Below are 114,229 nucleotides of genomic sequence, written 5' to 3' on the forward strand. Positions count from 1 at the left end.
AAGTAATATGGCTTCTTCTTATTCAACTGCACTGTAAAGACAATTTACAAGGAAGCAGCTTCTATTCTGTGGAGGAAGCCGCAACTGGAATTCACCAATGTAAATATGTATATATCTTCTATTTTCATCAACCATTTAACTCTGTTGCACCCGAATATATAGATAACAGCCTCCAAACTGTGTGGGAGGCTGCAACTGTTAAGTCTTCAATGTAAATAACTGTAATCTTCAATTATATTCCCTTTTCCTTGTATTTTTTTAGAAATAATAAATCCAATGTGCGGCGAAAACAAAAAATTATTTAAAATTGAAAAAACATTTTGTTGTATTGAAAGGCATAAAAACTTTAAAGCTAATATTTCTCTTCTGTTAAAAAAACTTAACATAAATAATAATTATAATTACATAAAATTTTCTTTAGTAAAATGTAGTCCATTTTCATTGTTTTGTTAGCCCCCCCCCCGTTCATTTCTTTACTTTCTTCCCTGCCATAAATAAATGGACTTTTTAGATAGATAGCTTTGAAAGACCTTTTATTTCATCTATTTCAAAATCATGTCTTCACTTGATGCAAAATAATCTCCATTGGAGATTATATGTTATATATATATCTTAAGAAGAATAAACATTCGTTTTATAATTTGTTTAATAATATGTAATATTTGTTATTTTGGAATTATGCAGGACACAAAATAGAAATTAATTTAATCTCACAATTTTCAGAGAATGATTCTGCTTAACATATTTTTAACAGTTGAATGTAAAGACCAAAATCATTAATTTCATTTGAACCAAAACATAATAAATACATGGGAATTTAACTGATAATAATGCAATTCCATGTTTTTTCCCCTCCCTTCTCTCCTTATAACAACTTTAGAATGAGGAGTTTGAAGAAAACTTTTTTTTCTTTTACTTTAAAAGGCCAGTGAGTTTACTTGTTCATCAATTTTTTTTAAGCTGCAGTTTTACAATAGATTGCAGTTGAGAGAGAAAAAAAAAGCATGCCTTTTTGCCATTTTTCACCCATATACTGATATACTTATTGGGTGTCTTCTGTGGCAGTATGTGCTTCTCAGTACATTCTAGCAACAGGAGCATTACTGCCTTATATATATAAGAGGCACACATACCACTGGAATAACTGTTTGGTTCATTCACAACTAACAATATTTAATTCACCATAAAGGGCCTACTTATTTGTAACTTTTAATTTACGCTTAAAACCTTACCAATCTAATTTTTAGATTTAGCTCTATATATAGTTCTTTTAATTCCCCTTCCCTCTACCTGCACCTTCTTGGGAACCAAAATTTCCATCCTCTCATTATAGCCTTGCTAATTTATCAGGGAAAATTACAATTACTTGATTTCTTCACAGAAAAAAAATGCATAGCAGTCTTTATTCTGAAATTATATTGTTCAATAGTTTTTCATTGTTACTGAAAAAAAAAAATTAATGTCTGCAGTATTCAAATTGATGTGTCCATACTCATTAGCCCTCTTGATTCTATAAAGATTAACATGCTGTATGTTAAAGATTGCATACTTCATGTTAAGCTTTGCCAGATGAGAGAAAGTTATAGCTGAAATAACAACCAACAAATTTTAAAGAAAGATCTATTTAAAAATTACACAATATAATTGCACATTCAATTATTTCGCTTCTTACCAAAAAAGTAAATTTTGATTATGTATCTAGTTGGAAACTTTCTTTGCAAGATTAAAAGCAGCTTTTTTTTTTTTGAGTTTTATTATAGTTTTAAAGCAACAATATGAAAAACAGTGCAAAATAAAATTCATCTTGCAATAAAAACAAAAGAAAATTTTATTTTCTAAAGGATACATTACAATTTATTGATGGTTTACACTGTAACTATGATCTCTCCCTACTACACTTAGCATACAGTATAATAGCTAAAGTTTCCATTAAAAATTTCAGAACTTGTGCTTTTGAACACTAAAATAAAAACAAAAATTTTAAATAAGAACAACACAATCGCAAAAGAAATATACAAAATTATTAATGTATTACTTTTCAGCAATGACTGAATATTATCTTTGACTAGAAAAAGAAATAAAACCCGTTTCAGCAAACTAGTAAACTATTAAAGAAGATATTGCAAATAATAAGTAGATTTTTATGTGTAAACCAAATGTTAAAAAACTCAGTTCAAATAATATATAAAAAAATATGGTTATATTAAATGAGTGTATGATTTTTCTATACATAAATAAGTAACAATCTTGCAAACCACAAAGACTTGGATACTTTCATAAATCTTAGCATACAAAATATTCAAAAGCAATCTCTTTCACAAATAGCAATTACCCTTTTTTGAATTATAAACTTAATGAAATATGACTAGATAAAATTGTATAAAAAATAACATAAATAAATAAAAATAAATTTTCTAAAACATTTTTTTCCCAATCTAGTATATAAAGAAATAAAAACAATAAAATTCATAAAAATCTCAACAACATTAAAAGTAATCTGAAACTCTTGAATAACATACATAGATAAACTGTAAAAGTGAACAAGAATAAATTATATTATTTGTACAATACATAGTAAAATTTCATTTTTTTATCATCTATAAAGTAATGTGTAGAACATATATATTTATTTAGATTATTATAAAGCACTTGCATGCAACTATATATAACTTTGTAGAATTATTTCTCTACTCCAAAAATTCAATATAAATGCTTTTGTTGTGAATTTCTATCACTTTTACACAATAGTTCATCATAATATATGAGGCATTTGCAGTATGAGATGAGATAATACAATAAATGTTTCAAGGCAATGCAACAAATGTGCCAAATTTTATAATTTAGGCAATTCTACACATTTAATACTAACATGTACTTCTTATAAATCTAGCAACATTCACAACAATTACATCAAATCTAAAATGGGAAAAGCTAATCCTCACTCCACTAGATTTGCCTAGAAAAATCCTAATTTCTCTCGTTCTCGATTGAAATGAATACCTCACACAGCAACTGAAAATAACCTAATCCAAAGTAACACAAAGAATTTTCAGCACCATTTTTATCTCAGCGCAACTAATAACTATATGGTAGTTTACTTCTCTCACAAGCCAAGAAAAAAAAAAACTATTATTCTTTCATTCACTTATCTATAACCAAAATTTTATAAAATATTTCAAAAATTATTTAAAATAAACTTTAAATTCATACAGACAGGAAAAAGAGAGAGAAAAAAATTGTCAATTTATAAAACTAAAAACCATAAATAATACAATTTGAAAGAATGTAGCATTACATTTCATTGGGATGAAATTTCTTTGAATTTTACAATTCGTTAACAAAATTTAAAATAAAAAGTTATTTTCTATTAAAATCCTATACTAATTGAAAATATCACTGCACCATAATAAAAATGTATTTTTCTAATTATTCTATTATGACAAATCTTTTCATAATTGAAAATTTTTAAGCACTTTGCAAGCAGTCTAAATATACATGATTTATTATTATTTTTTTATAAAAATTTGTTAAAAGAATTTTTACACAAAGCGGTTTAAAAATACACTGTGTATTGGAAAAACTATACACATTTCTAATTTAAATGCAATTAAAAAAATTAAGTTTGTCTATACATCATTTCTCAAGCCATCTCACCTTATTTCTGATAATACAAAAAAACAAGGGAACTTTATAACAGTATGATTATACTATAGAAATAATATAATCAGAATGCTGAATAATTTAATTATGAAAATATGAGGAAAATAAAGCTTTTTCCACATTAGATTTACTTCTCATTTAAATTCTAAATTTCACACACATATAGAGAAGTTTAATATATACATTTAATGACTGACACAGACACAATTTATAATACCTATTATTTTCATTCATCCATACAATTAGATGTTTAAATAAGTCACAATAACTAGTGATTTGATTGTTATTTACACAAAAGAGGCAAGTTTTTTTCAGACTAATGAAACAACTGCACTAATTCTTTAAACATAGTATGAAAATAAACAATCTAATTAAAAAAAGATATGTCCTTGACTGCAATTTAAATGCTTGCTTCAATTAAAAAAGCTAGTTCCTTGCATATTTCAGAGCTTCTCTTTGCTAATATAGATAACTTTATCAAGTAACATCATTGAGGATTACTTGCCTTATACTGTATATAACTGAGAGTATGCATTCTTTTTCCAGCAAAAAAAATAAATAAATACACAAATATGCAAACACATAAAAAAAGTTAAAAATAAAGAACAGTTAGTTCATAATAATACCAAGAAACAAGTATAATTTTTGTTCCATTACAAATATTCTGACATTTAACCATTCAAGCTCTTGGAATGTTTTATATCAATCATTTATTTAGAAAGTTAATATATCCTTCAGCATAATTTCACCTGGCAAGTAAGTTTATTTCATATTTGTAATTAGACTACAATAAAGATGCAATTAATTAGAGTGGCAGTACTTAGCATCTGCTTTAAAAGTAAGCAGAAAATATTAAGAATAAAAAGCTAGCAAATATCAATTAATATCGAGCATCTTCAATTCAAGTGCTATTAACATCATTATCCAGCTAGTAAAAAGTAATGGCATAAGGGGAAAAATTACAAAAATATGTCTGAGTAACTATTGTCATCATACACAAGGAAGGATTTAAACAATGATAATACACTTCCTACAAAATGATTATTTTATATTTTAGATCAAGATATAGGGTCTTTGAAGTCTTAATAGAATATTTATCAATCACCTGACACCAAGATGGGAGAAAAAAATTCAATTCAAGCTTCAATATAAGAGAATATAATCATTTTACTACATTTACCTAGAATAATAATCATAATTTAAGTATTTTGCCCATCTGAGAGGGTGAAAAAAATCCGACTTTCAACTACTTCTGTTACAAGTCATTCTAGCACATTTTGTTCAACGCCAAAATAAATATAAAATTTGCCAACAAAATCTCAATCAAAATAAAATAATCAAGGCTTGGTAGAGTTCCGATTCGTTACGACTTTCATATAGTTCATTTAGACCCAAGTAGTGAAAACAAAACCAGATCACAAAAATATATTTTGTTTTATAAGTAATGATTTAAAAATGACAAGAATTTCAATGCAAAATTAGCTCCTTTTAATCTGTTTTATTCCTTAAAAGCAAGTCCTTTTCACTTGAAAAAATTTGTAAAAAAAACCCCTTGCAATATTACTGCTAAGGTATCCTGTAATATACATAACACTTAAACATCTAAAAAATTTTGACAAAGACACTAATACATTGTAACATTCATACATGTGTTAATTTCCATGAATGCACTGAATATTTAATGTTAAATGAAATATATCTGCACCCTCTCATGCTAAATAACAACTTCTATTGTAATATATTTGAATAAAATACAGTGTGGAATGAAAAGCATGATTGATGAGAAAGAATGTTAAGTATTCTATATTCTACTACTAAGTCTGATTTCCCATAAGCAGTTACATTAGTAAAATACATTCATTTGAAGATCTGAACAAGCAATGTTCAGTCTCAAGGATTCAATTATATTTCTGCATAATTTTAATGTCATCTAATATATAGAAATAGATATTATTTTTATACTGTAAGATGAATTTTTCATAATACACAGAATATAACTGAAAATTATACCCCCTTTTTTATATATAAAAAAAGGTTTAACACACCTTATTTTTATCCATCTAAATCAGAAAAAAAAAAAAAAATGAATTCTGAATTCTCATGTATCTTCATGAATCGCACAGCCTCAAGATATTGAATCCTACCAAGCCTTTTTATCAAACATTTAAAAAAAGAAGAAGGAACACTGTATGGTAATGAGAAAATACATCTTGGGAATTGAAACTTTTAACACTGGCATCCAGCAGTTGGGGGAGCAGGGTTTTCTGTAAGCCGAGTGCCCTTGGAAGCATTAACGAGATTAGGATCAGAATCAAGACTTTCGGACATCTTATCACAGATGATATCCACAAGGCGCTCAAATACAGCTTTAACATTTACGTTTTCTTTTGCAGAAGTTTCAAAAAACACCAAACCCAACTGCTCTGCCAGCTGGCGCCCCCTTTCGGCTGAAACAACACGTTCATCTTCCATGTCACATTTGTTTCCCACAAGAACAACTTGAGCATTGTCCCAGGAATAAGTCTTGATTTGTGTAACCCTTTAACAAATAAAATTTAATAAAAAAGGTATATTATTTTAAATGAAAACCAATCTTAACAGACACTTAAATTCACATATACAAAGAAAAACAGTTTTGTCTAATTATATAATTTTTAAATTTATGAATTCATTCCAATACAATGTTTTAACCACTTGCTCCATAATATATTTGGGATATATATATATAATTAAATAATATTAAATGAGATTTTATAATAGATAATTCATTTTCAGTATAAAATTAGTGTGCAACATAGAACTGTGACTCAATAAAAGAAGCAATAATAATAATGCAAAATATAGCATAGTAAAAATACAGCCAGGTATAGTATAGTATAATAAAAGTATAGTATAGTATTTTTATAGTAAATATAAAAACAATAATAATAAGTAAAAGAGAATTAAAAGTTTAAACATCAATTTTAAATCGAAATAAAATAAATGAGTGATGAAATAATTATTTTCATCCAAAATCATTTCTAGGAGATATTAGATTTCCTTTCCGAGCACACTGATCATCTTTTATTCTAAATTTAACTCAGTTACATTTAAATAACAAAATTTATGTTCACTGCACAAGATATACAAAATCATACAGAAAATTATTCTATATGTAGTAATTATTACAAAACCTAATTTAAAATCCGAGCAGTTGTCTATTTTATACCTTGGCAAGTAACTCACATCCCTTTAGAAGATTAGTTGATCATTGCAAAACATTAAATTTTTCTGACAGTATTTAATCATATTTAAAGAACTCTATCAGGGTAGCTAGCATTTCTGCTGTTTGAATTTCCCTAACTTTTCCAGGTTTTTAAAGAAATCTTCTTAACATTTTCCAGATGCTTCTAATATCTCCAGAACTGTCACTTTATTTTATTCTCTTTAATTATTCCACAATATGCACTTAATTTTATTTGAAAAGTTGTTCTACTCTTTAAAGTAAAATCAATGTAAAATAAAATTTAATAAAAAAAAATTACATACTGAATTTTAGATAAGCTTCCACTGTGTGTGTGTGTGTGTTTTGAAAATATATTAACCAACACTAGAGGATAAAGCCATCTAGACAGATTTTTAGTTAACTAGTTATATATCAGAACTGTTTGTAAATTTACTCAACAAAAATATATGTACATTGGTGGAGTGCTTAAGAATCAAATGAATTGTTTCCTTCCAGTGGGGTCTCTTCAATCCATACTATTTACCAACATGGCAATCAGAATTGAACAATAATTTTTCTATCAGAAAAAAGTTTATTTATAAATACAAAATGAAATCTCTGCACCAAAAAAAAAAAAAAAATTCTTCAATGAAGACAAAGCTGCATTGATTTTTGACTCACAAATTGTAATTAAAAAAAAAAAATCGCTTGCATGCTGGCTCAATACTTAGTCCATAAAATAGAGAAAGAAGTGGAAATTTGATCCTTAAAATTCTCTTTCTTATTACATAAAAAGAAATATGTTTTAGAGGTATAAATTTCAAAAAGATAGTATGAATGAATTTTGTAAATTTTTATGGCAGATAATTAACAACAGTTAAAATACATCAAACTGTGTAAGAAAAATGCTGTCCTTCTCCTTCAAAAAATTTGTTTGAAAAAATTACAAGAGGTATTTGTTTCAATATAATGTATCAAACAAATTAATTCTTCGTGTTGAATGTTATTTTTAAATTATAGAGCATTTTTTGGAATGTATGGAAAATTTTAAATAAACACAAAATGAGGGGAAAATATGCTACAACAAAGTATTATTATGAATAACGTTCCATTTCAAGTCATCCATAGCACCCATTTATATGAAGAATTTAGTAATCCATGTTTATAATGTTTAAAAATAAACAAAAAAAAAAATGTTTTATGCAACTAATAACAATAACATCTGATACTTCATAATTCAACAAAAAAATCTCTGAGAAGAAGGAAAAAAATAATTATTGTAAATTATTTATTTAATTTAAAAAATTGTTTTGGAATTACAATAATGGTTCAATATTTTACAACCAGTTTTGAATATTAATACCTTAAATTCATACTTTCGCTCTCTTAATATAATCAATTTGACATTCGAAGGAAGAAAAGAGGGAGGGAGACTCTGTATATATCTTTTTAAATAAAATAGCATTACAGCTTAATAACATTACAGCTTAAAGTCATTACAGTAACTGGAAGTAGGCTGCCTTTTCCCATAGTACATAAAACCATTTTCACTAATTATGGTAGTTATCTTTCTCTTCCATAGTCGGTTTTATATCGCCAGCAAAAGTTCGATTTTCATTTATTGCTCACAATGCTTCCTTCTTAGGAAAAAATACCAGTGAATGGTCACTTCAATAAAAATTAATGATTTATATATAAAAAAAATTCTGATCAATTTTAGATCAATTGGTCTGACTTGTAGAGCCTCAATACACGTATTTATTTTCATTATTAGAGGAGATTTATAAAGTTTTGGAATGCTGAAAAATTATTAATTGATTTTCTGTAAGGAACATAGATCTAATAAAAGACAGAAGACAATTTTTTGACACTTCTGTTTTTCTTTATATAATCCACCCTCTTTATCAAGGAGAAAACCTTTGTTCGGTTATTCCATATAGTGTGTTTTAACATGGTTATGATACTGGGGGCTGTGTGTAATTCTAGAAAGAATGATGTTAAAATCTTTAAAAACTTTCTTCTGGGTTGATTGTTGGACTCAGATCCGCCAAGTTTTTACTACTACAAAGTAGCAGTTGTCAATTAGCAAGTAGTTATTTCTTGAGTAAAAGTTTCTTACGAAGAAAGAATTTTTCAAATTTTAATTTTAACCATCCACTATTTTTTGCAAACCAGCTGGTTCATTAAAATTAATCAGGATTGTCACTCAAATATGGAAAAAAATTCCTTTTGTTTTCTCTGTATGTAGATGTAATATAAGAGAAAATGTTCGAGTAGCACTCATGTGCTAGTTATAATGGAATAACAATTTTAATGAGTGAAAAAAGCAAGAAAAGATAGCAGCAATTTAATATTACTCTAAATAATAGTATATTAAAAGAAAGCTTATAATTTCATACAGGAAAAAAACAACAACAATTTATCTTTATTTATTGCCCAGAATTCAGCAAGACAGAATTTACATATTAAGGGAGGGGCATTCATCACCTCTCTTGTTCTTTAATTGTAGAGTCACCAAATTAAGGACTCGGGTGAAATAAAGCACAAAATAACATTTTTGCCATCATGATACAAATCATTTAATGATTACTTAACGATTTTTTTATTTTTACTTATTTTCATTTTTAATGCTGCTTTACATTTGTTGAACTCTTTTTCTTTTTCCTGCTTTTCTAAACTTCATAATACCTCAGAGTTGCTAATTCAGCATAATGAAACAAATCTTTTGAAATCAGAACATTTAAAACACCTTCATAAAAACTTAAAGACATCATACACAGACCAAGTAATAAATCTTCTTTTAGATTTTCAACCATCATATACTTTTTTTTCTTATCTAAATCTACTTATCTACTTTCCACAGCTGCATTGCTACATGACAACACAAGAATAATTTTTATAACTTCCCGAAAATCAAGGAATTCTTTTGATCTCAAAATATTAGAATAGAAATAATCTTAAATTTTTTTTTTTCACTGAATGAATCAAACTTTTTTTTGTATTCATTTTTTAGTTTTTTTCAGAAAATATTCAAATTAGATATTTGCACTTTCTGAGCATGCCAGAAAAACATGTTTGTGCTGTGGAATAAAAAAGTTGATGGATTCATTTTTCACATAGTAAGAAGGCATTGTTTTTCAATAAATGTGAATTCAAACAAGATGCAGTTTTTAAAATAGCAAAATTTTTGGGCATGCATACAATTTTTTTTAATAGCATTCTTCACAAATATAAAACATTCTGCTAAAAAGTCTTCTTTTTTCCCAGTTTCAGTAGCTCTATTAGTAATCAAGTAATTTGTAGTCTCTATTCCAATATTGGTATTTTTTTTACAGTCTCAGATTTTTAGTATCATCAAGTTCTATTAAAATAATTTGTCTAATGTTTTTACTTCAATTATGCTTCCTTGTATAACATTTTTCATTAATTGCTTAACAAGAATGAAAAGATTTTCATAAAAAAGCACCACTGATTGAAATGTCTGGAATTTTTAAAGAAATATTTGAAGAATATTAGTAATATAACAGAAGAAGCTAATTTCAACCATAATTTATTTTGACAAGCATTCATATTATCACTTCTGGCAGATCCAGTAAAAGTTCTTAACTGAAATTTATGTACTTCTTCATGTTGTCAAAAAATTTTAGAGCATATTTGTAAACACTGACATTTTCTACCCAGTAAATAGAACAATATTTCAATGAAAATTTTGAAGAACCAACAACTTTCAGGAAACTGGCATGTCTAGCTGGATTATCTTTAAATATTTTATGCACTGCTCTTAGAGTAACACCTACTTTCCATCCAGTAGATTTATGTCCACACTGAAACACTCCATGGATTACGAGCAATTCATAAATAACCAAATCTGAAATTTTACTGTCACTTTCACATGTTTTAACAATTGTAAATTTACATTTGGTCCATCCTTCCTAATTTGTAAAATTAGCTATATGTCCAAACTTGATATAACTTTTTAAAAATTCGTAAACAGTTCTTAAGCAATGGTTTGTTTTACGAATACTGAATTCCAATATCTTATGGTTGATTCACACAAATATCCTAGAAAAAAATTAATTTGGAATATTTGTAAAGTGCTGTGCATCAAAACATATTATAAACTTTTTACTGTTTAAGGATTTCTTTAAAGAATGGAGCTAATCCATAATTAATAATGCACCAGCATTTTTTACAATCCAAAGTATTTTTTTTTAAGCTATTTCATTATCGGTGAACATATACGAAAATATTCCATATATATCATACAGTACATTAAAGGCCAAATGAGACAAAACAAATTTTGATGTCCATAAAAGTTCAGAAGACCAAATCACATCTACTTGTAAACAAGTCATTATTGCCTGCATATAAAGTGCATACCACTTTTCTTGTCCCTTATGATTATTGATAATTTTTCATTTTTAGAGCTATAGCTACCATCTTTTTTTCTTGCAATGTTTGGAGATTGGCAGTTTTTTAGATAAAAAAGGGGAGGGGGCTAAGAAATTTAAAATTCCCTCCAATTCCCTGTTTTTATGGAAATTTTCAAATTTTCCATTTCCCCTGTTTTTAAGATGATTTTGAAATTTCCCGTATTTTCTCGATGCCATGGTAACATTGATTAATGCTTGTTAAAATTTTCAATTAAATATTTTATATAACTTGATCTCTTAATAGTTTCTTAGACAAATATTTTTAAACTTCAAATTTTGATATTACATAACTATTATAAAAGCTTTAAATTACTCTGTTCATTAGACTATGCATCTCTCCAATTCACTGATAGACTCCAAAAAGTTTTTAACATTAAGATGAAGCAGAAGTGATTAAACTTCAACTAATATAAAATCTTTTTTTGCTGAAACCAAACATTTTTTTTTAAATATAAAGGTGTAAAATAGAATCGTCCAGCACTGAAACCACATGCGTACTACACCATTTTTTTTTTAAGAAAGCAGTCTCCTATCTTCTTTGAGAGCTTCCGGAATAGTGGTTTGTTCTACCTGGTAGGTAAAAAAAGGATGTGGAGTTAGCCACATTCAGCCGATGATGGAATGTGTCTCCTATGGGAAGGGTTGTACTGTGGCTGATGATGACCCTTAGGATTCAGTTGTAGTTTCTGCTAATGCTGTCACAGTGGTCCATTCATTTAGATTTTTCCACCGTGCATTTAAGATGGCTGGCGGCAAATAAGCAAGGGAAATATATGTGTGCCTTACAAAGAGCACCAAGATGAATTTGATTGAAAGAATTAATGTTGTGGAAAGACGGATTTTTTTAAAGTATGGTGAAATTGGTCTTTATGAGAAAAGTCTACAAGAAAATGTAGCTAGCTAGAAGATAAAAAGTTGAATAGACAAGATTTTGCTGAAATATATTTGAGAAAAATAAAGAATGCATTTATAACCTGAATGTTTGTAGCTCAACAGCTATAAACTGGAATTTTACGTAGTAAAATATGTGTAGATATATATAAAGTTGAAACTTGTATGATTAGCAGCTTTGATGTAAACTGTTGAAATTGATAAGACTGAAGTGTGGTAATATATAAGATTTAATAAGTGGCCATTACCATTCCACTGTTATGACGAACGCACCTAGATTTCAATTTAGTTTTATTGTATTGTAATAGATAATACCATGGGTTCTACTAATCCAAAATGCTAAGATTCATGCCATAAGTTTGAGTACAAAGCGAGCTGCTGGTATTCGCTCAAAAAAAAGAGAAGAGGGCGGCAGTTAGTTTTGCTATGAGCAGACATCTTGTTAGGCAACGCCCTGTGGTGCTATCTAAGTATTTTTACTTCAAATTTTAATGTAATTAACCTTTCCTGTCTTAATTGTTAATGTTCTGTCAATTTTGTTTACTCTAAATAAATTATCTGTTTTTCTTTAAACGTGACTTCGTTTTTTAATCAGTACCCTAGACACTGATCCAAATGGAATTGAATGGGCATTTTATCCCACCCAGTTCTACAAACTTGGAGGAACAGGCCTGGGATTTTAAATTAAATTTTTTTTCCATGTTGAAATTTTAGATTTTCTCTATCTTAAAAGTAGCCTAAAAAATAAAAGTTAAGAATGTTCCTTCAGTAATTCATTTATAGATAACGTAAAACTCATCGGACGAACGACCCTGCTCTCGGGGGAAAGCAGAAGAAACCGAATCATGGAGACAACAACTGGATCATCGAAGAAAAACGCCCCGAAACAAGAAATTGCATCAGTAGATGAAACTCCGTCAATTGGAATCTTTGCTAAAGAAAACTCCGGCATCCAGTCTCCTCGACAAATGAGTATACAGCGTCAACGGAAGAGTTTCCACCTGTGCAACGAAGGAATGTGTGTTCTCGTATCTCGAAAGCATCATCAACGGAAAAATCATCGAACCATCGAAATTAAGTATGCACCGTCGAGTATAAAATATAAAACATTGTGCCGTCGCGTACAACTTCTGAGCAAAATTCGCGTAAGTACTTCTGAAATATTTTGGTTACGTTCCAGAATTGAATCGCCTGTCCTGAAAATAACCTATGGACGCTCTCCAGCTCTTTTTTTATTCAAACAATGTGACAGTCCATTGATCTATTTATTTAAATCCATTGATAATTGTTGTTTATAAAAATTTCAACTTCATGAATATGTATGTTTTATATATAGTGACAGCTTCCACTTTCGGTTTTGTTTTTGAAGTGTCTATTCTATAATAAAGGTAGGGAAATTAATTTTAAGTAAATTATTGAATAATTAAAAGTTATTATTTTTATTTTATTGAAAAAATAATATTTTTGTTTTGAGTTCTGAATTTAACTCGTTTCTTGAAATTTATATGCACTATTCCGTCTTTTTATTGTGTGATATTAAAAAGAAGAAAACATCGAGTCAACGACTAGACAATGACCTTGAGTGGCGCAAGGGAGGTTTGCTCAATTTTGAATTTTACTTATATTTTTGATTTAATTTTGAATTTTACTTACATTTTGATTTAATTTTGAATCTTACTTATATTTTGATGTAATTTTGGGCTTTCCTACATTACAATTGTTTTATTATCAGTAGTATCTTTTTGAAAGTTATTATCAGTGATATTTTTTTAATTTTTAATTTCAAAGTGGAACCGTGTTTAAAAATAATTTATGCATTTTAAGATCTAGTTTTAAGGAATTACTTTTAAATTATCCAAAGATTCATTTAAAATTTCAAGTTTAAAGCGAAACTAATCTAATATGGCTTTTAATTAAACACGCTAAAGCATAGAGAATTTTGGATAAATTTCAAAATTAATACAGATCTTTGATTTAGCATCAAGTCCCTTTTTCTCTCAAAATGACTTTCTTACTAAAAGATAAGAAAGAAGATTTAATTGCTCTCGCGAAACAATTCGGCGCAACCGTTGAAACCGATTTAACGAAACCCAAAATTAAAGATCTGATTTTAAAAAGCGGAAATTATGATGAGGAAGATGCCTAAATGATATTAGATAGTATCATTGCGGACAGACATCTAGCAGAAGTAGAAAAACAAAACGAAAGAGAAGAGCGATTGCGGAAGGAGGAACGTGAGCACGAACTTGAGAAGTTGAAAATCCAAGCTCAAAGAAATGTTGGTCATGAAAACTCGGCAGATATTTCAGTAACAAATAAGGCTTCGTAAGAGATGTTCCACCGATTCAATATGAAAGATGACATAAGTTTAAATTTAACGTTATTTGAGCACCATACCAGTTTAACGTTACTGCCAAAAGCGCAAAAGGTCCAGAAGTGACCTGTGCAGTTAATTAGAAACTCATATGTCGAAAAAAAATAAACCATTGAGACCTGTGAATTGTTGTTACTGCCAGACACTAGGACATTATGGCGTAGTTGTCCACGACGACCCAAAAATACGAAAAATAACAAACCTTTGGTGCCTGTTGTACAAGTTTGCTGGGAACTTTCACGAGAGAAAATGATAACAAGAAAAGTAGCTTTAAGAAGCAAAACTTTCAGTGCATTAATCGACACTGGTAGTTCAGTCACACTCCTCCGAGAAGATATTAGCAAACAAATCATTAAACCTTCAGAACTCTCAAGAAAAACGATTATATTATCTGGTTTAGGGAAGTCACAAGTCAAAACAAAAGAGTCATTTCGGCAAGATATCGAATTAGATGGATAAAAATATTCTCTGACATGGCATGTAGTGCCGGGGCCTCCGAGAACGAAGAAAGCAATAAAAGTTTAATGGGCCTGGAACAGTGACCGTTTCCACCATTACCGGTTTTAACTAAGCGATGAACTGCCTTCAGCTTTGGTCAGTTGAATGTCCATTGTCCCTAGCGTCCGTTCGTTTGTAATTGTAAAGATTTTTGAAGATTTTTTTTTTTTTTTTTTTTGCATTAAAATTCTATGATATCGCCTTTGGATTACTAAACCGAAGTACCGTATCACACTTGATTATCATGTGAGTAATTATCTATTTTTCTTTAATAGCTGTTTTTTTTTTGTTTTTTTTTTGAGATATAAGTTCTAATGTGAAGTACACATTAAGCCTAAAATTCCTTTCTTGTCTCTTAGTGTTAGACTATTTATTGCAGAGTGTAAACACGAGTGGATAAAAGATTCATACAATTCAATTTGTGTAATACTAATAACCGAATTTTGTTTGCTTATAAAATATTTTTTAGGGAAACAAACAGAAAACCAATTTTTTGCATTTAGTTTTTTTAAACTTTTTTCGCATGAAATATTTTACTTTTTAAAATAATTGTAAACCAGTCGATAGCTTCTAAAGTTCAGAAAAAATAACATTATTATTTGAGAAAAAAGAACTATCACTAAATATTAAAAAATTAGAGCATTATTTTATAAAAATATCACAACTATTTGGAACCTATCCATTTGGAAATGTGAACAATGTTTAAATTAACTTTAGATTATTTTTGCTCAATGGAATACATAATTTGATATTTTTTATTATTCTTTAAAAATAACAATGCCGCCAGTCTGCTGTATACCAAGTTGCAAATCGAATTATCCTCCTACTTTAGAAAATATAAGAGTATTTAAATTCCCCAATGATGCATATCTGAAGAAACAATGGCTCCGAAAAATACATAGAAAAGATTTTACGCCTACTTGAACAAATTTTACGAGCAGAAAAAAAAAAAAAAAAAAAAGAATTAATACCTTGTTAAAACTGCATTAAAAATATATGTCTCTTTTCATTTGAAAGAATTTTTTGTGATTTTTTCAGAGAAAGAAGCACCCTTCTAAATCGAAATAAAAGATGTAGATTTTTATAATTTTGCGGATGAAGAAGAGTAGTTCCTTTATATATTTATCTTTCTGGATATGTGGTTTACAAGCTAAAACCTTATTTGCATTGTAGCGACTGTATAAAATTATTATCAGTGGAAAAAGAATTGACTTTTGAAATGGCAAACTCTGTTGCTAAAGAATATTTGCTTGATATTGATAAAGGAGAGTTGACATATCTAGATGAAAGCACCGTTAAAATTTTTGTAGCAAGTTTCAAAATTTTTAAATTTATTTTAACAGACAATAAAAGTCTTCTCCACTCAGAAAATATACGATCAGCATTAAAAAAAAATATTATGTAAAATTCCAGATTTAAATATTGCAGGCATATGCTGTATAATGTCAACGAACAAAAGAAGAGCACAGTCAAAAATTTATATCTGTTTTTATTAATATATTTTAAAATAATTATTCCAAACTCAAAAATAGTAATGCAAAGTTAAGTAAAAGCAAAAAAAAAAAAAAAAAACTTTATATCACAGTGCATCTTAGTTGTATTCATGAAAACAAAGTATTAATATTAATAATAAAATTTAAATTGTTGATGGATTTTTTTTCTTCTTTTTTTTTTTTTTTTTTTTTTTTTTGTGAGGCAAAATCCAACCACACATCCTCGTGGCAAAACTCTTGGGGAACTCTGATTTTTAAAGAATCGGATGGCTGACGTGGCTGTGGCAATTTCACATTAAAGTTCAATGATTTTTATAAATTTTTTACTTTCAAATAGTGTTAAAAAATTACCCATTCAAATATTTGAAAGAAAGAAAAAATAAATACTCTCTTAAACAGTTTAATGATTATTCTCCGAAATTATTTTTTAAAATCAATGAATATATATTTTAAATATTTTATATGTTTATTCTGTTCATGTATAATTAACTTTAATAGCTCTATATAAAATTAACAACTAATGAAAGAGTAACGATGCTGTTAATTACTCTTAAATTTAAAGCTATTTTGCACAATTTATTTAAAGAAGAGTGGAAAAAAAAAAAAAAAACTGAACGAAAAAGGATGTAAGCAATACAATTAAGCGAAAAGCAACCATCGCTTAGTCGTTTCCTCTTTTCTCGGAGGCCCCGGTGGTGCCTACGTCATATTTAGATTTTCAGGCAATTATTGGGTCAGGCATTTTAGAACACGCCTCACTTGACTTCGCCAAAGAAGGTGTTAAATTTCGAAGAAGAGAACACGTGGAAGTATTTTTCATGCATGCGCAGCTACATGAGGCAAGACCACTAGATGAAATCGAAATAGAGCACATTTCTAATCCAGAAGTAAGAAAAGAATTATAGGAGATAATTTCCAGTTACAAGCCAAAATAAACTGAAACTACAGATGTATCCATGAGAATTATTTTAAAGGACGATATTCCAGTCTACCAACTTGCAAGAAGACTTTCATTTCTAGAGAATCAAACAGTGAATAAACAAATAGACGAATGGTTAGAAGAAGGGATAATCAGAACCAGCTCATCTGAGTATACGAGTCCAATCGTAATAGTAAAGAAGAAAGATAGTACTACTATAAACTCCAAAAAGCTAACGTATACACTACCCTTGATTTAAAAAACGGATTTTTTCATGTCAACGTAAACGAAAACTGTGAACTGTTCGCAACTTTTGTAGTTCCGACGGACAATTCGAATTCAACAAGGTACCTTTCGCTCTGAGTACCAGTCCTAGCGTGTTCCAGAGGTATGTATACAGTATTTTCAGAGAACTTATGCAACGAGGACTTAATAATTCCAGTTAAAGACGAAATTGAAAGTCTCGAAAAGTTAAAGAAAAGGTTTGAAGTAGCTTCTAAATACGGTTTAGAAAACAAAATTCCAAAATGTTAATGTCTGCAGAAGAGAATAGAGTTTTTAGGTCACATCGTCGAAAAAAAGTCAATTCGTCCGTCAACAGCAAAAACACTAGCAGTAAAAAAATTTCCAATACCGACAACGGTAAAACAAGTTCAAAGTTTCCTAGGCCTAACCGGCTATTTTCGCAAGTTCATTCCCCAGTATTCAAAGATAGTATAGATGAGTGACCTGACTAGAAAGGATACTCCATTTGTGTTTAACCAACCACAGTTTGAAGCATTCGGAAAGCTCAAGAAAATTTTAACAGAAGGTCCAGTGTTAAATATATTTCGACAAGGAAGAAAAACAGAATTACATACGGACGCAAGTCAACATGGATATGGAGCCATTTTACTGCAAGAAGGTGATGACAGAAAACTGCATCCTGCATCCATGTCTCAAAAAACTTCTCCAACGGAAGAAAATTATAGCAGCTACGAATTAGAAGTCCTCGCCATGGTTACAGCACTTAAGAAATTTCGCACCACCTTTTAAGTAATCACTTCAAGATTGTGACAGACTGTTCCGCTTTCCAAAAAACTATGGATAAAAAGGGCTTAGCAAGATGGGCACTTCTTTTAGAAGAATTTGACTACGAAATTATTCAACATCCAGGCAAAAGAATGCAACATGTAAATGCTCTAAGCTGGAATCCGGTGGCGGTAATATCAAACGAAACTATTACAGTGATTGAAAAAGACCCCAGAAAGAGGATGAAAATGTCCAAAATTTCAGATCGGCCATTAGCAGCAGTGTTAATCAAGAATTTTTCGAAAGAAACGATATCTTATATAAATATGAAAATGGTCGTGAATTAATAATTGTTCCAAGAGACATGCAAAACGAATTAATCAAGTTAGCTCATGAAAAAGGACACTTTTCAACAACTAAGAACGAAGAAATCATCAAGCAAGAATTCTTTATTCCAAATCTAACCAAACGAGTATAAAATGAACTGTGTATCATGTATATTAGCAAATAAGAAAAGTGAGAAGAAGAAGGATTTTTAAACCTTATTCCTAAAGAAAAATATACCACTAAATATCTATCATGTCGATTTTATAGGTTCTATGCCATCCACGAACAAGAAATATTAACATATGCTGGACAGTTGTTGATGCATTTACTAAATTTACTTGGCTATACCCAGTCAAATCTATTTCTATTGAGGACGCACTTGACAAATTAAGATTACAACAGAAAACGTTTGTCAATCCAAAGAGAATAACCACTGATAGAGGATCAGTATTTACCTCTAAAGCATTTGGTGATTATTGCATCGACGAGAATATCCAACATCGACAAATAGCAACCGGAGTACTTCGAGAAAATGGCCAAGTAGAAAGAATATATCGCACACTCATACCTGTCTTGACTAAATTGTCAATTGATGACCCTACAAAATGGTACAAGCATGTAGACAGACTACAGAGCATCCTTAACAGTACCTCAAACCGCAGTACCAAATGGACACCTTTTGAACTGTTAATTGGCACCACTATGAGGAATAAAGAAGACCTCCAAGTACGAGACTTCCAGTTGGAAGAATTAATAGAAGAATCACAAGAACAGAGAGATCTACTTCGGCAAGACGCAAAAGGAAACATTCAGAATATACAGGCCCAAAATAAGAAGAACTGTGATAGAAAGCGCAAGAAAGTTCTAGTATATCAGAAAGAGGATTTGGCAGATATTCAACGAACTCAATTCGGGTTTGGACTAAAGATACAACCAAGATTTTTGGGAGCATACAAAATTATAAAAGTAAAGCTGAGAGATAGATTTTGAGAAAATAGGCGACCATGAAGGTCCTAATTTGACCACGTCGTCTGCTGATTTGATGAAATTTTACTGACCAGGTTGAATAAAACGAAATTGAGGTGATTTTTAATAACTGCATTTTATACTGTAATATATTCCATTTTTATGTATACTTTTATATTTTTCTAACATAATTTAGCTTCAATAAATATACACATACGTTTTTTCTATGTTCCGTCCATTAATTTTCCTTTTGTAGTGAACTTCTGTCTGAGTTATCAACAATTATGTAAACTGTGTTTTTCTTTAGATTGTGCATTTCTATTTTAGACATTTTTTTCCAGTGATGTATTCAGCAAATTATTACTACTAGTGTAACGTACCACTCTATTAAGAACCAACGTATTTAAAGTATTTATTTTTTTTTACTTACGAATTTATTTTTTTATAACAATTTGGCCCAGTGGAATTTAATGTCAATCTTGAGTGCCAGTATGCAAACAACGATGAGGTCATCGTTCTATCGGGACTGGCAGAGTTGTAGAGATTTAATTAGTGGCCATTAACATTCCACTGTTATACCGAACGCACCCAGGTTCCAATTTAGTTTTATTGTATTGTAATAGATGGCACCATGGATTCTACTAATCCAAAATGCTAAGTCACATGACTATAAGTTTAGTAAAAAGCGAGCTGTTGGCATTCGCTCGAAAAAAGAGAAGAGGGTTCTTCATCTCCGGTAACGATGAGTGTTTAATAATCTTACTTTATGGCGGCAGTTAGTTTGCTATGAGCAGACATCTTGTTAGGTTTCCCCCTGTGGTGCCATCTAAGTATTATAATTTCTAACTTTAATGTAATTAACCTTTCCTGTCTTCATTGTTAATGTCCTGTTAGTTTTATTTACTCTAAATAAATGATCTGTTTTCCTTTAAATTATTTCTTTTCTTAATCAGTACCCTAGACACTGATTAAAATGGGATTGAATGGGTATTTTGTCCCACCCAGTCCTACATATATGCATACATATTTTAATAGATGCCTGTCTGAAAAGAAATAAAAACTTTTGATATTTTAGCTGCGATTTATTTTACCACAAGAGTCATAATTTATACAAGAGTGAAGCAATGATCAACATCATAATAAAGAGTAGAGAGGCAGAAAATTTTCCCTTAAGTGATTTCACTATAACATTCTGATAGGGATTTCTTTGCTACATGAAAACTGAGGCAAGGCATTCTTAGATATATTTGAAAAATCCATGTGAATGCAAGGGATTTTCATCCCTTTGTTGGTAGTTGGAAATTACAGAATCAATAGTTTTACTAACTCTTGTGTTAGAATTAAATAAAAAAGTGGGAATTGGATCAGGAAATAAGAAAACATTTTAGAATAAAGTTAAATGTGGAATAAATAAAAATAAAAATAAGGAAATTAAATAGGTTTTAATTTAGATTATTATATATATATATATATATATATATATATATATATATATATATATATAATGCTTGAGTATATGTTGTTCTTGCATATTATAGTAGGGGAGGACTTTTCAATGTTATCTATTCAGAAATTCCAAAAATTTAATAATAGCTATCCATACAAGCAACATTAAAGGAATTTTGAGTACCATCAAAAGGGATTTCAAGTAGCAGGACATAATATAAGATCAATTTGATGTATATTAAGCTAAATTTATATGGCAGAGTTTCTTGCAAATCTTTTTTTTTTTCTAGGCATATTTGAATTTATTATTTGCTATACATGGAGATTTATCAGAATAACATAAGGTCATCAAATAACTCATGTTATCACATAAAATTACTTATCTAAAGCAGCAATTTATTTACTAAAATTGTCCATACATTTCAATTTTCTTTATTTTGTTTTAAATTGGATTTTATCTCAGTTCTAAAAATATTATTACTCAATAAATTTGTATTTATGTTTTTTTCTATGATTTTATCAATTAATGCTTTTATTATTCATGATTTTGTTAAAAATCAAATAACTAAAAATGAAAATGTTAAAAGAAAAAGCACGAATGAAATTAGAAAATTTGCTGAATACAGTATTTTCAGAATTTATTTAAAAATAATTGTCATTATTCTTGATTTATTAAAGTTCTTTGTCAAATCAGTGAAGAAATAAAACTTTGAACTCATTGGGAAAATAATTAATAAAAAATCATCACAAAAAGTTTTCAAAATTGTTTTTGTTTTATTTTGCAAAGAAATGTTGAAATAATGAGCTCAAAAATTAAAAAGATAATGGAATCAGAATATCAGCTAGTAAAAACTTCAATTCTTGACATTTTTCAGGAAAGCAAATGTTTAAAAAGAGATCTCAAAATTCATTTAATTATATAAGAAATGCAAAAATAATTTCTTCAGAATGATCGTTTTTTGAATTAAGGATTGTTTCCTTCAGTAGTACAATGATCCCCCATGCCCCTGATTAGAAACCAATACTATGTGTAAATATGCATAAAAAATCATTAAGTAAAAATTTTTATACATTAAATTGCAAAATGAGGGCTTCAAATGCATTGATTCATTATTACATGCAAGTGCACACACACTTCCATTTATAACTATTTATTCCCACTTTTATGTTCACTAATAGTAATGACCAATGGTCTCTAATTTTACTTTTGGACAAATACTTTGATTGGACTATCATCATAATGGTTAGAGAAAAAGAAGAATTTAGCAATTTCATAATATCAAGCTGAGTCTAGCATAATAATATAAGAAGATGAACATATTTTTCATGAATATTAAATTTAAAAAATCCCTAATGTAGCTTACCAATCTTGAACACTATTAAACGATTCTTCATTTGTTACGTCATACATGAGAATAAATCCCATGGCACCACGGTAATAGGCAGTAGTAATTGTTCTATATCTTTCCTGACCAGCAGTGTCCTGCAAGAAATAAGAAGAAATTTTGTATTGAATGTACCAAAACAAAGATATTCAATATTTTATCTAATTTAGTCTCTAAATAGGTTCTTCAGAAAAAATATTTTTAAGCTTCAAATTTTAATAGTCATATAACTCATACTATTATAGAAACCTTAAGCCATTCTTTTCCTTTTATTATGTATTTCCCTAACTTTAGTGTAAAAACTCCTGTAAAATTTGATCTTTAAACTAAAGTGAAAGTGATTAAACTTCAATTAATACATTTTTTTTTCAGTAACTAAAGCATTTTTTTTATTTATTTATTTAATTTTACAAAAAACAGAATTGTTTGACATTAAAGTCTTATGTACACTATAAAAATAATTTCATAATTTATGCAATATCTCTAAGAATAGTTCAATAAAAAAATTTTTGATTCATCATAAAATTCAGTTTTTAGTCTTCTTTCAATAGGGTTTAAATGACAAATAATATTTCATTTCAATGAATAAACAGGGTTGACAGCATTTTTACTGTTTGAATTTCCCTGACTTTTCCAAATTTTTAAAGAAATTTCTCTGATTCTTTTCGGATGTTTCTAATATCTTCAGAACTATGTCATTTTATTTTATTCTCTTTAATTATTGCACAATATGTTCTTAACTGTTTTTTAAAAAATATTCTACTCTTTTAACTAAAAATGAATCTAAAATAAAATTTAATGCCCAGAAAAGAAAACATCGTTTTTACTTATTTACCCCCCCCCCTTTTTTTCAAATATATTAACCAACATTCGAAAATGCATGCCCATCCAGGCTGACTTTTAGCCAACCAGTCATATCTCAAAACTTTTTGTCAAATTTAATCACCAAAAATACAATACAAAAATATATGCACATTGATAGAATGCTTAAGAATGAAATGATTTGTTTCCTTCCAGCAGGGTCTCCCCAATCCATACTGTTTACGAACACACCAATTGGAACAGAAAAATAATATTATTAAAAGAAGAAAAATTCTTTTACAAATTCAAAATGAAATCTCTGAATCAAAATAAGAAATTCTTCAAAGCTATCAAAACTGCATAGACTTTTAACCCATCGAGTATAATAAAAAAATTGCCAGAATATTTAACTTATAAAATAGTGAAAAAAGGTTGAAAATTGGTCCTTATCTTTTTATTCATTGCATAAAAAGAAAAATGTTTTAGAGGTAAAAATGCCACCCTTCTTATTTTGAAATTTTTTTTAAAGAAAATTACAAGAGAAATGTGTACTTATAATGCATCAAAGAAATAAATTTTTCAAATGTATGGGGAATTTTAAACAAAATTAAAAAAAAAAAAATGTTTAAAGCAATAGCATCTATAGCATCAATTTATATGAAGTATTTAGTAATGCATTATCATAAAGTTAAAAAAAATGTTTTAAAGAAATATTACTAATAATATTTGATACTTCATAATTCATCAAAAAGATCTTCAAGATGAGGTAAAAAATAATTATTGTAAAATAATTATTTAAATAAAATAAATTGTATGGGAATTATAATAATGGATCAATATTTTACATCCAGTTTTGAAAATTAATACCCAAAATTCATACTTTCGCTCTCGTAACATGTGGTATGAGTGATGAAGGAGGGGGGGATAGCTCCATATATATATCTTTTAAAATATAAGAGACCCACTATAGCTTAAAATCATAAAAGTAACAGGAAATGGGCTTTAGTTAGGCTGCCTTTTCCCATAGTACACAAAACCCTTTTTGATAATTATGCTGTTAACTTGTCATTCTGAAGAAAAGTAAACTAAATTTTTTGGCAGAAATATTATATATTCATATATGTATCAATAAATTAAATATGTTAGTCAATCTTTCTTTTCCATACTTTGTTTTAGACTATCAGTAAAAGTTTGATTTTCATTAGTTACCAATGACGTTTCATTCTACTTTTGAAAAAATATCAGCAAATTATCATGTTTGATAAAATTAATGATTTATAAAAAAATTTCCAATTTTATATTGAATTTTCCTGAGCTCCCAAAATTTCCTGACAATTCCTAATTTTCCCGGTTGGCTATCTACCTTGATAAACATATGTCAAAAAAAATTATGAAGCCAAATTTTCATACATCCTTTTATTTTAAGGAATCATACCCTACAAAGTATATTTGTCGCTCCAATTTAAAATTGGACGAAAAATAAACTTTTCTGTTTTCTGCAATCAAATCAGATCAAATAATGAAGTTTTCAGTATTTCAATTTCAGAGCAATCAACATTTTCAACAACTTAATCAATCAGCCTCAGGGAAAGTAGATTTAATCTCATGCCCTTGATTTTGCAAAATTATCAGACATTAAAATTGCTTTATTTTAATTGTCTCTTATCTATGCTCTGTTTATTGTGTACATGAATCACTCTAATGTAGATCAGTCCCATGACATCATGGGATTATTAAAAGCATAAATACCTTGTTCCTTTAATTTATAAATATTGTGATATTGTAAATTCATAGATATTAAATAGTAATTCAGTTCTTTAGCTTTCAACAATAAAAAAACAAAATAGTTGATGAAACAATGAAAATGGTTTGAACTTCAAGGCAACAATGTAAGCTATGATTGGAAATCATTTTGGTAATTTTTTAGAAAAATATTTTATAAAAATTACCAAAATTGAGTTTTTAAATTTTGAAATGGCTTAAAAGTTACTTTTTTTCAATGTTATTTTAGAAATTTCCCCAGAGAAACGTCAAAATCCAGTTTAATTTTTAATTAAAATTTTTTTAAAAATAGCCACAAAGTACACATTTCTGATCTCCAAGATACACATGTACAAAATTTAATAGCTGAAGGTCACATGACCACACCTGTAGAGCATAACACACATACAATCTTTATTAAAAGGTATAGATAATTTTAAAAAAATATTTTACTAATAATAAATAAATAAAATTAACATTTTAGGTTACATATTTATATCCATTTACTTCAATGATGAATATACCATATAAAAGTTGATTTGTAATGTTATTTTATAAGATTTAAAAACTGGTGCAATCAATACAGTGATTGTAAGTATAGGAGTTTTTTTAAAAAATTATTTTACTGCATATTTTAAATTAGCTACCTTTGGTGGCCCAGTTGGTCGATCAAGATTAATGCTTACAAAAAAATTTCAATAAGAATGCTTCTTTCTTATATTTTTTAAGCATCATTAAAAAATATTTGGTAAAAGTGTAGTTTAGTGTGTCCCTTGCTGCGCCAAGAATGCCAAGTCGCTAATAAAGATGGCAGACAAAATAACCAAACACTTCTGCAAAACAGTTATGGTTACCACTTTCTGCATTAAAATTACTGATTAATATTGTTTTATCTGAGATTTTTTAAAAAACCTTTGGGATCACTATCGCTGCTTATCTTAACAACTTTGATATAAAGAAGTATTTCAAACCGGCGTCGTTGGTCTGATGTATAGAGAGTGAAATTTAGAGTATGTGATGCTTTCGGCATGTAAAGAAGGCACCGGGCAGAATTTTTTAACTTAAAAAAACATCCTACGGCTTTACTTGCAGCGGGGTCCTTGTAGCTTCGCTAGCTCATTGAACATAAAGACTGTGTGGATTACAGAAAAAATACATAATCAAAAGAAAAAAAGAAGCAATTAAACCATTCTCCATACAAAATTTCAAACAAGCATCCTTTTCCCAACTTCATGAATTCGTAAAATATATATCCACTCACTCTTTGTCTATTCTGCAAGTTCAAAATATTTCTTACCATGCCATTCACCACACATCCATTCTTGAATAATTAGCGACATAATGACTTATCAAGGAATCCATCAGAACAGATAAAGAAAAACGAAAAGTGCAAGGAAATCCATTGCATACAATTTTTTAAATTAATAATTCAGAAGATTTCTAAAACGTATATTGACAGTTAACTATTGCAAAAGAATATCTTATATTCATTTTCACATTAAAAATAACATTACAGTGTCTTATTAGTAATAAAAACTTTTAATTATAATACAAAATTAAAATCTTTAATTGATATTTTTTATTTAACATTTTTCATAAAATAGTTGTAGTTCATGTACAACTCAACCACAGTAAACAGTAGTCAACAAAACAGCATTAAGGTTGCTACAAGATCGTTTTGTTGGGTTACCATATTGGCCACAAACTCTGGGGCACACTAAACTACACTTCAACCAAATATTTAATTTTAAATTTTGGTAATAATCATATAATTTTAGAAGCCTTACACCATCTTGTTAACTTGCAATACACTTCCCAAATATTCTATCTATATTTATAGAAGAATATTGGGAAGGAAAATTTAGCTAGAAGTATCCAAATGGGCTGTTATCTTATTTCTACAACTGAAAAGGTGAATGTGTGTGTATGTGTTGGTACTCTACAGGTTCAACTCTCTCCGTTTGACCTATAGATTTTAAATTTGGTACATACATCTATACTTATAATAAAGCTCAATGTGTGTGTGTGTTGGCGCTCTACAGGCCAGACCGTTTGACCTACAGCTACCAAATTTGGTACATGTATACCTTGGAGGTTAGGAATGTGCACCTGGGGTTCTTTTTTCGAATTTTTAATTAGAATTTTAATTATTAATTAAAAACTAACTTTCCCGCCAAAAAAATCTTCCATTTTCCCTACCGCTAACTTTTCCGCCAAAAAAATCATCCATTTTCCCTACCGCTAACTTTTTCGCCAAAAAAATCTTCCGTTTTCCCCACCGCGAAATGAGTAAGGCTTCAGTTTTTTTTCTTCCAACAGTAATGAGGCTAGGGTTAATATTTTTCGGCGGATTATTTCAAATGATTCTATTTATTTTCTTAATATTTTATGCATTTAAAATTAAACATTGTTAAGTAATCGATCTTTCAGATTCATTCTAAAGTAGTTTTGAATTAAAATAAAACAGAATAAAGGAAATTAAAAATGTCTAATCCGCATAGCGTTACCCCAACTGGCGTAGAAAAAAATCACGTATTTGCGTTACGTAACTGGCGTTGAAAATTCACGCATGCGCATTGTGTTCTGAATTCCGCATTGTGTTGACAATTATTATCAACAGATGCGGACTGGATTTAAATTATTTTTAGGTTCGTTATATGCTTTTGTAATTAAAATGTATTTATGTTAGTTATATATTTTTTGTATATGCTTATAGTTTTAAGTACATCGTTTTTTAAGTAGTTTTTTTAAAACCTGTTTTCAACCGTTTATTTTAAACGATTCGTTTTATTTTCTTAATGTTTGATGCATTTAAAATTAAACATTTTTAATTAATCGATCTGTTCATGATGAATCTAAGAAAATTTTGTTGACAAATTCTTGAGATATTACATAAATTAAAAAAGATATTCTTTAGCGCCCATAAAGTTTAAACGCTGAGTGACTCTATTTTCAGTAATCAGATTATAAAAAAATGCTTTGTTTCAATAAAAAATATTATTATATTAATTGAAGATTAATTCTTTCCACTTTAATTTAAAGCATAAATTCTACGGGTGCTAACAGAAAATTAGAGAGATACATATTACGTTATGACTGAAGGCCTGTATAATATTATGAATGAATTATATGACAATCAAAATTTGAAGTTTTAAAATATTTTGATGAAGAAGCTATTAAAGTAGGAATTGCATAAAATATTTAATTATTAAAATTTTAACGAACATTAACATTGGCGAATCGGCTGGTCGCCAAATGCGGCTAGTAGTTTATAATTCTAAAATGTGCACTTTAGAGATATTTTAGAAAAGTTTAAATAAAATTTTTATTAAAAATTAAGCTGGATTTTGGCATTGTTTTGTAATAATTAAAAAATATTATTGCACAAAAATAAATTTTAGAATGTTTTAAAATTAAAATTAAAAAAAAAATTAACTATACGAATTTAATAATTCTTAAAAATTTTTGCAGAATTTAAACAATTTTTTTAAAATAATATATTTTTTCACTTATTTTCTAACAGTACAGATTACATTGTTACACTGAAATTCAAATGTTTTTCATTTTTTCATCAAATGTTTAATTGAATTATTTTCTTCCATTCTTGAAAGTTAAAAAGAAAAATTCTATTGAATATATGTGCAGCTTACAAGACAAATAATAATAATAAAAAAAGAAGTTACAATACCATGAGATTTAGACTATAGATGAGCCTGATATTTTTGTTTTTAATAGAATTTTAAGTCATAGAATTTCTTTATTAAAAAGATCATGTGCACAATAAACAGAACTTAAGACAAAATAACATAGCTTTATGTGAAATAATTTGGCAAAATCATGGACATGAAGTTATAGCTAAAAAGTTAATCTGAAATCTAATACAACCAATAATCTTAACAGACCAGCTGATTACCTGAAGCTACTGATTTACAATATCTCAGGCATGGTTGTCAATATACAAATATTAACTTTTGAAAACTGTAGTAGTCTCATGTACATTGATTGCATGCTTCAGAAATATATATAGTAACTTAAAAGTTAACATATGAAGTAACATGAAAGATAATTCTCATATAAGTTATGAGAAAATGTTTTTATATTTAAAAACAAAAACATTAAAATTTTTTTCACTATTGCTTAATTCTGAAATTAATTTTAAAAGTAAGTACAATAAATATTATGACGAGCATGCCTTATATTTAAAGCTACTTAAAAGGGAAGAATAAACTGGATCCTCATATCTTTATTATCCACAATGGAGAAAAATCAGATTTTAAATATGAAAAGCAATGATGAAAATGATAAAAGTTTCATTTCGAGGAGAATATATATATATATATATATATATATTGTAGTAAAATATGTAATAGGGGAAAAAATCAACTGTAGAACAAAATAATAATAATAATTTAAAGGATAATTCGTTTAATTCTAAGATAAAGCAAAAATAATTTTTTGTACTGTAATATTTTTGGAAGTCATCATGAAAAAAAAAATGTAAAAATTGTACATAATTTAAAAAAAAAATGTTAAGCAATCACCCCAGATATACATTCTCAAGTAAGAATAAGTCAGATCCTCATATTATATATATATACATACATGCATGCCAAATCTGATTCTGTAAACAAACCTCATACTTGGCATTTGTTATTTCCTCATACCTGGCACTTATTCATCTTTATTATTAGTAGGGAAGAATTATTAATTTCAGACTGAAAAAATTCACTTAAATTTGGCCAGAAAGAAAAAACAAATACATATATAAGAGGTGGTAATATTGTATGAGGATTATATTAAGAATGGAAAGGCGCAGTTGGCAGAATAAACATTTAATTAATATGCAAGGACGAGAACATTTCTTATGCCATATTAAATACAAGTAGCGAAACTAATAATAACAAACTGCTAACATTAAACATAAATGTGAACCTTACATTCAGCCCAGCCCAATGCAAAATTTAGGCAGGCAGTTATAAATTTTAAAACATTCAATTGTTTAATGAGTTATTGTCCAAGTAAAAACTATATTGGCATGATGAGAGTCAGTTCAATCAGGAGCATCCAGGAGGTCATCTACTGGATCTTGCATTTCTGCAGTGGATTAACTTTCTTCTTCCAAACGATCTTCTTCAACGATTGGTATATCTTATTGCAATAAGGGCAAAGATGCTGCACACGGACAACTTTCAAAACGCCGTTATCTGCTGACATAGACTTGATCTCGTAGCATACGGATCCCAATTAGGCGAACAATCACAAATGACTAATTGAAAATTGGAGAGTTTACGATCTCCTTGTTTTGGCCTGACGAGATCTCCTGACTTAAATGAATGGGGTCTGCGATGAACATTAAATCTGCATTTATTTGCTAAATGCACTTCATACACAGAATTTGTGGCTTCGGCTTGGCCAACATTAGGAGGTCAAGTTGATCCTCGCGGGGCATGTTTTTCAAGAAACTTCCAATATGAAGTTCACGAGGAAGATGTGGATCATATCCATGAAGCAAATAGAATGGGGATTTTCATGTGGAATTCTGTTTTGTGGTGTTAATTGCCAGTAAAGCATTAGGCAGTAATAAGTCCCATTTCTCTAGATTTTTGTCGATGACTTTTTCAAGGTAGACACAATTATTCCATTGGCATGTTCAACGATCCTATTAGCTTGTGGTGAATAGGGTGGTGTTATTGATTGTTTGATTCCATATTTTTGCAGAAACCACTAAGTGAGGCATGCAGTAAACGCAGTTCCTTTATCTGATATATACAAACCTGGCAACCCATATAATGCAATTATGTATAATGTTGTTATAGAGAGTATTGGTCACTGTATATGCAGCAAGAGATGTGGATGGTGTGGATCTGGATAAACATATTTCCAGCTTTGGTTTTTGGCAAGCATATGATGTGATCAGCAGACACAATTTCTCACAGTATAGTAGGAATCGGCAATTGTTGCAATGAGCCATAAGCATTTGCAGTACGGCAATTAACAATTTGACATTTGTGACAACTTCGAACATATGTTTTACAATCTTTTCTCATCTCTGGCCACCAATAGTGTTGCTGTAAATTGTGAAGTGTTTATTTGGCATCCAGATGTCTGATATCATCATGGCAAGTAAACAAAGTTTGTTTGCGCATTGCTTTTGGAATCACTACTACAGATTTCGATCCATTGTTCTGTAATCGTACCAGAGTATTGTTATTGATATTGCAATTATGTATGATTGACACTGAATTTTTATTAGGTTTTTCCTCTTTGAGCAAATGAAAAATATACTGGCAGAAGTCATCTCTCATTTGCTTTGTGCAAATTTCTGATTTATAGCTTGCAGTAACTGTTAAATAAACATGTGGAGTTGGAAAACGGGAAAGATGATCAGCGATAACATTTTGCTTTCTGGGTCGATGCATAGTTGTAACGTCAAATTGTGTCAAGTTTACAATATTCGGACAAACTTGCGATTGATTGCAGATTTCATTACAACATATGCAGTGGTATAGTTATCTGTGATAAGTTTGAACTTGTAACCAAGAAGATAAAGGCAAAACTTCTCAGTGAGTGCCCAGTGCACGGCAGTAAATTCCAGTTCATTGCTGTGATAGCGTGTTTCAGTATCCTTTATAGTTCATGATGCATATTCGATGACAAGACATTTTCCAAATCGTTTGTGGGCTCCTTCAGAACGGAAAAGAATGCCTCTAGCGAAACAATGCATGGTCAGAGCGGCCGCTATATTGCAGTCAATATATAAAATTTTAATTATTTAAAACATTAGGAAAAGGCAACCTAAAAAATTTTTCTTCTATCTCGGTTACTTAATAGTTCATTTTTCATAATGTACTTACTGATATGGATATCTCGGCACTCACTAAAAATAATTTTAGGCAAAAAGATTCTGAAAGACTATATTTAATTGGTGATTAAGATCAAGATGTTCTAGCTTCAAGTTCCCTGTTCTACTTCAAGTCTCTTCTATGAACTGGTTATTTCAAATGGTGTAAAAGAAAATGATCAATATCATCTTTTTTTTTATTTGTTTGTTTCAGGCAGGAAAATTATGATTGTCCTAAATATCAAATTTATTCAGTAGGATTGAAGTATTAACTAGCTGAGTAATTAAATGTCATTATATACATTTATTTTTTAGCCATGGTGTAAAGTATAAAAGGAAGAAAAATCCTTTACAGTTTTTTGATATTTTCTATTTTGATAAGTTAGGTACATAATAAGAATCAAGTTTTTTAGGCAATATATAATATCTTCAATGGTAATCCATTAAAAGTATGTTTCGACACCCTAACTGTTTTGTGAAGAATCTGCCTTTTTGTTCCAAGAAATATGGTCCAAAATAATGCTCAGAAGTCCAAACTAATATAATCTTTTGTTTTTTGTTTCAGTTTTGATCTATTCTTTTATTTTTTATTTTCTTGGGTATTTTTTTTATGAATAACTTCCAGTGATTTGAAAGACAAACTTTTTAAGGCTTCAAGAACAGAAAAATTGCCTGTCAGAAAATTATTATTATTATTATTCCTTTCTGGAACTGAGAGGCTATGAATAGTTGGACATATCACTAAAGCTTGGACCATATAAAGGGAATTAATGAAATGTATTCCATCATCAGATAATTATAATAATAAAGCATTTTAAAATGATACTAAAACATAATTCAATACAAAATTTAGAAAATCTGCAATTAAATAATTTTCACCAAGTAAGATAGCCAAACAGATAAACAGGATTGCCACTCAAATCTGGGAAAAAAATTCCCCGAATGTATATGCAGTATAAGAAAAAGCATGTGAACAGCACTGATGTATTATTTATAAAAGAATAATAATACCTCCTTGTTTTTATTAGAAGAAACAACAAAAGAACATGATAAGGGGGAAAAAAAGATACCGATTACTTACTTCATGCTCTTTAATTTAAAGTTATGCAAAATTTACAAACTCGGTTGAAATAAAACAAAAATAAAATTCTTGCTACCCTGATATAAGCCATTTAATGATTGCTTGATTAAAAAAAAATTACAAAACATATTTCCCCCAATTCATATATTTTAAGATCAATTTCTGTAGAGCTTTCAGCCATCAGTTTAATTTTTTTACAATTTCATTTGCAAAGCTGCTTTGCATTTGATGCAATCTATTTTTTTAACTGAATTTTTTCCCTTCCCTTCTTTTTTGAAGCTCCTTAATGAGTCACATGCAGTAATTTTTATGCTACGCATATCTCTTGAAATTGGAACCTTTTCAAACACTTCCAAAAAATCTTTGCGGCACCATACACAGTTCTTAGAATAATTTTCTTTCAGGTTTTCAACAAGCATTTGCTTTTTAATAGAAAATCCACTTTCCACATCCACATTACCATATAGCAATGCAAGATTTTTATAATTTCCTAAAAATTACAAAATGCTTTGGGGCACAAAATTAAAAATTAAACTCAACATACAATTTTCCAAAATTTATAAATGGATTGATTTTTTCTCTCTTTATAAGATCCCTTCTGAGTGGCTTATGCCATGTCAGTGTTTCTTGATTGAATTTAATATAAGTGCAAGTTACTCAGGTTTAATATGCCATTTAGATAATGCTGAAAATCTTCACAGTAATAGATTTTAAGTATGTATAAATGCATTATTTTATAGAATTTTTACATATAAAATATATTTAAGACGTGAAGAACAGAAGAAAATGCACATATTGATATACTATTTATAATACATTACTAATATACAAAAGAATTTAAATACATACCCAGATTTGCAGTTTAACTCGTTTTTCTTGTCGAAATACAGTTTTCACTTTGAAATCAATACCAACTGTGCTTACAAATGCTGATGTGAAAGAATCGTCAGCATATCGGAACAAAAAAGAAGTTTTGCCAACACTACTATTTCCAATAATTAAAATTTTGAACATATAATCAAAGTTCTGGTCAGGGGCATCTTTCTGTTGAGGTTGGCCAGCCATCTGAAAGAAACAAGAAAAATCTACCATATAATGAAAGCCAGAAGATAATTATATCTGAGTTATCAATCAATTCATTAATGTCCTGTAATGATAAGAGCAAACATTTTAAAAATATATTTTTATTAAGTCACACTCTTGCACTTTTAAATTAAAAAGCAAACAATAAATAAGTACTGTTATATATTTAAATGAGTTATGCTTAAAAAACTGTCTAAAACATGAAATACACAAATACTTATTTTAAAAATATTAAAGTACTATACAAAAATTGGTCTTTTATTAAAAAAAAATACATAAACCTTAATTCTTTTCACAAATCATAAGATTTGGCATCAAATTCCTTTTGAAAATGTCCAAATTCACAATATTTCAAGAGAAAAAATATATCAGTTATTTAATTCATAAATATCCAATGAAATCTGCTTTATTATAACAATAAAATAATGAGAAAAACATACTAAAAACTTTGGAAAATTTAAGTAGTAGTAGTAGTACAAGCACAAAGAAGTGCTATTTTAAAAAATTTTAATATCAGTGACTACTTTACATAATGTAATTTAAGCATCATTATAAATAAAATGAATTAAACTCATTAAAAATATATTACATTAAAAAAATATAATTGAAGATCAAATATTTCTTCTTTATACGAGGACATTCATTTTTATCTTTTAACCTGCTACATTAATTAAGAAATCAAAGTGGATTTTTTTAAAAAAATGATTTTATGAATAAATCGTTAGTTAAGTGCTCCATTAGTAAATCACGCAGATATTAGATAAAAAAATAATTAGAAAAGGCATAAAATATATCAAAACTCAAAAGATATGAATAATTTTTAATAATATAATCTTATATACACGAAAATTCTTCAGATATAATGGTGATGGGGAAAAAAATTATAAAACTCATGAAAGAAGCCGGGCAGATTAAAACCGGATTGGAGGTTATGATTTATACACACGAAAATTCAAAATTAAGTGTTTTACAACTGATTTAATCCTTATTTCTTTAACTGTGCATAAAAAATATGAAGAAAAATATGACTAACAAAAGAAAATCAAAGAAAACAGCAAATAATACACAAGATCATGGACATCGAAAGAATAATGCCAAAATGGCGGAAAATGAGTATTATGAAAGAATCTGCATAATTAAGTGATACATAAATAAATTTTTATAAGATATTTTGAAAAACTGATTGAATAAAAGATATAAACCTCAGATTTTTAACAAAACTCTGACCCCAAAAATGCGTCAAACGATAAAAATCGAAACTAGCTTTCCTTGTTGCCACGTCTTTACACTAAAGTCTAATGCTGAATTGACGTAATCAATAACATTTTTATTCTGAATGCTTTCATTATTATTTTTGCTAAAGCATACTAGCAATCACCTTTAAATTATATTTTAAAAATATCATTTATAATCTTCTGTGAATTATTTTAATTACTTTTAAAATAATTTATCAGTTAAAAATTTATTTTATTCTGCTAATTTAGTGTTACCAAGCCATGCCTACGAAGATCAAACTTGTATCAGAAATATGGCATCGTTTTGCTTATAAGCGGAAACGGAAAGTAAATATTTCTGTTTTGATGCAAAAGGAGGAGTTGCCATGTGTATACATTGATTAGTTTTTCTATGTGAAGCATGAAAAAAGAAATAACAGAGAAATTTTACTTCAAATTCTATTGATCGGTATATGTAAAATGTTTTCTGAAGTATTAAGTCATGGCATTCCTCCAAAGGATTGAAGATGACTGTCATGAGTTGGACACTTTACTGTCATATATTTTATGCGGCTTCTAACCAAACTATTCCTGATTGAAACTACTTTGCACAATGACTGTCAAAGCATTTGATTTAGTTCCTGCTATAGAACGAGTCTCATGGACTGATAAAGTGAAAACTGTGGTATTTAATTTTACTTGGTCAAAACATTTTGTCTAGAAGTTCATATAAGAATATGCCATTTTCTTTATAATTAAAAACATTCAATAATTTTTTCGATATTGTCGCTATCAGTAGAAATGAAATAATCAAGATTCCTTTTTTTTTTTTTTTTTACATTGATGTTACTATTCTAAAGTATTATGAAATAAATCATTACTATAGCTTTTGATTTTTCATATTAGTTATTTTATTAATTGAACAGAAAGTTTTTGTTTACTAATTAGTTAAAAATAATAATTATTAGCATGCACAATTGAATGATAGTTTTTTTAAAAAGCTTTTAAGAATTTTAAAATTTGAATGAATTTAATAAATATTGCTTTACAAACTAATTGGTTAATCATTCAGCACCTGAGATGCTTGATAAAATTTATAGATATTTATATATTAACTGCATGTCTTTAATAATAGAATTGGCTTAATTGCATGCCACTGGCAAACTTTAACCACATGTCATTGGTATACATAGGCTGCAGACTAGTATGATTTCCTTTAGGGTTTTTTTTTTTTTTTTGACGGTTTAGTTAATACATTGTTTAATTATCTGTTAGTGTATAAAATATACTAATATATGCTCTTAAAAAAAGAATTAAAATTATTGAATGTCTTCTGACTGTACTATTGTATCTTTTTAACTTTTGGGTTCTACATTAACTGATTTCATCATATGTTTCATCAGTTCTTTATTATATTTATCGATGCTCTGCTCTGGTTCTTAATGGTTTATCTTATTAATTTTTAAATGACCTTGAAAACCTCAATTTGAAAAATTATGTCTTAAATTTTATTTTAATACATAGGAAAAACTAAAAAAAATTACAATTTGCTCATTTATATGATTATATTGCATAAAGTATAGAAAAAAACTTTGAACTTAAATGTATTCTAAAATATAATAACACAATAATGGATTAAGCTTGATTTTTTTGTCATCATTTAATTTGATAGCATTTGAACTGTATGTCATGCATAGAAATTTTTATATTATGCAGATTTATAAAAAGAATATTCATTGATTGACCATATTATTAATTTCTATTTTTTCTTTTAATGAACAGTTTTTTACATTATGCTATTTAAAGTAGTATTCAAATCTTGAACATTGTCTGGTTAACAAATAATTGCACTTTTCTTTTCCTTAACTATAACTAAAATACTCACAAAATAAATTAAATATTACAAATGTATGCACCATACTTTTAATATCTTTTTAACTATAATATGCAAGGTTGCTGCTCTTGCATATATTTACTGATACTGATATGCTTCTTGACAAAATGATATTTCAAATTAATATTTATGATTTGCTACAGTTGTTGTGGAAAAGTTATATTAGACTTAAAAGCATGCTATTAAATTCACTAATTAATGTGACCTTTTAACTAAGGTAAATCTAATGTCAAATTTGATGTGCTATCACTTGGAAACATATACATTTAGTGGTTGGGTGTATTTGTTTTTAACCAAGATAACAAAATTTAAATCATTGAATTATTTATATTCTCACTTATGTGCATTTGTTTATGATCATTTTCAATTCTTTTCTAATGAGCTGGTTGGTAATAAAATGTTTGGGTTGTGCGAATTATATTTTAGTATCAAATTAATTCCATATTTTTAATTGCTTATTGTGTAATTTTAGGTGGAATGCTTAGAAAGTTGTGGCAAACATTTGTATATTGGGACTCGAGAATGGTTTGTATTGTTAAATTTTGCTTTTATTTGTAAAAGTTTGACTTCTTAAGTATTCAAAGTATTCTCAATTCTTCTTATGCAATGCAAACTTCCATCACATTTAATTATTACAAAAATATTTTATTCACTTTTCAGATAAGAAATATACTTCATACTATGTAACAAATTAAATTAAAAAAATTCAAAACTTCCATTCATTATGTAACTTATTTATTAGTTATAATAAGTAATAATTATGAAATTTATTAATTATAATAATATCTAAACAGTTTATATTTATTTGAAAATCACAGTTGGGTAATTTGACAATTCAGTAGAAGGTGTAAATTTGCCATCTCAGATTTCCAAAATTTTCATAGCTACATTATTGGTATAGACTTAGAAAAAATGTGAAATTTTATTGAGATATGTCTATTTTTTATGAATTATAAAGCTTTAAAATTCTCGTGAATGGAGCTAAAACAAGGAGCAGCATTTTTGTAAATAGGTATAAACATTTTTAATAACTGTCTATTAATTGGGTTAGAAGCTTGAGGTAGGTGCCATTTTACTGCATTTTGCAACACTATATCAGTTCAGATAAGAAAAATTTCTTAAAATTTAATTTAAAGTTTTAATTTGATATTTTTTAAAAAGATATATTTCAAAATTTTCAAATAATTCCATTGTTGTAAATCATATTGCAGAATATAAATTTGGAATGATGTATTCATTGTTAAAAAATAATTAAGACTTTTTTTCCCTATAATTTAAATTTTGTTTTCATTTTAATGCAGTAATGCTAATAATGAAATTTTTATGAAATTAACTTGATATTGACATAAAGATTCCACTAATATATCTAAAAGAAGGATGAAGAAAAATTACCATTACTTCATCAAATTCTTCATTTTTCTCTAAAATGTATCCGAATCACCAATTTCCTTTATTGTCAACAGTAATGTAGCCTGAAATGTCTGCTAATGCAAATTTTGACAAGAGATTTTGTTATATCCTTTTCAAAAGATTTTGAATCCAATCACTAATATTTTAAATGTGAATGAATGCATTGTACCACTGTGTTCTTTTAATCAGTAATGCTTGATTAAAGCGGTGTTTCGAGAAGCACTCTAATTCAACACAGTCTTCTTGATTTGAATATGAAAACTCTATATTGGTAATATTTGGAACTGCTATTTAAAAAAGTTGTTCTGGCATTTGGATTTGGTTTTTATTGGATCTTTTAAACTGGCATGAACTGTCAGTCTCTTTATAGAATCCCTTACTCCATCACAAGTTCTTTTGCAATGAGCTGTGGCCATAAAAGTGCCACTCTCCTTCCACTTTAAAATCTTCATGAGTTTTTTTATTGGGCAGCAGACCCATCTGAAAAGTAAAAAATCTTTTTTTTTTTTTTTTTTTTTTTTACTTTGGCTATCAAAAAAAAGATGTAAGTTTCTTTTGAAAAGTGTACACAGCAACTGTATTGAGCTCTAAGAAATCGGAAGTTATTACTTAATCAACATGTTGAATTTCAATTTCTCTTTGAAATATATAACTAAAAGGTGGATAGTAACCTGCTGGATTATCCACTAGTAGCTCTGTTCTTCATCTTGTAGGATTATACAAGATTCTTTCAGATATTCTTTTATGTAGTTAAGTAAGATCTCTACTGCTTGGCAATGAAATCATGCTGAACAAAGAGGGCAGCTTGCTGCAGAACAAATTGATAAATTCTTCTGAATCTTTTTCTAAAGTCTGTGAAATACAATGGTCAGCTGTAACCTGTAAGCAGAATTGCATTTTTCCAATTGAATTTTCAGTGAAGGACTTTTCCAGAATTTTGTGTGTCTCAGCTCACTCTGGAGAGTAAGTATATTTTCCCCCTGTTATAGTCCATAGATGATTAATTACAAGCATTTTTTCAAAGCACTGCTTGTAATTTTACATTTTACCATTTGTTACAGTGTTAAATTTAATATTTTCTATCCTTATGTATTAGTGAGTAGTGTGTGTCACTGTGACCAGCTAGCACACAATGTTTTGCAATGGGACACTCACCTAGCTGTTCAAGAGATATATTAAGTGACTGAACAACTGCTGATTTCCTTGTAAAGTCTATCATTGTCTAAATTTTTCTCTCAGTCAGATTGACCATTCATCATTTAAGAACTGTGCATTTTTAATACAGTAATTTCCTTCCTACATTTATCACAATTTTTTGAGCCATTAATTATTTGGGCATACTATGCTGGGCTATGCATTTTTTAGTTTTTTCATGTTTCTAACAAAATTATTTGTTTCCTTTAATGGATAACAACATTAAATTCCAATTATATTAGTTTCCATATTTAAGATAAACATACATAGTTAATGTTAAATTATCAATCACTTGTTAAAAAATTAGTCACTAACATTAAACATGAATTTAAAGAATATTTTTACATTCTTATAATCAGTTTTAAGTCACTTTAAAACTTCCAATAACATTTTCACTTACTGAAACACTAAAATAATAATAATAGGAATTTTAAATAATAAGTTATTTTTAAATACTAACTCACTAACTTATTGCACATGGCCAACTCAGATTATATGCATTCAGGAATTCATTGTATGATACTCTGTTACAAGAAACAGTGAAACTAGTAAGTTGACTACAGGTATAACAAGTTCAAACAATTTTGAACTTGTTACAGCCAGTTTAAACAGGCTGCAAATTGATATTAATTTATATTTATTTGTTTATTTATTATTATTATTATTATTTGCTTTTTAATATTTCTTTAAAATAATGTACTATAAGTTAGAATAATTATTGCAATTATTAAATGAATTTATTTAAATTTCATTAAATCATTATTTCATTAAAAGGAGATACAGTTTCCATTTTTTAAACAATATAGAAATTATCCCCAAATATATATTTTCTCTTGTGATGTATAATAATTCAAACTATTCTTGGAATTATTTTAAAAATATGTACTTTTTGAAAAAAAAAATCAAATTTAATTTTGAGAATTTTTTATCATTTTTTTCATTAATCTTTTTAATAGATTGGTTTACATTTATAATGAAATAGTGAATTTATAATAATTATGAAATATATTTAATTGCTAAAATTTAAAATTGACTCTAGCTCTGTCAAATTTTTATTTTTCAAAGTTTTGGTTATTTTTTTTTATTTCTGATTAAATATAGTATTTATCTGAATTTTAATTTTATGAATTATTTTTCTCCTTTAGCGTTGTTATTCATTATATGTTAGAAGAAAAGCAATACCTTGAGGGAACAACATTATTTGATTCTACAAAGCAGAATCAAAAATACCTGGATATTGTAAGCACATATATCATTAATATATATTAAAACTCATTTAAATTAATAAAGGTAATATTAATCATTTTACAGTGTGGTTTTGTTAATAAATATATTCTTTTATAATTAGTAAAACTAAAGAATATGGTAATAAAACTCGCTTTTGTATGGCTGCCAATGCATGCCATACAAGAAATTTGCCATGCTTCTGCCGTGTTGGATGGTTACAATTTGACAGATGACTGTTATTGAAAAAAATGGCAGGAAATGACTTATGCATACAAAAAATATCTACACAAAATGATGGAAAAGATACAAAGTAATATATATTAGATTTTAAGCTGGAATCTGTAAAAACTTGATAATTTAAGCAATTTTGAAAACAAAAGTTACAATAAATGTAATGAATTTTAAGATAGTAAAAATAAGTTATTTTGAGGTTGATTATAAATAAACAGCAATAAATAATTAACTTAAAAGTAAAATTCTTTGAATATTCTGAAATGAAAGATAATAGAAAGTTTCATTCTTCTTATTTTTTACCATTATGCATTTAATGCATTTCTATCATTATGCAGTTTTTTACTCCTTGTAAAAACGTAGTAAAAAGTGATTTATGTAAGCAATTCACAAATGTTCTCTTCAATATATATTTGGCCTGTATTAATCAGTGGTGTTCATGCCCTGGCTCCTTAATTGGCTTTTTATGGAAGTCCAGGTTCCTACAATCCCATTGGTATGGGCACCTGCAGTAGTATCTTTGAAGTTCTTCGAATGGTTGACACTGTAATGCACATAATCTTCCTCTGCCAATGACTAATGCAAACTCCACAATCTCAAAGCACAGCGCTCTCAGGCTCGCCATTATGCTTTGTTAATTCAATAAATATCTCTGCTATTTGATTCTCAATAACACAGAAAAAAACACCTTTCCGACATTCTTTCAATGCTTCCAAATACCTATTTTCCTTCAACATTTAAAAAAATCTCTGTTATACTTTCTTTTACCAAACTAGCTTTCATTCACAATCACACCCATATGTGAAATCTTACAGTTTTTGGTCTACCACAGCCAGTACAGATAGATCTTCAAATTTATCCCAAATCCAATCACTTCTAATCTTTTTCATCAACGAATACAACAGTTCAAAATTTCAGCATTCTAAGCTTGCTCTTGAAAGACCAATTTCCTTATATTACAGATCTTTTAACCTTATGGCCACTTTTTCTGCTAATCCAATTGAAACCAAAATTTATGTCATTCCTTCCACTAAAAATAATTTTCTCTCCACATTTTAGACACAGATGTGCATTGGCAATTAAGCTTCCCTTCATACAAAACTGAATTACATAAATTTTTGACCCACTTTACAATTAAAAAAAACTTTTGCAAATGATCATGCAAACCGGCACTGGTTTCGACTGTCCATCGAGAATCACTAAGAGTAGACATGTTTTAGGTTTCCAGATGATCTTGGCAGATAATGCAGAAAGCAAAAAATTAAAATTTGAGAGTGATGAGTTATCTCAGTAAAACAAAATTTTTCGAGTTACAACAACAACAAAAAAAAAAAGTTGTCAAATTTGATGATTTATCACCTACGAAAAATTCAACCTGGTGATTATGCCTTTTTTATTTTTCAAGTTTAGGCCATAATTATAATTAAATAAGCTCATAATTTTAAAAAAATCATCTCTAAGTGAATGAATTCCTGTATTGTATGTACAGATGTTGACTTGAAGTCAAATGAAAATAGTATTTTATAAATTTCACTTGCAGATTTGTTATTTGTTATACACTTTTTAAAGTTCTTTTATCTGAAATTTTCAATTCATGAACAATTAAAAGATTACTTAGGTATATTATGAATATTATATATTAAATTTGGAAGTTAATTTAATATTTAACCATGTGTAATTCTTTTAATGATACTAAAAGGATTTCATATTGTTCTTGCAATATGTTACTTTTATATATTAATATATGTGTTTCTTTTTGATGCACAGAAGAAACCAATTACTTTGCTGAAAGCTTTGTCAGCTTTGAATCGAATTCTTTTGCTTTCTGATGGAAATCTTATTGTGCTCAATATGTTTGATTTAGAGGTATAGTAAAAATCCTTTTCTTTAATTTGGAACTAAAAACCAGAAATCCATTGTACTCCCAATGTGCTAATGTCTAATGGGTATAAACTAATATTTGCTTTATTATTATATTTTGATAACTTGTGTTAGAACTACTGTTGTGTTGGAGTATATTTCACACAAAATATTTTTGAAACTGCTTATAAGAAATGATTGCAACACATTATTTTGTAGATGTTTCATGATTTTATTAGTGAGAGTATGATGTTATTACTCTGAAAAGGATTTTCTTTTATTTATATATTTTCCGTGAATTCTTTTTGTATTGTTCTGAGTGCCTATAGCGACCAATTTGCTCGCCAAGGTTATTGGGTTTTTAAGCTGTTAATTATTGATATGGGAAGCATTTACTTTAAAAATCATTTCAGATTCTAATTTGGAACAACCAAAACACATGAAATCAAATAAAATAATTTACTGCAAATTACAAAGTGTGTATATTGCAGAAGTGGAAATCCTACTATTGATTTCATGATTAGTAGAAGCTTATGTTTGAATGAATGTTTTGATAGAGAGTTTGAATTCCATCATAACATTTAAAACATTGATTCGGCTAGTGTATAAAATTGTATTAAAAATATTATTAAAATTAAATGAAGAATTGTACAGAAATGAAATTTATATAATTAAAAAGATATTTTTTTTAGTTTTTAGGATAATACAAAATGCATTTTTATAAATAATTGTTTTAAAAGATATGAATATAAATTTCTGTATGTAAGTCATAACATTTACAGCTAGACTTAAAGTTAATGTATGGGCATCAAAATTGACAATTTTTGGAGCGATTTCTTACCAAATATAATTGTGACAATTTTTTATTGCAACTTTAAAGGCTGTTTATGAGCATATCTGTTATATATCCAAATTTGCAGACATTTAGAGAGTTTTTGAGCACTTGGCACAATTTTGATGTTTCTTCTTTCCTCTGACTTTTTGGTGAAATGGTGAACACTCCAGAACACTTCTAATAATATTTAGCCGCTCCATTAATAAATGATGCATTTGATTCAGTACAACTGTAAAAATGTTCAGTGAATGAAGCAATCTGAAATTCATATGATATTTTGTTTATATTTGGTTGTTGCCATTCGACAAATAGAATAAGCTCAATTTCTGAGCCACGTACATCAGCATTTCATATATATATATGGATTGTTCAGTTCAATGTGATCCTGTACTATTTTTTCTTCTTTGTATTTATAATTTTGTATTGTAAATTACTAATTCAAGTAGAAAGGATCAAAATAAATTCCTTTGCAATATTTGCTTTTATTAAATTAATTTTCCAAGAAAGAAACCACACATATAATTCATTCATGACATTTGGAAAAAATAGCTAGAATTTCAGCTGAAAACTATTTTATCTGTATGAAAATGTAGCAGTATATTAATAATTAGTTCTTTTCATTGTGTTGTTTCCAACAGTATGTATGAAGTAAGTCATCTAAATTGTTCCTTTTAGGTGATAATAAAATTTCATTAAAAGAACAAATTTATGCAGGAACAGATCTTGGGTCAAAACAAGAGGGAAAAAATTCAGGCATTTGAGTAGCAAGTGATCTAACATATAAACTTAGAGGGTTCAATGGTTTATTTAATATCTTTCTATAAATTGGGCTATTTCTAAAATGAAATATTATTGTGCTTGTTACTAAGAGTAAAAATAAACTAGACCTTAAGTGAATGACAAAATAATTCAAACAAATAAGTACAGTAGACAAAAGTATCTCAACCTTTTACTTTACAGATGATACAACTGCTATGATTAAATTCTTAAAACTTAAGTCTTTCTTAAGACCAACACTATGTATAAAGATAAATCAATTAATGACAGACCATAAATTGTACCATAGAAATGGTATTCTGCGAACTCTTACTACCATGATAAATTTTTGAATATACATACACTTGTAAGAGAAAAAAATTCTTTAATTATTTTTATAATAATTTTTCCGGAAATACTATTTACAACAGTTATCAACTGGACGTCAGAAATACCAAATAGTTGAAAATCAAACTGACCAAAAGAAGGCTTTTTCTTATGAAAGTAGGTAAATCAATAATTGTTTTATATATTCAGGCAAAAAAACATCACTCCAGAAATAACAAGTAATGTAATATAGTTGAAAGATTACCAAACAAAAGACAAAATGATTTATCTACTGTTAATACTATTAATAATACTAACTTCTACTAGTAATTTATATTTGACTAATATGCATGTGCAATTCAGGTTGTGTGCGTCAAACAATGATAAGAAATTAAGTGTATTGAGCAAGAATCGTAAACATATCTGCCAGCTTCATGTAGCATATTTTTATCCAAATTGAAAATATAAATGAGAAAAAATTAAAAATATATAAAGTTTTAATTCATTTTTAAAAAATTTAAATACATAGTTCTATATTTAGATGTTTATTGGATATATAGATATTTAATATGTTAAAACAATTTTTATTCATCTCTAAACATTTTTCCAAAACCATCGCTCTCTGGAGTTAGTATTTAATGTTTGGGTCGCAATTGACTTGAATATTACATTCACAGCAAATGTAAACAGAACAGCAGGGTTTGAAAAAAAAGGGGGTGGGGTGGGAGGAGAAGCATTAAAGATATAATCTGATTTATAAAAATGCCTTAATTTAAGTATTAAACATCATTTTGTAAACAACAGTAATATTGGAACTCAAGCTACAAAAGAAGTTTTGAAAGGCTTTTATCTTGTATAATATGGTTTTATATATTTCAAGCTTGTAATTAGATTACATTTTATCAATAAATTATATATAATAAAATGGGCAGTTTGTCAAAACTTTGAAGCATGTGAAAAACATTAGCCTACCATTTCTGTATATTCATTCAGGTTGAATGAACAATTAATAGAGAGAGCAATTTTTACTACATTGAAAACTAAGATAATTCTTATTAAAATTGCAGATTCTTGTTTTGAAATTCTGTTTGTTTCATGTGCATTTTATACTTATACAGTTGAGTCGTATTTTAGTGCACTTTTAAAATAGTATAACATGCATAGGAAAAAAAGAGAGAGAGAAAAAAAAAAGATTTCTTTGAGTTATTTATAGAATAAGGCATAAGTATTGGTGATAATTTAAAAATTATAGAAACAGGATGCAATTTTGAAAAGTGCAGGTTATGATGAAATGTTTACAAGAAAATTGTATATGATTATAATTAACAGTAGAAAGAGAAGATAAAAAGAGAAAGATTTGATGCTGAGAAAGAAAGAATTGTAAAGGAAAGAAAAAAAGAGATTGTTTGAACTAGAAAATCTTAAATGATAATGGAAGAAAAGTGTTGAAAAAATTATGTTTGATTATCTTCCTCTTAAGTGATACAGCAGTTATTGCTTACTGTGATCACAGACATAATGATTGATCAATTGGGTTACCGATCAAAGTAGAGTGAAATGGACTTCTTGTATCTAATTACATACAAAATTCAACAGTTGTAATGGTCAGTAACTTGTAGTGATGAATTTCAATTACTATAAGTTATTGACCATCACATTACATTTAAATAAGAGAAATGACCATACATTACACTGACCACAAAAAATTACCATTACATTACTCTGACATTTAAATTTGAGACCAACAGTAAGGTTTAAAAATATGAGTTTTTTTTTAAATGATATTTTTTTGAAACAAATCTGTGTCTTTATTGTGTTCTATTTCCTACCACTTGGAGAGCTAATAGCTGTGACCAAAGAAAATTGTCAATTTCACTCCCACCCCCATGTTCGTGTGTTGAACATGGGGGTGGGAGTGGGGAGAAATGATCTGAAAGGGTTGATAAACTTCCCCAACAGTTTCTTATTTGATGAAATACATTAGTGATACTGAATCTATAATCTGGAAGAATGATTATTCGGCATATAAACAAAGCAAACAAAATGAATTTTTCATATAAACAAAATTTATATGAAAAGGATTGGGACATGGTATTCTTGTTGAAGAAATGATATGTCATCATCATTTTTCACTAAGCAAAATGATTTCTTTCCGTAGGAATCCATGAAAATAGTGCAATGCATCCCATTCTGAAAAATATACTCAAACAACTTTATAATAATGTATTTTATTATTTAAAATGCATTTTTTTTTTCAAGCAATTGTCTGAAAGTATTTGTTTTTGATTATGCTCCAAAATTTTTTGAAATTGTGAACATAGGTATTATTATTAAATAAAACTGTAACATACATAGTTACTGCCTGATTAGGATGATGCTTTTCCGCATACAAAGCAATAATTTTCCTTGTTTGAGCATTTCCCATATTTCATTCGAAGGTTGTTGTTCTGCTGCGACAATTATTTCCTCCTCTTCTGAACAGATGTCACCTGCAACTTTTTTTCTGTAGCATAGAAAGAAGTTTCATGAACTCTGTTAGTTTTGGCAATGCTTTTCCACCAGCTTTTTGATATCATTACTGTTTGCATATATCTCTAAACTCTTGACCAGAGACATAATATCAATGATTAAGTCTTCATAGGTATTTGCTGAAACTCTTTGGAGTTGTGTGTGACAGTGCTATCCAGCCAAAGATTCTTTCCACCCCAAAATAAGGATTCTCTTCAAACATTTACTCATCATCAACTGATTCCTGAGAACAAGGCCAGCACTGAATGTAATGTTGTAATGTCAACTCATCACTTTGCAAAACATCACCTGTTATGAAATTCTTTTTTATTATCATTATTATTACATTTCTTCATTATAAAATCACTCATTATGAGAGCTGCTCGCTAAGCAATGTAACTGTAATTTTTAGGCATTTCATTTATACTGATCATTTATATGTAATTATGACTGGCTTACAAGGGGAGGGCATGAGGTTGAAAATTGAGTTTGGGATAGGATTTAGTGTAATGGTAGTAAGCATTTAGAATGTTCATTCACAAAAATATTAAAGTGCAATAACCAGCCGATTTCGAGAAAATGGCCCTCAAACTTTCAGCATAACTTATATATTCATAAAATGTTGTCGTTGCCAGGACCTAAATAGTATAGTGGATAAAGCACTGGCATAACATTCAGGAGACCCAAGTTCAATTCTGGGCTAATATTTATTTTATCTTATTTATTTATTTATTATTATTATTTGCTTTTTTCTCATTTGTTTTCTTATAAAAGTACTTCAAAAATTTACAAAAAGCTTTAATTAATGTTGTTTTTTTTTTAATTTTTTAGCTAAAAAAATATTTATTCCCCCAATTCTTAGATTATAATTTTATTTTTAGAAGACTATAAATATGAATGTTTTTTTTTTAAATACTCAGAATTACTTAAATTAAATTTTAAATATATAGATGGTTTCAATTAATATATTTTTGTATAGAAAAATAAATGTATTTTCTCTTAATACATAAATTATAGCTTATTTTTTATTTGTTCATATGATTCTTAAATTATAATTATATTTTAAGTTTTACAAAAAGTAATTTAAATAACTATTTTTATCGTAAAATCATCATTAATAATGATAAATTATTTGTTTTAACTTAAGGAATGTTTTTATGTCCATAATTAAGGAGAGCAACTGAAATTAATAAAATTTTATCAGCAAGCATTCTCAATATTATTAATCAAAATGAAAAAGTAGAAAGCAGGTGTTAAATTATTGAATGCAAATTATTGGTTCAAAATTTTTAGATATATTATATGGTAAGCTTTGTATACTGCCTGATTTTCTGAAGAGAAGCAAATATTTTTTTAAAGTAAATGAAATTTGTTTTCTAGTCAATTCCTTTAAGGGTTCTCTTATGGATAATCATTTTTTATCAATTCTGCAAGATGTCAAAATATTTCTATCTTGTTTCAAATGTTTTTACGATGATTATAATTAAATGATTATATCTAAATCAGAAAAATAGATCTGATGTATCCTTACATGCACCCTAAATAATACATGCATATTTACTTTTGTCATTAGTAGAAATAATTGTAAACATTGAAATGAAAATGAATTTAAATTAGATTTGATAGTAATCCAATTTAATTTGCAAATGTTTCTAGCATTTCTGTCAAAAAATTTATAAACTATTATAAATCAAATTATATTGATATTTGCAATTTTTTGTAGTATTAATATCAATAGAGAAATATTAATTTTTAATAAGTGGCAGTTTATGAATGCATGTGTGGTATAATTTTATTCATTTATTTTTAGGTTATTCCGTCAATGACTAAACTAAAAGGAGTTTCATATTTTTGCCTTAATGAAAATCCTGAAACTAATAATCCCTTTAGTGTGGAGGTATAAATTTAATACATTTTTTCTTGCACTTTTTATATATGAAAAATTGGCATTTAGAGAATTGTATAAATAATTGCTAATTTTGTTGAATTCTGTTAATTGTACAGTTCAACAAAATAAGTGATTCTAATTATTTTTCTTTTGAAGAAAATTTTTTCATGGGGTAAAATTTGGAAATAAATAAATCTGAAAATAATTAATAAAGGAGAGAAAAAAATAAATGATAAATAAAAATAACTTAAAAAATTATTGATAATTCTGAATAAAACATTTTCTTATTCAAAATCATTTTTTCAAGATCAATTGCACATATAGAAATGTCTGAAAATGATATGCGTGTAAAACTTCTGCAGTTTCTATTATTTTATATGAGCCTTTTTAAAGGTTTAAAAAAAAAGTAATGTTCAATAAATGTGCTAAACTTCGAGGAACACTATACATTGGTTCTAGTGGTGCATATTGCATAATCCATTCAGAATACGATGTAAAAAGTTTCAATTAATATAACTTTTGAAAGAGCTAATTAAAAACACATTGCAAAATTCCTTATTATATATAGAGATAAATATGTTTCTATATATTTTTGTATTATATAAATAAGTATAATTCTAAAAGTGATATTTTTCTAATTTTTTTAATTCAAAATATATAAAAAGAGTGTATTGAAAATACATTTAACCTCAAAATTTTGAGGCATTTCTATGCTTTGGAGGTTTTGAGGTCTCTTATTCCCTCTCACACAAGTTAATGTATTTTGCATTTTTTTGGTTCTCTTCAATTCGAATGACAAATATCAAAACCAGAAGTGTCTGTATTAATAGAAGTATTATTTATATCATTGCTTTTTGCATTTGTATGTATATATATTATTTTCAAATTTTGAAAACATTTTTTATAATTTTTTATTACTTAATGAAGCTTATTAATGTTTCATATTATTATAAATGATATAAAATTAATGTTTGTTATGGTAAAAATAATGATTTTCCTGAATAGAAAACCATCCACAAATAAATAATAAATCTGCATAAGAATGCTAAATATTAAGAAAAATCTTTAGGTTGAATATTGAAAGCATGAAGAAAAATCATTGCAATTGCAGCAATATATTAATTGAGCTGGTTACACTTTGTTTAAATAAATTATTTTGTTTACTTTATGATGACTTTATTCTTTTAATTCATAATTTAGTTATTAAGGAAGTTAGAATTTAAAGCTTTTAAATGAATGACTGGAGACATTTTGCATCATAGCATTTGATAATTTTTCACTTATTAGTTTATATTAAATTTAGGTATGCATCGCAAAGCGAAGGCAGTTACTCATCTGTCATGTAACCGATGATAAAATTATTCAACTGAGAGATGTAAGTGTGCCTGAAACACCAGCTGCTATGGTAAATGCCATTTTTCTTCTATTATATATTGACATATATTCTTTGGCAGAAATAAGTAATTTTTAATAGCAATAGGGCTGTTTATGATTGTTTTAAATGCATTTTATTATTTTAGGCTATGGATGGGGAATTTGCATGCATTGCTTTGTCATCAAAATATGTAGTTGTGAATACTGAAAGTGGATATGCTCAAGACCTCTTTCCTTATGACAGCAGTACTACTACTCCTCTAGTCAAAAGAATTACCAAAGTAACTTTTATCATATTATTGCATTTAGATTTTAACACTCTGCTGACTACAAAAGGAAAATGTTACTTTGATTATGGTGAGCAAATTGTCTCATATATTTCTGCATAAAGATAGGTTGCTGAGCCTAATTACAGAGCAATAAGTTTGAGGCTGATTCTAAACTGCAATTTTACATGTAAATCTATCTGGAGATAAACACCATTTTGTTGTATGGTATGGAAATTTGCAGAAAGATTACTAATTCTAATATTATATCTTCTTGCTCTGAACAAATCAAAATTTTGGGATCTATTTCATTCTTAAATAATCATTATGCAAGTTCAGAACAGGATACTATTCTAGCTAAATTAAACTATAATTCACTTCATGAGTAATCTATGCTTTTCTTATTTTAATTCTAAATTCATTATTTATAAAAAAATACACTTAATTTAATCTTATATCTATGTATTGATATTTTCAGGAAGAATTCCTCCTTGGAGGTCCCAGTGCCTTAGGTATGTTTGTCACTACAGCTGGCATATCAGAAAGGCCTCCTCTGCAGTGGGGGGAGAATGTAATATCAGTTGCATATTCTCATCCATACATTATTGTTCTTAGCTCAGATTATTTAACAGTTTATAGGTTAGTGTACTGTTCTCTTGAATATGATTTGTTTTCAACATTGTGAACATTTTAAGTTTTGTATTTAAGTAGTTGGTACTGAAAATAACTGCCTTTGTGTATATCATTTTTTTTTAAACTGTGGAAAAAATTTTATTATTAAATAAATTTTATGATGATGCTTTGATGGTTGATGAGGGTTTTTAGCCTATTCTTCTTTTTTGTGTGTGAAGATATTTAAATTATGAATTGAAATAATTGTATTTTTAAAGAAAAGAATATGATAATATTGGCAATACTTAAATCTAAATAGCTTTTTATATTTTTACAATCAGTATTTTGGATCAACAACTGAAACAACGTCTCACTTTTCATGGAGGAAGTTGTTTAGATAATTTTGATGGTAAAATGTATGTTGCTTCATCTGACATTATTTGTGCTCTTCTTCCTGTGCCTTGGGAAAAGCAGGCAAGTTTTTCTTGAACTATTGAATTTTTTGGATTATTGAATTTTTCTTGGATTATTGAATTTTTTGGTTTGCATTTTCCTTTTGCAAAATAAAATATTGATTTATGTATTTTTATAATGTTGTATAACATCCTGAAACAATTTTTTAAACCTTTAGGTCCAAGCTCTTTTAAATGATAAAAAGGTGACAGAAGCACTGGAACTTGCAAAATATTCAAATAGAGCTGGCTTATCAAAAGAACAGTTTAGAAATGTAAGATTATTATTGTTTGGAATAAGATTATCTGTTTCTAATGAAAGTATTTTTTTATCTTAAAATTGTTTTATATTTGATTAAACTGTATGAACCATGAATTTTGCATATTCATTTATTCAATCCCATCCCAATTTTTTCTTTCTTCCTTACATAATTTCTATTAATATAGAATTTGTATTTGTGTGTCTTAACATTCTACACTGTTTGACCTAGAATTACCAAATTTGGTATAGCTATATTTAGATGTGGGTAAGAACATGCTCCTTGAAGAAATTTTAAAAAAATGTAATTAAAAATTAGCCAAAATTTTTACATCTTCCGATAAAAGGTCCCAAAAATACAAATTATTGTACAAAGTTGATTTTCACTCTATTTTAAAATTGTCATTTTAATAGTATTCCTTAAGTTCTCATGCAACTTTTTGAAAAAGCTTTTAGTATGATTTTTAACAGTAGTTTTCATTGCTTTCTACATTAAATTTCAGACTGCTTTCCATGCTTCATCAAATACTTATTTTCTTCCATTATTGAATGCAAAGAATCATTTTAGAAATAAATAAATGAAGTTATGTTACCTCAAAAGTTAGATGTTAACATGAACCAAACAATCATATCATTAATAGCACTCTAATACTATGGAGCTTGACTTCTATGATGGTACATATGCACAGTTAACATAATTGACGTGAGAGCGTTTAAATAACACAGTTTTAATGCCTGTCGCAATCTGATTTTTAAAAATATTTTATTGAGGGAATCATAAACATCAAGTTAGCATAAGATATTTAATTGAAAGTAAGCATAATAAATATTCCTAACAAACTAATCTTGTTATCAAAAGTGCTAGTGAAGTATAAAATCATTTACATTTATTTTAAATGTATATTGCTTTTAAAAATCACGGTTCCTTAATAGAAAAGAATGAGAATGATGGGTGAGTTAGTAATATTTAATATATATTCAATTTTTTTTCTTGATAGTTTTGTTTTTCTGGGCTTTTATGGTTAGAAAAGTTATTCATAAAAGTATTTTGTATTATTTCAGGTATACCGACGCATTCAACAGCAAGCAGGTTTTATTGAGTTTTCTTTATTGCATTTTGATGAGGCTAGAGAATTATTTCATGAGGGGCAGCTAGATGTCCGAGAGGTAAATATAATAGTTTTGTAATATTTTGATTCATTTTATGCTTAATATGCAACTAGTTTTCTTCCTAAAATTTTAAATGTAGATTAAAATTTTTAGCTGCAGTTAAGTACAAAAATTCATAAAACTTTCTGCTTAACTTGCAGAAGAAATAATTTTTGTAGAATATTCATTAAAAAATTGCTTTTTAAGAAAAGAGATTCAGAAAAACTAGAAAAGATCTTAGTGAAATGTCAATTTCAAGTACTTTAAATTTTAATTACTTTGTTATTATGCTCTACACAGAAACAATTAAGATGAAATAAGTTCATATTTTCTGAGAACTGCTAATCTTGAAACATTATGTAAATTATAATTTCTTGCAACATTATTTAAACAACGTTCTTGTAACCTTGTTTCTTTAATTTTTTTTTCTCCTTGTAACCTTTCATAAATTTGTATCATAATTTTCTATTTGGAACATTTTTAATTTTCCTTGTAAATATTTTTTAAAAATATATTAGTAAGAGAAATTCAAATGCAAATTGAATGTTTTGGTTGAATGTTTTAGTTTAGTTTTAGTTGATTAACATGCCATTCCCAAATCATTTTAACTGATTGTTTTTGCAGCTGATAAGTTTATATCCTGACTTGCTTCCTGCTAGTTCTTCTTTTGTAAGAATGAATCCTCCACTGCACGATATTGGAAATGTGAGTGAAATGTGCTCTTTTGAATCTGATGCAATTTTATCCTGTCGAAAATTTCTTCTTCATTATTTAGAATCAATTAGAAATTCGATGGATGCAGCTGGTGCTAAGATAGTAAGTTTTATTTTATTATTTAAATTTTTTTTCTTTTAATTTTGGTAATTTTAATAATTAGGAAAGAGATGCGAGCTTAATATTTATTCTTGTCATTCCAAATTAGTCATATTTTTTATTTGAAAGACTATTAATATCTTTGTTGCTAGTTTCTGAATGATTTCTTTTGTGAAATTAAAATTTATAAAATATCAAAAACCAACATTCTTATTATTTACTGCTTGATAAGCTTTGTATTTTATTCACAGTTTTCTGAGCTATTAATAAATATATATGGCAAGTTTGTTTGTTGTATATTGAACTTCATTCAACATTTCTGTGGTTTGTTCTTTTGTTGCAACCCACAGAAATTTCCGCAGTAAGAAATGGTTACATAAATATTCAACTTATGTAAATTACTACCTTTTTTGTTTTGTTTTTGATTTATTTGTAGTTTTTAATGAGTTTTAAACTTTTGATCTTTAGATTGCCTAAATATAAATAAGTATGTTTTTAAAAAATGAATAATACTTGTAATATACTGATGAATTTTAGTATAATATGTTCATTTCTTGATGTATTTTTGGGATTTTTAAATGTATTTTTTTCTTTTTAAGTGAATTTACATATTAGGAATTGTCTGTAGCAGATTCCTTTTTCTTTTCTATATAAGGCTATTTTAATAATTTCCTTTTAAAATCAAAAACAGTTTTGCATGATTAACATGCCATTTTACTACTAATTTTTTTTTTACATCAAGCAATATTGATTATTTAATAGTGGACACACTGCTTGCTGTTATTTTATGCTGGCACATATATTGTATAAACTATACCTATTACAAATTTTAATATAATTCTTAAATAGTGTCACGTAGGACTATAGTATAGAATTCAATGGCACACACAAAAGCTAGAGCTAAACCAATTTATTAACTGAACTCTGAACTCAGAACACAATAACTAACAAATCTGCTTTTATACTAGCAGAGAAAGTTCCAGAATACTCTTCTGGAGACAGTAAGAAAAGTCCAGAACACTTGTCTGGTAAACTAAAGAAATGTCCAGTATCTTCTGGAACATGAAATAAAGGAAAACATAAAATCAATCAATTAAGTATTTACATATACTATTAATCGCATTGTCTCTAGCGGGATTCGAACCCAGGTCTCTTGATCATGAGACCAGTGCCATGACCATTCGGCCATGGAGATTCGACTGTCTCTCTTCAATGCGGCAATAGGAATAATACTGCTCACTTTCTGAATTAAATGTTATTTTTAAATTTATGTTCTATTTAAATGCAATTTTATGATATTTTTGTCTTTCTTCATTAAAAAAAGTCAAAATGATAACACACACAAAAAAACTATTATTCTTATTAAATATTCAAATGAACTCATGCATTGTGATGCCTTTTAAATATTTTATTTGAATTTTATTTATTAAACGAGCTAGCTTGCCCATTCCTATCTTTTCTCACTTTGTCAATTGTTACATTAATTTATTCCATCTATCTCAATAGAGCTGTAAAAAGTAATGGACAAGTAAATAAATTTTAAGATATGCATAATACTGTGATTGCTTAATATTTTAATATATTAATAAATCTGTTTATGATAACAGAACTCTCATTCACTTTCCTTTTTCTCCTTATATAGCCTAATTTTTTTTTTTTTTTTTCATATCTACTTTTCTTTGATTAGTTCTTTTCTAAATGTTGACAAATGTATGCATATTAGTGATGCTATAACTATGCTGTTTTGTGAATGTTTTTAATCTGTGTGTATTTGAACAGTTGCAGTTTATTTCATTACTTAGCAACAGGTTTCTTAAGAACAAAAGATAAATATTAAATTTATCTCAGTCAATAATTATGATTTCCATATGATATGTTGAAAAGTATCTGGGCAAATTCAAAGCAGTGAATTTTTTTTCAATATCTTTTATCTGCTATTCTTACTGTGCAGTACTTATAGCAAACAGTAAAGAGTGGAAGGTGTATTGAATATAAATTCTAATTATGCGTATCTTTTTTTTTGTTTAGTGATACACATATAAAAATTAAAAATACCATTGAAAATTTTTTTTATAATGAAAAGATTTATTGAAATTTCATTGTTATGTTAGGTATAAATTTCTTATGAGGTTTGATATTCACCAGTATACTTTATTTTCAGAAATACAGATTTATTGTACTGCCCAATCTGTATAATGAGAAAACTTAGCATACCTAAATTTTATTTTAGGAAATTGATACTGCACTGCTGAAACTTTATACTGAAATGGACTACTCGGCTCTGTTATCATTCCTAAATACCACTGATATTGGATGTCAGCCAAAAGAAGGTGTTGAGGTGTTGCATCGATTTCAAAGATATCATGCTTTAGCTTTGTTCCATTTGAAATTAGGAGAAAATGATTTGGCTCTCAGTATTTGGTCAAAGTTAGTAAAAATATTATTATTTGACAATCTGCTGAAAGTTGCAATTTCAATACTATATTATTATTTATTATCATGTAAAATCGATAAATTATAATAATTAAAAACTTTACATGTAGTAAAGCTAGTGAAAGCTCAGTGTATTAAAAATGTTTCTGATTACTAATGAAAGTTCAAATTAAGTATTACTGCAGTAATATTCTATTTTTAATCAATGCAGTATTATTTTTAAGATAAGTAAGACATTTTTAAACCTACTTGTAATTAAAATGAAATAAGTTATGTGCTACTATTTACAAACCATGCTATATTATTTCACTTATTACATTTTTTTAAAAGTGTTGTAGTTAATGTTAATATTATTATCTAATAACTGCTTTCTTGAACTTCAATTTGCACATATTTTTAATCTGAAGAATAAGTTTTTAGTATTTTGTGCAGTTAATATTTATAAATTAATTTTAACATATCTGTATTATCAAAAAATCTTTATTTATAATAAAGATAAATGTAAGCACTTTACAGCCCAGAACGTTTGTCTTAAAGCTTCCAAACTTGACACATATATAATTTGAAAGATTAGAATGTGCACCTCTTATCTTTGAAATTTTAATTAGAAATTAAGCAAAATTTTGGCATTTTTCTATGATAACTTCCAAAAATATTACAGTACACAAATAATTTTTATATCATTTTAAAATAAAAAAAATTTGGGATATCACTGTTTTTGATGCATAAATATTTATTTTATATTTAATCGATTTTTAAAGCATACTGAAGCATATTTTCCATTAAGAAGTGTAGGATTTGGAATCAGACATTAAATGTATTAATCAATTATACAGAGATATTTAAGAAAATTAAGAATTCTGGAAGAAGAAATCATTGGTAAAAGTCTCTATTAATGTTTCGGATATATTTTTATGCTTTTAATAATCTGAATTACTATTCTGTTTTCTTAACATAAATCATTATTAGTGGAACAGATTTAAGGAAAGCAACTTGTACATTTACTTAAATTTAGGAAGAATTTGTAAAAGATATAAATCGATTTAAAATATTATAAATATATCTGATAAAAAAAATAAGGAAAATGCATCAAAAAAGAAACTTACCTATTTTATATATAAACATTCATTCATCTATATATAAAAAAAATGAATATATGTTTGTGCATGTATGTGCATTGGTGTTCTACAATTTCACTTGGAGCTATCAAATTTGATTCATATATACTTTGGAGGATGAAAGTGCACACTTTGGAATGATTTAAAAAAAATTTAATTAGAATTTCAGTTAATTGAAAACTAAGCAAATTTCTTAAAATATCGAAATACAAATAATGATTTTTATATAAGTTATATATTCAATAGTACCAATATTTTTATTAAATTTCATAAAAAATAAAATCTAACTTGCATGAGAATATTATGTTTGCATAAAAACAAATAAGCTTTTATCAATGTGCTGCCATCATCCTGGGAAATGCTTTAATTTAAAGATTAAATTTATTTTCACTACCAAGTAAACACAGAGAAATTTAATTTTAATATTTTCTGTATGAAATAAAATATGAAACATGATATTTTCTAGAAAAATAAATATAACAGATTTCTCTGACTCCTAAAATAGCTCTTTTTTTTAAAATTCCCTAATTCTGTGTTATTTCAGGAAAATAAGGTTTAATATACACAGTATATCCACAATAATTGGGGCTCAATAACTAATTTCTGGACAGAGAGTAGTAGATATATAGATCTAATAAGAAAAATGGTTTAAATGAAATAAATAATTATGCTTTATGTTGTTTTAAGTCAATAAATTTTCTGAAGAATAATAAATTTTTTTTACAGAACTTCAGTCCATAGAGTCAAATTTAGTGAAATGTTCATGACACACTAATATTTTAAACAAAAAGAAAGTCCCTCTCTATGTCAACTTAAACTCTGTGAGTCATGAAAATTTGAATCTTACTATATTATAAAAATACATGATTTTCAGATTACTCCATTGATTGTTTTCACATTATGTATGCCAATCATCACCCGAAGTCCCCCAAGGGTGATTGACCTAAAATTATGAAATTATTGATTGTCCTAAAATAATTTTATTCAGAACTTTTTAACTTGTTTAGATTTGGTCACAGTAGATATAAACACTTTTTTTTTTTTAAATTTCAAAGTTGGAGCATGAAGAATATTTCACATAATATAATTCTTTGTGAACCTAAGGACTGTAAAAAATTTAGATTTCATCAATTTTTTCAGAAATACATTTATTTACTGAAAAAAAAAATTATTTACTTCATTTAAATCTTCTTGAAAATAAAACTAAAAACTGCATTTTATGACGAATAATTCTTTGAAATACTGCATAAATTATGAGAATTATTCTGTAGTGCACATAAGACTTCAATGTCGAATAATTTTGTTTTCTATATTCATATTTAAAAAAAAAAAAAACATGCTTGGTTTTATCAAAAAATGCTTTTGTATACTTTAATTTAAAGGTCATATTTTTTAGGAGCTGACTGAAAATTAGAGAGATTCATAGCATAATGAGCAGTATGCTTTAAAGCTACTGTAATAGTGCGAGTTATATGATTATCAAAATTGAAAGCGTAAAAATATTTTGTTGAAGAAGGTATTTAGAGACCAAGTTAAATAATATAGTGAATAGAAAATTTTAGAGAATAATAATCCTGGCGAACCAACTGGTCGTCAAAGGCAATTAGTTATAAAATCATTTTGCATCTTGGTTATAGTTTTAAAGAATGCATAACTTTTATGCTCTGTATGTTTTTATCATTTATTAGATTTATATAAATCATTATTCATTATAGTGAATTCTAGAAAAAGATGTTTGCTTTAATTTTTTTTTTTTTTTTTTTTGCATATATTTGCAGAATAATAAGTGGAGAATATTCTGATCCTTTTTATCCTGGATTGGGGCATTTTGTTGAATTTTTAAGCAAGTGAGTAAGAATGTCTGTCCATAAATGTGCAAATGAAGCATTTCACCTTCTAAATTGTAGTAACATTTATTGAAAAGAACTTTTAAAAACAATTAATTTTATTAATTCTGCTATTATAATATGCTGTTTTCTTTTTAATTTTAATAAACAAATATGCTTTAAAACTTATCTGAAGGTTAAATATGTGTATTATGTATTGGAAGAAAATAAGTTCACCAAAAATACTTTACATGACCTTGCACATTAAACTTTTATTTCTATTTATGTCTTAGTTTGAACCATGCTTTATAATTGTTATTATTGTTTATTATGAATTGAATTTTAAGATGAAATAATTTCATCCACTGTATTTTCATTCAGTAAGACAAATGAAAAATACTGGAATTTAAAGGATTAAGAAATTTGAAACAAATGATTTTTGGAAAATTTTCAATAAAAAAAAGTTATTCTTTTAAATTTTAGATGCTTGCACTTTAGAAATACATAGTAAATTAACATCTATATCCTTGCACCTGTTTTTTTTTTTTTCATTTTTAAATAATTTTTTAAGTTAAATATTTTTAAATAAATTTTTAAAGTTAGTTGATAACATAAATTTTTTTTAAATCTTTAATAGATGAGTTTTTTCTGTAACTCTTAATTTAACTACGTTTTCAAACAAAATTATTTCAGACTTAGTGATCATTTACTGTTATGGAAATATGTGGATTTTGTTCTGGAGAGAGATCAAAAATTAGGAGTCAGAGTAAGTTGGTGCAGATTTTTTTTAATATACTTTAGATAGATATACATTTTTGCTTATGAATTTGGAACATAATATTTGTTATTTAGAGTTATGCAAGTACTTTTTTTAATCTATATATATATATATATATATATATATATATATAAAACAAAGTCGTAAATCGTGTTAGTTACACCATTCATAACTCAAGAATGGCTGTACCGATTTTAATGATTTTTTTTTTTTTTTTTTTTTTTTGGATTCGTCGCAGTCTCGAATAGCATAATAACCATTAAAATATCGTAAACGTTCACGAGAAAAAAAAATTAATCTTGGACTGCCACGGTATGGCGACATGGCGGTTTTTGGCATCCAAACCACCGATATCAACGATGAAATTACCAGCTATCAAGTTGGTCGATATGTGAACTGCAATGAGACGATTTGGCGTATATTCTTACTCCCTATTCACGAACGTCATCCCACTGTTGTACATTGGACGGTGCATCTGGAGAATGGGCAACGAGTTGAAGTACCTCCAGCGACAACATTGACGAGTTTCTTTGCGACTTGCCAAAGCGATCCGTTTGCCCAAACGTTGCTTTACTCAAAGATGCCACGTTATTACACTTGGAACACTTCATCGAAGAAATTTCAACGTCGGAAGCAAGGCGACGCGGTTCCTGGTCATCCGGATGTGCGTTCTACTAGAGATGGTTGGGTTGACGGGGTGCCTAGCCCCGGCAGGGGCTTATCCCCAGTAAGGAGAGACTTCACAGAGCTTGAGGGTCAATACTTTGCCGTGGCCGTCTTCGGCGAGATTTGGAGATGGCGAGTGATTGTCTGATAGGAGAACTTATTGTGATTGTCTGATAAGAGGGTACGCTGCCGTTGGACTTAGTGAGTTTTTTATTGCTTGTGAGCTAGAATTGACTATTGAGATTCAGTTTAATTTCAGTTTGAAATAATAGAAAGAAAAAATTTGAGGGATGAGATATATTAAAGTAGTATATTATGGGGTCTTCTAGAGTTTGAAGTTGGTTTATATTTAGGGATTTTAGCTATTGCTTCATTTTCATTCTTATCCATGTTTTTAAAGAAGTTAGTGGCAGTTTTTAAATGAATTTTTTTAAGAGGGGGATAGTCTAGGCATAAGTACATATTTGTATTGGGCATGTAGTATTTCATATTGCAGAAATTTCTAATTAAATTATTTTGCTGGCGTTCAATAATTCTTAGATTAGTCTTGGCAGCATATCCCGACACAGGGCAGGCGTAAGTTAATCCTGGACGCGAGTAGGCAGTGTAAATAAGCATTTTATTATGTCTACTCATTTTGGAGTTTCGAGGAATTAAGGGATAAAATTTACGAGTTAGGTCTCGAAACTTTTTAGCTATGTAAATAAAGTGGGGTTTTCGAGTTAATTGTCTATCTAGAGTATCGCCTAAATATTTGCATTCCTTAGACCATGAGACAATTTGATTTTTAATTTTTAACGGGGGTGGGGATTTTTTTTACAGTTATTTTTATTAAAAACTATAGTTTCAGTTTTTTAGCATTTATTTCAATTTTCTATTCAACGAAGCAGTCCTCAAAAGATTTAAGATGTCTGTTTAAAGCTATGGTGATGAAATTTGGATTTTTGTTTCTAGCTAGTATTGCAGTGTCATCAGCATACATACACAACATAGTGTTAAATTGCTTGGGGATATCATTAATAAACAAGGAAAATAAAATTGGTCCTAGTTTAGATCCTTGAGGTACACCTGCAAGAATAAGTTTTACTTCAGAAATTCATTGTTTATTTTGATTTTGAAGGATCTGTAACTAAGGTAAGAAATTATAATTTTGATTAGGCGTGGGGGTATGTTGTAATTAATTAGCTTGTAAATAAGGCCATCTTGCCAAACTCTGTCAAAAGCTTTCTGAATGTCAAGGAAAACCGCTACAGTTTTTTGTTTATTTTCAAAACCTTCCTCAATGAATTCTACTGCTCTAATTAATAGGTGGGTAATAGATAGGTTACGGCGAAATCCAAATTCTTCTGGTGTTAGTATATTATGGTAATTGTTTAATCTATTGATAATTATCTGTTCAGCAATTTTGCTGACAGAAGTCTATAACTGCAGGGATCAGTTGGGTTTTTTCCTGGTTTCAATATGGGGATAACTGCAGCTGTTTTTCCATAGCATGGGAAAATGTCCTAATTTGAGAATGCTATGAATTATATTAATTAAAAATTTTAAGTAATTTTCCGGAAGTGTTTTTAACATTTTGTTGTTAATACTGTCAGGTCCAGGGGCTTTTTTGATATTAAGTTTTTTAATTCATCAATTGAGGGGAGGGGATATCAATAAATTTTTGTGGCAGTTAGTCAAGAAAGCTTTTCACTTTATTATTTACATTATGTTCTGTGATGTAATCGCTCTATTCATTAAGTTGAAATTGTTTCTCAAGGTTAGCCGCCAGGCAGTTTGCTTTTTCTTTATTAGTTATTTCAATACTAGCAGGGCCTTTAAGGGCTGGAATTTTTTGTTTTTTTACTTTTAAAAGTTTTGATAAGTTCCGAGATTGATCCATCTTCTGTGTTTTCATTAATTAATTTGTTTATAAATTCATTGTTTTGAATTTTATTGTTAAGTTTTTCAATTTCCTTATTAAGTTGATTCATTAGTCTCTTGAAGACTGGGTCTCTGGTTTATTGAAAGTATTTCCAGGCAAAGTTCTTGCCCCTAATTAGGTCTCTAATTTTGGGGTCAATAAAATTTTGACTATTTATAATGGGGGTGGAGGCTAGATTTTTTGCGTTAATAATTTTCGATTCGAATACGTTAACAAAATGATCAAGTTTATCTGGGTTTGTAAATTCAGCAATATTTGGGGTTTCTGATTGACAGGGTTAATTTAAAATTATTCTAGTTTGTTTTACATTTATTGAGATTATTGGGCAGGGAGTATTTAAAGAAAAAATTTAGTAAGATGGGATTATGGTCAGAGCTAACTTCAGGTAAGGAGTGAATTTCATATGGGTACAGGAAGTCTTTAATTAGGGTGAGGTGTATTGTATTGGCTGACTGGGGTCCAAATCTAGTGGGAGTGGTGGGTGCTATAATGTCTAATCCGGCCTGAAGGGCGAATGATTTTAGGGAATTACCTTTTGGGCAGTTATACTTACACTCTCAACTAACGTGGTGTATGTTAAAGTCACCGCAAATTATTTGATTAGACCCTGTTTGCATTAGGTCTTCAATGTCGAAAATAAAATTGGAATTATCAGCACTAGGGAGGATATAAATAATTAGGGTTATTGGATCTTGATTTTAAAAATTTTATTTTACCATGCTAGCTTCTACATGTTATAGTAAGGGTTGGAGGACCTCACTTTGAAGTAAACCGTTTTTAATTAAAATTGCAGTACCGCCGCCAGTCTGATTTGCTCTGTACCTGTAATATGAGAAGTAGTTTGCTAGGAAAATTTATCTTTGTGGTCTAAGGTGGGTTTCTTGCAGTAGGATTTCATAGGGGTTATACTTATTTAAAAAATTACGAAGGTCAATTATTTTATTGTTAATGCCATTTGCGTTCCAGTAGACTATGCGAAGGCTATTGCAGGAGAAAACTAGTTAATGACAGGTTGACTTGGGTTATCGAATGCCTTCATGAGTATATCCAATTTTTCCATAACAGTGTTTGCAATTTTTAGTTTTTTAAGCTGTGAGAAGAGTAACGGATACTCGGTTGTTAGTTTTTTAAGTTCTTTCATTGTTTCTACAATATCAGCAAAATCATTGCCTTCTAAAGCAGTGTTGTTGGTTTGTGGGTGTGGGCTTGTGGCGTGAGGGTGTACTTGTGGCGCCATTACTTGATGGCTTTTGTTTTTAAAAAGCCCAGCAAAACTTGCATTTGGCATGAATATAGATTGGTTTTTGTTAAAATGGTTGTCCCTATTTTTTCTCGTAGATTGAATTTTTGGGAGGCCTCGCAGTCACGGTAAGAAACTATGTGCCCTTGTTTGCCGTAATTAATACATGTTGGCGATTCTATTTTTTCCTTAATCGCGCAAGCATTAGTTTCGTGGCTTTCGCCACACTTTAGACATCTGAGTTTTATGTTGCAGTTATTTGCTGTGTGGTGAAAAAAGTTGCAACGATAACATTGCGGTACTAGGTTGCGACCTCTATAGGGCTCTACTGTGATACTAAAGTAATCCAGATGTTCGAGTTTAAAAATTTTGAGGTTTCTTTTTGTTCTTAGCTGAGTAAGTTGGACTATCCTTGTCACTGGAAAACCACTATCAACTAGATTTTGTGCAATAATTTTAGTGTCGTATTCATGGGGGAGTTCTTTGATGACCGCTTTTAATGGTCTTTTGTTTTTGGGCGTTGTGATATAATAGTCATAACCCTGCTGCCTGCAGAAATTTTGAATGGCTTTGTGTTGATCAGCCGATTCTCTGAATATTTTTATGAAGCCTTTATTCAGCTTGTTGACAGTTTTGCCGCAGGTTTTGGGAATTTGGGATAAGATTTCATTAAAGTTATCTGCGTATTTCAACATTATTGGTGGTATTTTATTTTCTGCAGTGTTGGAAGTTTCATTTTCAATTGGGATATTATTGAGGACTTGAAATTTGTTGCTTATGATAATTACATTTTTAGAGGGTTCCGGTTTATTTCTGGTAAGTTTTCTTTTAGTTGGAGAGACGAAATTATCTTACCCAAGAGGGCCTCCATCTCCTGAATCGTCTAAATTCCATGATTTCGTCTAAATTCCATGGCTGCAAGATGGGGATGAGTGTAGTCAACCTGCACCCTCTTGGCATGCCTTGTGGCTTGGTTGATTCCCTCAACTTCTAGTCTTAGAACTATTACCGCATCACGGACCATAAATCTTTCCTTGCATTGGATGCAAATGTATTTCTCATTTGTTTGAGGTAGATCACTATGATCGCCATCAATGATTATTTCTTCTTTCGTCTCCGCGCATCTGCACTTACCACCTTCCTCGCAAACGCTACCGTTCATGACGGAAGCTCGCACGAGAATCGGATGTGCGTTCTACTGATGCTCTTGGTCGCATTTATACAGCTCATCCGAAGAATGATTAATGCTTCTATTTGCGGTTGTTACTGGTGAATGTTCGAGGGCCAACACCATTGGAATCACTACAAACTATTAATGGTATAGTGTGCCTCACATTTCGTGCTGCATGTCAAGAGCTCAATTTGCTTGAAAACGATAATCATCGGGATACAACAATGGCTGAAGCAACTATTTCTGCATCTCCAAATCAAGTACACACATTATTTGCTATCATCCTTTCGACATGCTTCCCATCCAATCCACGTGACCTGTGGAACAAATACAAGGATAACATGTCAAAAGACATTTTACATCGAATTCATGTAGCTTCAAGAAATCTTGATATTGAGATAAATGAGAAGATGCATAACCAAGCTTTGCTGTTGATTGAAGACATATGTTACCTCATGTGCGATAGTTTATTTGTGAAATTAGGAATGCCAGCGCCAGATCGTGGAATGAATGACTCGTTTAATCAAGAACTGGAACATGAATATGATCGACATGAATTAGACCAATCAGTTCAAACGAATGTACCCCTGCTGAACACCCAACAGAAGGAAGTGTATGATACATTAATGAAGGCAATTGATGATGGAAATGGGGGCTTATTTTTCCTGGATGTCCCTGGTGAAACTGGCAAGACATTCCTCATATCATTGCTTTTGACCACTGTGCGTGCGAGGTCGGACATTGCGGTAGCAGTTGCTTCTTCTAGCATAACGGCCACATTGTTGGAAGGATGCCGTACGGCTCATTCAGCGTTAAAGTTGCCGTTAAACCTACAAAATTCTGAACAAGTGACATGTAACATTTCGAAATAGTCTGCAATGGCCAAAATTTTAGTAGCATCGAAAATCATAATATGGGACGATTGGAAGCACTTGACCGGACATTGAAAGATCTGCGCAATGATTTTACTGGCTCTCGATTTCCGCCAAACATTGCCAATCATTCCAAGATCGGCTGCTGCCGATGAAATAAACGCTTGCTTCAAATCATCAAATCTGTGGCGCTATGTGAAGAAACTTCAACTGACAACAAACATGAGAGGTGCATTGCTGAGCAATCCAACTGCTGCTGATTTCTCCAAGCAATTGTTGACTATTGGTAATGACCGTGTTCCTGTCGACGAATTGAGAGGAATGATTTCATTTCCTCGGATTTTTTGCAATTTCGTTTCATCGAAAGATGAGCTCATCAACAAAGTGTTCCCGAATATCATTGATAACCACAAAAATCATAAATGGTTGAGTGAGCGAGCAATTTTGGCTGCTAAGAACAAAGATGTGGATGACTTTATAATTCAGAATCTAATCGTTCGTACTCTGCATCCATTCAAATCTATTGACTGCGTAAAAACGAAGTCACCAACTATCCATCCGAATTTTTAAACTTCTTGGGTCTGCTTAGCTTACCACCACACAATTTACAGCAGAAATTGGCTCGGTGGTCGTGATGCTTCGAGACCTAAACCAACCAAAACTATGTAATGGAACGCGTTTGGTGATAAAAAAAATGATGATCAATGTGATTCACCCGACTATACTCAAAGGAAAATTCAAAGATGAGGAATTTCTCATTCCGAGGATTCCCATGATCTCACGCGATATGCCCTTTCAGTTTAAACGAATTCAATTTCCAATTCGTGTTGCATTCGCGATGACAAATCACAAGGCCAATCGTGGAATGTTTGTAGTCTGAATCTAGAAAATCCATGTTTTTCTCATGGTCAATTATATGTGGCATGTTCACGTGTTGGTAAACCATCCGCTTTATTTGTTCTTGCACCTGATAACAAAACAAAAAATGTTGTTTATCAGAAGATGCTCGACTCAAGAGAATAAACCCGAATGTATATATATATCTATACTTATATAAAGCTCAATGTGTGTGTGTGTGTGTGTGTGTTGGCGCTCTACAGGCCAGATTGTTCGACCTACAGCTACCAAATTTGGCACATGCATACCTTGGAGGTCGGGAATGTGAACTTGGGGTCCCTTTTTTTGAATTTTTAATTATAATTTTAATGAGTTAGGCTTCAGTTTTTTTCCCCACGCTAACGAGGATAGGCTTATCATATTTTCGACCGATTATTTCAAACGACTCTGTTTATTTTTGTAGTGTTTGATTCATTCAAAATTAAATGTTGTTAATTAATCGGTCTTTCAGATTCATTCTGAAGTACTTTTGAATTAAAATAAAACAGAATAAAGGAAAATAAAAAATTTTAATCTGTGTAGCGTTACCTCCAACTGGCGTAGAAAATTCACGCATGCGCATTGTGTTCTGATCGTTGACAACTCTATTTTCAACGGATATGGATTTGGTTTTGAAGGCTTAACATGTTTTCGACCGATTATTTCAAACGATTCTGTTTATTTTCTTAGAGTTTCATACATTTAAAATTGATGGTTCTGTTCATGATAAATCTGAGAAAATTTTGTGGAATACTTCTTGAGATATTACATAAATTAAGAAAGATATTCTGTAGTGCCCATAAGGTTTAAATACTCAGCGACTCTGTTTTCAATACTCATATTACAAAAAATTCTTCGTTTCAGTAAAAAATGTTCTTATATTAATTGAATTTAACCATTTTCCCACTTTAATTTAAAGCATAAATTCTACCGAAGCTAACAGAAAATTAGAGAGATACATATTACGTTATGGCTGAAGGCCTTTATAATATGAATGAATTATATGATTATCAAAATTTGAAGCTTTAAAATATTTTGATGAAGAAGCTATTAAAATAGGAGTTATATAAAATATTTAATTATTAAAATTTTAACGAGCATTGAGATTGGCGGACCGGCTGGTCGCCAAAGGCAGCTAGTATTGAATAAAGAAAATATCTTTCTGAGAAGCTGTTGTAATACTTATTTTTGTAGTTTTATTGATTTTTTTTTCCTTATGTTATTATAACAAGTCAAATATTATTAAAAGCGGAACAGCCGTTCTTGAGTTATAAATGGTGTAACTAAACCATTCATTGGTTGTTAGGCGTTACGAAGTTCGCCGGGTCAGCTAGTTTTGTATATTTAAAATTATTATTTTTTCTAAATAACTATTTTCGTGATTCTATTTCTTGTCTAAACTGTGATTTTTATAGCCCTTTTGATATTGAACATGCCTTATTATAATGCATTGTAATAATGTCACAGTTCAGACTTTTATTATAGTAACACATAGTATTAGCAGTTGTCTTGAAGATGCCTATTATGGTATTCACTATTCTATTCTTTGAATTCTAAGATTATGTAATAATGATCCTTTATTTATGATATAGAAATTTGCTTGAGTCGATTAAAATAAATGAAATTAAAATTCATAGTTTTCTTAGATTTTGGGTGTTATTGGAAATTATAAATGCTTTGTTGATTGTATTTGCTAGTTATTTTTAAACTGAATATGTATGTTATAATAATGAATTTTAAATGCATTAAAATATAAATGCAATTTCTTAAATAAGATAATGTTGTTTAAAAAAATTTCTAAGATTTAAAATAACTATTCTTGTTGTTGATTAAAATAATATTTATTTTGCTGTAATTTTTAGATTTTCATTGAGCGCCCACCATCTGAAATTTCATCTGAGAGATTAAGACCAGATTTTATTGTGGAATATCTACACAGGTTTCCAATAGCCTTAATAAAATATTTGGAGTACTTAGTTTTTGATAAGAAATTAGAGGTTAGCTATAAATTAGGTATTTCTTTTATTAATTATATGTACTTCTCCAGTATTACAAATATCTATATGTAGTGAAACTGACAAACTGTTCTTAACTTTTTTATATGATCATCGTTAGTAGATATTTTTTAATATCCTTATCTAAAAATATGCTAATTAAATATTATTTCTTTTTTAGAAATTAAAATTAATTAAGCTTTACTTTCTTTTTATTAACCTTATTTCAAGTTTAATTCTTTTACATAATTTTTTTCACCTGTTATGTTCTATATATTCATTTTATTGAGTTTTTATGTAATGACTTTAAATAATTTTGAGAGAGTGAAAAATTTAACATTTTTCACCTCAAAATCTGGTTATTGGTGGTATAACCATATTAGCCAGATTCTAATTTTTTTCCCTCTTCAATTCTATTTACGAAGTCATCCAAGCAAGTTGAAATTGTCTTTATTTTTTTAATTAAAAAAAATTAAAGGTTTTTAATGTATCTCTTTAACACATTGCTGCAAATGATGTTTATAGCCATTTAATTTTTGGCAATTTGAGAAGAGGAAAAAAAAAATGTTGTAATGAGTTATTGATAGTTATATTCGCCAAGTGTTTTCATAGAAAAACTGCAACAAAATGTGATAATTTTCACTTCCAAACATATGATTGACGTTCAGCTTCATATGGTAGTCATAAACAAATTAGGAGAGAAAAAAAATGTCAACTAAAAGTGTACAGTTATGTATTAAAAATTTTTAGATGAGTTTTTTAAATATGAAAAAGTGATTATTTAATAATTTAATTTTATTTTACAGTTATCCTGATATTCATTTTACATTCGTTATCATAAATCCACAAATTTTAAAGAAGTTTTGGCTTTGAATTAAGTTGGGCTTTAAGGGGTAAATTAAGTCCTTGCATCTTCATTAAAATCTTTCTGTTCCTAATATTTTGATTTAAAATAAACTTTTTTCTTTCTTAAAGAAGAGCACTCCCCCTCCCCCTCTCTTCTACGGAGTAGAATTTTTAAAAATATTAGTGTAAAACGTTTTTGGTACTGTATTGATTCTTTAATTTAAATTTATTAAATTGAAATGCATGAAGTTATTAGAAACATTTAAATACCGATGTTGTGCTGAAAGTTTTGTGGAAATTGAGTGGGAAAATTAGTGAATAGATTCTTTGAACTCCAATAACTTGCATACTTTATTCCATAATGGAAATGCTGGAAGTTTTAACTTATACTTTCAATAATTAAATTACATTTTGATATGATACTTTTGCTCAGTTTTTATATTTAATTTCAAAATTAATTAAATTTTTAAATGCAAAATTATTGACTAATTGAAATGCATTACCCACCCTTGAAAGTTTACAAACACTTTTTTGGATCTTTTCATGATGATTACATGCATATTGTATGCAAATATTTTATAATTGTTTTATTTTCAAAAATTTTAATTTTTTTTTTCATAATTATTTTGTAGAAAGAAAAATTTCATACTCATTTAGCTGTGATGTATATGGATAATGTTCTCCAAATACTGAAATTACCTGAACCAGAGCAAACATATTTGAATGATGCCAGGTAATGCTTATCATTAGCAGCTTTATTTGAATATTTGTATTTCTTATCTGTTTATTTATTTCTGATGATTTTTTTTTGAATAAAAATTTTTTGTATATCCTGTAGAATAAAAGAAGTGAAAACCCTTTTTCGTTAAATAAAAAGTTTTGAAATTCAAAAGTTCACTATTTTTATTTTTTTCTTTTTTTTCTGAAGAAATATGAAAGCATTTATTTGACCTGATATTTTTGGTAAAATTTGAGAACAACTGAATATTGAACACAACTGAACATTAAGATAATATTACATTATGATAATAATTAGGTAATAACAAACTCAAATATGAGAACATTAAGATGATAACAAACATAATTGAAGATTAAGATATTGTAAATAATTGTGTTGCTTTTGCTCTGATAGTTTTAAATTTAAAGGATTAGTAATGAGTCAGTTTGAGTTGGAAAAAATGTCAAAAAGAGATATGGCCAATTTTCAACTGGAAACAATTACAAAATTCATTAAAACTAATGTGCCATTGTGGTATATAGTAAATTATGAATGAATATAGAAACAATCTCCAGTTTTGAAGAAGTTTAATATTAAAAGTATACAATTCCCTTTAAAAGTTTAGTATTTTTTAAGTTAATGTAAAAAATATTTAATGATTTTGATAAAATATTTAGTGTTGACTGCCATTACGGTTTTTATTCATTCCATATTATATATATATCCTTGAAATAAAATCAAGATAACCAGAGTTTTCATTCATGGTATTTGAAGAATTGCAGGGGTGTTTGTGCTCCTGGGAAACCCCTGAATTCCGGGGATTTTGAACTTCGATACCCGGAAATTCCGGGGATCGTCGTTCAAAAGGAAGTAGGAATAATAATGAATTATTTATTTTGATCTGGGTAATTTTGTTTGCTTTGAAGGCAGAAAACGCAAGGTCAGTGTGTGTGGTGAAAACTTTTCCTTTCTTTCTCCAAAGGCAGTGATAATGCGTGAAAAGGGGGAAAAAACTTCTTTTTTGTTTTTTCCTTATTGCGAGTTATGACTCATTCCTCCGGTTCTCGGACATTCTCTTCTGGATTCTTTTCGGCAAGTAGGCGCAGCAGAAAAAAAAGGGAGAGACTTCGTTCGACCAGATGTGCGATCACGTGACCTGGGTTCAAAGGTCTTAATTTTGCAAAAAAAGTAATTCATTGAACTTTTATAATTAGGTCATTCAATACTTCATAATTGTAATTTTTCATTTCTCCCCCCCCCCTTCTCGTAACTCCAAAATGTCGGTAGTAAGTCCGTAAAAGTTTCAGGGGATTTTTTGGGGTCCCACAAACACCCCTGGAATTGTTGCCAGGAGTATTCAATATAGTGTGATAAGACGTTTTCTGTATTTTCTTGTATAAAAAATAGTGGAAATAGTGGTTCTAAAGCCATTTATATTTTTATGTGTAAAATGTAAATATTGTTGAACTCATATGCATACAAAGCCTTCTATTTCTAAATTGCACACAAACATTTGTTATGATAAACAGTTTGCTTGTCTTTTTGCAGGAAGAAACTTCAACATCTACTTCATTCATCCTCATTGTACAGAGTCCAATTACTTCTGGGGAAAGCTACAGAAAGTAACCTGCATAAGGAATGTGCTATACTTTATGGAAAGGTGCAGTTCAAATCATTTTTTTAAATTATTTTTTTTTAGCCATTTTCGTCTTATTTATGTTGCATATTGTTACAAATCTGTAATTTTGCTACACGGTACGAATAGTGTCATCCTAGGAAAAACCATTAAAACCTTTGTAAGATCTGTCCTGTGTGTCAATTACCTGAGAGCTTGGCGACGAATTTGGCGACTAAATGGATCATACTGGAAAGTTCGAGAAGTTTCACGATCCATCCATTAGGAACCAAGATACACGCAGATATACCCTGATCAGTCTGAAGATTCTAGCCCCGCCTCCCAGAACTATAAAAGACGGGCACTCTGAAGTTGTGTGATAGTCAGAAGGTTGTGTGGATCGTCAGAAGTTGTGTGGGAAAGGAGTCGGAGTCGCCGACAAGTAAAGAAACTGGAGGATTAGACAGCAAGCAAGCAAATTGCTGAACTAGCAATTAAATGTGCTGTGTCATTACGATTTATTGGCAGTATTTGTAGCAGAAAAAACATTTGTAACAATATGAATGATGCATGTACATACCTTTGTTTTTCATGTGTTGTATAATTTAATTGTATTACTAAAAATTCTAGCATGAATATTTATTTATTTATATTTATTTATTTATATTTTGGTTTTCTTATAGTTAGAGGAGCATGAAAAAGCTTTAAAAATTCTTGTGCATCAGTTGCAAGATCATGCTGCTGCTGAAGATTATTGCATACGAATGTCTAATGGTCGAGACAAAAAATATAGACATAGACTATTCTATGCATTGTTAAGTGTATATCTTGATAGTACTTTAGAGTAAGTATATTTGAAATATCTAATGGATTTCTATTGTAGAAGTTGTTTCACGGATTTGTTTGAAAACATTATAAGAAAATGCCGTAACAGTATCACGTAAAAATGAGGAAACACAATAAAAGATGAATACATACTAATATAGTTTTCACATGAAATTGTTATTAATAGCAGTTAGTAATAAAATCTGAGGTTCCAAATTGGTATTTTTAAGCAGATCAGTGAATAAATATGCAGTTTTATCTCTTATATTAAATTGTTAGTTGCCTTTGAGGACCAGCTAGTTCACTGGGGATATTGGTTACATTGAATTTCAATTAAATCTTTTAGATATAAAATCACACCCATAATTTTATCAACAAACTTTTTTTATAATCAAATTTTTATAGGATTTAGAGATATATTATTTTAATAGACTAACACATATTTTGTCTGTTGTGTGCATGAGCGTTCTTAATGGAAACTTGTCCAATGCTATAAAAATGTAATTGTCCAGCTCATTTATCTTCTAACATTCATGGTATGCTAACTACACTTTTTAAGCATGTTAACTTATACTAAATAGAAACTTTCTTTCTAAAACTTCAACAATGGAAGAAAATAATGCAATGAAATATTTGATGAAACAATGAAAACTTAATGAATTTCACTGTAACTATATAATCTATTGCCAAAAAACTGTTATTTGAAAATAACTAAAAATCAAGAAAAATTTGTATAATTACTAAATTTATATAATAGAAAACATTTTTTTTTTTAAATCGATTCCATAAAAATTATTTTTAAGCAATATTATAATTGGGAGTTATCGCCAAAAAAAATGCAGAAAGTTAACTAATTTTTTAAATTGAAATTTTAATAAAAAAATATTTTTAAGGTGCATGTACTACTTTCCAGACTATTTCTATGCCAAATTTCATTGCTAAAGGTTAAATTGTTTGTCTTGTAGAATGCCAACACATACACACTTTCTCCTTTATTATTGGTAGAGATACTCAACTTAAAAAATTTTTAATGTATAATGTATTTTTTAATGTATGTTTCACATGAAATTAACTCAAAGCAGGAATGTTTACTTTTTCTTTAATGATGTACGTGTATTAATTCTTTTGTACCTTTTTGAGTTGATACATTTTGTTTTTTAGTTATATGGCATTAAATAACTTTTTAAAGTTATATTAATGCAATATATTCTAACACTTATTAATTATTAGCCACTTTTGGTGACTAATTATTTTGCAGTTAGTAGTTATTATTTTATTAGTTGTTATATATTATTTTGAAGTTAATTATTGTGCAGTTTTAGTTGTATTTAATTTTAATTAAATCTCTTAAACATAACTTCATACCCATGATTCCATCAAAAAAATATTTTTTTAAGCAACAAATTGTAATAAGTATTAAAGTCGTTCAAATTTTAATAGATATGTTTTGTTCATTTTGTATATGAAGTTTTTTAATCAAAGCCACTCTCATGATAACATAGTACTTTTAAAAACACAAATGTGTAATTCATCTAAATTTCACACTATTATAACTTTACTTTTTTATTTGCCTTCTAAACTGCACAAATATTAAATAAAATCCTATTTCTTAAGCTTCCAACAACCGAAGAAAAGCATATGATTATATGTAACAACGGGGACGATTTTAATTTCATGGCTACAGTGCAATCTATTTTTGAAAATTAAGCAGAAAGGTAATTTAAAATATTGTCCAAATTTCAGAAAAATTTACATGTTTTCTAAATTGATATCAATAAATAGACTGTTTTTTTAAGTTTTGAAACTGTGTAAAATTCTTTCTTATGGAATAATATTTTCGTAAATAATCGCTGAAAATCACTGAAAGTCTGCTCGAGTTTCATTTAGTTAATTAACATAAAATTTCAGTATATCATCCTGATATGTGTATTTCTATTCTCTAAAGGAGATATATGTACCAAATTTGGTAACTGCCTATAGAGTGCCAAGACACACACACATTCATCTTTATTAATAAAAGAGATACGTATAAATATAGTTAGTAATGGAAAAGATCTTATAACAAGTTAAATAATGAAATAATGAAACACAAAATAGAAATAAACAAATATTTGAAGAATGTAATGGAATGTAGATATTCCATTTAATTTAAATTTGATTACTTCATTTTTATTTATTTATTTTTGTTATTTGCACATCATTATTATTTTGTTTATTTTGAAGTAGATTATGCATGTAATGAAAATAAATTCTATTTTTATTTTATTATTATTACTGGTTGCCTGTAACAACAGCCAGTTCACAAGGAATATTTGTTGGGTTTAATTTCAATAAAATCTCTTATACATAACTTGATATTCATAATACCCTCAAAAATATTTGTAAGCATCAAATTTGTAAAAGTTATTACAGAATTGGCTTTTGAAAAATTATACACTTATTCTATTTATTTTTTATGTGAACATTCTTGATGAAGTTGAGTTTTATAGCACCATAATGCCCTTAAAAACTTAAAATTCTGCCTAATCTATTTCATATTGTATCTTGTCTTTTACTGCAGTTGTTTGGTTTCTGATTCCTCTTGTAAACTATACAGAAACAAAAGTAGAATATCTTTTTTTTTTTTTTTTTTTTTAATCTTTCAACAATGGAAGAAAATCACATGATTAAATATTTGATGAAACAATGGAATCAGTTCAACTATGAAATGTAGTACTAGAAATTATGCAAAAACATATACTTTTTATAAATTGTCAAAATTCAGCAAAAATTTTCAAGACAACAAAGCTGTTGTTAAAAATGTAACTTTTTAAATTTTAAAATCACTATAAAATTCAGTTTTGTGCCTTAATATATTTTGAGATTTTTTAATGGATAAGCTGGCTCTAAGATATATTTGCCCCAAATTCGTTAGCTCTGGACGAAGTTGTGTGACAAAAATTTCTTTATTTCTTTCTTACAATGTGAGAAAAAAATATTGAAATCATAAAAAAAAAAAAAAAAAAAATCTTGAAATTCTGTTGAATCTCTACATTTCAAACCTTCCTCAGTATGAAAAAAATTTTTTTGAAATGTCAGTATGTGAACACAATAACTCAAAAATGCTTTGAACTACAATGATGAAATTTGATTTGTAGTTTTAATGCTAAATTTATAGATTTCTTTGAAAATTTTGATGAAATTTATCAAAGGGAAGTTTATCTGCCCATATTCATGTTAATGCAATAACTCAAAAATGCAAAGAGTCATAAGGATGAACTATATTATACATATTTCAGAATATATCATCAGAACTGTAAATGAGTATCAAATTTCAAATGCAATCTGTAAAATATGTGGTGTGTTGGCATATAAGTTATTATTTGATGTACTAGAAATTATGCAAAAACATATACTTTTTATAAATTGTCAAAAATCAGCAAAATTTACATGGCCTAAATTTTGCCTTGAGTTGAATTTTAGATCCAGTTGATGGGGTAAAAAAAAATGCCCAAAATGCATTTTCAATGTGTTTTGTTATATTATAAAACAGAAAATGTACTATATTGCATTACTACGTGCAGAAGTCAGTGGGTTGGGGATGCATTTGCACCTTCAAATAACAAAAATCTTTGAGAATTAATCATGTTCCTCACTGCTTTTCCTCCTTGTTTTACTTTTTGAGGATGCTGAGGAGAATAAGGGAGTCAAAAAGATATTAGAGTATGTAAATATATGAGAAAGTCAAGGATAAGGCATACCGAACTTTGACCTAGCTGTAATTATACAGATTTAAAAAAAATGGGTCGCCACAAAACAACCCTTCCCAGAACGGAGGCGCAGGTCTAACACTTAACAAAGTCAAAGATAGACTTGCACACAATTTCTTCATTTCTAACCAATATATTTAATGATCTAATGTCTCCAAAATAATGCCCAATTCATCAATCCTATATGCATATCAATTGTCCCATAATCTAATGATACACTTGTAGCGCTCACAACAAGTTTTGAACAGTTTACCAATAATAGTAAAAGATACGAATTACTTATTTTAAACTAATACTCATCAGCAATTCTTAATAAATTTTAGAAATAACAAATAATTTCTTTTGTTAACAACAGATAGTTTAAAATAAACCTGGATTGCAAATTATATGAAACTATACATAAAAAAAATTAATTCATGTACATTAATAAAATTTTGGATTCTATGTATATTAATCAACTGAAAATATATACAAACCTTTCAACTCGATTTGCAACAGTTTCTTAAGAATACCAACTGTCAGTGAGTGAAAAAGTGGAAATTTAAGTAATATATTCAATTCCATATTTAATAATTTATTCTGCCAATTATTACAATTATCATTCCAGAGGGTACAGTCCATTAAAGCATGTTGAATCATTGCCACATCTGTCTCACATTTACATATATTAGTTTTCCCGAATAATCTGGCTTGATGGGCACGAAACACGCCATGTCCTATAATGACTTGATTTTATAGAAGTCACCATATAGTCTATTTAAGCTCACCTTTGGTATAAAATTCTTGTATTTCATCGCATTTGCATTAAATCAATGATAGTGTTTTGCATTTTTGTCTTTTTTTTTTTTTTACCTTGAAGGACTAAAATAAAAATCAACATTATCTTTAAGAGTTGCCTCTTTAGCAACTCTTAAAGATAATAGTCTGCTCATTCTTTTCCCACAATATCTTGGTGAGCTTTAACCCATTTAAGATTTATTTTTAAGTCTAAATGATTTATCTTAACATTTGATATCAATTTTAAATTTCCATTTACTGCTTTTAAGCTTTCATGTGCTGATCTTGAATCACTTATTATATTGATATTTTGTCATTTTTTATTTACAATGAAATCTATTACCAATCATATCGCTAATAATTCTGTGGTAATATTTGGCTTTCATCATAAAAGTTGAGGGTAAAACATTTTTGCTGGTTGTTTGTTGTGATTTGTATTTTTATTATTCAAATTAATTTCTCAATTATTGATCATATATTTTGTTTAACAATTACATTCTTTGCCTTTCTGTTTAAGGATTAAAAAAAATTTATTATGATACTTTATTTTACCAGTTATAGGCGAAAATGTTTAAACAGTTAAATAGCTCTGTTTATTATATTTTTAAAGTGTCTAGATTTAAAAATTAACTGTCAGAAAAGATGATGTTTTAGTTCAGAACTATTTTTTTTCATTGCAAAAATGATTTCTTTCAATAATAGATTTTAAAAAATATATTTTTAAATAAATAGTTCTGAACTTTAAATATGTATTTAAAAGTATATACATATTTTTAATATATGTATGTATATTAAAATACATATATTAAACTGAATCATTGATGAAATGTTTGTGGATTAGATATTATTATCTTACAAAGTTTTAAGATTATTGCACAGCGTAAATCATTATTAATGTTTAAGTGCTTTTTAAATATATATAATATATATTTTTAAGATCACGTTAAAATTAGAATGAATTTAAAATAAATGACGATTTAAATATTAATTACATTTTGGTAATACAGAGTTCAGATTCAGTACTGAACATGTCTGGATTTCTCTAATTTAATTATATTTGCAATGTTACTGAGTAAATGTGACTTAAAAAAAATTATCACTTTTTTTTTCATTTCATGTTTTTGAAAGTGAAAAAGAAAGTGAATATGTAAGATTCTCTGCATTATTATTTATTCTATTAATTTTTAATTAAATTATTCTTAAATCTTTGTCCCTTTCAAATAATGCTGATTATAATGAAATTATTTTGTACTTTATTGTAGAGAGCAAAAAAGAGAAGAAATGCTGCCAGCAGCTATTCAGTTGTTAAACAGTGAACTAGCAGAATTCGATATTTCTAAGGTATTGTATAATGTTTTTAATTTTATGAAGTTAGAAATGGTAGTAAATGTGTTTTTTAAGAATTTTTCTATTTATTATATTGTGTATATGTGAATTTTTTAATTGTATGTTATTAATCAATTAATACTATTAATTAGTGCCAGAAGTTGTACTTGAAAAAAATGTACTTTATGATAACTCTTAATATTAGCAATGCATTCTAGTTAAAGAGAAAAACAATAATGAAGATATTTAACATAAAGTTTAAAACATCTTTATTTAATAATACTTTTTATTTTTATTTAGTCACAATGCTAAATCTTCTTCAGTTGCCTGCTGCAAAAACTTTAGTATTAATATTATAGAATGAGACAATTATTTACATTAAAGTTTTATAATGGCTACCATGATCATGTATTTGTTATTTCATGAAACAGTTTTTGTTTCAGATAGTGCCAATAGTTTATTTTACGCCAAATGTAATAACTACACTGCAAGTTAATTCAAATGAGAAAATTTAAAATAGTAGAAATCAAGTTGAAATTTTATCATTTGCATAGGTATCTATTTTTCCTCCCTCCATTAAAACTATGTAATCTTAGTTGTTTTAGGAAGAATCTGGCAAACAATTTATATCAAAATATAGACCACATTTTTTTCTTCTTTCCCACTTTATTCAGTCATGTTAATTAAAAAAAAATTTCTGTAAACTAAGATATGTAATTGTCTTCATCTTTTTGCTAGAAGGAAGTATTTTTTTATGCCAAATTTTATGGTTTTGTTGTGGATAAAAAAACTCAATCTAAACCATAGCTAAACCGTCTAATATTTTTCAATTTTTTTAGGTTCTTCAACTCATTCCATCCGATTGGTCAGTAGCTATTTTAGATCAATTTTTGGTAAGAGCACTGCGTTCGAGCTTACACCATCGGTATTGCTGTAGACTACGAAGTGCTCTTTCACGAGGAGAAAATTTACAAGTGAAATTCTCAAAAATACATATAGAAAATACTTCTGTTGTTATGACTGAAGACAGGTGAGATATCAGATGAATTCATTTCACCCTTTTATTTTAAATTCTGCCAATTTGCAACTGCAAATTTTTCCACACCTGCAATATTGCTATTAGAAATTCAAAAATCCATTATAATGCTTTGCATTTGTAAGATGAATTTGAATATAGAAGATGAAAGTTTTACTTTAATAAATTTTTGTCTTATGATACAAGCTGATTTTGGGGACAGGTGATTCGCCAGGATTATGTATTAAGATAAAAATTCTATGAAAACTTTTGTATGTAATACAGTTTAAATATGCTCATCAGCAAAGATCACATATGCTATCAACTTTCACATAATTTATTTAATGGAATACAAAAATATTGCCCAAAATTGCTTAGGCATTTATCCCATTTGACTAGTTACACAATGCCATGCATATAAAAATATTTTAGCCGATGTTTGAACCATTTGCCTATACATTCCTTGACTTCATTGTATCTGCAGTGCATTTTTTAGTTCATCAAAGATGTAGGAGTCACATTGGAACTCATCAGGACAGTAGATTGGGTGACAATCCGAAGCTTCTGCTAAAGTTCTTTTCTTGACTTGTGTGTGATCTAGTATTGGGCTGCAGAACGGTACCTCCAGAAAGCTCACCAGATGTTTCAATTTGATTGTCTTCATGAGTTTTGTTAGCATTTCCATATAACACTGAGCATTGACTCCAGCTTCAGTCTCCAGAAAGTTAGTGAAGAGTAGCACTTTGTGATCAAAGAATGTAAGCATTACCTTTCCAGCATTAAAGAGAAGATCTTTCAACTTTTTTGATGGATCAGAGTAAAATGTCTGTCAATGGAAACTTAGGCATTTTGAATTGATCTGAAACTGATGACATCATCTTCCATACTAGTGACAGTTGCTGAGAGAAAGCCATCTCTACTATCATTATAATGCTACAGAAATTGTTAAGACATGACCATGTGATAGGCCACTTGTTCTGGTATCAAGTGTGGGAGATCCATTGCATGCCCATGTTACAGAATTTCAACATATCCTCTATGACTGCTTAAATTGTCACCTTATGCTTCGCCACTTTGAAAATATATTGTATTCAGTGTTTGAAATAATCTATAGATCGAACCAACTACATTCTTCATTTCTTTGAAACCTTCAATTTGGATCTTCTTTATTAATAATACCGAGATCTAATTGTGTAATCATTTTCACAAATTTACTTCTTTCAGCCAGTTCTCTTGGACTCTATAAATATAATGGATCAAAATTCAACTCAAATATTTCCACAAATCCTTTTTTGCTATTCTTCTGTTACTGACCAATTATTTCATTTCTTCATCTGTTGTAGCAGCTAATGCTTTCACTTAATAGAAATTACTAAGTTGACAAATTTAAAATTGGTTGCCAAAATTAAAACTGTTAATAGTATGAAAAATTCATCTGGTCATCAAAGGTTAGGTGAAGCTCTAGTATTTAAGATAGCAAAAGCAATGCAAATGTAGAGAAACAATTATTTGTACATATAAAACAAATATATTTTTCTTTCTTTCCCACCATATCAAAAAATAATTCTATGTTAAATCTCTCTGATTAAAAATCGAAATACTTTTCTCCACAATTTGCAATGAAAGAAAAGCTAAAGATCTTTCCTATACAATAGAAACTCCTTTCTTCTTTGTAAACACAATCAAACAAGCACTCCAACATCCACAAATTTAAGAAAAAGTGCAAATACCCTCTTTTGCTTGCAGTTGTTATATTCCATGATTTTTTTTAACCCTTGTAATTATTTGAATGGTTTGAAAAATTTTGTTTTCCCCTTTACTATAAATGATAGGCGAGGTTGCTTATCTATCAGTTTTATGATTAAAAAATGCAGCAATTAAAAAAAATGGATGAAATCTGCCTTGCAAAGAAGTATATTATCCATTTCTTTTTACCAGTAGCTTCTGATAGTAGTAAAAATATGAGATCTTACTGTGCTGCAGCAAAAATTATGTTTCTAACATCTTGATAAGGAGTGGTTCCTACCTGATACGCTGGATAGTCCATGCAACAACTCCTATAAAATTTGCTATTAAAGGCTTATTCTTGAATTCGTTTTTTATTTTCACAGTAAATCTTATCATTTTTAAACCTTGGGTTTCTTCCTCTCCACTTCATTTTCGGACCTCTCTTCTCTGTCTGCGAAATTAATAGGGTCAAGCAATGCCTGAAAGCCCAGATGAGCAATACAACTCCAAATATCGTATGGTATTCAGTACTCCTAGAGATCTGCTGCGAGTCTATATCTCTAAAAGGAAAATCGTCCTTTTAAAAAACTCTTAACTTAATTTAGTCCATATTAGAGTTACAAAGTCTTATAGATGAGATTTTGACTCTCCACCAGAATTTTTTTTCTTTTTTCTCCCCAAATGTATAAGTTAAAAAAACATGAATCATCAATTGATGATTGCTGCAATGTTGGGCAGTTGTTCTAAATTTTTTAATGATGTCAGGTGGAATTTAGGGGACAATAAACATTAAAATAAGTAAAAACTGAACAAATTATTAAATTTTCTTTTTATTGTTTCATTCCCAAAGTATACTTTTAGATTCAACAAAAGTAGTCTAATAAAATGCATTGTTCAATAAAATGAATATTTGATAGGTTAAAGGAGTAAATAAGTTTATTTTTTTCTCTAAATGATGTTCTAATCAGATTTAAATACTTTTGAAATTTTCTGAATATTTAAATTTTTAAAGAACTTACATAAAATTGATAATGAAGATTTCAGTTAAACATTAAAAGAAAACTATGAATGCATTTAATTTTTCTGACTTCTTTTAGCTAATTAATAATCAATTTTAATTTAGAAAAACACAAATTTCTTATGCAAATTCAGTGTGTGTGCATAAAATATTTCTAAAAAATTACCTTTTAATTGAAATTACAAAAAATTACCCAGTTTAGTACCAAATATATTTATATATGTTAAAAAGGGAAAATAAAAATTAAACTGCCAGGAATATTGAAAAAAAATGTAAAGTAATGATTTTATTTTAATGAATTTTTTAAAAAGACATTTGACATATTTATATTTTAATATATATGCATAAAAAATTTCCATAAATCTCATCGACTAATTTGCAAAAAATGGTTTATGAAGTTCAGTGTCCTCTTAAAGGGTTAGAAAGAGTTTGTTTCAAAGGTTGAAAGAGTTGTCATTAAATTGAAATCTTCTGTGAATGTTTATTATATCTAACACTAAGAAATTCAAGCAATTGATATTAAATAAAAATTCCAGTCAATAAATATATTATGTAAAGCAATTTATTGACCTTTGGGTTGTAGTTTTTTTAATGCTTACTTACCATTCATAATGAATAACCTTAAAAAATATAAGCATTTTTAATGTTATGCATAAAATTGTATTAGAATAATGCAATCTCCATTCTTTATATTAGAAATGACAATTTACACTTAAAATATTATGATAATTTTTTTTTCTTTATAGAATTTGTGCTGTTTGCAAGCATTCATTTGTAGAACCAGCTTTTGCCAGACATTCCAATGCTGCATTAACACATCCACAATGTGCCAAACATCTCAATAGTATAGATTTCCAATCAAAATCCCAAGACTTGAATCCATTTACATCCGATTCCAGTTTAAGCTGATAAAAGAAATAGTTAATATTTGGTTTGATACAACATAAATATTTCTACAGGTACCATAATGATTAATTTTCACATGAAACAGGTGGTACTGCAAAAATAAAATCTATGGAATATGTTTCCAAATGAATAATCATTACATTTTTTTCCCTTCTAGTGGATGCTCAAGAACAATCGACTTGGAAGAAACATGAGTGTCATCTTTTTCAGTGTAATTTTTTGTAAACAAGAAATAGATAATTTATAGTGCAAATATATGTATGAATGTATTTATATGTATTATTCATATAAAATTAGCAATCACTTTCCAAGAAATAATTTGCTGAACATAAATTATATAATCACTTTTGTGTGCTTTGAGTAAATTTCTTGATGTTTCTACATTATTTAGCAAATTTGATAATCAAATATATTTTTACATTAAACATAGAAATTCTGAAACAACAAGTATTTTTTAAAAACTTTTATGCCATTAAAAAAAATTCTATATAATGCAATTAAATTAATTATTAGTTATGAATTCTAAATTGATTAATTAATTTTAATATAAAAAATCCGTATAGAAATTTATGTTTGTAAAAGAAGGAAATTTCTGAAGCTAAATTACTTTGCAAACAAAACAGAACTGTCATTGCAGCGAAGAATTCGTTTAAAAGTGTACCGCTAATATTATGAGCCAAAGAATTGTCAAGATTTCTTTCTTCTTTGTTTTGATCCGAACTTACAAAAAATAAATTTCTTCCTATCTCACAGATGGTAAAAACATCAGATTAATGGTTTGTATTTCCATCCATGTCACCTTATCATAGGAAAACTTTTACTGTTTATAGTATGGCACTTACTTTAGCAATTTTAAAAAGCTACTGGCTGTTTTGTTGATTGATAGAAAGTTTCAGTGAAAAGAAACACGTTCTTCTCAGCTTATTTATATCAAGCCCCGATTTTGTATTGCGATTTATTTTATGAAATATTACCAGTATGATGCGTTTACTTTATGGGGATATTTTGCTCATTGATTAATTTATATCTATATATATCTTATATTCATCGATATAAACAAGCTCTTAGGATTCAATAATCGATGTCATAAATATAGTTGGTGCATGGAACTTAAATAATGATTTGAATTTGGGAAATTTCAAAATAACTGAATAAATCAAGATGCTAAAATGAGAGAAAAAGTCTTTGTGTTTTCAAGGAGTTTCATTTTAGTTCTGGGAAATAAGAGAAATAAACCTTTTTTTATTTTTTTTTTCATAAATGTAACTAATTTATTCACCACTTTTGCACTTAGGGCACTTGCCCTGTCAGCTCCATCCACACTTTGTCAGTGTTTCCATATTACACCAACTACACAATGGCTCTTTTAAGATAAATGTCGAAATTTAGATTCCTTGACAAATGTAATATGCAATTAAGCTCATGTAAGCGGAGAATATTCTTTTAAACCATGTGTCCAGCTAAAAATTCTCTGATCCCCAAACTGCCACAAGACCACTTAAGATGAGAAAGTAATATAAAAATTATAATGAACATTTGAAACAGTATGAATAAAAATTAATCAAAACTTTAATATTTTTAAATAATCTTTTATAAGAAAAATTATTAGACAATAGATTTATTTCTCACTGTTTTTTTTTATATATATATAGTCTCCATGAAAGAACATAGGAGTTTCTAAAATGTTATCACATATCTTGGGTTCTACTCGAAGTATCTCTAAAGCTCATAACAATTGACGGCATACTTAGGATGGGATAGGCAAGGCAAGCGTCTGTGGAATAAATTTATTGCACTAAAGGGGGGGGGGGGCTTTTTTTTTCTACATTTATTTCCAAAAACTAAAATGTCATTTCTTAATTAATTAATTTTTTTTAATATTATGATATATTACTTATTTTGAAATTTCTCAAATTCAATTAAGCATTTAAGTTTCATGCACTAACTTCACGTCTACCATTCGCAATCAAGTAATAAATTTGAAAGGAATAAGCAAAGGCATATTGCCATAATATAAAGGAAGTAGTATCTGATAAAACAAGATTAATGTTAAATGGTGCTTGGTATAAATAAGCTCGGAAGATCGCACTTCTATTCACTGAAACTTTCCACTAATCTGCAAAATAGTGATTAGTGTTTTGAAATAGCTAATAAGTTATTTAGAATTGCTGTAAACTAAATTAAATCAGGAGAATGGAAATAAATTTCATCAATATTAAAAATGCAGAATTATAAGCAGAAAGTATTTAACATGACAAAAGAAAGGCATGGATGGAGTAACGAATTATTAATCTAATATGTTTGAGGCTGGAATGGACATATTTTGTTGTAAATTCACCTCCCAGAAAACCACAAAAAAATTCTTAACAATTATTTAACCTGTTATAATAGTTCTGCTCTTGAAAACCAATTATTCATTGGAATTAGTTGTTTTACAAAATGGTTCAGTATGAGAACTTCATACAGCCAATAATCATTTAATTGCTGCACAATATCTGCTATTCTTTATAAAATGAACAAATTCTCTTCATAATCTTATTGAACCTGAGATTAGAATTATGTTTCGCAAACCATTTCGTTCCAAATTCTTTGTTTTATATATAAAAAAAATGCAGAATTTCAATACTATTGTCCACATATAATTTCATTATTCAAAGATTTTACTTAATATTCTTTTCTCCATTTTTATAATTTCAATGACAGTGATATAGATTCAGGGGTGTTTGTGCTCCGGGGAAACCCCGGAATTCCGGGGATTTTGAACTTCGATACCCGGAAATTCCGGGGATCGTCGTTCAAAAGGAAGTAGGAATAATAATGAATTATTTATTTTGATCTGGGTAATTTTGTTTGCTTTGAAAGCAGAAAACGCAAGGTCAGTGTGTGTGGTGAAAACTTTTCCTTTCTTTCTCCAAAGGCAGTGATAATGCGTGAAAAGGGGGAAAAAACTTCTTTTTTGTTCTTTCCTTATTGCGAGTTATGACTCATTCCCCCGGTTCTCGGACATTCTCTTCTGGATTCTTTTCGGCAAGTAGGCGCGGCAGAAAAAAAAAGGGAGAGACTTCGTTCGACCAGATGTGCGATCACGTGACTCTGGGTTCAAAGGTCTTAATTTTGCAAAAAAAGTAATTCATTGAACTTTTATAATTAGGTCATTCAATACTTCATAATCGTAATTTTTCATTTCTCCCCCCCCCCCCTCTCGAAACTCCAAAATGTCGGTAGTAAGTCCGTAAAAGTTTTAGGGGATTTTTTGGGGTCCCACAAACACCCCTGTAGATTGCTGTGTCATTTCCTTAAACTTCATTCAATGAACAAAAAAAGAAAATTCTTGAAGCATATTTTTTTCAATATAAGCTTATTTCAAGTGTTTCTTTAAAAACTTACCCAAGTTAAATCTCTAACTCCAAATTAGAATAAAAAGAATTCAAAATAATCAGTTAATTTTTTTAATTATAAACTGATGGCTGTAATTTGAAAAAAGAAATTAATGTTGATCATTTTTTAAAATGTGTCCTGGAACTGAATTCTCACAATGAATTAATACATTCTTCAATTTTAAACATTATATCACTATCAAAATTAAATTCAGACTTATCTTTTGTGTATTATTAATAAGATTTTCTCCATTTTAGTTTACAACAGATATACCTTTAAATTTTTGAGAATAAACTGATACATTTATTTCTGTTTATAAAATGTGTGTCATGATATTAGAATTCTTTTAAGAGTTTATAACTGATCCTTTGTAAATTCATGAAAAAGTTTGTAAATATTTATCCTTTTGATATTGACCTTTACAAACCTTAGCCAAAACATAGGTAAATTGCATGATATGCTTCGTTTATTATTCAAATGAAATAAACTTTTGATATTGTAACCTAATATCAATTATAGCATTTGTATAGATATTTATAAATTTAAAATCAAAGCTTGTTCAGTTAAATCTATTAATTTCGTAATTAATCAAAGAAATAAGTCTTATTTGTATATATCACTGAAAATGACACTTGTAAATAGCATCAGAAATATTTTTAAAAACTTAAAATTGGAGAATGATTGAATCTCTGTATATATCATTGAAAAGATGTCTTTTTGAATTTCAAGGAATAAAATTTTTAAAAATTATTACTAAGTCAAATAGAAATTTTGCTTAATTTTTAATTAAGACCAATTCAAGTTTAGAGAAATTGCTTTGAGGTATAAGTTCCCACTATCTAAAACATATCTAAATAAAGTTTGGCAAAATTAAGTTTCAAATAGTTTGCATCATGTAATGTGCTAACGGATCAACAGATAACAGACATATAAATCCCCTCTTTCGTACTAGTACAGATAACATATACTAAGTATGGGTGGCTGGTTCCTTTATCTAAAAGACGTAACGATATATCATTAAAACATTTTTGAAAAATATTTAAATTGTTTCAAAAATGTTAATGAAATTCTGTTAAATTTGTTCAGGAAATATCTGATATCTTAATTCTTTAAAAAAAAATTTTAAAGGAGTTTCAATGATCAAACATATTTAATTTTAACCACCCTTCCCATCATAACATTTTTTGAGAGGGGAGAATATAAAGATTTCAGTTTTAAAAAAGGGGGTAGGGACGCTGCTTTCATATCTGCAACAGGTACCAGCTAGTTACTAATAAAATATTTTTAGAGAGAGTAAGAAGAAATTTTATTTATTATTAAATGGGCAAGAAACTATTTCTTTTTAAAATTGACTTTGACACAAAAGCAAACAGATATTATGATTTCTTCCACTAAAAATAAACAGAGCATTTTTATTAAAATTTGACATATTGGTTACAAAAACAGACTAGTTATCAACATATACCAGCAGCCAAATTCATTATCAAAGTAACGTAAACATATCAATTTGTTATCATATACAAACTTAGCTGCATTACTGTAGATTTTCCAAAATAAAAATGGTATTCAAAAATGGAACACGACAATACATATATATATATTGTTCTAAACATCAATATAATTTTACTACAATATTCCTTCCTTACTTTAAAAACAGCTTAACCATTTTGTAAGGATGTAGGTGAAAGGAACTGAATTATTATTTAGTATCAGTTTTCAGACATTCTATTTCACTTAATATATTATTTCTAGCTTGTTCTTCATACTTTTCTCGAAATGCCTGAGTTGCATAAATGTTTGGTATTTGCAAAAATAATTGAAGAACCTAAGAAAATAAATTCCATTTTTAGAATAATTAAACATAACATGGGAAATGAAAAATAAAATAAAGATAACACATGAAATATAAAATAAAAATCTCCTACCTTTGATCGTAGAAAGTTGTATTTCTCCTTTGATAAAAAACTGTATTCTTCTCGAATCTGCTGAGTATATTTCTTATATTCTGTTGCGAGAGGAAAAAATAAATTTAAAAAAAATCAGTAAATATTAATAAAATATAAATAGAGAAGCAAAGATATTAAAAATTAATTTACCAACAGGGTCTGATCCCAATATGCTGATATCAAAATCCAGAAAATAATGCACATCATCTTTACCAAACACCCCTTCTGTCTTATGCTCTTCAGTACAGTGCGCTTTTAGGGCCAATATTAATTCTTCAACTTTAGAAACTAATTCTTGTTTCTGAAAACATATTTTAATAATTAGATTCCAGAAATCAAAATATAGTCTTTTGTCTTACAAGATAAAATTTCATGATAATCTTGAATATAAGCACTTAATGTGAGCTCTCCCAAAAACCAAGAAAGCGAAGTATAAGGACAGTATTTAGCCTTGAGTGGCAGTGATCATGATCATGTTTTCCTATTTTTTTTTTTTTTTTCCCAACTTCATCAAGAAACATTAATTATAGTAACTTTATTTTAAACAAGCTTGATCATCTGAATCTTTCAATGATATTGAGAATTTCTCTAACTTAGTCAGTTGTTGCTATTAACAGAAACAAACAACTGAATTTTTTTTGTGAGCTACCCGTATCCCATTGCTGGTTGAAAACAAAGTGATAATGAAAGCTTTTGTAAATAAAACATCAAAAAAATTAGTCAATTTTTTTTATGCAAGACTTATAATTTTATGTTATGGTAAAATCAAATGTTTTCATAATAAATTTGGAAATAACAATTTTAATTTCAATAAGATTACTGTCAAGCTTAGAAATTCTTACCATAATATTATTAAGTTATATTTGTAAGGCAAAACATGCATATTTCTAATTGGTTGATATTTAAAATATAAACTTTATAGAAATGGATGAAGGGGAAAGGAAGATGATACTATGGTTTATACAAAAACCGGTTTTCAAATTCAATATTTTCAAAGAAACCGGTTTTAGCCGGTTTTCAAATTTTAGTCCAAAAAAAATTCGAATAGGGAAAATATTTTATTTAATTTATATAACATAACAAAATCAATATCAAAGTCAAAATATTAAAAAAAAGTTAAGGATTACATATACTATTACACAAAATAACGAAAACTCAAACAAAAATTTCAAATAATATTCATATTATTTTCACTATTCAAACTTAAAATATTCACTGAATGGTGGCTAAGTTTTGTTCTTATTTTGGACACAATATTGCCTGAAATTGAAAATACTCGTCCACTAGCTACTGGGCTTGGTTTTATAGTTTTCAGAGCCTCAAATAACAAATCTAAGTTTGTTTTTTTATTCGTTTTTCCAAATAATGAAAATTCAGCTTTCAGTGTCTTTGGAAATGTAAATTTTTCTTCAGGGTCTTCAAGAAACTTAAGAATAGATTTTTCTATGGCTTCTTTTAAAAAAGCATTACTCTGATGTAGTATCTTCGGTTTGCTCTTCATCAGAATCGGTTTCCAGATAACTTTATAATTTTGGTTTTTGAAGTTAAAGAAAGAACACTAGATTTCTTCGCTGAACTAGAAATGTTTTATGGATTTTGCAAATACAGCAAAAGAGTTGGTAAATTCTACTTGTCTTCTTTCTTGAATTTGTTCTTCTGAGGCATACAATAATTTCAAATTTATTTCAGTGTTTAAATATTTTAGTTCAATTAACAGAAATTCAAATATACCTTCATTTGTTAATACATTGGCATCTCATCGCCCTAAGCCTTCAGCTGCTAGATGAATCGGTCTCAACAGATAAAATTCAATTAAAAATAAAATTATTTTTTATTTTATTTATTTATTTATTAAGGACGAGGAACGTTCAGGCATTCCAGAAAACCGGTTTTCAAATTTGACAAATTTACTTTAAAAAACCAGGTAAACCACTTTTTAAAAACCGACAAACCCTAGATGATACATAATAACTTCATGGTATGTCAAAAAGATTATGAGCCCCTTCCTCAAGTGACTATAGCTCCTACATGTAAAAACTTCATTTCTTTTTTTTTTTTTTTTAACAATAAGCAGGTATGAAACAATTCATTTCAATGAAAAAAATGAATAAAATTAATGTTTCATAAAGTATGTAATTTTGTCAAAAAGCCATATAAAATCTTTATGATATCAATTTTGCTTTCAATATATGAATAGTTAAATCAGTCATTAATGCTTGTTATGTCAGTCTTAAAATTCTGTAAAGAATTCCTATAAAACAAAACCATAAATATTTAATCCAGACAAGGCAATATAATCAAATTTATAAATAATTATATATGAGACTATTTACATAAATAATTATAACAGACGGAATAATATTTTATATCGCAATAATAACAAATAAAATATTTTTTTTAAAAAACAAGTGTTTTTAACAAGCACATCTTTTAAAACAATGTAAATAAAAAGAATTATTTAATATATTATATTATTTAATTCTGTGTATTAAAAATACTTACTGGAGAAGGAACCAGTATTAATAAGAAAAATTCACTTTCCACTGCTTTTTATATTAACTTCCTATAATTTATGAAAAGAAATCAAACAGTAAAATAAAATAAAAATAAAAAAGAATCAGAAAATAAAGGAATTTTAAAAATGGTATGTAATGAGATATAATACTGTTTTTTAAAAAAAAAACTAAAAAAAGGAAAAATATAAAATGAATTTTAAGTGTAAATGAAAATATCTTAAGAACCACAAAACTTAACAGTAAATTAAAAAAAAAAAAAATGTCTAGTAACATCCAAGTTCTGTAAAAGATTTAAAATTAATGTACAAAAACATTTCAATTGTTAGATTGAAACAATGTATATGAAAACATGGAACAGCAATTAATGCTTACTTTTGAGATTCCCGATTCTGAGGCAAATTCATTAAACAACTTAATACTTTGTTCCTCATTTTCCTGAGAGCGGGCATCATACACTGCACTATTAAAAAAGTACAACAGATAAGAGTAGTGGCATCACAGTTTTAGTGCTTAAAATATTGAATCTTTACATATTTTAAAGAACCTTTTGCTTTCTTATAATCTTAAAAATTGGGCAGAATGGCCTTTCTAAAACTTCTTATATTGCTAATAAAAATGAGAGAGCAATCAACAGTTGCCCTCCATCAATATGATTAAAAACTGTGAACTTAAAACAAATTCATGAATGCCACAAATCATTCAGATTTTTACTTCCCGTTGATACATATATTTATATCAGATTGCTATATATTCTCAGCCCTGTATAGAGCAGTTAATGGCAAAGAGATATCAGTATAGCATAACATTACAGGAGTGATGAGAATAATTATACTCCATAAGAATAAGAACTATTCATAAGAATTATGCATTAAAAAACATGTAAATATTAAATAATTTTTTGCATCACCATGCCAGAAAAAAATGCTTTAAGAATACAAATTTATTTCAGAGTAATTTAATCTAAACGTAATAGTGAAAAGTAATAGAATTTTGTTAAAAATAAAATAGAATTTGAGCACTCTAAGTTCAATTCTATGATGTTTCTTTTTTTCCTCTATGCATGCCACTATTTATTTATTTTTGAATATAGCACTCAAATAGAGTCAATATTCTTACACATTCAAAAAATTACATGATTTTCTTGTTTGTTATGTTATCACAATTTTGAAGAAGAAATATGATTATTATTTTTTTTCACCTGAATAATTATTAGAAATATCCTTTTATAAATTTTAATTATTCAAATCATCAGATCTTATTTAAATTTAAACCAATATATTTATTACTAATAATATCTGCTTTTTTAGAAAAAAAAAAGAAATAAATAGAATTAACAAATATAAGTTATATCTGCTTTACCCAATGAAATATAGTTATAAAAATCTAGTTAATGACCTTAGTGTCATAAATAGGACAAACTAACAAGAGTGAATGAAGTAATATAATACTAAAATTACATAGTTTAATTTATAATAAACCAGTCTAATAACTAATAGCCAGTCTAATTAACCAGTCTAATAAGACTATTTAAAGACACTTTCATCTGTATTTTGAACACAGTTGTAGACTTCCTCTCTTAAAGCCTCCCAGATGAGATTATAATAGTAATTTATTTACCTTGCATACTCTCATATCTGTTTTGTTGGGTCATTTTGAAATGATTTTATTCTAAAGGGTACTTTCTTATTATAGAAGTTCAAAGGATATTTGAAATTATTAGGATAATCTCAAAATTGCAGCTTTGAATCATAACAGTTTGGTTAGACTTCATCATTTTGTTAATATATATCTTGGTTGCTATCTTATTGAATCTTGGTACCACTGTAGTAAGGAAACACATTACAGAAAGATGATAGAGTAAGTTTAATTATGTTAACATAATATTTGGAATAGAAGATTCGAGCCTGGAATCTTCCAGTTCCAAAGCTGAGGCTTGCCATCAGATTAACATGGCCCTGATGATATTGCAAGATTTATGCAGACCTTCAGCTTCATTCCATTAGATGCATTTTCTTTTAGTATTTTTGTGTTAATTCAAGATTTACATATTTATTGATCAAATGACTAGTATAATTTTTGCAGAGTATTTATGATTACAACTTAACCTAATTTTGTTGATAATCCAAATTCACCGTATTGCTAAATAATCAAATATAAACATGTCCTCCTCTATCTTTCATCTTTTTCAATTTTGGTGAAATCAATGCCTCCTTGAAATCAATGCGCAAAAATGAAGTGTGTTTCCATATTTCAGAAAATAGGCAATAGAGTTAATTGTATTAGGAATGGCATATTATTAAATTAAAAATTCTTTTAGAAGAGAAAATAAAGAAGTCTTAGGGCATTATTTTCCGATTCCTACTTCTATAACTTTCAATCATACATAAAGCTGAATATCACACAAATCAATTCTAAAAATTTTAAATAGATAAATATTTTGCAATATAATTCAGTCAATTTACATAAAATCTTTAATAATATCTTCAATACTTACTCATGGAAGAAAATTGCATAAGACACTGCATTCTTATTCTGAATTTCATTATTAAGCGATTCAAGGTGATTAAACATGTGTTTTAGATGAAAAAATGTGTGATACTTTCGACTGTCCTCTGAGTAATGGGATTTCAAAGTATTCCACCATTTTTCTTTAATGCTATTTTCTACATCTGCAGTGAGTTCCAGCCATTTTTGATAAACATAAGTATTCACGCCACATTCATCAGAAGACATTTCTAGAAATTTAAAAACTGCAAATTGTGAATATTACACAAAAAATATAATTGTTCTACAGTAAAAATAAATATATAAAAATGGGCAACAAGAATTATTTGTTGATATCTGGAATACATTAATTACATTTGGTATGATAGTTTCAAATAAAAACTATCAGCTCTACTTTTTGAAATTTAGAATGGCTGAATTATAAAACATTTATAACCATAAAAAATAAGCTAATCTTGAAATAAAATAGTTGCATGAAAAGAATGAATACTATATTGTCTGCTCTCACTCAGAAAATTTTGCGATGAATAAATAATAATATGTCATAGGTTTGGATATGGAGAAAGTTAAGTTTATGGACATTGATGAGCAATTTGTGTAGACTTAAAAATTGCTAATTATCTCTTTAGTCAGCAAAATGGCTTCAAGAAATATTTTCATTCCTTGTATCTATGAGATATCGGAGTCAAGCAATTCTATCAGAAGAAAGTAAAGATAAACTTATTTGAAAGAACATGGTTGCTAGAAAAATAAACGCCATTCATGAATTTTAGAACAGAACAAAATAGAATAATTTTATCTCAACTACATATAAAAGCAGAGTTAATGAAATATCTTCATGAAAACTCCATATCCTTTATCAAGATTTTGATAAAGGATAAATAACACAAAGCAAAAAGAATGTGGCTATGTCCTTACTGACCAAAAAATTTTCGGCTACTGCAAGGCTAAAAATTGTGGTTTCAACAAAACAGATACTGATCATAAACAATAAACAGAAAGCATAATATCTGCAAAGACCTAGGTTATAACATAAATATATTATTCTCATAGAGATCAAAATTTTCTAAATTTTGGTAGCACTAATGAAGAACAAAGTAAATAATTTCACCAGGACATAGAGACAATGGAGAAGCAATATGAACACAGATGGGATACTCATATAATGGCAAATTAGTGCTGGAATCTATGAAAGGACTACATAATTAAAGTTCACTCAGGAAGCTTTGACAGTATAATAAGATTTCTTGTTAGTAATTTTCGATGAAATTATTGTAAGTTTATAAGAGAACAGAAGATGGTCCAATGATAGTGATAATGATACAAATGCAAATTATCTGCTCTGTCGTAATGATACAAATGTCGACTGATTTTACAAAATAAAAATGTTCCCCCTTTTTTTTTTTTTTGTTATAATCTGAATATACACAAATTTTGAATATTATCATGTGATTAACGTCCATTTCACATCCATCAATTCAAACTTGCCAATAACTACCAACAACAAAGTTTTCACCATGTACAAAAATAAAAATAAAATAATAGTTTCTTTTAACAAAAAGTTAAAAATTTATCATGACCATGTAGTTTTACATAATTTAGGTAATAAATAAAAAATAACTAAAAACAATTTCTTCAAATATTGCAATGATTTAAATGCATTAGAAAATAGTGACTCATTTAATGAAATCAAAATTTCTTATTGAGCTTTACTTCACAATGTTACAAAATTTATTTGAATAGTATCTGAATGTTGTTACAGTTCTGAAAATAATGTTGGCCTAACAAATTACCATTGCATCTACAGAAAAATCTTTCTAAAATTTGAAAATAATGAAGTACTTGCTACCTAGCATTAGTGAAGAATGACTTAACTCTTTTGACATTTTATTTAAGAGATCTGAAGTGGCAAAAAAATTAAATGTGGGAATATTATCATTGAATTTCTAAAAGTACGAAATAAATATCTTGTATTCTAACTTTATTACAATAATTTGCATAAAAATTGTAATTTGTAAATTTAAATGGAAACTATTTTTGTTACACGATTCATTTACAATTACTTGAAGAACTTAAATGTTAACTTTATAAAAATAATTTAATCGTATATTATTTTGATCATGTCAGCATTACATAAATTTATTCAATAATTTAAATAGTAACATACAACAAATTAGTGTTTATTGCACACAATTTATTTAGACACATAAGTCAATTTTGCACCAGTTCTTGTTACTGTTCATATTGACCTTAAAGAATACTATTATGCTTTTTTCCAAACTAAAATATTATGTAAAATCAGGCAGATCCTTTTAATATGATAGCTTTGAACTATTTCAGTGAAATTTTGAATGGCACTAATAGGTAACAAAATGAATGATTTCACAAGGACATAATGTTAACAGAAGTCAATACAAGGGCAGATGAGATATTCTTATAATAGCATGTTACTGTAGAAATCTTGCATAGACTACATAATCCATTCAAGAATGACAAGCAAAAGAAGTTTTCAGAGTGGAACACATTAAATTTTACTTTTACAATACTCTAATAAAAGCTATTGTAGATTTACAGGAATACTGATGTGTTTTGCAATAAATTAAATTGTTTTACATAATTTATTACAGAAGAGAGATTTTAATTTAATATCTATATCCTAAGCTTCCTTTTATGAACTAATTTATGTATTACCATTATACATATACGAATTGATGGGCCGAATAAAGTCATATTTGTTTTCATTACAAGAAACATATAAAATTAATGAAAAGAATATACAGCAGCAAGGCAAATGCAGACTTGAATTTTTATATGGCATTTTTGATACTCTTGACAGAGCATAAATTCAGGTAACATACAAAAAAATTATTCAAAAATTAAGAATATTATGTAAAAAACAACATGTTAATAAAAGTACGTAACGTTAAATGCTTTTTTGTATTTTTCCATGAAAATAAATACATTTTGATGCAAAATCATGAAAAGTGTTAAGTTTATCACGAAGATGCATAATCGACGACATTTATCATTAAAAAAAATATTGTAAAAACAATTTTATTTTTTATCACAACATATGACAACCATTATTTTAAAACAGACACAGCGAACATTCATAACAAAGAAGGGGGGGGGGGAATCATATACTAGACAAAGACCTAAAAAAAAACCTGTTATATAATTCCGATCCATATTTACCGTAATTAATACCAAGACCTTTGAATGAAATCTGTTGCACTAGAAGAAGAGAGGTTAAACAAACATAAGTTTCACACGATTACAGTCAGGGATGGATTGAAGCTTAGACTCACTCTGATAATGAATATGAAAGACGAATATTTGATGAACTGCTATTCTGTAATCAGTGCCGATAAAAAAAAAAATACCATTGATGGCTACTTCTGATAAAGAGATGTGATTTAATGAAAACGGCGAAATTTTTTATTACATTTCTTGAATCATGATAGACAAAATCTACCGATTCGATCTATCTAATTCGTTTGAACCTTGAGAGCCCGAGTACTCTGATACTAAATAAACAGTTTTTCCAACATCCTACACAGAATTCTTACTCAGTGGTGATTTTCTGTACAGGCGTTAGAGGCGGTCGCTTTGCCTTATGTCTAAGGAGCCCTCAAAATCTATTCCAAGTATAACGCAACGTTAGGTCGGAAGGTGAATCTACTTTACAGCTTTATTCACATTTTTTTTTTTTTTTTTTTCTCCTTTTACATTTTCTTCAAAAAAGAAAAAAAGTAAATGAAGAAAAGATTCATAAGAAAAGGAAGGAGAAAATAAGCAAGATTACTTGAAAGTGGTATATTTAGGCGTCCTGAGAGTGTACCAGTTCATGACATCATATTCAATATACTTTTAATCTGATGTTTTAAATCGCATTTTTAAATTTTTTAATTAAAATTTTAATTAATTAAAATTAAGTGTAATTTGGAAGTTTACGGTGCTAATCTATGAAAGTATTATTGCACAAAAAGGAATTTTGTCTCGTTTCAAGATTTAAAACATTGTCTTTTTAATGATACCAATTTAATAGTCGTGAAAATTTTCTGTTGAATTTCAGCAATTTTAAAAATATTTTTGCCTGATTCCCAATAATCGATTAGATATTGCTGTCCTGAAATTCAAACCATTTTCAGTGTTTCATCAAATATTTAATCGTGTGATTTTCATCTATGATGAATTATTAAATGATGACTTATTAGATTTATTATTTCTCAGTGCTATGATTTTGGGTCTATAAGAAAATTTTCGCGCCCTCCACTATCTTACCATAAGGCCAATTTTTCTGTACGTAGGGAAATTTTGTCTCCCAAAAATGAAGGGGAGTGGGTATTCAACTGCACAACTGCGGCATTTACGAATGTACCAGAATATTAAATAATCTGATGAGCCACTCTCATTTGGTTGATTAGATATGAAAACGATTTATAATTCGGGTTAAGAGCAGGTATTTTGTGTTGTGGTGAACCTTATAAGCCAGATAACAGCTACGAGACATGATTTTTACTTTTGTCTTGTGGTCTTATCATTCAGCTGCAAATCACAAGGTCCCAGGTTCTATCCTCGTTCATAACAATTCGCTACATTGGTGACCTCGGACGATGAACCTTCAACCTTCGTACAGCTGTTGTAGCGCCATCTACCCACAGCAAACCAAAGTCGTCAGACTCACTTGACGCAACAGCAACCACCCACCATAACGCTTGGAGTTGCTCAAATGGGTACAGGCGCATTAGACTCAACAACTAATACATCACCACTCAACAGTCATATCGTTCGACTCACTGGAGTGGAGAGCATTGTGGTGAACTTTATAAGCCAGATAACAGCTACGAAACACGAGTAATTACTTTTGTCTTGTTACTGGGCTGCGAACCGCAAGGTCCCAGGTTCTATCCTCGCTCATAACAATCCGCCACAGTGTCATTGTATCAACGGTTGCCAGAAAATCTAATTTTTAATTGAAACTGCTACTGGAAACATTTTTATGTTTCAAGGAAGATTAATTCAAAAATTTTCCGTTCCAAGTAATTTTAAAATCTTGTTTCATATAAATTAATTCTGCAAATATAACACTCACTTCAATTACTAAGCAATTACGAAATTCTTCAAAAATTTTATTTCCAAAAATATGCAACAATGTAAAGCAGGACAAATGTAATAAAATATTTTTACAAATAATTAACATAGGAATACTGTAGAGGTTCGATATTGATGACGGACTTTTTTTGTATTTTAAAGATTTTATTGTTTCTCCGCTTTCGGGAGTTGGTTTGAGCTTTGCCTTTCGGCGTGCTGCTTCGTCGATGATGTTACAAAGACTGATGGTTTTTTACATATACCGCTAGAGGGCGTTACAAGTGAGAGGCGGGGCAACATGCTTACGTAACATACTCCCGCCTTGAAATTACACAATTTCAATATTCAGAAATCACAATAAATTCGACAGAATTATTATAAAAATGAATAAATGTAAAAACAAATAAAAAATGCTGAAATAATTCTTATATATAAATTTACACAAAATAATACTGAAATAATTCTTATATATACAAATGAGTTAAAGTCTCTATATATTATTTACAATCATATACACATATAAATCCAATTAAATTTTTGGGAGTAAACATATTTGACTAATACCTCTTTTAATAACACCATTCGAAACTTTTATAACAACAATTCTGACTAAACCATTTGAATCTTTTATTCTTTTATTAATTCTTGAATTCTACCCAGTCTCCATTTATATGGAGGCAAGTCTGGATCTTTGATTACAACCATATCATTAAGATTTACATTATTCGTAGTTAACTGCCATTTGTTTCTAAGATGTAAATTATTCAAATAATTACGTTTCTAATTTTTCCAAACTTGTTGTACTAATTTAGTTAATTTTGCCATTTTGACAAATAATTAATTTCCTCTGAAAATTCAGAAGGTTGCACCTTGCTTACCATGAAGTTGGATGCTGCTTGAATTTCCATTATTATTATCTTACCTTTTTTGCATTTTAGAAGAACACTTCAAATGATTAATAAATCTGAAAAGATAACTTACAATTTTAGTATAGTTGTTACTTAAATTTAAAATATTACAAATAAAACTATTAGAAATATTACTTAGTCAATTCAATGGGGTCAATTCACGGTCACGTGTCAGGTACCAAACAAACCGCTTCTGTTCAATTTTCAACCGTTCTGCGCATGTCGTGATGTCTGCCGATAACGTTGACACTGTTTACATTGTTTAGTAAATATTAAGCTAGCCGATCAATTATTAAATCCTTCTGATTTTTTTTTTTTTAGATATTATTTTGAATTATTTTCTCTAAATTTTCTTAGTTATATATTTTTATTTCTTATATTAAAATTTTAATTAATATTTTCAATAGAATTATTGTTTATGCAAAATTAACTAACATCGCTTTTTAATTCGTCTGGTGCCGCTTTATTTTTTCCTTTCCCATATCCCCCCCACCCCCATTTTTTCATCCGAAGGATACATTTTGACAAATGACTATGGCAGTGTTTTTGAAAAATTACATATGTTCTTTTTTACATATTATTTAAATAGTATTCAATGATGAATTTTATGAATATAGTTCCCCCAGTTAGTTCTTTTTAAAAATAATTATTACTCTTAGATAAGTTAATATTTTAAAGCTTACTAATGAAATTATTGTATTTTTTTTTCTTATGTAATTACTTTTATAAATATTGAGAGTTAGTTATTTGATGTTTTCAGTTTGCTTAAAAGAAAGAACATGAAACTCAAATTAGTATATATTGAATAAATTATGTTTACAATTTCAAATTATGAAATATAAAAGGTATGGATACCTTTTTTTAAATCTATGCAACTTATGAATAAATAATTTCATTTTAATTTGTAGAAATCATTAAAGGAAAACAAACAAAATCACGCTTTCATAATTTTTATTTACACATTACAAATATATATATATATAGAAAGAGAGAGAGATAGATAAAATATATGTGATAATTATTTGAAAAAATATGATCCAATGTATGTTTCAATGTACTCACTAATACAAAAAACTAAAAAAAAAAAAAAAAAAACTATTAACTATTTATCAACATTTATTTTTCTAGACACTTAGAAATAATATAAACACAGTATGACAAGTATGTCAATGTAAATGATGAAATCAATTTTATTCAACAGAAACATCCTAGATACTAAACAACAGATTTTTTTATCACTAATAAAAACATAATGTTGAACAGTATACTTTTAAAGCAGAACATTTATGAAATTTTTTTAAATGCTAAAGTTACATTGATAAAAATTAAATTGAATGAATATCATAAAATAAAACAAAAACATATAATAGAGTAAATTTAATAAACAACAATAAGGTCATGATATATATACATATATATATAGAGAGAGAGAAGTTAAATATTATATAAAGGGGAGTTGAAAGAAACACTTTTATGCTTTCACAGAATTTTATCATTCAAAATTGATATGCTAAAGAAATAGAAAAAAAAAAAAAAGTGAAACACGCATGTAGCAATGAAGTTGGGAATAAAAATTATATAATAAACGCTGATATGGAAATTGATTTTCAATGAAAAGACCTTTATTTATTAAAACAGAAATCACTGAGGTGCACAGTGTTATAACAGGATATTATGATAACAGTGAATTTCAGTTTAAATACAATAAACTATTGACATTTCATTTTGAACAATAGAAAAGATGTTTGATATAAATTCACTTTGAATCCATCACAAATCTGCAAATGTAATTAGAAAGCTAGTAATATTCACTTCCACCTAAGTTTAGCATTATAGCAGTTGTTATTTTTGCAATAGGAGTTTGTTTACTTACGGTAATTAAATTTAGATAAGATTTTGTAAAAAAAATGCAATGTAATACTCATGTAAACATTTTAAAACCTTCTAAGCATATTCAAAATTATCAGAAATTTCATCAAATGTGATTGAAGTAAATTAGAAATGCACTCATGATTTTGTTTGATTGTTTTTGGTGGCAAATCGCTTACCGATTTCTTTTTCTTCGAAGAGTTTTTCTAACAAATTACTGGAACAGCTATATTTAATAAATGGACACAAACTGAAGGAATTCTTCAAAATGATCGGAGCATATCATTGACTTCGAAGGCTTGAAAAAATCTATACCAAAGCTATCAACCCAAGTCAGGTTTGTTGAAAGGAAAATAAAAAAAAACATTTTATCATGACAGTCACTTGTATTTCGCATTAAAGCATGCATCCATCAGCACACCAGTATTTCCTCTGTTAACACATAATAAGAGGAAAGAAAATGACTCAAAAATTATAACTTCAAATATAAACAAAAAATCCGCTTCATACTTGGCGGAGAACGTTAATGGCAGACTGATCGACGAGAGCGGCGCGGAGGAAACTTAAATGCCATGCGCAAGAGGTACATGACATGTGACTTTTACGTCACATGAATTGACCCCATTCACAAAGAGATTTAACTTCTTTCATGAAGTCGTTATTGATTGCACATACTCGCGATTTGCTGCACAAAAGACTTGCTTTCACTTCACCGGATTTATTTTTTGAACACACATAGATGACACACATAGTCTGGAGTAGTAGTACATTTTGAACACACATAGTCTGGAAATTCAAAATTTAAGTTTTGATTATTCCCTAATAATCCAGGATGGTTTGAAACCCATTTGTGAAGTTGCATGCCTCCTTTACTTAAAAGCTCTATTAACTGCTGTTGTAAAGCCTTGATTTTTGGTAAGTTAATTGCACCAGTTAAAATGTCGTCAACATAAACATCAGTAAGAAGTGCTGCAGATGCTTGAGGAAATTCACTTTTTTCTTTCTCAGCTAATGCCTTGAGTGTTCTGGTGGCTAAAAATGGAGCACATTTTGTTCCATATGTCACAGTCCGTGGTCTGTATGTTTCCACAGGAGCAAATCTATTAGGTTTCAGAATTTTTTGCAGGTCTCTATCTGCTTCTGCGACCAAGATTTGGCGATACATTTTCTTTATATCAGCACTAAATGCAAACTGATATGTTTGGAATCTCGGAATGATGCAAAATAGTTCCTGTTGAACTGTTCCGCCGTTCAATAAAATGGAATTAAGTGAAACTTCTCTGCTAGAATTTGCAGATGCATCAAAAACGACACGCAAGGGTGTTGATGTGCTTTCTGGGCGAAACACAGCATGATGAGGAATATAATATTCACTATTGGCAATTTCAGGAGAATCTAAAATTCGTTCCATATGATTCAACTGGAAATATTCATCCATAAAAGTCTTGTATTGCATTGCCATTGTTTTATTTTTATTTAATCTTTTCCAAAGTAAATTTAAACGTCTTTCCGCCATTTCTCTTAAATCGCCTAGTGTAGAACGTTTTTCTCCAACTATTGGTAATTTAACAACATACCTTCCGGTACTATCCCTCTTATGAGTGGAAAGAAAATGTTCCTCACAGTAAGTTTGTTCATATGTTTTTGATTCCACTGAATCATCTGTATTATCATCAGGAAAAGACTCTAAGTTAAAGAAATTTTTAACAGAATTCTCCAGATTATCATTTTCAAAAATTAATCTAGAAAAGAAATGAGAATTTCTGCCGTTGATTGTTCCAGTTACTAAATATCCGAACACACTATTTTGTAACAAGAGTGAATTATCATATGATCTAAATTTTTCTGCCTTCAATAAATCAAAGAACAACTCGCATCCGAGTAATGCATTGATGTTACTAGGAATATGAAAAGTCTCATCCGCAAGTTTTATCTCACTTGGGAAGTTAACTTTTGAGATATCAATTTCTTTAGAAGGAGTTAAATGCGTTATTTTAGGCATAATTAAAAATGATACAGTTCTGGAAAAATCATTGCCTTCATTAAAAATGGTAGTGGTTAATTTATTTTTAACGAAGAATTCTCCTCCGTTAATACCAGAGATGGATGCATTAACCTTTTCACGCTTCAAATCTAAAGAATTGGCCAAATCTGCAGTTATTATGTTTACCGAACTCCCTGAATCCAACAGGGCTTTTATTTTTATTTTTTGACCAAATGTGTCTTCAATAAATAACTGCGCGGTGCATAGAAGGTTTGAAGATAGTTTCGAGTTACTTGTAAGCGCTGATTCAGCATCAGGGGTTAGTTTTTGTGGCAACCTCGACGAGCCAGAGGGTTTATTGTTTACATAAAGTTGCTCCCCCGCGTTTGGGGGCGTTACCCCTGCAAGGCGCGTACTTAAGAGTTCAGGATCCAGATGTATCAAAGAATTATGGCCTGGTTTTTGATAGCTTCGGCAGAGGAATGTGGGTTTGCAGGGTGGCTTATGCAATTTCAAACAGTTCTTACAAATGTTATATTTTTCTAAAAGCTCGATTCTTTTAGAAACACTCAGTTTTAAAAATTCAGAGCATCTTTGTAAAGGATGTTCAAATTTACATAAAATACATGGCTTTACATTACTTAGTTTATTCGCATCATGAAGAAAGTTTTTCGGCTTATTTATTGCGCCTAGAAATTCCTTGTGGAATTTGTTACTTGTAGTGTATTTCCCTAATTGATCGAGTACCATCGCTCTTGATTCTAAAAATTGCAAGAGCTCCTTCAATGAAGGTATTTGTTTTGATTGTATGGACATTTCATATGCCTTTCTACTCTCTTTGTCAAGTCTTTCTAATATTATATTTACTAATATAGCATTTGTTAAGTCATTACATTCTAAATTCAAACTTTTTAAACCTCTCAGACTTTTATTTATTGTGTCTGTGATATTTCGTAAGCCTTTTGCAGACTCAAAATTTAATTTTTCTAGTTTTAGCATATTTCGAATGTGAATATCAACAACTGCTCGCTTATTTTCAAAGCGTTCTTCGAGAGCAGCAAACAGTGACTGAAATGTATCGTCACTTGTTTCTATAAATTTAGCTTCACCACGGAGGGCAGCTTTTAAATAAAATAACTTCTGATCATTCGTTAATTCGATATTATCGTTTATTAGACACATAAATTGATTTCTGAAATTACTGAATTCTTCCATTATTTTTCCGTAAAAGGGAATTTCCGGAAGTTTCGTTTTTAATTCAATATGATTGATATAAGCCTTCAAATTTGAATTTTGATCATTTATATTATGCATTACATTTTCCTTAACATTATAATTAGAGAGTAAGCATTTCAAGCTTACCTCTAATTCGTTTCTTTCTTCTTCGATATCCAACATTTCTTCATCGCACTTCCGGCTTAGCGTTTCATCTTCGTCGATTTCTAAATAATCCTTGAATAAAATTTCTAATTCATTTTTTATTTCTTCCACAATTGCCAGCTTTTGTTGACAGCTGAATATGAATTTATTTTCTTCTTTAACCGTTGAACTACTTTCAACAAACTTTTTAACACATGTTAGTTTCGCCTTTATCCTTCCACGGATTCTATTTAACTCTTTGGCTTTTTGAGTTTTATTTTTCTCCATATTTTCGCTAATTCGTCTCCGGATCGCTAGGACCAGAATGGAGAGGTTCGATAATGATGACGGACCTTTCTTGTATTTTAAAGATTTTATTGTTTCTCCGCTTTCGGGATTTGGTTTGAGCTTTGCCTTTCGGCGTGCTGCTTCGTCGATGATGTTACAAAGACTGATGGTTTTTTACACATACCGCTAGAGGGCGTTACAAGTGAGGCGGGGCAACATGCTTACGTAACAAATACAACATATAAGGCAATGAAATATACTAAAATAATTCTGGAAAGTTAGCCCGCAGATGTCATCGAATGAAAGGTGAAAGAGGAAAAGAAATTTGAATTCAATCATTCAATTTTTTTTCGAGCTAATACACGAAAAAACACCCACTTTTGATTCTTTTATTTTAACACTGAAGTGCCCGTGCCCATGAACAAAGCTGTCTGAGCTGTCTGCTATTTTTCGGGTAAATTAGAAGTGTTAAAATGTTTTTCACTTGCGATCATAGAAGATATTTACGGATATATTAATGAATGAAAACAATTCAAAAACAAATACAAGACTTTTGAACTTTTAATTTTGATATCATTAATCATAATATATTCGAATTATTGGCATCTTAATTATATTTTATTAAGAAATTTGTGGGACCAGAAAAAGAATTAGCAACGAATTTTAATTCAACCAGTTAAGTGCGTTTGATGAATATACACAACAATCGAAATCTTCATTTTGATGCAATAAGTACTTTTTTATCTAATGCAAACAAAACCTTATTTGCTATATTATGATTTTTTTTTTTTTTACGAAAATTTACTGTGCAACCATTTGTGTTACGTTCGACATGTATATACATCATTGCTTAACTTTAAAAAGCGGGACTTCAGTGACTTTAAAAAAGATAAATTCCATAGTTAATTAGTTAAAATATTCTAATTAATCAATTGCCTCAGCAAATAAAATATTTTTAATAATTTTCAAAATTTGAAAAATATCTGGGTATTTTTAAGAAACTAGGGAATAAAGTGATATTTGAGTATTCAAATAATGCAGGCTTAAATCTGTAATTCAGAAGGCTGTCCGCAACTGGTTTCTGGTGTCCTTTTTCGCCTTCTCTCTTTAAGTCAAACAGAAGTGTTGTGCAACTTAATTTTAACATAGATATTTTCATTGTGTTCAGTTTGTATTGAATGTATGAAACCTTGTTGATTCTACAATTATTGAATTTCAGTTTTATAAACTTAATATCTCCTTTTATTTTCTAACTTTGATATATAAAACTTAATATATACAATTCGAAAAATCGTGATTCGATGTTCATTTATTGAATATACATTCATTTAATGTATTTTTGAAAAAAAAAATCCCCTCAAATTTTTTCAATCGTTATATTTTTCCACTTAAAATTGCAAACTAAATTATTTCCCACAAAATTATTTCCGCCATTGTTATACATTTATTAAATTATTTCCACCATTATTACTTGCAGATTAATTACATTGCTTATCTCTTTTGATTAAGCCAACTCCAGACAATCGATAGAAATCCAAAACAGCGTTGTGATCCATCTGTACAGAAATGAGTTATTTTCGAATCTGAGCAAAAATGGCTGTTCTAGTCACGGCCACCATTTTCTACTCACCACAATTCTATACACCGAATTTTTCTAAGCATACTAACTTTTCATACCAAGCGTAATTTTCCTGATTTCAAAGATTTCAAGCAAGTGTTTCTTTCAATAAATAAAATAAATGAGCAAATATTTAGAAAAAAGTATCAACTTTTAATTTAAAATTTGAACTTTCTTTTTAGCATCTCATTCCTAATGAAATGTTGCCAACGCAAGTAAATGACTATTACGTTATATTATTGTTTCAAAACCTGCCGACTTGTTTGACCCAGATGTCAGTTTGGAAAAAGTCGGGGAGAGGATGAAAATCCCTTCACTTCGTTGCGTCCCTGGGTGAATGCGTGAACCAGGAGCATGTGTTGTGAACGCGTTGCAGACGTTTGGGATCCGGCTCATGTATCACTTTAGTAACAGACATGTGACACAAGACAACATGAATATCTGTTATTGGAAAATATGAGAAGCTTTTCAGTAATTTAGACACGCGGATCACAGAATGACGCCTGCCCTCTGTACATCACACGCTGACTTTTCACAAGTAAAAAGGGAGAGGGCTTTTTAATAAAATTAATGCAGAATATTATCGAAGAAACTGAATTGTTATCAGAAATTAAAATTAATGTCTGAATAAAATCACAACAATAAATAAAATACCATAGTATAGAGCCACTGAATACTGAAGCACGCAAATGTAAGCAAAACAAGCTAATTAATATTGCACACGGTTTTAATTTTTGAAAGAAAATACTAAAATGCTAAGAACAAAAATTTACTTACTACAGAAATATTTCTTTAATACCGAAACTGAGGCAAAAATTTATCAATTATTTTTCTCAAAGAAAGTTTCTTATATACAAATGATAGATGTTCTTCATAGATAAATAGATGTTCGTTAACTGACAACTCATTTTATCTTCCACCAATAATCATGATTCATCCCTTCGAAGACTATTTGAGTCTAGTAATAGAAGTTTAAAGGCGTTACGCAACATTCTTGCTTCAATTCCCGTTGCTCATTCAGAAATTTCAAGATTTCCTAAATAGAAAGAAAAAGATAGTCCAAACACAGAGAGACCTCAGTGATCCCTCTAAACCCACTTTGTATTCCATTTTCCATGTATTTCCTTCAAACATATGAAGCATATTAGACTGATTTTTCTTTTCGGGCTTTGAAAATTTTTGAATGTTTTTCAGTTTTTTTGGAATTTAGAATTACTTCACTATAAAATTGCTCGCAATGAATTTAACCCTCTATTTTATTTTACTTTTCTTTTTTATGCCATTTTTTTAAATAGAATTTGGAAAATTTGTCAGTTTTTTTAATATTTAGATTGATTTTGACCTTACATTGGCAAAAATTCTGGAAATGAAGTTAACCTTTCGATCACATTTTATCTTATCAACTACTTATTTTTTCTCATCACATTTTTGTTACCGCAAGCAGTTTAATTTGAGAAAAACATTAAGATTTAGAGAAGATATTCAGATTTTTTTAATGTTAGTTTTTCAGTCGCATGCATTTTTTTGAGTAAAATATTAAGACATTGCGTACGGGTCACAAGATTTCCTTTTTTTAGCAGGCCGAACGTTGTAGCCGGGTCACGAGATATTTCGTTTTCATGATTTTTCGACTGAATTAATGCTTAACCAACCAGAGGCAAATATTTAACACATTAAGGACCGCAAAGAAATCTGTAAGACGTACGCCTGGGACAACACGTTTTTGAGCAAACTTGTACTTTCTAAAATCCTCATCACTTAGTTATTTATGAAGCGAAACACGAGAAAACTAGTGAGTGGTCCTTAATGTCTTAAATAAGATATTGCTGCAAATTTTGCCGAACATCATTGCACCAGGGAATATGCTTGACCAAATATCACACTCTAAAGCATTATTCAAGTCTGTGAAATAAATAATAGTTAAAATGTAAAAAAAAAAAAAAAAAATCTTATATAATAAATACAAGTATAAAATATATAGTAATACTTAAGAATACTTCATGTAAATATAATACAAAATGCAAATTAAAAATGTGCATATATGCATCTAGGGATTGCAATACCGGTATACCGGGATACCGAATACCGGTATTTTCAGCCATTTGTACAATTTTGTAATACCGGTATTCACAAGTTTAAATACCGGTTTTTCGGTATTTACTAGAAATGTTTAAAATTGTCTCCACTATATGTTCAGGGATCGCGAACATAGCAAAATAGTATACGTTTTTGTTTTTATGTCTCCCTAACGGGCGAAATTAACTAATTAATGGCTTAATTAATTGCTTAAATCTAAATTAGCGAAACATGGATTATTCCTGAAAGAAGAAATTGTATCCATAATGACTGATAGAGCAACAGTTATGAAAAAAGTTGGGAAGTTGATTGGTGCAAATCAGCAATTGTGCTATGCTCATAGAATTCAGTTAGGAGTAATAGATGTATTATATCAAAAAAATAAAGAACAGAAGAATCCAAATACTGTGGATATAGAAACTTCGGATTCCAACTTTGAAGAGAGTGAGAGTGAGAGTGATATTGACAATGAAGATAATAACAATGTAATGGTTGAAGAAGATATTGCTAATGAGGATGAAATATTAACCCATCAAGAATTACTTCCTATAATTTATAAAGTTCGAAAAATTGTTAAGATATTTAAACGTTCCCCTATAAAAGATGACATATTGCTAAAATATTAGATTTTAAAACACATTGGAACCGTTTACTCCTAACAGCACACATCACTAACTGAAGATTATATATTACATTGAAAAATCGCACAGAAGAAAAACATCTAAATAGAAAATGTCTTATGGTATTTACATAATTATAATGATTTTAAAAATGAAAATGAAAAAGAAGAAAAGAAAATAACCAATTCATATCTGATTAAGTTTATAGTAAATTTTCTTAAAATATTTTGCCCACAAACCTATCCACATTCAGAAGATCTCGGTTCAGTTATCGAAGATTATGATGATACTAATGTCGATAGTGAAAAGGAATTGTCTCTTGAACAAAAATCAGAATTAGCGATAAATAAGAAAATTTCAACGAACCAAAAGATAATACAAAAATCAGCTATATCCAAATTCATCCGATAAGAAATCGATTTATTTGAAGATGAGGGATTTAGAGGTAAATACTTGGAAAAGTATATCGCACATTGCTAACAGTACCACTGACTATCGTAGATGCCGAAAGAGCGTTTTCGACGACAGCTAGTAATTTTTGCACAAAATTACTTTTCAGGCTAAATGACAGTACAATCGATGCATTATGTTTTTTAACATCGCATTTCAGAAATTTGTATTAGTACCACAGACTGAATAGCGATATTTACAAATTTTTGTGATTTAAATAAGTTGTTCCTTTACTTTTTTGATTCTTTATATTCTGTTATAATTTATAAGTTACAAATTATTTTTTTGTGATATTTACCCTTTTTATAAAACTGGCAAATAAAGCAAAGAAACACCTGTGTTTACTTTCTTTTTCTAAAATTTCTAATACCGGTATTAAAACCGGTATCGAGATCTAAAAAATACCGAATACCGGTATTGAAATTTGGTTCCGGTATTGCAATCCCTATATGCATCCTATTGCTTGCCAAGCATGCTTCTAGAGCGCTAAAAAATGTGCGGGTTCTGGGAGCGCGTTGAGCCGCAGGGAGGCGTACTATTCTATTCCTTCTATGAAAAGCTTACTTAAATTAATTCTCATAAAAGTTGTATTTTTAAATATGAAATCAGTTTTGTAAGGCAATTTTCTTTCATTAGCTTTGATTAATTTTTCTGGCCTGATTCAAATGCACTCTATGCGTTGAACATAATTTTTTCTAAAGAAAAGTGGCTGACGGAATATTTATTCCATAAAATATGAGACTGCTCATTAAAAACCATTGAGCACAAATGTAATTATAAGAAGCAACTTTTATTCACTTGGCATTGGATCTTAGGCAGCACGCATCTCGAATGCATTTTCTGACTCTAAATTCAAGTTAAGTTTAATTGAAAATGAATCGTTTATATAGTTTAGCGTCTGCGCATTTTTCTGAATAAAGTCTGTTCTAACAATTTAATTCATTGGATAGAATAACAAACTTTCCTAAACGGTTACGTTTTGTTTCATAGTTTATGACAATTTGTCCGTTTGGGTTTTGGTATTGCAAATGAATCACAATTAAAACATCATAGAAGTCATCTTTTATGCGAAGTGATAAAATTTTTGCGAAGGAGGCTGACAAAACCATATTTATGTCAGTGATTTTCATTTCCAAAGGAGTTTGCGGAACGTTTCGATTAAAACTTTCTTTTTGAAAGAAATCATCTAACATAAGCGATTTGCAACTAGCTCTTGGTTACAACTGTTGAATGTGTTGGAGCTTGTTCCACTTCTTTTCATTTGGAATGCAACATTAGGAAGAAATCGGAATTTCGAAGTATTACTGGTGATAAAAGCAATCATGATGCTCGGCTTATTTAATCAATCATTCCATTCTGATAAAAATAATCGGTGACACACAAAAATAAACCATAATCGGCATGAGTTGCAACATGCAATCATTTTATCTTTTCTGCAACATTTAAAACAAATCTTCGGCCGTTTGTCAAGGTCTTCATGGATGAGCAGTTATAATCGTGAATTTCTAACACTCGGTGATGTGGGCTTAGAATGGAAAAGGTATCTGTAGGTATATGTGGATATTGAAAAGTTCATTGATTCATGAAATCAACAAATGGAAAGAATGAAAATGATCCTCATCATACACAAATATTTTTTTTATGGCAGATGTGAAGGAAATTAAATTCATGCATATAGATTTAAAACTTGCAAAGAAATAGGATTCAATATTACATTGCGTTTGTTAAAATATCGCTAAAAGTTTGTAGTTTTAAAAAGAAATTGAATCGTTAAAGGTTAGAAAAAAAATTGATCTTGTGGGTACGCCTAAATGAACGACTGCTATGTTTTGCAGAAATGAGTGAAAGTACGTTAGAGCATCTAAAGTATGTGGAAGTGTGTGGACGGTAATATATACAAGTGAAGATGTTGAATTTAATTATGTAAGAAAACGATCGAAAAAGAAGTAACCATTGAGAATAAGAAATAAATTCTTTTTCCTTTTGGGATTTATTTCTGGTGATTCGAAGTGAGCAGTGGACAGTGCTTTTGCTTAAACTTCTTTATTTACACTATATACACTCCTTTTGTGGTGAGTAGTTCATATAATACATTTTTGATTGCGGTATTGCATTGTGGTCGGCTTTGTTAAGCCTTACAAACTGAAGTTGTTTACAACTTCTGCTGGGGCTGGGGAGCCGATGCGGGTCAACGTTCTAATGAGCCCCTGAAAGACTCGACCTGAAGGGCGGGTAATGGGGTTGCCGTAATTTTAAGATTGTCAAGTTTGGCGTTAAGCGACATTCGCGTGAACATACTACACGACCGTGCAATGTCTCTCAAAGGTACAAAGACGTTGCACACAGTACATATATAAATACAATTAATCTTAAAAAGAAAGTTAAACTAACAAATGCAAAATTCAGTATGAAAGAATATATACATGAAGTTGAAATACACATTAAAATACAATGAAGACACTAATACTACAGGATAGCTAAATTCAAACTACTAGATATATAAGTATGCAAAATACAATACAATAAAAACAATATAAATGTAGGACTGGGTGGGACAAAATGCCCATTCAATCCCATTTGGATCAGTGTCTAGGGTACTGATTAAGAAAACTTTTAAAGAAAAACAAATAGTTTATTTACAGTAAACAAAATTAAAAGGATATTAACAATTAGGACGGGAAACATTATTTACATTAAAGTTAGAAGTAAACTATTTAGATGGCACCAAGGGCGAAGCCTAACAAGATGTCTGCTCATAGCTAAGCTATGTAACGCCTCTCCTTCTCTGCTCTGCTCTGCTCTGCTCTGCCCTCCTCTCGAGCTAATGCCAACAGCTCGCTTTTTCAAATTTATGGTCACGTGACCTAGCACTTTCGATTAGTAGAACCCGTGGTGCCATCTATTACAATACAATAAAACTAAATTGAATTGGATGCATTCAGTATAACAGTGGAATGGTAATGGCCACTAATTAAAACTCTACAACTCGGCCAATCCTGATAGAACGATGACCTCATCGTTGTTTACATACTGGCACTCAAAATTGACATTCAATTCCACTCGGCCAAACTGATATTAAAGGAAACAAATTCAGAAATTCACTTTAAATACGTTGATTCTTAATAGAGAAGAACGTTACACTAGTAGTAATAATTTGCTAAATGCATAACTGAAAAAAAATGTATAAAATATAAATGCACAATTTAAAGGAAAACACAGTTTACATAATTGTTGATAACTCAAGACAGAAGTTCGCTAAAAAAGGAAAATATAATGGACGGAGCATGGAAAAAACGTACGTGCACATTCATTGAAGCACAATTATGCTAAGAGAATATAAAAATAGACATAAAAATGGAATATATTACAGTTACTAACAATCGCCCTGATTTCGCTTTATTCAACCAGGTGAATAAAATTTCATCATATCAGCTGACGACGTGGTCTGATTCGGACCTTCATGGTCGCCTATTTTTTCAACGTCGTACCTGTCTTTCGGCTTTACTTTTATAATTTTATATGGTCCTAAAAATCTAGGTCTTAGCTTCAGTCCAGTTCCGAATTGAGTTCGTTGAATGGCTACCAAATCCCCTTTCTGATATACTGGAGCTTTCTTGCGCTTTTTATCATAGTTCTTTTTATTTTCAGCCTGTATATTCTGGATGTTTGCTTTTGCGTCTTGCCGAAGTAGATCTCTCTGTTCTTGTAATTCTTCTATTAATTCTTCCAACAGTAAGTCTCGTATTCGGAGAT

The 114,229-nt window shown here is 28.5% G+C and overlaps 3 protein-coding genes across 10 annotated transcripts; 1 reads left to right on the top strand and 2 right to left on the bottom strand.

Moving 5' to 3' along the window:
• Positions 1 to 1,810: 1,810 nt before the first annotated feature.
• LOC129989209 (ras-related protein Rab-3-like) lies at positions 1,811 to 35,469 on the bottom strand. The gene is made up of 4 exons (XM_056097588.1): positions 35,378 to 35,469; positions 33,942 to 34,157; positions 22,588 to 22,706; positions 1,811 to 6,199 (listed from the first exon to the last, which is right to left on the bottom strand). The coding sequence occupies exons 2-4, from the start codon at positions 34,155 to 34,157 to the stop codon at positions 5,887 to 5,889; spliced, it is 648 nt and encodes a 215-aa protein (XP_055953563.1). The 5' UTR covers positions 35,378 to 35,469; the 3' UTR covers positions 1,811 to 5,886.
• A 247-nt stretch (positions 35,470 to 35,716) lies between these two features.
• Positions 35,717 to 84,213, top strand: LOC129989208 (transforming growth factor-beta receptor-associated protein 1-like). 2 transcript variants are annotated; one of them, XR_008785736.1, is made up of 23 exons: positions 35,717 to 36,074; positions 37,756 to 37,808; positions 41,033 to 41,126; positions 43,113 to 43,211; positions 49,442 to 49,528; positions 50,823 to 50,924; positions 51,040 to 51,174; positions 51,638 to 51,798; positions 52,113 to 52,245; positions 52,403 to 52,498; positions 53,545 to 53,649; positions 54,256 to 54,447; positions 56,675 to 56,871; positions 59,774 to 59,842; positions 60,515 to 60,587; positions 69,211 to 69,345; positions 70,821 to 70,921; positions 72,455 to 72,566; positions 73,205 to 73,365; positions 79,135 to 79,213; positions 80,038 to 80,228; positions 83,706 to 83,918; positions 84,023 to 84,213. XR_008785736.1 is itself a non-coding variant. In XM_056097586.1 (22 exons), exons 1-22 carry the CDS (start codon positions 36,003 to 36,005, stop codon positions 83,866 to 83,868), a joined length of 2,610 nt encoding a protein of 869 aa, XP_055953561.1. In that variant the 5' UTR covers positions 35,717 to 36,002; the 3' UTR covers positions 83,869 to 84,213. The 2 variants fall into 2 exon arrangements, 1 of the variants encoding a protein (XP_055953561.1); XM_056097586.1 differs by having other exon boundaries at positions 83,706 to 84,213.
• A 4,421-nt stretch (positions 84,214 to 88,634) lies between these two features.
• On the bottom strand, positions 88,635 to 97,836 carry LOC129988615 (uncharacterized). 7 transcript variants are annotated; one of them, XM_056096874.1, is made up of 6 exons: positions 96,989 to 97,097; positions 94,200 to 94,455; positions 92,078 to 92,165; positions 89,340 to 89,490; positions 89,169 to 89,248; positions 88,635 to 89,068 (listed from the first exon to the last, which is right to left on the bottom strand). In XM_056096874.1, exons 1-6 carry the CDS (start codon positions 97,026 to 97,028, stop codon positions 88,943 to 88,945), a joined length of 741 nt encoding a protein of 246 aa, XP_055952849.1. In that variant the 5' UTR covers positions 97,029 to 97,097; the 3' UTR covers positions 88,635 to 88,942. The 7 variants fall into 7 exon arrangements, with proteins under 7 accessions (XP_055952849.1, XP_055952850.1, XP_055952853.1 ...); XM_056096875.1 differs by lacking the exon at positions 96,989 to 97,097 and adding an exon at positions 97,378 to 97,836 and having other exon boundaries at positions 88,636 to 89,068; positions 94,200 to 94,440; XM_056096878.1 differs by lacking the exon at positions 96,989 to 97,097 and adding an exon at positions 97,519 to 97,835 and having other exon boundaries at positions 88,636 to 89,068; positions 94,200 to 94,440.
• Between the last annotated feature and the right edge of the window lie 16,393 nt (positions 97,837 to 114,229).

This window comes from Argiope bruennichi, chromosome 10 (assembly GCF_947563725.1).
Source record: "Argiope bruennichi chromosome 10, qqArgBrue1.1, whole genome shotgun sequence".
NCBI classification, from domain to species: Eukaryota; Metazoa; Arthropoda; class Arachnida; order Araneae; family Araneidae; genus Argiope; species Argiope bruennichi.

What these genes read in the sequence shown, in the direction of transcription:
- LOC129989209 (XM_056097588.1), bottom strand. Translation starts at nt 34,157, where the DNA reads ATGGCTGGCCAACCTCAACAGAAAGATGCCCCTGACCAGAACTTTGAT. An exon ending in GAGTTAAACTGCAAATCTGG is followed by an intron (nt 22,707 to 33,941) that starts GTATGTATTTAA and finishes TATTTCTTGCAG; the next exon opens with GACACTGCTGGTCAGGAAAG. An exon ending in TTTAATAGTGTTCAAGATTG is followed by an intron (nt 6,200 to 22,587) that starts GTAAGCTACATT and finishes TATTTGTTAAAG; the next exon opens with GGTTACACAAATCAAGACTT.
- LOC129989208 (XM_056097586.1), top strand. Translation starts at nt 36,003, where the DNA reads ATGACTGTCAAAGCATTTGATTTAGTTCCTGCTATAGAACGAGTCTCA. An exon ending in TAGTCAAAAGAATTACCAAA is followed by an intron (nt 51,175 to 51,637) that starts GTAACTTTTATC and finishes TGATATTTTCAG; the next exon opens with GAAGAATTCCTCCTTGGAGG. An exon ending in ATGCAGCTGGTGCTAAGATA is followed by an intron (nt 54,448 to 56,674) that starts GTAAGTTTTATT and finishes ATTTTATTTTAG; the next exon opens with GAAATTGATACTGCACTGCT.
- LOC129988615 (XM_056096874.1), bottom strand. Translation starts at nt 97,028, where the DNA reads ATGCCATATAAAAATTCAAGTCTGCATTTGCCTTGCTGCT. An exon ending in CAGAATCGGGAATCTCAAAA is followed by an intron (nt 89,491 to 92,077) that starts GTAAGCATTAAT and finishes ATATGTTTTCAG; the next exon opens with AAACAAGAATTAGTTTCTAA. An exon ending in ACAACTTTCTACGATCAAAG is followed by an intron (nt 89,069 to 89,168) that starts GTAGGAGATTTT and finishes TTATTTTCTTAG; the next exon opens with GTTCTTCAATTATTTTTGCA.